General features: G+C 40.0%; 1 protein-coding gene and 1 long non-coding RNA gene across 6 annotated transcripts; one reads left to right on the top strand and one right to left on the bottom strand.

Moving 5' to 3' along the window:
* Nucleotides 1-30,177: 30,177 nt before the first annotated feature.
* On the bottom strand, nt 30,178-99,990 carry JAKMIP2 (janus kinase and microtubule interacting protein 2). 4 transcript variants are annotated; one of them, XR_005525867.1, is made up of 22 exons: nt 99,738-99,990; nt 87,006-87,503; nt 82,971-83,180; nt 81,062-81,160; nt 76,929-77,075; nt 76,140-76,280; nt 73,611-73,667; nt 72,299-72,418; nt 71,108-71,236; nt 68,234-68,317; nt 67,491-67,553; nt 64,742-64,840; nt 63,202-63,300; nt 61,393-61,446; nt 60,447-60,512; nt 55,311-55,379; nt 52,208-52,285; nt 50,046-50,249; nt 43,844-43,909; nt 39,684-39,754; nt 39,116-39,175; nt 30,178-30,985 (listed from the first exon to the last, which is right to left on the bottom strand). XR_005525867.1 is itself a non-coding variant. In XM_039219194.1 (21 exons), the coding sequence occupies exons 1-20, from the start codon at nt 99,864-99,866 to the stop codon at nt 39,704-39,706; spliced, it is 2,463 nt and encodes an 820-aa protein (XP_039075125.1). In that variant the 5' UTR covers nt 99,867-99,990; the 3' UTR covers nt 30,178-30,985; nt 39,684-39,703. The 4 variants fall into 4 exon arrangements, 3 of the variants coding, with proteins under 3 accessions (XP_039075125.1, XP_039075126.1, XP_039075127.1); XM_039219194.1 differs by lacking the exon at nt 39,116-39,175; XM_039219195.1 differs by lacking the exons at nt 39,116-39,175; nt 39,684-39,754.
* On the top strand, nt 43,502-48,436 carry LOC120221676. 2 transcript variants are annotated; one of them, XR_005525868.1, is made up of 3 exons: nt 43,502-43,774; nt 44,213-44,350; nt 47,672-48,436. It is a non-coding gene; the product is annotated as an uncharacterized LOC120221676 (long non-coding RNA). The 2 variants fall into 2 exon arrangements; XR_005525869.1 differs by having other exon boundaries at nt 47,650-48,436.
* Nucleotides 99,991-127,384: the final 27,394 nt, after the last annotated feature.

Here is a 127,384-nt window from a genome sequence, read left to right as displayed (position 1 = left end):
ATCCAGAGAATACTATAGCTAGAAATGAATGCTCCCCAGTTAGAGTAAGTGATATGGGGAAATGCCAGCTTTCCAAACTGAAGTAGGCATATGACTCACGTGGTTATCTTCTTAAAATGCAGATTCTGATTCAGGAGGTCTGGGGTACTGGTGTTGCTGTCTATGGTCCGCACTTTGAGAAACACACCTGTGGTGGAAAAAACTCCAATCTAGGAATCAAAAACATGTCTCTAAATTTTGGTCATGAATTTTGGGTAAGTTTCTAAATGTCTTAACTTTAGTTATCCCTCTCCTCTTTTTATTTTTAAGTAGGTTCCATGCCCAGCATGGAGCTCAATGCAGGGCTTGAACTCACTACTGTGAGATCATGACCTGAGACAAAATCAACAGTTGAATGCTTAACCAAATGAGCCACCCAGGCACCCTGTAGTTCTTATAAAGGTCTCATTTCATAACAACCTGAAAATGCTTAGCACAAAATATGGATTTAGTCGCACAAATTAATTTTATGTATGTATAGGTATATGAAAGTAGGGGTGCCTGGTTGGCTCAGTCAATTAAGTGTCCAACTCTGGTTTCCCATCAGGTCATGATCTTGTGGTTCACGGGTTCATGAGTTCCAGTTCTGCATAGGGCCTGTGGCCTGCTTCAGATTCTTTGTCTCCTTCTCTTTCTACCCTTCCCCCAGTCTTAGTCTATCTCTCTCTTTCTATCTCTCTGTCTCTCTCAAAAATAAATACGGGCCCCTGTCTGGCTCAGCCAGTTAAGCGTCTGACTTCGGCTCAGGTCATGATCTCGTGGTCCATAGGTTCACTGCCCTGAGTCAGGCTCTGTGCTGACAGCTCAGAGCCTGGAGCCTGCTTGGGATTCTGTGTCTCCCTTTCTCTCTGCCCCTCCTCCACTCATACTCTGTCTCTGTCTCTCTAAAATAAATAAACATTACAAAATTTAAAAACAAAGAAAGTATAGTTGAATCAGACTCAGATCATCATAGAAAAGCTAGCTGAAGGAGAAACACAACATTCTTTTCTCATATCCCCTATTCCCACCTCCTACTGCACCAAAAAAAAAACCAGAATCTGCCATCACAATAGAAAAGAAGTTTCATTAAATGGCTTCTTGTGCTCCTAGAAGTCCAAGACACTGAATTTTGAGAGAAAAATGGATCCATTTTTACTTTTTTACAAAAGTTTTATTAGTATATTTTGAAAGAGAGCACATGTGCACAAGAGCAGGAATGGGCAGAGAGAGAGGAGGAGAGAGAGAATCCCAAGCAGGGTCCATATTGTCAGCCACAGAGCCACTGTGTGGCTTGAACTCACAAACCACAAGACCATGACCTGGGCTGAAATCAAGAGTCTGACAGTCAACCGACAGAGCCATCCAAGTGCCCCCTACTTTTACTTTTTATAGCATTCAATAAAAAAGGGATCCATAACCCAATGTGACCAGATGCCCCAGCAAAGCTTCTATTCACCCATTAGCAGCTTGCAGGTTCATTCATTTCTCTTACAAATATACTAACATCATAAATAGATATACAAAACTGCACAAAATCCACTTTCCCTATTTCTTCTTTTTCTATGTTTTCTGTCTAGGTGCCAAGCATGTTCTTCCTCTTCCCCAAATCTCCTTTTCCATGGCCTCCCCATCTTGATGACCTCAACTTCCCTTCATTCCAAGACCATCCCCTCTGGACCCTCCATATCCCTTTCCTTATGAGATTCTTGGCTTCTCCTCTTTTTTATCTTCATATGCACTTCTCTCCTCAATAAATGGCACCTCTCCAGGAGTCCACTGGGATCTTGTGTTTTTCTTGCCATAATCATTATATGTGATTTTTTTTTTAATCTTCAAAAGCAGAGGAATATAGAATTAGGCTTTGTGTTTGGCTTTTCATCTACAGAATTTTCCACCTGTATCATTTTATAATTCCTGATAATTTTTTTTAAACACAAGGACAGACTCTGACCTGCCTTATAAAGGTAGAAGCAGAAGGAGCTAGGTCTGTCCTGGGAGAAAGGACTTGCTCCATCTGTACAGGGAGCCACCAGAAGGGTTATCGGTGGGTCATCTAGCTTTGCGAGGAGGAGTAGATGCCAGGCTCAGTAAGCCTGGTTCCTGCCTGTGTCCCAGGATTTTTATGAAAACTGAAAGAGCTAATTTGTAGGTGCTTCTTGATTCTGGACTCCTGTGATTAAATTCTCAAGGCCTCCTACTGAGAATAAAATTAGGGGATTAGCTTCTCTTGAAATACCACCCTGGGTGGTCTCAGTTTGTGGATAGTTATAGCTAGATGAAAAAAGAGTGAACTAAAATAGTTTTATTAATTGACCAAATCAGGCCAAGACAAAATTTCTGAGGCTTACGTGTCCAGATCTTAATAAGCAAATGCTGTCTTTTGGTTGAATTTAGGTAGTTGTATCTAATTTCCTCATTTCCTCTGTTGTAATTTCCTGGCTTATTCCCATGGAGCCCAACATACTCTGGGGCTTCTTAGCATGAGCACTGCAAACCTTTCCCTTCAAACCCATAGTAGTGGGGGAGGGACAGAGGGGGGAGGGGCAGAGGAGGGAGGGTTTCTTTGCTGTGACCTGGTCATTTTGTTCTCAGATTCCTGAGAATCTGAGCAGTGGAGTGAAAGCAGGGTGGGAGGGGAGTGGAGATAGGGTTAATTTAAATACATACAAGATTGCTCAAATCCTTTTTAGAATATTGGGTATATAAGTATAAACACATATTTTTTAATGTTTTTTCATTCTGGAGATAGCATGAGTGGGGGAGGGGCATGAAGAGAGGGGAACAGAAGATCTGAAGCAGGCCCTGTGCTGACAGCAGTGAGGAGGCTTGAACTCATGAACCATGAGATCATGACCTGAGCTGAAGTCAGACGCTCAACTGACCGAGCCATCCAGGCACCCGGGATGTATTTTTGATATGGAGTTTACTTTTATAGAAGGGAGGTAATGCAGGAGTGAAAAGAGAATGAAAGGGAACAAAATATGCCACTTCAAAACATGTCTCTTTGGCATATTGATTATATTGAGCTGACTGTTTTTGAGAGGTTACAGACACAGAAGACACACAGACACTGACACAACTCTATTTGTAGGGGTGTCTCCCTCTCTGTGCAAAGAAACAGGGGAAGGGATGACCAAATCTCTAGGACCTCCCATCAGTGGACAAGGCAATGACTTAAATCTGCATAATAACCATACCTTTGTTTGCTGTGCTTTACTTGAAAACTTCCCATAACTGGCCTCCTCATCTTTCTATTGTCTTTAGCTGGACGTATTTAATTATGAAGAGTTACTCAGTTTTACTGGATATCTCCCACACATACAGAAGGTACACATGTAACTAAACTGCTTGCTTTTCTCCTGTCAATCTTTTATGGGGGGTAGGGGGTAGGGGTAAGGGTGGGGTCTCAGCCAAGAACTTAGAATGGTAGATGGGAAAAACTTCCCCTCCCTTATAGCAGGAGCAATGGAGGGAAGAAGACCATGAATGCATTTTTATACATTTTGGAGAATAACAAGTTAATTAGGAACTAGATTAAGAAGATTGAATTTAAAGAAAATGAAAGTCTGAGCTAAACAGATGGAGGCTAGATGATATTTTGGGGATGTGAGGATAGGAGCCTGGACTCACCTTGATTATAATCCATACAGGTTCTAAGTTTTTCCCATCTTGGAAAGAAGCATCTCACGCCACTGGTAATATCTTAAATTTATAAAGTGGTTTCCATTTATCAAGTCCTTGTTAAGCAGAAAGTAATGTTTCTAGGTACACAGGGCAAGTTCGTTACCCCATATGGTTGCTCCCTTGGTTACAGAATTGGATGAAGCGAAAAGTGGAATTGGCAAACACTGTGAGACACAGGTTTTCCTACTTGGTTTACAGCATTCCTGTCCAGAGAAGTCTGGACTTCAATCAACACTTTCCACCTGCGGGAACAATAGCCAGCGTTTATTCTTTAATGTCCTGATCTGAGTTCCCTCTGCTGGAGGCCAGGAAAGTACGTTTATTCGTCTGTAAGTTAGAAGATCAGGTTTCAGAGGGCGCAGAGGACAGTTGTGAATTTTGGTATATAAAGAGTCACTACAATCACCCCTTCTCTTCCTTGGAGATGACTGTAATTCTCACGAATAGTTCAACACATAATGCCTCCACCAGCATCTCCATTTATTATCTATTAGACTGGATTTTAAGCACTATCTTCTCCTTTTTAAAACTTGTATGCGGTCTATGGCTAAAACAAGGAGGAGAGTTCAGGGCTCTTGGGTTAGAGCAGAGAACGAAGAAAGTCACGCATTCTCCATGGTTTTGATGGTAGCGATTCTGCTTCCTATGACAAGCAAAATTTTTCCATTCCTCAGTCCTTAGATAGTGTACAGTAAGTCATTTAATTTTCATAGAACTCAGCAGCTGTATTTTCTTCACTTTTTCAACTATGGGAACCAAGTCTCATTGAAACAATATTAACTTGATCAAGAGCACATAATCTGAGCAAAAGAGAGCTAGGCTTTAGCCTCAGTCCAAAGACCCTATTCCTTACCCTTGTATACTTCTGCCTGTGCAGAGTACATCAGCCATTACTACCCCACTCCCAGCTGTAGGGACTAATGGGAAGGGAGGGTCACAAAGGTCTCCTGCTCTAATAATTGCTCCTAAGTAGTTACCAGTCCTCTCCACCCAACTTGGGTTGTTTTGTTTTGTTTGGAGAGGAGGAGGAGGTCCTGTCTGCCTGCCAACTTCTTTATTCCTTAGAACTGATAGATCTTGGGATTCCAGTTTAAACTTCAGTTTGGAGAAATCGGAGCCCAGTGAAGCATGTCATGGCCACGTCAGGGTGGTTTTTTTCATTCTTTTTCTTTCTTTTTTTTCCCTTAGCCAGGCAGAGTTGAATGGACGGGCTCTTGGCAACCTCATCATATCTATTATGTTGTGATCATTATTCAAACAAATGGTATTCACTAGGGTCCAAGTCCAAGGGACAGAACACAGAGAAGGCTTTTTATCAGTCAGCTGGACTGCTCTTCTCTTTTCATGAGTCTTTTGTGTTCCCTGAGGATCCTTCTAGTGTGGGGCAGTTCACAAAGGAATGAGATGGACACAGCTTTTGTCTGGGGTGCGACATCCAATCAGTCCCCTTTGCCCTCTTGCAGATGTCTTGATCCTTTGGACGTTTTTCTGTCTCTGTTCAAATAAAAAAATGGGGCTGAAACCTCCAACAAACTTTTCTTATCCTTGATGGAAAGAGTCATATGAAGGTTTTTTACCAGGTCAGTTTGATAAAGTACCTAGAAAGTACATCCATGTAGGTGCTCAGACTTACACAGCAGATAAGAAATAGGTGGTGAAAATGCTGGCTTTGTAGACGGTGTGCCTTGGTTCCAATAATTATCCAAGTGATCTTGAAAAATGCCTTAACCTAGCAAGACTTAGATCCTTTGTCCATAAATGGGGACAATAATTAAAGTAATTTCATTGCGCTGACTAGAGGATTAAATAAAACATTGTATGTAGCTTGCTTATTGGCATATTTTGAGCTTTTACTAAACTCTCACTTTTATAATTACCCCTAAAGATAAATATATGGAGGGAGGTAGCTCTGGGTCTCAGAAAGGGAAAAAATACTTCAGTCCTAGGTCCAGGGAATTGGACTTGGTTTTGGAGAATAAAGACATCTGCAATTTATCTTTACTTTAGGTGCAAAGTTAGTAAGAATTTTACTAATCTGATAGGTCTCAGGTAAGTTATGCTGGCTTATACACTGATGTTCAAGCATAAGTTCCCAAGCCACATCCCCACAAAATAATAGATAGGATTTTAAAAAATTATCTCTCTGAACCCTGTAAAAAAAGGGGGGTGGCAGAAGGTGGCTCTTTCATTGAACATATTTGAAAAACTCAGCATAGTTGGGCAATTCCTAATGAACAGTAAGATAGAGGCTCTGAGCAGGCCTATATAAAAATAACATAACCCAGCATTAACTAAATAAATTTGAATATGAAGTGTTTGTTGTTGTTTCTATTGTTGTTTGGAGTCAGGAAGCAGAAGGGTGCACATAACTGAAACCCTCGAGAACAGCGGTGTGTGGGATGTGCATTTGGGAGCTCTGCTTCCGGGTTATTTCTAAGAAAGGAGTTGGCTGGAAGCCGGTTCACCTACATGTGTGCCGTGAGAGCAAGTGTTTGCATGCAGTGCATCTGGCCATCAAAAAACGTTCTTTGCAAGAAGTATGATGACACAAGGCATTGCTTTAAAGTGATGGATATTCAGGGCAATAATTCTAAAGACTCAGGAGCTAAGCAGTCTTAGCAGGTAGAACTGGGGTGGGGGGTAACTACTCTACCATGATATTGGGACCTCGCAGTAAAGTATGGATTTTAGTTAGCAACATTTCCAAGATATTTTCCTTATCAGCTTGCTTCTAAAAACATATAAAAACTTTACTCACTTCAACTCTTTCCGACTATAGTAAACAGAGTATATGAAAGTTCGGGGCATTGTGTAGAGCTGTCATGGAGTATGCATTAGGGGAAAGAAGGAGGGGCAAGGAAGGAAGCTGGACAGAGAAAATGATGAAGTTATGGTCTCTCTCTCTATATTTGAGAGAATATATGTATGAGAGAATATATATATGTATACATACATACATGCACATACACACACATGCACTATATATAGATTAAAATATTATCCTTATGGGACACCGATGTGGCTAAGTTGGTTAAGTGTCCGACCTCGGGTAATGTCATGACCTCAGAGTTGGTGAGTTCAAGCCCCGAATCTGGCTCTCTGCTATTAGCACAGAGCTCCCTTCAGATCCTCGTCTCCCTCTCCCTCTGTCCCTCCCCTGCTTGCATGTGTGCTCTCTCTCTCTCTTTCAAATAAATAAACATTTAAAAAATATACTGTCCTTATAACAAATCAGTAGCCATACTTTTAGATTTATCTAACTATGTAATTTGTGTTTTGGGGGAGTGGAAAAACTCTAAAGATAGCTGATGGAAATTTCAATTTTTAAAATGTATTTATAGTTATATAACTGTGGATTAAAATTTGCTCTGAAAAGCTTTCGTGAATTATTTAGCATCTCATAGGGTCCTGGCACTACATCATGGGAACTTCCTAAAACTGAATCTTTTGGGTCTGAGCCTACCCAGTCAGTCTAATGTATTGGGCCTTAGGAAATCTCCTTATATATTCCTTAGTTTCTTCTTCTGTAAACTAAAAATAATAACTGTTTCTGGGTTTTTATGAAACAAAATAATATACTACAGTCATTCCCAAATACCTGTCCATATACTGAGGTTAGCACCATAACAAAGGTTTCATGAGTATGTGGCAAAATAAGAAGAAAAATAAGACCAGTATCATGTTAACCAAATTTTGCACAATTTTAAAAACGGAGATGTATTCTTTTTATTCTTTGACTTAAAATCTACTTGACTTTATAAACTACTTCTTGGAGGTTTCTCCCTATATTCTCCCCTCTTTTTTTTTCCTTTCTAATTTTATTTTTGAGAGAGACAGAGACAGAGTGTGAGTGGGGTAGGGTCAGAGAGAGAAAAGGAGACACAGAATCTGAAGGTTCCAGGCTCTGAGCTGTCAGCACATAGCCCGATGCAGGGCTCAAACTCACGGACTGTGAGATCAAGACCTGTGCTGAAGTCAGATGTTCAACCGACGGAGCCCCACAGGCACCCTGCTCTCTCCTCTTTTATTAGAGGTAAAATCTCAAAGTCCCAGAGCTGGGTGATGACATGGAAATGCTGGGCTCAGCCCAGATATGAGTCAGTGCTCCTACGACTTTTGCTTTCTGTGGAAAGTTATCCCTGTGTCTAGCAGGAGAGAAAGAGAGAGCTCTTCAGATGTAAGGATTTTTGGATTACTCCCTCTCAAAAACAGTGTTTTGAATGGCTGCCTCAACGACGTTATTGGTGTCTATGGAATCAAATACAGTGAACTGCTCACAGGTGTGGCCTTATTAGCACTGAACTACAGACAGAACAGCCAGCAGAACTGGAAGGGAGCCACTGGGCTTTCTTTTCCAAAGGTCTCTACTGCATCACACAGGCGAATACTACTGATCTTCTATTACTCACTGTTTGGCATTTTCCGTGTCTCTTCTGTCCCCTATTCATGCTAATTTCTACAGGCCTATTCCTTAATTCATTTAACAGACATTCGCTGGGGTCCTTTGTTAACCAGGTATCATGCTGAATATTTTAAATGCTTCATTATCTCATTTAACTCTCACAACACTTTAGAGAGACAGGCCTTATCTTCATTCTCAATTTTCACAAATCAGAAAATGAAACTCAGATGGCTATGTACCATGCAAATTCCATTTAGCAAGTGAGTCACTTCGCTGCCTTCCAGCCCAGGCGTCTCATGGCCACAACAGGGACCACGGAAATGCCAGCTCTTCAGTACAGGGAGACTGTACAGTGGCAACATTAAAAACAAAGACTTTGGAAATATATAGACCTGACATTGCTTTTAGTGTCTTTGAAAAATCAGGACACTAATTGGGCCTAACTTTGATGGTGGCTGTCAGGATTGAATTAAATGCTGCATTTAAATTCCTGGAGCATAGTAAGGTTTTGTGAAAAGGTGATGTCCGTAATGATGTTACCATTAGTAATTGGACTGTGCCGTGTGTTGTAGGAGTTTTCTGGGAAAAGAGAAAATACATAGACAATGTGAAGTACAGCAGGGAGTCTGGGTGGTGGGTTCAAAGTTGTGTGGAAGGCTAGAAGGATCATAATGAGAGATGGAAAGATGATGTTAAGTGGGTTCCAATATGGTGAGTGAGGGCTTCTTTGTTGAGTCCATCCTGCCCTGGCGGGCCCTAGGGCCTTAGAGACGGAGTACTAGTTGTCTCTGGCAGCTATGTTTGCCGAGCTTTGCCCCACTCCTGCAGGGGAGGGAAACGACTAGTGAGAGATGAGGCTCACACAGCTGAGACCTTGTGAAAGAAAGTGGTCTGTGTGGAAGAAAAGCTGAGCCAGGTCCGAGGGGGAACCCTCCACCCTGGCTGTCTGGTTTGTGTTGAGAAGTGCAGTCAGTCTCTGATTACCTTGGCTACAAACCCTTTCTCACAATGGTCCAGGAACTGAAAGATTAGGACTCTTCTGGCAGCTGCTGGCATGTTCTGAACCACAAGTTTTGAATTTACTCCAAGACTGGGAATCAACTTCCCAGTGGAGTGTACGAGGAGGGGATTTCACACAGGCAAGAACCTGAAAGGGGGAAATTGCTATGAGGGAAATGAGATCATGGGTCCTGAAGCATAGTGTTTCCTCCAAACTAGAGGACTGGAGCCACGATTCAGTTATCTTTAGAAACTAAAATCCACTATTATGATGAGTATTTATAGGCTGGCAAAACTTAAGAACCATGTCATGTTTGTCATCATTTATTTGGACACATTTTTTAAACTTTATTTCTTTTGGCGGGGGGAGTGGAAGAAAGACAGAATCTCAAGCAGGCTCCATAGCACAGCACAGAACCTGATACAGGGCTCAATCCCACAAACTGTGAGATCATCACCTGAGCTGAAAACCATGAGTCAGAAGCTTAACCGACTGAGCCACCCAAGCACCCCTGCACACATTTTCAATGTAGAGAAGGCATCTAAGCTCCTACAACTTCTTCAGAGGATGACTCATTTCTCTTGACTCTTATCTTGGATATTGTTATCCAAGAGGAGGGAGGAGCAATATGCTTAATTTTAATGAATTTTCCTGCACTTTTTGTACATTTATACATAGACCCTAAATAAATAGGTTAATTTTAAGTTATTATCTACCAGCTGCACTGTCATATGTAAATACATGTATTTATGGCAATGTATGTATATTGCCATATATATGCACATAAATGCATAAATACATACATGCATGCATATATTTAACCTCTTACTTTGGAATAATTGTAGATCCACAGAAAGTTTCAAAGATAGTACAGAGACATTCCTGGGTACATTTCATCTAGTTCTTTCCAATGATTACATCTTGTATAACTGCAGCACAATATAAAAATCACAAAAATAGCACTGGTACAAGGTACAGATCCATGTAATTTGTTTCACGTATAGGTTGGTGTAAGGAGTCCTGACTCAGAATTATCTCATCCCCACAGATTTTCCTTATGCCACGCCTTCATGCTTACACTCATCCCTATCCCTCCACCGTCGCTAATCCCTGGCAACCACTAACCCATTCCCCATCTCTACAATTTTGACATTCTGAGAATGTTATATAAATAGACTCATATAGTAGGTGACCTTTTAAGATTGGCATTTTTCACTCAGCATAATACCCTTGACATCTGCCCATATCAGCAGCCCACTAGTGTTTATGGCTGAGTAATAGTCTATCATATGGTGGTACTACAGTTTGATTAAGCAAATTGTCCTTTTGAAAGGATTTTCAGTTTTGGGAAATTACAAATAAAGCTGCTATGGACAATAATATACAGGATTCATTTGGATGTAAGTTTTCATTTCTCTGGGGTAAATGCCCAAGGAAGTTGGTTGTTGGGTTGCATGGCATGGGCATGGGTAGTTTTCTTTTAAGAAAGCACCAAAAATTCTTTTCCAGAATGGCTACACCACTTCATATTCCTACAGCATTAGATGAAAGATCCCATTTCTCCACATCCTTACAGTATTTGGTATTGTCACTATTTTTCATTTTAACTGTTCTAATAGGTATGGAGTGACTTCATAGTCTTAATTTGTGTTCCCACCAGCTATATTGCCACATTTACATAGACTTATTGAGATATAATTCACATACCATATGATTCACACTTTTAAAATGTACAAGTTAATGGCTCCTAGTTTATTCACAGAGTACTGCATCCCGCACCATAACAATTTTAGAGTATTTTTATTATCCCAAAAGAAACTCCTTGCCTCTTAACCACTCACCCTCCAAACTTCCATTCCACCCTCAGCCCTAGGTAACCACTAATCAATTTATCATCTCTAAAGATTTGCCTATTCTGGACTTCTTATATAAATGGAATTATACACTTTTTGGTCCTTTGTGATGGGCTTCTTTCATTTAGCTTAATGTTTACAAGGTCCATCCATGTTGTAGCATATGTTACTACTTCACCATTGCCAAATAGCACTCCAAGATATAGTTATACCACATTTTACTTAGCCATTCATCCGCTGATACATATTTGGGTGGATCCACTTTTTGGGTATTATTCATAATGCTGCTATGAATATTCATATGAACATTTTTATGTGAACAGGTTACTGATTCTCTTGGGTATACACAAGGGGTACAATCATTAGGTTATATAGTAACTATATGTTTAACCATTTGAGGAATTGCAGACTTTTCCAAAATGGCTGTACCAACTTACACTCCCACTGGTAGTGTATAAAGCTCCACTTTCTTCACTTTCTCGGCAATAGTTCTTTTTTTTTATTATTAGAGTCATCCTACCAGGTGTAAAGTGGTAACCCACTGTGATTTACATTTCCGTGATGTCTAATGATGCCTAATGATGGTGAGCACCTTTTTGTATTTTATTGGCCATTTATGTATCTTCTTTAGTAAACTGTTTAGATCTTTTGCTCACTTTCTAAATGAGTTATTTTTTTATTACTGAGTTGAAAGTTCCCTTTATATATTTTAGTTACATCTCCCTTATCTGATATATGATTTTCCAAATTTTCTCTTATTCTATGGGTTGTCTCTTCTTCACTTTCTTGGGAGTATCTTTTCAGGCAAAATTGTTTTGAATTTTGATCATCTTCAGTTCAACTATTTTTTGCTCTTACTTACGTTTTCAGTGCCAGATCCATATCAGTACCATACTTTGGTGCCTAATCCAAGAGTATGAAGATTTACACCTTCCTTTAAGAGTTTCACAGTTTTCGCTCGTACATTTAGGTCTATGATACATTTTGAATTAATTTTTATTTAGGGTATGAAGCGGGAGTCCAAATTCATTCTTTTACATGCAGATATCCAGTTCTACTAGGACCGTCTGTTAGAAATACTATTTCCCCTCTATTTAATTGTTCTGGCACTCATCAAAAATGAATTGACTGGATGCTATATTTTTTAGAGTTGCTTTCTTCTATCCCAAGTCTCCAGTTCCTGAAAACTAAGCAATTTACCCTTGCAAAGAATGAACTAATGCTGGATTTAAAGCTCCAGGAGCAACAACTTTCAGAGTCACTCATCCTTTATCTTAAATGAGGCTGAGACACTTTTTAGAGAGCAACTTCAGATAGGGATGAGAGAAAATAGAGGCCAGTGGCTTTGGGTCACTGGAGGGGAAGAGGGGAGGAGGACAAAGAGGCAGCAAATGCAAGACATTCCCAAGGTCAACTTCCTTCTAGTACTTTAATTAGACTTGGGTTTTGATCATTTGTTTTGCCTCCCTCTGACAGCCATCGAGTATACTCAGCCTCACTCTGGTTAAAAATGCAGGGTTTTGCATCAGACAAATGTGGGCTCAAGTGTCAGACCCTTTGTTATTATGCTACTTCCTTTGTTACTTGCTACTTGTTTGATCTCTTTGACTTCAGTTGCTTCACTAGAAAATAGGGGATCCTAGGTGGCTCAGTCCGCTAAGCATCCAACTTCACCTCGGGTCATGAACTCACGGTTCCTGAGTTCAAGCCCACATCAGGCTCTGTGCTGACAGCTCAGAGCCTGGAGCCTGTTTGGAATTCTGGGTCTCCCTCTCTCTCTGCTCCCTTCCCTACTCATGATCTGTCTCTCACTCTCAAAAATAAATAAACATTAAAAAATTTAAAAAGAGAGGGAAAAAAAGAAAATTGGGAGAATAATCACATCAGCCTCAAAAGATTAGTGAGCATTAGAGAATACAAATAAATACATAGCACAGTGGCATGACATCTTTAAATTATTATTATTGTTATTATTTTCCCTATCCAAAATAAAACTTATTTGTCCCCTGTTCAATTTCCTTGGATCCTGCCCTGTAAGATAGGATAACCTACTAAAAAGATTTTTTTAAAAATCCTACTGACCTCTTAGTAAATTTGAAATATTTTTCTTTTGGGGGAGTTGACAAGATTTTAATTCACTTAATGCTTTAATTTCTCGATATATTACGAGCTATATTAAATTACATTTACAATTTGGCAGTTTTAAGGGTCCTCAAGTCCTACTAAGCCTCTATTCCCATGTGATAGAAAGGATAAAAGTCCAGAAATCTTTAAAACTCTATGGCCCTTACACTTACTCCTATGATCATAGGCAAGTTGTTTATCTTGTTGGGACATCTGGGTGGCTTAGCCAGTTAAATGTCCCACTCTTGATTTCGATTCAGGTCACGATCTCATGGTTTTGAGTCTGAGCCTCGCATTGGGCTCTGCACCGACCACGATGGAATTTACTTTGGATTCTCCCTCTTTCTCTGTCCTTCTCCCAACTGGTAGTCTCTCTCTCTCAAAATAAACAAACAAGCTTAAAAAAAATAAAGGCTCACTGTCACTGCTTGTAAAATGGGAGTAAAGTATCAGCCTGGAGTATTGCATGGAGCTGCTATGACATTCAAAGGAGGTAACAAGTGTACAGGGCTTTTAAAATGAAGTTTGTTCCATCTCTTCGATGATTTTATTATTTTATTGAAATATGGAGCAAAGTGAATTCTGTGATAAAACACCAATGTTAAATGTTTTTGTTATTTTTCATTAATATTGTACTACAGCACTGGTAACCTTAAGAGATATAAAATGGACAGTGCAGTTAAAAGTTTTAGGAGGAGTCAAATATAGAAAAAATGGTCCTGTCAGTCAAAATTCTAAGATAAAGGAAAAAGATCCTAAGATGTTTTGAAGGGTTAATGCTCAGTGTTTCCTGCATTCTTTTCTGAAACCTTAGTGGGCTGGCTCTCGCAAAGCTTCCTTTTTTAGTGGTATTATCTTTGAAAAAGGAAAAAGAACTCAAGTTATAATTTTAGGGATCTTAATTTTAAGGCCAAAGGAATGGTCTCACAGGCTCTGGTCATTTAAGAAATCTGATGCTCCATTTTGTGTGTGTGTGTGTGTGTGTGTGTGTGTGTAGGGGGGTTAACAGTAAGCTTATTTCAAATTCACTAATTTTTTAACATTTTGTTTTAAAATTTCAATATAATTAATGTTCAGTGTTTTATTGGTTTCAGGTGCACAATACATAATTCCATGTACTACTCAATGCTCCTTGTGATAAACCAAGTTCACTAATTCTTATTAACATCAGGTTCTTTTTTAAATTCAAGTATAATTATTTAGAGATATTTAAAAACAGGATCCATAGAACTCCATTTCCATAAAAGTAGCCTCAACCTTTCCTCATCCACCTGTATATTTACACAGAAAAAGATGTCTAGGATGATGTCCCTTTATTGATGATGGTGATTATTTCTATGTGATACAATTTGCAGGTAAATTTCACTGTCACCTATTTTCCTATATGGTTTGAGGGTTTTTCCCTCAACCTAAAAAAAAAAAAATTATAAACTCAAAGTTGGAAAATTGGTACAGAGTCCCATCTAGCTTCTCCCTATGGTAACAACTTACATAATCATAGTACGATGGCAAAACCAGGAAATTACCATTGGGATCATACTAACTACAGGCTTGATTCAGATGTCAATGGTTTTTACATGTACTGATTTGTTGTGACTGTCCATCTTAGCTCTGTTTATTCCTCAGCGAGCACTGCTATTATGGGTGGGGTGGGGTCCAGAGCACACTGCACTTCATAGGGATAAACACATACCTACTTTGAAAAATCACATCACTTATCACTCATATGGCAGGGAGTTATCTTAATTTACTGGTAATGATGTCCTTGAGTTGGCTTTTATCAGCTCTGAAGGCCGATTGTTGAATATTCTGTAATTTATCACTGGTGGCTTGAAATCAGCCATGGTTAGAAATGTTTATCTTAGAGAAATCTGCAAAGAGTATAAATCAAGGCTTCCTCTCTCTTCCTCGAGCCTGCCTGGCAGCACAGCACTGACCTCAAGGCATTTGCAGTTTGTTTTGGCTAATCCTACATCCCCATATACCTCCTCTCATCTGGGTCTCTCTGTAAAACCTTATTTCCTTGTAGAACATTGCCTGATGGCTTTCTCACCCCTCAGGGTTGTAAAACAGGGCAGCTAGATAATCTGGTAAAAAGGTTCTCTGTTATACTTTAATATATGGCTTTTCTGGGGAACTCACTTCCATTTTGCCCAGAGACTTTCTTGAATATGTATTTGTTTTTAACTCCAGGAGAACATCTGAGGGCATGTGAGAGACAGACAGCAGAAAGGGCATTGAGGGTGGAAGGAGCAATTGGGCAGGCAGCCGTGGTTCACCCACACTCAGGGTCAGCCCTGACCTTGGGAGACTGGGTCTCCCAGTCCCACCCTTTCCGCCGGAGAGCAGCAGGGCGTCACGGGGCCCTCACAGTTAAGGGAGAGGATGGGAATGGAGGGGAGAACCTTGTTTTCTACTTCAAAAGAGGTCAAAAGCCAAAGAGATTCTTTGCAGATAACAGTGTGAGTACACAAGCTTTTCTATAGTGTAACTTTCTTTAGTGAACAGGCTAGCTATGTTTCCTCATAACTCTTAGGGTTGTGAAAGAAGAATTCAACTGAGTAAATTTGAAGATCTAATTGTTTTTATAAAGCGATTCATGAATCAGGCACCATCCCACCTAGCAAGTAGAAGGGAGTCTTGAAAAGTTATACAAAATGGAAGGAAGGAATGAAAAGTTGTATGAAAAGAAAGGGTGAGGCAAGGAAGTTACTAGCAACAGGAGAGGAAGACTGTTATAGGCAAAGTCACTTTCCCTTAAGGGAAAAGCAGAAGGTCTTACCAGGCAAATTATTCATCTTCCTCTGAGGGGTTGGGGTGGGGATGGAGAGGGCTCACAGGACAGATTACCCATTGGTGCTGACCAGAAAATTCACAACTTATGGGTTAAGCCTACACTTCCCCCTGGAGGATGTCCCTGTACTTAGGTTAGGTATTAAGCCCCAGTTTGGTGACATGGCCTAGCATAAGTGACTCCATCTTGGGTCTGTAGTTTCCTTTTTAGCAGAACATTAATTATACACATGCGCGCGTGCGCACGCGCACACACACACGAGAGTAAAAACAAAAATATAACTTTTCTACTCTGTATCCTTCCTTTGTCTACATATGCTGCTCGTTTAACAGACATGTGTAGACTAACTGGTAGAGGGGAGCAAAATTTGCCACCTCAAATGTGTCTCTCTGGCCTGTGGATTATTTTGGGCTGATTATTTTAGACACAGAAAATTTAGGAAGAAACTCTGACCTCCCTCCTAACTACCTAAAAGAGTTTAGGTAGAGTTCCTGTTTCAAAAAAAGGAGCTATCATGACAGATTAAGTCCAGTACAATATGAACTAGGTGTGGTAGACAGGGAGGAACTTGGGAGAGTATGTTAACATTTCTGTCTACATCCAACCGTTTCTATATGGCCCAGCAAACATTTGTTTACTGAACCGTTAGGCTTTTTCATCTTTCTGTGAATTGTCTTTCTTCCCCTTGAAGCCCCACATCTCCACGCTCCTTTCCTTAGCTCTCGATGACATATAAGCCTCCGATGCCCGTTGCAATGCGGGCAATGTGATGCCCCTCTGAGTAATTACATTTGCTTTTCTCCTGTTAATCTGTCTCCTTGCTTGCATATGAAAACATGCAAAAAAACCTCCTGACATGGTCGGAGCTCAGCCACTGTATATTGTTATTCATTTAATATATAATTATTTACATGTTATAGTGATGATTATATTAATATAATAATATAGCTTATATAAGGTATTATACAATCCCTTAATTACATGAGTTAATTATATATATTTTTAGGGGAAAGTTCACTACGCTTGTATCAGATTATCTGAGCCATGCCTTGGCTCTGCGATTTATTCGTTCTGCCAACAGCCAAGTCACATCAGTATTCTCATTTATACCCAGGCATGGCTGCCACATGGTAACTGTTCAATACACGCTGGAAAATGAAGGAATAAAAAAAATGAATGAATAAACAAATAAATGTTTAAGATCTCTTCTAGATCTAAAAAAGCAACTGTTCTTGCGGCACCTGGGTGGCTCAGTAGGTTACATCCCAATGTTGGTTTTGGCTCAGGTCGTGATCTCAGGGTTTGAGCCCCGCATCGGGCTGTGTGCTGGTGGTGCAGAGGGTGCCTGGGATTCTCTTTCTACCTCTCTCTCTGCCCCTCCTGCACAATCTCTTTTTTAAAATAAGCAAATAAACTTAAAAAAAAATGCAACTGTCCTTACGATGTACACAAAGAAAAATTGTCAGCGATATCAGAGTTCCAGATGCATCAGACCACAAAGGATCCTAATAGTGCCTCCCTGTGGTACCAAGGAGGAACTGCAAGGTCATTGCACAAGCTTCCCAGCTGTGTCTGATTCTTCACACGTTGTCAAAGATTTGCCCAGCTCCTCAGCCCCTTATTTGCTCCCCTTCTACGGTATATTAACCCTTGCCCAAGCAGGAAGATGTCTGCTTGCTACTCTACAGAAATCACTGCTTTTTCACTTAATATTGCGATATTCTGGCTGCATGTTTTTCTTGAGTGGCAAGAGTCAGGGAAGGATCGTGAAGACAGGGATGTCTTACTGATGTTCTTTCATACCCTGTGCTCTTGTATCATTCTGTGTACTTTTTCCTTTTACACTAACAAATGAACTTCAAGCATAACAAATAATAAATATCTGATTTACGGAGCGTGCCAGTGATTGAGCCCTTATATACCAGTCATTAGTACATTAATACTTTCTGTACTAATCTTGCTACATGTCTCATTTAATTCTGACAAGGGCTCAACAAGGGAAATTATTTCATTATCCCATTTTATAAAAAAGGAAAGGAAGGCTTGGAATGATTGTTACTCACTGAATAACACATACCTAGTGGTAGAGATGGGACTGGGGCCTAGTCTGTCGGTCTTCTATACATATAAAGCCTCTCACTGCAGGAAAGAATAGATAAATAGGTCAGAAAGAGAAAAGACCAACATGATTGGGTCTTTTCTTTCTTTTTTAAAAAATATTTTTATGTTTATTTATTTTTGAGAGAGAGAGAGATAGAGAGAGGGAGAGAGAATGAGGAGGAGAGAGGCAGGCAGAGGGGGACAGAATATCCGAAGTGGGCTCTGTGCTGACAGCCACCCAGGTGCCCCTAATTTCATTGGTAAATAAAAGAAAACTGGGGGCACCTGGATGGTTCAGTCAGTTGACCCTCGGACTAGGGCTCAGGTCATGATCTCATGGTTGTTAAGTTGGAGCCCCAAGCCGGGTTTTGTGCTGTCAGCGTGGAACCCACTTTGGATCCTTGGTCTGTCTGTCTGTCTGTCTCTCTCTCTCATAAAAATAAGTAAATAAATAAAGAAAAGAAAATTGAAGCTCCTAGCTCATTTTGAACTATGTTTCCCATAGCAGCCCCTGTATATGTAGGGAGACACCCCTACTAAGAGGCAGGGATTCTTTGTCAATTACACAGCCACTAACAAAATACTGTTTATGGTTAAGAAGGCTGCCCTTCTAGTGGAATAAAAGCTTATTTAGCCAATGTTTTGTGCAAACAACAAAAAATTATTGCATGCTTTCATGCTTCTTGGGAGGTAAATGTTTTTTAAGGACAAATCCCTAATTTTTTCTCCAAAAATTCCTTTAAGAAACCTAATATGTTTTGGCAAAGATATTTAAAACATAATACTGTTATTTAAAAAAAATTCAAGTGCATTCACGTAGAGAAACTCTAGACACAATAACATACCTTTCCTTGTCTGTTCCCTGAGGAGGTCTTGCTTCAGAGATGGAGAATTAGGGAGTGAATCTGATGAACTGCCTTGACCCCTTTTGTCTGGCGTCTGAGCGAGTTTGGAATATTTGGAGACTGTGTAATTGGTCGCTAAGTTTCTCTGAGCCTTTGTGTTTGCAAATGAATTTGCTGCCTGGGTGAAGACAACTCAGCTCCCCGAAATGAAGGATGGACTGCAAACACCAGGGCGATGAAGTGCTTCTGTTCAGATTACTGCCTTCCCATGGGTGTGTACAAGAGAAACATAAAACCCAGGACACAAAATACTCCATAAAATCTGCTTCACATTTTTCTTGAGCTAACAGTTTCTTGTTGCTGGGCTTCCAGACAAATGCTCCCCTCCTGTGGTCAAATAGTAAAATACAGGGGGAGTTAAAGTGAAGCTAGCAGGGAAACGTGGTTTTCTGTGTAGGTTTTCTGAAGAGCTTTTATTCTTTTTTTTAAATGTTTATTTATTTATTTTGACAGAGAGAGGGAGCAGGGGAAGGGCAGAGAGAGAGAGAGAGAGGGAGAGAATGAGAATCTCAAGCAGGCTCTGCACTATCAGCACAGAACCTGATATGGGGATTGAACACACAAACTGTGAGATCATCATCTGAGCCAAAACCAAGAGTCAGAGTCAGAAGCTTAACTGAGCTACCCAGGCACCCCTGAAGAGCTTTTGTTTTGTGGAATAAAACCCTCCTTCAAAATGGAAAATAGGGAAAAAGAAAAAAAAAGGTAAAATGGAAGGAAATAAGAAAAACAAAAACCCAGAAACAACAACAAAATAATGGCAAATATTGCCATTATAATAATATAATGGCAAACAAAATAACAAAATAATTGGCAAAAAATGGCCCAGTTTACCTATTTCCACCTTCATGGAGCCTTTCATCATCCAAACAAGAAGCAATTACTCCCTCCACATACAGAAACAACAGACTAACTTAGTGAGACTTGGATCGGTAGTAGGAACTGTGTAACATGCTCAGGACTGAAAGCTGAAAAAGGCATAGAATATATTGTCAAATCACTCAGATTTAATTGGGGGTATGGTGGGGCCAAACAGAGCAAGTAATACACCCAGTACCTGACAAGCTAGGGACACACAAAGGCTTCGGGAGAACTAAAGCTATGGAGTTCATCTCTTGAAGAAGATGACAGCTAAGCTGAATCTTTAGGGAGAGGGTTTATCCAGGACATACATGGCTATGCTGAGTAGAGAATGTGAGCCTTATTTTCTGGAGTTTGGTTAGATAAGATAGTAGCTTTGTGCTGGCTACACTATCTTACCCCAGGTCCCACTCCCAGGTTTATATTATGTGTTTAGTTCAATAAGCATTTGAGAGTTAACCTCAGGTAGGCATGGGAAACAAAGAAGGCATTTTATTTTTCAAAGTTTATATAGAGAGAGAGCACATGTGAGCAGGGGAGGACCAGAAAGGGAGGGATAGAGAGAATCCCAAGCAGGCTCCTCACTGTCAGTGCACAGCCGGATTCGGGGCCTGATCTCCTGACCTGACCATGACCTGAGCCAAAATCAGGAGTCTGATATTTACCAATCGAGCCACCTAGGCACCGCCCAAGGTGGGATTTTAAAGATGAGAACAACCTGGTCTGATCTGCACATTAAATCAAACTGGAAACACCAAGGAGGTATACTCATTGTGTTTTTAACAGCTAGGTTTAGCTCTACACCCAATGTGAGGCTTGAACTACCACCCCAGAATCAAGAGTCTCTTGCTGCACTGAGCCAACCAGGTGCTCCAGCAAGAAAGATTCACACCTGGAAGCAGTTAACCAGGCAGCTACTGCAGGAGTTCAGATGGGGAGCTCTTAATAGAAATGACGGAGAACAGGGGCGCCTGGGTGGCTTAGTCGGTTAAGCGTCCGACTTTCGCTTTAGGTCATGATCTCGTGGTTCGTGGGTTCGAGCCCCGCGTCGGGCTCTGTGCTGACTGCAGCTCAGAGCCTGGAGCCTGTTTTGGAGTCTGTGACTCCCTCTCTCTCTGACCCTCCCCTGCTCACGCTGTCTCTCTCTCTCTCTCTCTCTCCTAGAAATAAATAAAACATTAAAAAAAAAAAGAAATGATGGAGAACAGAAGACAGACAGGTGTGAGAACTAAACTCACTGGGGCTTGGGAAGGACTGGATGCCGAGGGTGAGGGAAAACTAGGAGAGAATGAAGGGCATGGAATCATGATTTCATCTAGCATCTCCCACTGAGTGGGGGGAACAGGAGAAAGAGCAGTTCTGGAATGAAAAATGAACTCAGGACACTTAGTGGTTTGTGGTATACTCATGGCTTTTAGTCATCCTGGATTGATTTGTTTCATTGTTTCTGGGCCTAATTTATCTTATTTTCCTAGAAGCTCATTGAGAGAAAGGACCATATTTTGTCTCAATACCCCTTAAAATGCCTTTTGAAAAAGCATTATCAAGTTGTTAAAAATGTCATTTTCGGGGTGCCTGAGTGGCTCAGTCGGTAAAGCGTCGACACAACTCAGGTCATGATCTCGCGGTTTATGAGTTCAAGCCCCGAGTCAGGCTCTGTGCTGACACCTCAGTGTCTGGAGCCTGCTTCAGATTCTTTGTCTCCCTCTCTTTCTGCCCCTCCTCTTCTCATGCTGTCTTTGTCTGTCAGTCTGTCTCTCTCTCAAAAATAAACAAACATTTAAAAAAATCTCTGAACACCTGTGTGGCTCAATCGGTTTATTGTCTGACTCCTAATTTTGGCTCAGGTCATGATCTTGGTGGTATGTGAGTTTGAGCCCCACATTGGGCTTTGAGCTGACAGTGTGGAGCATGCTTGGGATTTTCTCTCTCCCTGCCTTTCTGTCCCGCACATACACGCTCTCTCTTTCTATCTCACTACTCTCTCTCAAAATAAATAAACTTAAAAAAGTCATTGCCATAAAATAAATGAACATATGTCTAAGTGTTATGTACTTCATTAATTAAAGAAACCATTCAAAATCACTCATCATTAGGGAAATATAAATTAAAACCACAATGAGATACCACCTCACGCCTGTCAGAATGGCTAAAATTAACAACTCAGGCAACAACAGATGTTGGCAAGAGAAACTCTTCTACACTCCTGGTAGGAATGCAAACTGGTGCAGCCACTCTGGAAAACAGTATGGAGGTTCCTCAAAAAATTAAAAATAGAGCTACCCTATGACACAGCGATTGCACTACTAGGTATTTACCGATGGATACAGGAGTGCTGTTTCGAGGGGGCACATGCATCCCAATGTTTATAGCAGTGCTATCAACAAGAGCCAAGGTATGGAAAGAGCCCACAGGTCCATCAATGGATGAATGGATTAAGAAGATGTGGTAATACAATGGAGTATTACTCAGCAATAAAAATGAATGAAATCTTGCCATCTGCAACAATGTAGACAGAACTAGAGGGTATTATGCTATGCAAAATAAGTCAGAGAAAGACAACTATCATATGACTTCACTCCTATGAGGAACTTAAGATACAAAACAGATGAACATAAGGGAAGGGAAGCAAAAATAATATAAAAACATGGAGGGGGACAAAACATAAGAGACTCTTAAATACAGACAACTGATGAGAGTTGCTAGAGGGGTTGTGGGTGGGGGAATGGGCTAAATGGGCAAGGGGCATAAAGAAGGACACTTGGGATGAACACTGGGTATTACACATAGGTGATGAATCACTGGCTTCTACTCTTCAAATCATTATTGTACTATATGCTAACTAACTTGGATGTAAATTAAAAGGAAGGAAGGAAGGAAGGAAGGAAGGAAGGAAGGAAGGAAGGAAGGAAGGAAGGAAGGAAGGAAGGAAGGAAGGAAGGAACCAGCAGAACAACTAAGCTGGTTCACGAAAAGTTTGAAGAATGGGAAAATACAGGCTGAATTGAAGGCAGTAGATTGGAAACCAGACAGGTTAATTTGTACACAGCAAAAAAACCTAGTCTTTGGGTTTTTCTTTCTCTATGAAGCAGAAATAAAAAAGATAGGTCACACCTTATCAGCTTTCTCCAAGTTAGTCTGTAATTGTACATGTGCACTCTCATCAATTGTTGCATTCCTCCCAGGGTCAAATAACTTTCTTTTTTTAGTTTATTTCTTTTTGAGAGAGAGACTGTGAGGGGGATGGCGAGGGCAGAGAGCTGGGGTAACAGAGATCCAGGCTCCGTGCTGACAGCAACAAGCCCAATGCAGTGCTTGAACTCACTCACTGTGAGATCATGACTTGAGCTGAAGTCGGACATGCAACTGACCCACCCATTCAGGTGCCCCAAATAACTTTCTAGCTAGCATGTTAGAAACCCCTCTAAGGTGAAATTATAAAGATACACACTCATCATTTTGTCCTATTCTTATTTAAGATATTTTTCTACAGGGGCAGCTGGGTGGCTCAGTCGGTTAAGTGGCCGACTTCGACTCAGGTCACGATCTCACAGTTCGTAGGTTTGAGTCCTGCGATGGGCTCTGTGCTGACAGCTCAGAGCCTGTAGCCTGCTTCACATTCTGTGTCTCCCTCTCTCTGCCCCTTTCCCGTTTGTGCTTTGTCTTTCAAAATATAAATAAATGTAAAAAAATTTTTTTAAAAAGGTATTTTTCTACATACTTTCCTATAGTAGCTCTCAGAACATTTAATGTGCATTTTAAAAGTTTTCAATCTATACCCTGTGCTGTATAAAAACAGATTTGAGGCAGTATATATTAAAAGCTAAATTAAATTAAAGGCAAAACAATAAAATCAATACAGTAAAAAAACAGAAAGAGTTCATAAGATGCCATAAGTTACATTTTAGGTTTGTTCATGCATTTCTAGGTAGTCCAGGCAAAACCATTTGCACAGTAAATTTTCTCTCGTTACAAAGGAACAAACATTCTGTTCCTGAGGTGGTTCTTATTTGGTTTTGTTTTTCCTCCTCCTCCTCAATTCTAAAAAAAAAAAAAATATCATATGGAGCTTCAGATGGATGACATGCATGTAGTGGCCATTGTTCTCAAAATTTTACAGTAATGACAGGCACAGACTACCAGCGACCATTTGTTATAGAACCTTTTGATCAAAACCAAGGGCTTCATATTTATAAATACAGCTACGTGCATAAGAATGTATTCGTCAAAAACAGATTTTATTTGGAGCATTTTCAGTGAGTAAAAAACCCTTCATAACTCAAACCTCACATTCCATATGTCACTACAAAGTTGCTTAAATAAAATAGACCTGCTTCATCAGCCATTTGGCACAGATGGTTAGCCATGAGCTAGGTAAGCATTTATGTATATACCTGCACTTGTGTGACTGTACTTGCTCACCTGGACGAAAGAGGCAGCCCTGTCTGCTGAGAGGGGACCGGGAATCCCTCCATGTGGGTCTGGTGGGTGTTCGCTCCTCTCCTGGACTATTGGTAGGACGTGTCTCCCATCCCCTGAACCATCTCCAGGAGACAGTGGGGCACTCTTTTCATGAGCTAGGAGAAGTCCGTTACTTGCTGACATGACGGCATACTTGAGTTATGTATCAGAGTGAAAGTTCACCAAATCAGAGCTTTTCATTTACAAAATTAGATAGAATCCATAACAATAACTGCCTATTTCATAGAATGTTGATATGCTTGGTACCTTTCTCAAAGAAGTTCAGTCAGTTCTAAGTTTTTGTCAGATAACGTAGATCATGATGTCTTGAGGGCTTGGGGCTATGTTTTAGTCTTCTCTGTTTGAAGGGTTTGACACGGCACACGTGGTTCCTATAAAAGAGTGACAGAAGGTTGTAATGAACTGATGAGCAATGCTTTTTGCTTAGGCACTTAAGTCAGCTGAAGTTTGTTGAAGTTAAAGATAAATTGGGTACAACTGAAAAAAGAAACGGTCTTAGCGTGGATTTTTGAAGCCCCCCCCCCCAAATACTAGTGCTAGTTTTAGAGGTTCTTAACAATGGCCTACAAAACTGTACCTCATATTGTGCCATCTTGGTTCTTTGGGTTGTTTCCCACGTTAAACTATAAGCTCTCTGAGGGTAGACCCATACGTACCAGGCCATAACGGTGGGTGCATAATGGATGCTCACATAATACATACTCGTTAACTAGCTACATCGAGTGACTCTGTACAATAGGGAACAAAGGTAGGTAGGTAAAGGAAAAGAAATATCTGGAATAAGGATGGCAAATACCTGGTAAGATCTCTCCCAAATTATACTCAGAGCAGACATGCTGAATGATCATTGTTCTCTCCTCAGAAGTGTAAGTTCTGCCTTGGATTCTTCACCATTGTGCCCCTGGCAGGTGCAATAAAAAAAATTCAGAGGGAGTAGATGAGGTGAAAACTGTTTACAATCATTGATCACTGTCATTATACTGATATCTCTGATATGCTTGACCCGGTTTTTCAAAAGTAGGTTAAGAGCACAGTTAAGGACAACAAAACAAAAACAAAAACCTATGAACAATGCGAGATAAAGTTTTAAAAAATGCAGCTTGTTTTATTTTTATATAAACTAAAACACCAGAGCTCATTGATTCCTATATTAAATACATAAATTATAAAATAACCAGTCATAAACCTTTACATACAATAAATTGATTCCCATCTCTAGGTAATACATATAGTACATGTACATGTTCAGTGTACTTCAGAGGGACCATTATGGTGAAACTCAGTCAATTTATATTTTTCTCATTAATAAACAAGTGCTGAACCAATATATGGAGTCATGCTAATGAGATGGAGATAAAGAACCCCAAATGAGGCAGCTGATTGGATGAAAGCTCTGAGAAATTGGTCCCCTGGCTACATTAGTACAGTAGGTATCTGGGGAATCATGTATTCAAATACACTGGCTCTCTACTTGAGTCCCCATAGATTTGGATCTTGAAGGTTAAAACACGCATAAAGCCTTATTGGAATGAGACTTTTAGCTGATAAAATGATGGGATTTGGGGGGTAATATTAATACTGTAATCATACTGGATTTCTCGTTGCTCTTCCTAGAAAACCACTGGCATCACTAAGAGGCTGGTTTATAGGTCTGAGTAATTGGAAAACCAATCAGTAGTTCTTTGCCTCAGTCAACAACAGGGAGTCATGGTAGTGAACAGAAGGTGGGGGAGGAAGAAGAGGCAGGGAAGGAGGAGAGCACAGACACCAGATGCTAACCCAAAATATGAGTTACCTAGCAGCATCAGAAAAACCCCTTCCTTCAGTCCTCAGTCCTAGGACAGAAGTACCCATTTAGTAAGCGCTCACACCATTGTAGTATGTACAGAGTATACATGTGCATATATGTACATATTTATAAAAGCGTTTGTATTTTTATCTGTTTCATTGTAAGTAGTTACTATAGTTAATGGGGGAAATAGGCACATCTTGTGAGATGTCAATCAAGGGTCAGTGATTGCTGTTACTACTGGATGCTGAGGATGTGCTTTTGGGAAATTGCATTACTCATACTTTAGCAAGTTTGTAGAGTCTTGATTGTAGACAAAATTGGACTCAAAGTTGTTTATCTACACCTCTTCTATCCTACGAAACTTTGATATAACAAGGATGGAAATATAAGTGTGGATGCAAAGATCTCAATGCAAAAACAGAAATACATGAGGGAACTTCACCCAATCCGTCACCTGCACCTCTGAGTATGATACTTTAGGTTGAATATAGCAAATTATAATCCTTCTATTTTTGCCACATTGCTCCTGGAAGTAGATTTTTAGGAACTTGATTAAACATTAGACTTGGACTTTCAACAAGTGGTTTATTTAGGAAGAACCAAACTACCAAATTAAAGGCAACAGAGGAACGTGAATGTGCCCTGCCCAGTCCTGAAATGAAATTAGAGGATCAAGTCCAACCTTCTGTTACGTCTGAATCCTCTTGCCAATACACCTGAAATTGAGTCTCAAGGTAATATATTATATAGAAGTGACAAGACAGTTGAACAGAATGGAAGCTTTTATCCTTTAAGACCTTGTGACCTACTTTTTTTTCCCTTCAGAAAGGAGAAGTCCACTTAAGGAAAGGCTGGGGCCCATCTTGAAAGCATTAACTTGTGACATAAACAGTCACCTAAGATTTGTTTTGATTACTGATCTCTCAGATGTTATATTGAGCTTTTTCAATATAGTAGATAAATGTGGGTATGTATATATACACCATATATATACTGTATATATGTGTATATATGTACATATGTAGTTCTACTCTTTGACAGATCAAAAAATGCAATTAAATATTTAGAAAATAAAATGCCTAAGCTGCCCATCTATTTTGATGTAACATAACACACATGATCCAATTATTTAAACATCAACACATTAAAAATATTATTTTTACAATTCCCATGAAAACCTAGGCAGTTTTTAAAAAACACTTCCTTTTGCAACAATGAACTTACAGATTACATTGAAGACACTGAACATGTGAATCACACAGTGGGTTTACAGAAAAGGTTGACAATAAATAGGCAAAAAGGAACAAGTTTATCAAAGATTTATTTTGAACAAAAATTTAATTGAAAAAATACTGTAGCAAAAATCATTTGGCAAAATTGTATTTCTTCTATACTAGTAGAGAATAAATGTCCCTTTTCTGCTCCAGCGATGACTGATGAGCCCTCTACATCATCTCTACCCTACTGAAGAAGCAGGCCACCTATGTCAACACTTATTTGTGAATGGCAGAAAAATCAAAGCAAAATTTATTCTTCCACCTCTAAAATCTCAGTATTGACAATGATTTCATTTATATGACATAGGTTAAAAGGGACCTGATACTTATTTTCAGCACATTCCAGTGTTGCCTACAGTATGATTTGGGTGGGAAAAAAAAAAAGTCCTTTTAGTAATAGACACTTCCTAGTATTATAGCCAAATAGTTTTCTTGTTTTTCCTTGCTCATGAAAAATTTCCTGCCATGAATAACTGTGCTGAAGTGGGGCTTTCATTTTACGGCAAACTGTTTTTTCATATTTTAAGTTCTATTTATCTTCCAAGAGATGAATACTTTGTTAAGAAAGACAGGCAAATGAGCCCTGAAGAATGCTGTTCTGTTATTAACTCATTGGCCAAATGTGTCAGGAGAGTCAAGATGCAGAAATTAAAGATCAAAGTGGGGATTTCATACTCTCTGTAAGAAATTGAGCCACAGTAAGCCCCTCCATGACTAATGAGACACTCTTTACTGTTGCTAAACATCATATGCAAGAGAAGCATTCACTTAAATTTAATTCATTTCTGTGGATCCAGGAGTGAAACACACATTTACAGCTGTTAATGTTTTTATAATTGTTGAAATGAATAAAAGAGAGATGTACCTATCAAAATATTCAGCCTCATCCAATATGTTAATTGTGAGGATCAGAAGTAAGGTGACTTAGTAAAAGCATCACGATTTAGCCTAAAATCTAGAGAACTTTGCTCATCTCCTGAATGTTAAACAAAGAATCTCTGCTTTTGCATTCACCCTAAAAACATCAAAAGCTGCTTAGTCATCCTACCTGTATGATTGTGTGTGTGTGTGTGATACAATCAAATTTATAACAGATAAGGTACATGATCAAGCCACACTGTTTTTCCAAATGTTTCTAATCCTTTAAATCAGTGTTTAGATATGAAATTTAATATACAAGTTTCTTGGAGGAAAAAGCAAGATGATGGAAAGTAGGGTTGATATAGCAGATGGAGTATGAATTTGCTCAGATGGACCCTGGAATGATCTATAAAGAGCAACAGAAGAGAGAAGTCAAAGATAGGGAAGAATTCATCCTCTTGCATATATTCTGAGATCTGAAAGGGCTGGATAGCAGACTGTAGTGGCACCTTCTCTTACATTGCCTGCACAATGAATGTGCTGTTCACATTTAGTGTACAAATTACCCGGTTGAGTAAAGAATCCAGCAGAAAGATATTTTGTATATTCCCAGTAAGACATATTGCTCAGTAGTACATCTCTCCAAAATGAAAGGGATAATCAGACTAATTATGTGATACTATTGGTTACTCCAAGCCTTAATTTCATAGTTGGCTCTCCTAGGATAAAAGTGGAGTTTTGTCTCATGGCATGCATATGCAATAAAGAGAGCTAGGAGATGCTTATCAGTGAAATGATATTCTTCTATCCCATTCAAAAGCATGAGATGATCTATTTACTATAGGTTATCAGAGATCCCGGATCTGGATCTCCCAACCTTTATTGCTAGCAATATCCCAGGTAGTTTGATGGGAAACTTCAGTGCTGCAGTGCTTAGATTCAACCAGACGGAAGCACTATTTTATTACACAGGGGACTCTTTCTCAACAATACAAGAAAGTCAAATAATACAGCCGTCAAATTTTTTACAAAGCACTTTGTGCTACTTTAAGCACCTCTTGTTCGAGAATTGCAAAAAACAAAAAACACCTAACTTTATGAAAAAGCATTTTAACCTCATTTTGCGGATGAGGAAACTGAGGCACAGAGAGGTTAAGTGACTGGGCCAAAGATACCTGGGTCAGCAGTAAATATAAGGACAAAAAGTGGGACCCCAGCATTCTAGCCTTTCTTGCCTATTCTTCGGCTATTGTTCTGGCTTTGAAAATGCCAGTGCTAAAACCAAAGAATAAGATACTGAACTCACGTCTGGAAGGATTCGTGTAGCATTTCATAGAAAGAGTTTCTGGCTCCCTACACACATTCTTCATGCATGGGAAATCTAGCCCTGTAAATAAAACCTTGACAATTTGAAAAATTGAGGCTGTTGTGTTACCTACAGTCAATGAGGTGTAAAATTAGATTTCAGGAACATTTATTGGCCCTCAGAGCTGAATCTAAGACTCAGTATTACATAACTTAGGAAAAGTACCAGTCTTCTAATTGCCTCTGGTAGAAAATGACCCTATCAGTAACGTTATGTTGTTTCTGTATAAAAAAAGTAGAGCTGTCTTATTGCGGTCAGCTCTCTGGGGGAAAAATGTTATCAGTCTAAATGACAAGAGGTCAGAATGCTCTAGGCATATCAGGATACTTTAAAAAATAATCATCATTTTATTTAATATTCACATCTCTGTGGCAAACTCAACTGTTGGTAGAAGTTTACTTATCGCCTCTATTGTGTGTTTTTACTCAAATCGTATAACATATTTATTTGCGCGCAATTTTAAGCAGCCATTTGAAAACCAGTGTTTTAGAAATGGATTCAGAGATGCTCTCTGGCCCGTGTTCCCTATAGATGTTGGCATTCGAAACAGAACTACGGCAGGGAGCTTGTGATTTAGAGCATTGTCTTCTTAATTTTCAATAGGAGTGAGATCAGTCTGTTCGTGGAGGAACACAGATGTGACAGAAGGCCAGGGAAGCATCAAATCTGCTTTTATTTCTTATGTTACATTCGCCAAGGTCCTCTGCCTCGCCACGTGGCCGGTTTAGTCGGGGCTCACCGTGATCCTCTGTCATCTGTGGAGTGCATTCCACAAGCTTCACCTTTTGCAGAAAGACAAACGGGAGACTGCTTTTCTTCCCATTCACACTGCAGATGTCTCTGTTCCTGAGTTTTAAACAACAATAAAGACAAAAAGCAAATCCCTGTAGTAAGAAACCAGACTTTTCAAATGAAACATTTTATTGTAAATAGCTCCTCATAGGTATTCCTCGTGCTTCATTCCCCACCCCCCCCTTGTTTTTTTGTTTGTTTTTTTTTTATTTTGTTTGCTTGTTTTGATTTTTTAAAATGTTTATTTTGGGACTAGTGTTTCCATGGGGTGTGGTGTTACATTAAAATGATCCCCCTGCACAGCAGGGGTAGAATGTTTCTTTGTAACTTTGGTTCCATGCCCAAGACACATCTTTCCTTGATCTGTTGAAACTGTTTCCATTGCTGATTTTTTTTTTCTTTACACAATATATGTTTATAGTTCTTCTCTTCTGGTTTGACATATACATGTTTCATTAAATGCAGCATATATTGTAGATTTTCAACAGGGTCATGTAGGAACTGTCAAGTAAGAAACCTTGAATAATGGCTTTAAAATACACAGTTGTAGTCCTGGCTACAGGGTAGTTCTTAGCTTTTGATCTCCCTCTCACTGTTGTAAACATTTCTGCCATCTTTGAAGGTTTAGTAGCATTTGCCTTTCTGGAGTCTTATCCGTGTTTTCGGTTACTCTGTAAAACAGAGGGAAAATTCTTTAATCATCATTTCTGTCCATGGCTGAAACAGGAAAAAAGTTCTTTAAAAAAAATTCTTTACCACCTTTTTGAACTCTATGATCTCATGCAAGTTACATCAATGAAGTTTCTAAGCTTAATTACTTGAATTTTGAATAAGAAAATAGAATGATCTATTTTAATGGTTATTGCAACATAACCATTAAATGCATATAAAGCAATTAACAGTTTTTGTTTCATAATAAGTGGCCTGACATATTAGCAATTATCATTGTTGCCTTTTCTTCTGTGGCCTTCTAAGACAAGACCTGAAGAATCTCTAATGAATTATCATACCACCAAATATAAATGTGAGATTATTTTTAAAAACAGGTATGTCTATGCCCTTCAGTGACCTAATTTTATGTCACACTTCCTCCTCAACAATTGTATCCAGTGCCGGGTGGTCTCTACCCTGCGGTGCTAACTTGGGAACTATGCCATACAGTTTTCTTCATTGGCTCCAGCGATCTTCCTGAAAAGGTATGTCCCTGGACTATGCCAGTTAGGACTCCTAGCCCTATTCCGCTCTAAGTCCCTATGTCTGGGTTTTTAATTGGTTAGCAGTTAAGGACATAATCATCTCTTCTTCCAAACAACCAAAGATGGCACAGAGGACATGCTATCATGTACTACTTAACAACATGGCTGTTAGAGTCTCAATAGTATGGATGAAGAAACACAGGACTTACATTTTCTCGCTGTATGTCTTTAAGTTCTCTAATCCTTAACTGCTCCATATGTAAAATAAAAATACTATGTCTGTAGCAGGATTTTACTGGTACCTAGATAGAGTGATCAAGATCAAGATCCAAAGTGGGATCCTTGATCTAAGGTGGGAGACCCCTGGTACCCCAGGAGAGTTGCCAGTCCACCCACCAGACACAAATTAAAGATTCAAAAGAATTCCTGTCCTAAGTGCAAGTCAGAACTATTTGGAATTCCTATCTGCAGGGCCACTTTGCTCCTCAAGACTAGACTGGACAGGAATGACAGAGTCACAGAGTCACAGAGGAGAACCAGTAGGGGGAAGTGCAGTGGTTGAGGTGGAGAAAGAGGGGTGCCAGGTGGCATAAATAGAAAATGGTGGTGCTTGCACAAATGACACTCACATGCCACTGCTCAAACACAGAGCAGTGCTCGCCTAGCGCACACCTTCAGGGAATACTGCCATGGGCATGCCCTGCACAGCCTCTGAAGAACGCACACACATGTTCCCCCACATGGCCAGTCGCTCACCACCTCTCACCAGAAAGCACATCAATAACTGCTCAGTAGCAGCCAGAGAAATAGCATCAACCACCAGCGGGGAGGGTTACAACCACTGTCAAGTGAGTTGAGAGGCATGTATCCTTTTTCCTCTATCTCTTTCCTGCCCTCCTGGAGAACCAAGATTTGAAGAGGGAAGAGGGAGTGCTCTCTCAGGGCCAGACCACGAACCTTCCGCTACACTTGGGATAGGGAAGAAATGCGATTAAACAGAGTCTGAGGTTGAATTTTAAACTGACTTAGACTTCCAAGAACTGAAAGTGGCTTAAAAAATGGGGGAATTGGCCTAAGGCATTTTTAAAGAATGAGAGATAATAATTGGAACCTGAGTGAAAGCTATGTTTTGAGAAAAATAGATTATGTTCATATTTACATCCCAGTGAGAGAAGAGCCCCAAAACCTACTTAAAAGTATAATTCCCATATTCCCTTGGTAGTGAAGAGAACTGATCTTAGTCTATATAAAAGATACTTTAAGGTGTGTGTGTGTATATATAATATATATATATGTATATAGTATATATATATGTCTATATAAAATATGTAAATCCAGAAAGTCTGTTACTTGCAAGCCTTCAATTTATACATTCTCAGAAATAAATCATAAATTCTGTTTCAAAACACATAGGCATCATTTCTGCCTGTCACAAATGAAATAAAGCCCATCATTAAAAAAAATTGATTTTAAATTACATCTATTTATTTTTGAGAGATAGAGTGTGAGCAGAGGAGGGACAGAGAGAGGAGACACAGAATCTGAGGCAGACTCCAGGCTCTGAGGAAGAGTTCAGCACAGAGCCCTATGCAGGGCTCGAACCTGCGAACCATGAGATCATGACCTGAGCTGAAACCGGACACTTAACTGACTGAGCCAGCCAGGCGCCCCAGTAAAGCCCATCATTTGAGTAAAACCATGTTGGTTTAAAAAAACAAATGGGCTTGTAGTCTTCCAGAATATTAAATTTCTGTACAGTGAGTATCTGTAAAGGAACTTGGAGCAAAGCCACATTTATTCAAATGGGCATCCCAAATACATAAAGCGCTATCCAATGGTCCGCCGTTGATGACTAATTTTCAGTGAACTAAAGGTCATTATACTCTAACTCAAACTGTATAGAATATAAATTCATCTTTGGTTCAGAAGGCCATCTGGATATTACAGAGCCTCAGGGATTCTTTTCAGTGAGTTGCTTAATGTCAGTGGGCTTTAGTTTCCTCCCTGGTAAAACACTGACTGCAGCTATCATTTCTGAGAGTTTACCACCTGCCACCAGACTCTAAGTGAATGAGCACAGCAATGTCACTTCTGCCCTATGATTCTAGTATCCAAGTACTCACCAGGCCAGCTGGTTCACAAGTGACACTTAGCGAATATTAGTCGGGTTCAATTGGCAGGCTACTTATGTTCACTATTCTTGAGGGTTTTCTTACTGCTAGAAGAAGGTCATTTAGATCTTAATATTTAGAGGCATATTGATGAACAAACTGTAGCCGCCTCCTGATCTCTAGTTACCACAGATCCCTGCAAATCCTTGACAGCAGTCACGCCCTCTTCCTGCTTCCTGTATCTCTAATCAAGGGCACCACCACCCAACCAAGTGTACCATCTAGACCCCTAAGGGCCTTCATGACACCTTCCATTCCATCAGTCCTCATATATACTTTATTGTATGGTAAAATATTCAATAAAGGATAGCTTATTGCCTCCTTTTTACAGATGAGGAAACAGACCCTGTTGGTCCTGGGGGTCTATGAGAATGCCACCGAGAAAGGCAAGTAATATTGAATGAAATGTAACTGAAGTCAGAGGATCACGGGAGGCTTCCCTGAGTCCCTGATTTTACACTGAGATGGGCAGGGCAAATGGATATGAAATAGTTGACTGTGGTGTGGGAAATATATGGCCAAAGTAGACAGAAGCACGTCTCACAATGCATGATCCAAGACAGAATGCTCGGTATGTCCTAGGAACTTGGCTTTAAATGTGTCTTTCTATGTGCCAGGTACTATATTGGTTGCTTTACTTATATAGTATCACCTAATCCTTAGGAAAAATAGTAGATGCTAATACCTGCTAAGTTTTTATATTAAGATATTAGTGTTTAGAGACATATAATAGTATTTATTTCATAGGAATGCTCAATTAAATAAAATAGATATGAAATACACTCTTTCAATCACAAAAGAGATATCCTCTTTCTCTTCCTTACCGTAATATCATCACTATCATTAAGGAGTATTTATTGATTGGGCACCTGGGTAGCACAGTTGGTTAAGCTTCCAACTCTTGACCTCAGCTCAGGTCATGATCTCATGGTTCGTGAGTTCAAGTCCCGCATTGGTCTCTGTGCTGATGGTGCAGAGCCTGCTCAGGATTCTCTCTCCCTCTCTCTGTCCCTCTCCTGCATGTGCATGGCCTCTTTGTCTCTCTCAAAGTAAATAAATAAACTTAAATAAATAAAAAATAAATAAAAATAAAAATAAGAAAAAAGAAGTATTTATTGATTTCCAGCTATAAGCTAGGCACTATCTGGATATTCGGGTTACAAGGACGAAGGAAACATGTATGGTCTCTGCCCTCATGAACCTATATACGATGAGGGAGAGAGGTATTATTAATTAAAAACAGCAACAACAACCAAAACAAGTCAAATGCATGTTAAATATTGCCGGGAGTGAAATCAAGGAAGATTTCCCTGCGGGAATCACAAGTGAGCTGAGATTGGAAGGATAAGGAGTAGGTGTTTACTAGATAAAGCAGGATTGAAAGTACTGTGCACACAAAGACTGTGTAGGCAAACTCCTGTGGGAGGCAGAAGGGAGTAAGACTCATCAAGGGAGCTCCTAGGGCAAGGGAAAGCCTGAGAGACTGCAGTGAGATCACACAGGGCTCCATTGGGCACGTGGGGGAACTGGGATTTCACCCTAATAATGTGCACCCCAGGAAGGGGGCACAATTAGATCTGTGTTTCCTAACACTTACTCAGTGGCTGTGTGGATAGTGAGTTGTAAGAGTGTCTGGAGAAGCAATGAACTGAGTTAGTAGGGTATCCTCCTAGGGAGTTGGGGGAGAACATATTTGTTCATGTATCTGTTCCTTTGTTCACTTATTCTTTAGGTTATTATCCAGAGCAAATCAGATAGTTATCTTGGTATTACACTACTATGTTATCCGGGGCTACAATCTAACATGTCATAAATCTGCTTTCAATTTCATTTACCCAACTATTTATTCATTCATCTGTCTATCCTTTTGACCATGTGTCAATTTAAAATGTATTCAGCAGCTAGTATGTAAAAGACACTGTTGTAGACATTGAAGATACAAAGATCAAGCATAAGCCTACTCTGTGCTTTCTTAATAGTCAACATTGTGAGACAGATAGGGAAACAATCTTAATATGACTAGGTGAAGGCTAATAGATACATCTACATAAAGAAAGACTGATTAACTGGAATACAATGATTCATCTTACAGAATTTTCCTATCAATATAAAAGAATACGGAGTAAAATTCTTCATTTTAAACAATAAATATTGTAGAATCCTACTGCCATTAGTTTTCCACAGGCCACTGAAGGCCTTGATGGGAGGAGGGACTGAAAATTATAAATGTAATAAGAAATGAACATTTGCATATTTTAATGGAGAATTTGTAACCAATCAACTGTGGCTGTTCTTATACTACAGTATCTATTTAAAAATTTTTTTTGGATTAGAAAAATAACACAGTATTATGTGCCTTTTAATATGTTCTATGTTACTAGATGGAAGTGAAAATATAGAGCTATCAAGTTCAAGAGTCATGACTGACAAAAGAATTATTAAAAAGGAACCAGGATGGCTTAGTCGGTTATGCTTCCAACTTGGGCTCAGGTCATGATCTCATCATCTATGAGTTTGAGCCCCATGTCAGGCTCTGTGCTGACAGGTCAAACCCCAGAGCCTGCTTTGAATTCTGTGTCTCCCTCTCTCTCTGCCACCCCTCTCCTGCTTTTGCTCTGTGTCTCTCTCTCTGTCTCTCAAATATAAATAAACATTAAAAAATTTTCTTAAAAAAGGAAACAGGATACATAGATGAAGGATCATGATTACCTGTTCTTTGTCTGGTCTTCCAAGCTTCATAATGAACAGAGCTGGTTCCATTATGTTCTTTATTAACCTGTCCCTCTTCAGAAGAAAAGGGTTTTCAATGGGTTGTTTTAACCTGGATATTAACATCCCAGTGATAGCTATTTGTGTACTCCTCTCGTTTTCTTCTCCTGATATAACTAACATGGAATAATTTGTGGTATACTACTTCTTTAGAATAAATATCCAGAATGCATGAGGAGATGATATCTCATAAAACTACCTGGGATTCCTCTCCTTTAAAAAAATTTTTTTAACATTTATTTATTTTTGAGGGACAGATCATGAGGAGGGGAGGGGCAGAGAGAGAGAGGGGTACACAGAATCAGAAGCAGGCTCTAGGCTCTGAGCTGTCAGCACAGAGCCTGATGTGGGGCTCGAACCCACAAACTGTGAGATCATGACCTGAGTTGAAGTCAGACGGTGAACTGACTGAGCCACCCAGGTACCCCGTGGAATCCCCCTCCTTAAGACAAAAGTCCCAATATAATCTATAGACCTGTGTTACTTGGCAGCCACTGAGAGCAATAAGGGTGCCTTCTTGGGAGCCTTCAGCAGCTTCTAGATCATCACTGACAAAAATGACTTAGGTAATTGTAATTGCAAAAAGAAAAAAAGCATGAGTCACTTCATTTTAAGGAGGGTATCTTTACATATACTTTAAGTTACTCTTGGGTTAAAGAGCAGAATATAAGCCTTTAATTTAGTAGGAAAAATATTTTTAAGGTTATGTGCCATATGCCTTTACTCTCTGCAGACAAGCCAAACATTTTTCTCGCCTATTTTTTTCCTATCTCTAGCTCAGCTACTATGGAGATAAAAATGGCATTCATCAATTTCTAGTCATGTCTTATTTAAATCTAGATTACTCCCTGAAAAGAGGAGATGAAAAGGCAAGTACTTGTTCTGGGTTTAGGTGGTAAACTATGTGATAATACCAGAGATTATAATTTCAAACTTTTATATTGATGAATCCAGTAACTGTGATAGCCAACTCTTCAAAATAATAACAGCTAAGAGTTGCTGATGATTGAACTATGTTCCAAGCAATGCAATTAGTCCTTTATATGCACAATCTCATTTAGTTCTCTGAATGTAATACCATGGTGTAGGTAACACAACCACTTTACAGAATAGGAAACCTAATCTCAAGTGGATTAAAGTTACCACAACATAGGCTGTAAATGACAGGATCCAAACTTAACAGTATATGTAACTTCAAAGCTGTAACTCTACTCAGCCATTTTCCTACACATATTTTAGACACCCCAGATGCACTGTCACACTGATTTGCTATACTCTCATTAGTTATAATCATGACCTTTCATTCAACAGACAATTACTAAGTGTCAGTTATGTGCTACTACGGAGGAAAAGCAAATTAAATCTTATACAACCCTCAAAGAGTCCCACAAAATGGGAAAAGGTATAGAGATGAGCACAATGTAATCTCAAAACCCACCAGCCCAGCAGTACTGCTCACGTTGCAGAAGACACCTCTGACTGCTGATATATACGAACAGAAATGGTGCTCACAATGTGGCAGCGATGCCCTCTCCTTTGGGAGGCAGTGTGGTGGTTAAAAGTGGCTAAAAATGTCTACAGTGAGTCTAGGTACGAATACTAAACCTGCCAATTGTAGCTCTACCGCCTCGGAAGTCCCATGCTACTGTTTCTCCAACTATAATGAAAGGAATAAATCAGCACCACTTTACAGGGGGTGTTGTGTGGTTCACTGTATCCATTGCTTAAAATAGCCCCTGGCGTGTAAGTGTTAGCCATTGATGATGTGATTGTTCAAACCTATGCATTTTCTGATAGTGTTTATGAATTTTGATTTTTCTTTCCTCAACTACCACATAGTACTCATGTCCTGTTTCTTTCTTTCTTATTCCTAGTAGGGGAGAGCTATTTGTTTTCTGATGCTCTGGCCATTCCTACCTCCTCCTAGAAAATCTCACCCATTTCACCTTACACAGATTCATTCAGTTTAAGAGACTCAGTCCTCTTCCTATGTTCTGCAAGGTCACCATCCATCTTGCCAGACAAAGGATGGCTGGCAGTCTGAAAAGAAACTCTTCTGGAAGAACGCATAAAGCCAGAAAGTTGATTATATGAGAACATAAACTTTCTGGGCATATACGCTTAACTCCTTCCTTGTATCGGGCCATGCTAAGCACTTTTGCTTGTCGGTTCCACACCTAGGTAACAGGGATGATACTCATGGGGAGAGCAACTGTCTCTTCTCTATTCTTCAACTTGCTATGGAAAACATTGAATAAAGTGAGGCCCAGGAAAGATCCCTGTGTAATAGAACTTAATAGGAAAACCAAAGTGACACAGACCATGACATATGGATTTAGAAGAGCACCTGGCCCTTCCTCATTTTTAAATAATGCTATCATGAGGCACAGTGTCTGTACCCGGGAGACATCAGAATCACATTTTAACATCCATGTTAGAAACACAGACTGGTCCTTGCTCTCCACTCCTCCCACCCTCCATCTCACCTCCACCTCCAGCAACCTGATCCACTGAGTCAGAGGTAAGGACTTGGAATCTGTATTTTTCATAGCTTTGGGAATCAGTGTCTAAGATTATTTATACATGTATTCGTGAGACACAGACTTGATCATTTAGTAGTAATAAAACTCTCATTGTTCTACATTGGCACGGAAAGTTATCTTACTTGCAAAGACGATCCAATTTCACTTAAAAGCCTGCTTTCCTGAGTTGTGATGAAATCAGACTGGGAGAAAGGGTTAAAAATAAATCAGCCATTTTTAGCTTGTTAAGCTTACAGAATCAGAATTTTCAAGCTGGAAGAGATACTAAAAATATACTCGCATCTCTTCATTTCGCAGAGAGGGAAGCAGCTCTTTCCATATAATGAAAGATGAGAATACTGAGCCCCATAGACATTAAGACTTCCCAAAGCAATACAGTTAACTAGAACAATATTCTTGATTTCCCTATTTGATGGTTGCTTTGTTTTTTTAATAATCGCCCAAATGGATTGGATCTGCTTCTCACATTTTTTACTCTTTTTTTAAATTGAAGCACAGTTGATACACAATGTTACATTAGTTTCAGGTGATCTGTTTCTCATTTTATGGCATTTAAGCTAACCAAATGTATTTGTTTTTTTTTTTAAACCAAACAAACATGGGCATTACTAGTAACTAGTAACTGTATACAGCATCCTTCTGATCAAATACCTCTTAGAGCCATATTTTGAGAATTAAATGAAATCTTACCTTTAAGAGGCACCTTGACATCAAGGCCATAGAATAAAGGCAAGAGAGAAGAACAAGAATAGAAACAGAAACTGCAGAAGAAAAAGAAGAAGATTATGTAAATTGGAATTTCTGTAGTGTCATTCATCTAGTACAAAACCTCAAGCTCTTCCACTTTGCTTAATTCTGACCACTTGTCACATACATACCAAGCACCTTTTGTTTAAAAAAAACATATGTTTTACTTATTTGTTGGCAAAATAATGTGAGGAATAACTGGTGTCAACTAACATGGACTCATACATTTTATTTTATTTTATTTTATTTTATTTTTTTAAAATTTTTAATGTTTTTTATTTATTTCTAGGAGAAAGATAGAGACAGCGTGAGCAGGGGAAGGTCAGAGAGAGAGGGAGTCACAGATTGAAACAGGCTCCAGGCCCTGAGCTGGCAGTCAGCACAGAGCCCGACGCGGGGCTCGAACTCACGAACCGCGAGGTCATGACCCAAGCGAAAGCCGGACGCTTAACCGACTAAGCCACCCAGGCGCCCTATGGACTCATACATTTTAGAATTCTGAGGGGGGGTCTAATAGATCATGGGCCTTAAGCTCCTAATTCTTTAAGTGAGAAAAGTAAGCACAGAACAGTTCATTAATAGTCTAATTGCATGTCATTTCATGTCATAGTAAAGCCTTGAATTTAGGCCTCCTGAATCTTACTTTATTCTATATTATTGTCTGTTTTTTAATGTGTGGCAGGGTAAATCAAAACTACAAAAATATGATCAGAGTATCCACTTCATCACTTAATGCTATCATTGTTTGGTTAATTTGAGTAAGGCATAGCAGAGAGGATATTAATATGTGAGGTAAACATATAATAAATCATCCACAGTGGGCTACTTCTGAGGTGGAAATGCAGACACTATCAGTAATTACATCAGGACATCAGCTATGGCCTGGGTCTACCCTGGACAAGCAAGGATGTGTGGTATGAAATATGCTTATACATCAGTGGACGCCTCAGATAATGAACACACACTGCTGTTCGAACCTCCATGCTTTGCAGATATTCTCTCCTTCTTTGACTCATCGAAGTTAAATGGAGTCTGATTTGTCTCTCTTCACTGAGAACCTTTGCCAGAAAAGCAGATACTTGAGTGAACAGACGTGCTTGTGTAGCAGTGGTACATAACCAACCGCATTCTAATTGTAGAAGGCCGCAGGTCAGACCCGTGTTTTTCAAATACCAATTTCCTTGATGAGGCACTCCTACAGAGTCAGACTTTGACCTTGTTGTCACACTTCAGGAGCATTTTGTCAGACACGACTTCCTTGAATAATGGTGGTGTATGGCATTCTAATGTTGAGCAGGTTATTGGCATGTGTCCTTTAATGCCACTGCTTACAGGGCTCTGGCTTCACTGTAGCAAAACTGTAGGGACAAGTTATAAAAATGGTGCTAAGAGTCAAGCGTTGGTGACTGTTCTATGAGTCCAGAAAGCAGAAACTCTGTCCTTTTTTTTTTTTCAACTCCTTGAAGATGGAGAGTGGTAAAATGATGCCCGTAGCAGAAAATGGAGAGGAAAGGGAGGCTTCCACTACTCCTCTGAGGAGCTCAGACATCAGTGCCACCTCTCTGGGTATGAGGAGGTGCCCATCACCTCAATGGCAATGAGATTCTTTGTCCAGGCAGTTCAGGGTGCCGAACGTAGCATGTGGAGTCAGACATCCTGGCCTCTAGACTTGATATGGACTGGTTACATAGTCCTGGGAATGGTGTTTAATCTCTCTGACCTGTTGTGTTATTACCTGTAAAAAAGCGGATCCTGATATCCGCTGTGTCTGACTCACAGAGTAACTCTCAAGAGAGTCGATGAAGCCAATGAACATGGAAGTGCTTGGGCTGAGGTAAAACTGCATATGTGAGGCAATTCTGTTACGTGTGATCATCACATTACACATACTAACCATGTGCATGGAAATTAGGAATAAAGAAAGAATACTTCATGGACCCTCAGGAGTTGTTCAAGTACCCCAAGGAAAAGAAAGAAGAATAGCTCTCACATAGGTGAGCTTTAGCATTTTTTCTGGGTTTGTGTGTGTGAACTGGGGTCAAGGGAATAGAAGGTATGTCACAAACCTTGTCTCTCATTCAAATCTCTAGTCAGAAACCAAATGGATTGTTTTGAAGTGGCTTAATTTATTACTGTATGTGGAATATGCTGCTTTGGATGCTAAAGAATCCTTATTCACCATTATGTACGTTACCCCATTATAAATGTTTAAAGAGTTCAGATCCATGAAATGAAAAGTTCAGTGAATTTTGGCAGTGAACATAATCTTAATCGCCTTCCTCTAACATTTCCATGAGGTTTAATAAGAAAATGCCTAGGGTAGGAGCGCCTGGATGGCTCAGTTGGCTGAACATCCAACTTCGGCTCAGTTCATGATTGCATGGTTTGTGAGTTCCAGCCCTACGTCAGGCTCTGTGCTGACAGCTCAGAGCCTGGATCCTGCTTTGGATTCTGTGTCTCCTCTTTCTCTGCCCCTCCCCTGCTCACTCTCTGTCTTTCTCTCTCTCTCTAATGTAAATAAACATTTAAAAAAAAAAAGAAAGAAAATGCCTAGGGTAGTGATATTAATAGAGATTTTAACACCCCCCTGCTTTTAGTTTGGTTTTCCTTACATGAATGGGGCCTGAACCAAACTGAAGTTTCTCGTTTTAATTCTGGCTTCCTCTTTGTCAGCTGTGGAGCAGGTTGAGACTTTGCACAGAAAATTCCTAGAACCAAGAGCTAGCCATTTGAAGCTGTGGGAAATGGAAGGCATCAGGCATGTGCGCTGACAACCAGAGAGACTGGAAACAGTCCCCACCTTCTGTGGGTTTTCTGCCAAATGCTGGGAAGTCAGACTCGGTCTTTAGCTTACTGTACTTCACCTTTGCCTCATTCAGTCCCATAGAGCTAAACGACACAATTCTGAAATGAAGACCACTCAAATTTACAATTTTGCAGAGGCTGTGTATTTTATGTCTGGAAATTTTGGGAGTTCTACTTTTTAATCGAACACCCTCAGTGTTTTGTAATTTTCACTTAAGTGACCTAATCTGTTCCTCACGGAACCCATGAGAAGAGGTGAGGGCAAGCTTTATCATCCTTATTTTATAGATAAGGCTTAGACAAGTCTCGGTCACATACCCAAGGTCAATTAAGTATGTGAAGACCCAGCCTTCATAAGAATCCAGGCTGCTGATGGTCTGGCCTCTGGCCCCGACCAACTAACTCTCTCTGATCTCACATGTATGGGTAACTACAGAAGTAATTTGGGATGAAGAAAAACCTGATCGTTGTCTCAGAAGCAGCAGATGGTTTGCTATTTTCTTCTTGGGTGCCCATGGAAGATGCTGCAAAATAGCCATATTCTTTCGCCACACAGGAAATCAGACTGAAACTCTAGGGAAGGCCTCTTGCCATCCTTGCTGTGTTCCTCAGCACGGTGCTCCCGGCATCACGGGCAGGGTCAGTGTTGTTGTCTTAAGATTGTTGGACTCACTGCAGCCTGTCCAGCACCCCTGTGTGAGCCCTCTCCCATCCCCCACCATGCACACTTCCAAATGCCACCTTTCAGAACTACTACACTCTCCCCTGTAAGTGTTGGCTGACTTGGAGGAGTCTTTCCGGCCACTGGGGAAAGCGACGTGAGGGCATCTTCATCATGTGTCAACCTAAGTTTCTGGACTTACCATGGAGGGGACAATGAAGCACAAGGAAGAAAGGGCTTTCTATCAACAATAACAGGAATGATTGTTTTTGTTTTTTTTTTTCCATAAAGGGACCAAAAAGATTTTGAAAAGAAAGAGCAAAGTACAGTCACAAAACTCAAAAGAAACTTTTGGAAAGGAAACCAAGATAAGAGAGGGGAAGTGAGGAAAGAAAGCACCCATAGCAAAAAATAGGAATCAACACAAAAGGCAAACATGTCCAGGCTAGGTTGCTGAAGACAGAACCTTTTCTGGGATGCTGGTGACTGACTGACGGTGAAGTTTATATTGACCATGACAATACCTGCCTCAGCAAGATACACAGTAACAGAGAAGAAACACAACACGGTGAGTGAAACTCCTATTATTTTCTGGTCTGAAAGTTAAAGACAAATTCGCACTGAATTTAACACGTACCTTTTCTTCTAAGTCTTTTATCTGTCTTTTCTGGATGTCTGTTTTATCTTCTAAGTCACGAATTCTCTGAAGAAAGGAAAAAAGAGAAAGACTTAGTGGGTGTTTAATAAGAAGATTGTTTGCCAACCTAAAACACAAAACTTGCTGCGAAAACATTAACATTAGTAGTCAGAGCGAGGGGCGCCTGGGTGGCTTAGTCGGTTAAACGTCCGACTTTCGCTTAGGTTATGATCTCACGGTTCGTGGGTTCGAGCCCCGCATCGGGCTCTGTGCTGACTGCCAGCTCAGAGCCTGGAGCCTATTTCGGAGTCTGTGATTCCCTCTCTCTCTGACCCTCCCCTGCTCACGCTGTCTCTCTCTCTCTCCTAGAAATAAATAAAACATTAAAAAAAAAATTAAAAAAAAAAAAAAGTAGTCGGAGTGAGAAGCATCACATAGATGTTTTTCCATACTGAGAAGACGGTTGGATTACCCACACTTGTGATGGAAAAGCACGGCATTAATTACGTACGTATTTTTAAATTTGCTACCCCATCTATGCACCTATCCCTACAGACCCTATGCCTATGAGGGAGCTAACATTCTCACCCCACTGTCCTTGGGCTTGGCCACAAGACCTGTCTGGCCAGTGGAATGAGAGTAGGAGAAGTGGGCATACCACTTCCTCATACAGACTGCAGGATGTCCCGGAACTAGTGAGCAAGAAACTAACTGGGTTGTAGCCATTTGGATTGGGATCTTTAGCTGTTGATTATCACAAATGCAAACAGTCCCATTGTTTTTTTGCTACCCTTTCTTTCCAACTGTATTTGATCTCTGCTTTAGGGTAGAATTTACTCCAAAAGCAGGACTTGCCAATTCTCATAAAACAAAGTAGAGACTAGAGTTGGACAAATATTCCAAGGAGGAAACTGATTAAATTAGGGGAAAACTAAACATAGCAAAAAGCATAAGTAATCCTAAAGACAAAATAGTTAGTTCCAGAACTCTTTGAACTTACCTGTCAATTGTATAACAAAATTCCAGTGATTTAAGAAGCACAGATTTGAAATCAACATCACACATTTATTTGCAAGTGAAAAATCTTCAAATTTCAAGACAACTAAAGGCTTTTTATGTTCATGGCACATAGTTATACAGTATAAGTTTGTTATTTAATGCTTCTCTTGGGAATAATCAGAAAATGGACTAGAGTCTGAGAAGAAAACGGCGGAAGCTAAAGGGGTAATAATATAGAAAGAGAGGTTTTTATAATGCAATTTGGGGAGAAAAAGGGGAAGCTAGAACAAATACTTGAATTTGGAAATTGTATCCCCCTTTCTGTGAAACAGTAGTTCTCAATGGAGGATGACTCCGGCCCCCGGAGGACATCTGGCAATGTCTGGATATCTTTTAAAGTTAGTTAATCTGAAGTGTACAATTTGGTGGTTTTAGAATATTCACAAAGTTGTGCAACCATCATCACTATCTGACTGTCTGGACATTTCTGAATCACATGTGGTCAATAATTACACCTGGGGTGGGGGTTGTAACCAGCATCCAATGGGCAGAGCCCAGGAAGATACACAGGACAGTCCCTACCATAAAGAATCCTCTGACCAAGAGCACGTGTGTGGCTCAGTTGGTTGAGCGTTCCACTCTTGATTTCAGCTTAGGTCATGATCTCCTGGTTTGTGAGTCCGAGCCCCATGTCAGGCTCTGTGCTGACAGTGTGAAGTCTGCTTGAGATTGTCTCTCTGCCCCTCTCCCACTCACACACACATGTGCATGCTCTCTTTCTCTCCCTGTCTAAAAATATATAAATAAACATAAAAAATAGAATCATCTGACCAAATGTAGGGAGTAAGGAGACTGAGGAGTCTGCTTTAAAAGGAAGGGGCTGAGGTTTGTGCAGAGGAGGATGAGGTTGTTTGCGTCAGAGAGACTATTAAGGCTGACCTTGAAATTATAAGACAATGAATTCAGGGTAAGACAAGGGGCCTGGAAGCTAATGCTGCGTGTACATGGGAGTGATGTGTGTGTTTGTGTATATTTCCACAATGCTGTTCAGGTGCCAAAGCTACACAATAAAAGAATAAATTTGCTAGACATTTCTACCTTGAGGGTACGTGTAATTCCTTGATATGTCTACTGAATGTGGAGGCAAGTATTATCTCAACAAAATCATGGACATGTGAGATTACTACTGTGTCTATTCAGCCACCAAGTGTGTGTTTGTTGGGCCACCTCTTACAAAGGTCAGGTCTATGCTAGATATAATGGAGAATACAGACACCAGTCAATTTTTGGTCTCAAAGAATCATCAGAATCAGATGGGGAGACAAAGTTGAAAACACAGGGAAAAACAAATTAAGTAGAATAAGTAAACAATGGCAAAGCCATTGTAACTTCATCACCAATCTCTAGTAAGTAGGACTGAGTTCAGTACAAAGAAGCTGCCTATGCGTGTTGAGTACATGAGTTATTTATGCTACAGTTGTGTGCTACATGCTCTACTTCTTTCCTTTCCCATTCACTTGCCACCCCATCCAACGGAGAACCTTCTCAGGTCCAAAATAGAAGCCTTTTCTATCACTCTTACCTGTCCTGCTAATAAGTACACCAAGTCACTGTTGTCTGCATCAGGACTGGGGTGACAGCTTACTGCTAGCTCTTCCTGTTTCTAATTTAGTACATCCATCTACAGCAGCTGTGTGCACTCCTGACAGGTGGAATAATCGGGGCAGGCCCTGAGTTTAAGGGGGAGAGGAAGAGGAGTAAGAATAAGGGAGAGGTAGCCAAGCTGCGCTCAGAAAATAACCCAACTTCCTTCAAGGTCCAGTGTGATTTAGTCTTGTCTTCCCGCTCCAGCTTCACCTCACAGCTGCTTCACCTTGGCTATATGTGCTCCATTGTTATGGCCTTCTCTCTGTTCTTTGACTATTCCAAATGTTTCCACAATAGCGACTTACACTCTGTCGTCCCTGTCTTCTGGGGCACTTTGCCAAGATCTTTGTGTGGCTGGTCCCTTGGGTTTCAGACATCTTCAGAGACACCCGGTCTGCCTAGTGAGTCTAAAGGGCGAATCCTATTCCCAAATGCACACACACATTGTATACTTTTCTTCAGAGCATTTTCTGTCTCTCTCTGAAATTACCTTGGTCATTGTTCACTTGCGTTGTTGCTTTGACCCTTTTTGCCTCTAGGACAGATAAGAGCAGTGACCGTTAAGTCTTTGTCTACCATCATATTCCTAGGACCTGGCACAAGCAGGCTCTCAATATGTGGTTTTAAAAGAATGTGTAACAGAGTATGGAGTACAGATTTTTGGCAGTAGTATGCAGTCCATTATTATCAGGGGAACATCCTAAAGGAGGTGGATCTTAAACTGGGACTGGAAAAATGAGAACATTTGGATAAATGCAGCAGACACCGAAGGGCATTTTAGGGTGAATGATCATGCTAACAAAGGCTTGGAGGTGAGAGTCATGACCCAAGGGGTACCAAGAAGAGTTCTGTATGAGTGGAGAGGACCGTATGCTCTGGAGATTGTCTCAGATCAGGTTTTCAGGGAAGGGGTAGCCAGCTAATGAAGGATCTGGAGAGACCTGCATAGACTTAGACCCAACTGGAAATTGAGATCATGTGGGTTTTGAGGAAAAATGGACCATGAGGAAAGGTGAAAGGACATGTAGTGATATGCATGATGAAGTAGAGAGAGGGGCAGGAAGTCCTCTCCACCACTCAATCCCTGTAGCATACTGCATATGATTTTTTTATGCCACTTGTCAACAGATATCAATCATAATTAGTTTTTTGTGTGTTAGCCTCCTTTGTCTCCTTCAATAGGTCCTAGGCTTTGTAAAAGCCGAGTCCATGTGAATTCTCCACGTCTGGCATGCCAAAGTCTAGAAAGTGCATTTAAACAGTGACTGAATAAATTCCTAGATGATGGATTTGGGTTACATAAGAGGACATCTGGCAGCATCTGGGATCTGCTGCAGGATTGAAAGGTCCTGCTCTATGCCTCAGGTTACAAGTATGGACAAAATGGACCAGCTTCAAAAACACTTCTGGAGAAATACTAATTGGATGTACTGCTCTATTAATGATTGCAGATAAAGGACAAAGAAGACTTCAGCGTTTCCAGCCTGAGTGCTTTGGGATATGTTAATTCTACTGACCAAGGCAGGCCAATGGGGAGAGAAGGGGAAAGAAGAAGAATGCACACTTAGGTATGTTTCTTATGAGTTCACTGTGAACCATTCAAGCAGAAATGTCCAATAAATAGGGATATGCTCTAGGAGTTAACTGGATCACATACTTACACGTGACAAATCTTGGCCAACACCTCCTGGACTAATTGTTTTAAATCAAATCTACTGATTATAAGGGGGTGGGGAAAAGAGTAAGAAATAATTAGAAAAGGCAAATTTTCTAATGAAAATTTGTTTGGGAGATAGAAAATTTCAATGGAAATCTGAGGCTTAGAAATGTATCTCTCACTGGACAGCTTAACACAAAGCAAACAAAACCATGTCTTTCAGGTTTGGCTTGCTTAGAGACTCAGAAAAATGACAAAGGTTTTAGTCACCAATAAATTTAGATTACTTTTTGCCCATCTTAAAAATAAATCCTTCTGGGGTACCTGTGTGGCTCAGTTGGTTAAGCATCTGACTTCGGCTCAGGTTCATCAGTTTGAGCCCCATATTGGGCTCTGTGCTGACAGCTAGATCAGAGTCTGGAGCCTGCTTCAGATTCTGTGTCTCCCTCTCTCTCTGCCCTTCCCCAGCTCATGCTCTCTCTCTCAAAAATAAATAAACATTTAAAAAAGTAAAGAAAAAGAAAAAAAAGCACTTCTGTGGTTCCATGGCACAGCCCATGATTTGTTGAAATTAATTAAGTGCTCTTGCAGTATAAAAAATTTATGCAGAGGACACTTTCATTCCCCCCAACTAATGATGCCATGGAGTCTATTATTAAAGGACTGAAAAGCTCTCTAGGATCAAACCCCAGCACTTTATGACAGAATCTGAAGGGGCACTGAAACAAACATGCCTGTGTTCACCATCTCTGGGACAAACGGCTTCACAGTTCCCTGTTAACTCAGATAATCGACTATCAAGGTTCGCACAACTCCTGGCTGTGTAGGAAGTGTGCTAAGTGTCCTGTTCCCCACAAACTGTTCTTATGGGTGTCATAAAATAACCTGTTGCATTTCCACTCACCGTGATCTCTAAAGACCACAGGACTCCTACTTCTTATATAGCTCACCTGGATTTTGTATCTCTTGCTTATCTCAGCTTCTGAGTACCAAATCCTATTGGCACTATCAATTTTGGAATTCTTTTGGAATCTGCTTTTTGACCTGGGCCTTAAGTCCTCACCTGTCAAGCTAAGCCATGAACTAAGAGATGGAATTAAGAATTTTGGCTACAAATTAATAGTGAGTGTCTCTGGAGTCTTGCTGGTCCAGATGGGTTGTATCAATCAGAGAGGGCTCCAGCTGCACAGGAGAGTTGTAGTACAGTGGTTACTCGCACTGGCCCTGAGTCATGCCCACCCGAGGTGACGCTGGGTCTGGTGCTGGCTCTCTGTGTCACCTTGGGCAAATCACTTAAGCACTGGTATCTTCAGTATCGTTGTCTCATCAATGGGATAATAAGAATACTTACCTTAGCGGGCTACTGTGAAGATTAAATGCAATGATGTAAGTAGAGCCCTTAGTTTAGTTCCTGACATAGCAAATGCCAGTAAGTAAGCGGCAGCTTCCAGGCTTTACTGTTGTTGCTGTTTGTTCTGGGAATAAAGAAAAAGGCCCTTGTTCTCTTTTATCCTATTCAAATTATCTGATCAGGCTAGATTATGGACTGGGAAGAGGAACAGGAGGAAGCAGTATTTCTGTCCTGGGGAGAGTCTTGCTTCCCTGCATAAGGGAGCTAATCAGGTTCTGGGAGACCCAAAGGGTATTTCATGAAAAAGCAGTTCCTGAAATAGCAGCACTATGTGATGCTTCCGGAATGCCACTTTTCTCGGGACTGAATCATTACAAAATGTCATCCTGTCCCTGAGTCTAGGTGGAAACCAAGAGTTCTGTATCTTACTCTCTGCAGATGACATACAGCTCCTCGGCTTCTCCTCACCCAGACTCAGTACCATGTACTTAACTAAGTGCCATTTGCTTAGTACCAATCCTACACAGATGCAGCAGCTCTGTCCTCACCTGGTGGGCTTGCTGTAAGAGCTCCATTCGCTCCTGAAGAATCTGACAGTCATACTCTCTGCTCTTCCTCAGCATCTGCCGTCGTAACTTTTCTACCGCTGTCCTCAGCTCTTCTTGCTGTTTTTCACTTAATAATTCACCAAACTTGATAACGGTTTCTTGCTGCAGAGCATTGTACAAAGTAGCTTCTAGTTCCTGGATTCTCTGGCAAACAGAATTAGAAAAGTCTAACTTTGGAACTTAGCATTTCCGTGTGGTATGCAAAGGGAGACACTTGCGTGTGGGAGGAGAGGGGAGTTATGTATTATTGTAGTCATACAGGATCGTAGCACTAAAGTCAATTTCAAAGCTTATCCAGTCAAACTACCATTTTGACAATCTCCTTTGCAGGACTCCATACGAGTCATCCAGCTAACAATACATGAACTTCTCTGATGATGGGGAATTTGTTCCTTTTCTTGGGATCCTGTCCATTTCATACACCTTTCATTTTTAGGAAGTCCTTACTTTGTTATGAAAATTGTACATTTTTCTTTTCTCAAATGTCGCTGAGAATAGATTTGTTGTCTCTTCCACCTAACAACCCTTCAGATATGTAGACATCTATCATGGTGGCTGTACTTTTAGAAATAAGCACTGGAAATTTCTAAGTTGAAATTTAGAAAGTTGGAATACTTGAAATTGGAGATCTATTTCATGCACAAAATGCCACTTCTCTTCCACATGACACACATACGAACTTGAAGATGGCTTTACATTCTCCCCATCTTAACTTGCAAATTGGGAGACATGATCTAAAAATGGTCTGGAGTCTTTGGAATTGGTCTGTTTTTTAATACTCTGAGATTTACAGCAGCTTTGGCTATAAAATGCTTCCTTGAGTCGTCTTTCTTTTGGATTAAGAATCTACTACTCCTTATATCCCAGGTTTTTTTTTTTTAAACATGCTTTAGATATAGTCACCAAAATCTACAATCTTACCTCCTATGACTTGGAGGTGAATGGTCATGCCTTGGTACAGAGTGTTCTCCTAGCTCTTGTACTGTACTGAACAGATCTCATCATTTTCACATGAAATGTGGTTGTTGGGATGAGTACTCGGTCATGGGACACATAAACACCTGAACCTGACCATGTGTCGGTAGAGGAGGCAAGGAAAAAAGGGTAGGAAGGGAGGGGAGAAAGGGCTTCCTTCTTTGTTCTCTGGTGACCAACTCTCATTTTTCTCCTTTCCCCATTGAGCAGTGCTCAGAATCTCTTATTTATTTTGAAGAAGAATACTAATTCATCTCTGTCACGAGCAGGGGCTAAGTGCCTCACTCTTATCCCCAAAGTGACTCAGGCTGCTTCCAGGAAAGCATTATAAAAACCTCTACCAGCAACTCCTTGAAATGTTCCCCTTTTAAGTTTGGTCTTTATCTCTTGAGTCATTACTGTGACTTAATGGTGGTGGTGGGGACAGTATACGGAGAGAAGAAATACAAGCTGTTGTCCCGTATTAGGGATTATGTGTTATGAATTTGGTACGGGGAATGAATCAGATGTGGTCCTCAGTCCACACAGCCTTCTATGGGAGAGAAAAAGGCACAACCCATTTCCCCAACAGCCTCATTTACTGTGGCCGGATTATGGTGGTGAAGGCCACAGGGTCTGGAGTCAGAACTGAGCACTACCTGCTTCCTCTCTCAGGCAAAGTTCTTTGACTCTCCAAGCCTTCATTTCCTCATATGTAATACAGGAATAAGCATATTACCCATACTCCATAAGGTTGGTATGAGAAATATGTAAAGGAAAAATATACACAACAGGCATTAAATGCTCTACTATTCTCTTACTACACAAGGCTCCCAAACAATTAGATTTGATTTAATAAAATTTCTCTTTCATCTTATGGTACCATCCAACCTGTCTCTCATTAAAAAGTATTTTATAAAACAATTGTTTTATATGAAGCATAATTAAGTACACATTCAATACTATGAGTACTGTAACAGGAAGGAGGTAGGGATGTATTTGTTCTAACACCAGAAATGGAAACCATTGGAAAAATGAGCTTGAATGCTGTGGTCTATTCACGTACGTGGCGTGACAAGTGACGAGGTGCTTCACTCCACAGCACAGGACTGTGAGCTCTGGGTGTCCGGAGTGCTTTTGGTACCTACCATATATGCTTGGTCGAGAGCTTGTTTTCTGTAGTCTAACTCTTCCTCCAGATAGCCTTTTATCTTGCAGAACTGTTCCTATAAAAAGGGGCCGCAATGAAAGAGAAAAGAGTTATCTTAGTTTACTAGGAAGCGATATATAAATGGTATTGATGAATGTTTCCTCTAATTTCCCCACAAGACCAGTCACTAGCATTTATAGGGTCATAGATTTTGTCTGTTAGGGAAATAGTTCAACTTTCATAGCCTCACACAGAGAATGTGAAAATCAATGGAAAGAAGTATAAAAGATGGAGCAAACAATCCACCACACGGAATGCTCTCAAGGATTTTTATGCCAGTCCAAGAGCATGTGGTTAAGGACAGAGTTACTAATAAGTGTATCTGTGCAAATATATTGTGAGTCTAGTTTTGTAAGGATGCTTTGAAATGTAATATGCACAGTTGTATAATAAAAAAATATTCAAAATTATCTGTGTACAATTAGCAAACATGAAGATGGATAATGATGTAGGGAATGGGGCCTATTCCAACCACAATGTCGCTTCATGAAGGGGCTTCTGCTCCTGCCACAAAACCAGCACGAGCTGGGACTGAAATCTCAAGTTCCCTTGCTTGTCCTCAGTGTCAGCATGCCTGCGCTCACATTGTGAGCATCCTTCCATTACCATTTAGACATATACCTTTGTGGGGCACCTTGTTGGATAAGCATCTGACTTTGGATTAAGGAGTTTGAGTCCCACATCAGGCTCTGTGCTGACAGCGTGGATCCTGCTTTGGATTCTGTGTCCCTCCTTCTCTCTCTGCCCCTCTCCCACCTGTGTTCTCACTGTCTCTCTCAAAATAAACATTAAAAAATATGTATATCTCATGGGGCACCTGGGTGGCTTAATCGGTTAAGCATCCGACTTCAGCTCAGATCAAGATCTCACTGTTCGTGAGTTCAACTCCCACATCAGGCTCAGGGCTGTCAGCCTGTCAGCATAGAGCCCATTTTAGATCCTCTGTCTCCCTCTCTTTCTGCCCCTCTCCCACTTAGGTTCTCTCTCAAAAATGAATAAGTAAATAAATGTTAAAATATAAATAAATTATAATATAAATATAAATAAAATATAATAAAGATACATACATATATATCTTTCTGTGCAACATAGCCCCAAGTACACTCAATTATTTCTTTGTTTGCTTAACTGAAGGGACAAGGACCTCTTCCAATGCTGGAGGAAAACGACTACATCTATTTTTGAGAGACTGTCTGCATGCAGTCATTGTGCTGTGCTTTCCTGATTATCTCTGAGCTCCAGTACCCAGAACAGTGCCTGGTACAGGCTAATTGTGTAATTAATATTTGTACATTTGAAGAATTTTCAAGGGTTTTTAAAAAAGATAAAGAGTGCTTGTTACATGCTCTGACTTTAGGGTCTAACCGTTCGGTAAAACATAAACTCTGTGTAAAATATAAGCAAAATGATGTGTATGCCGTCACATCTATATAAATGCAAGTTGTTCTTTCTTTTATATAATGTTTATTTATTTATTTGGAGAGAGCATGGACAGGGGGAGGGGCAGAGAGATGCGGAGAGAGAGAGAATCTCAAGCAGCCTCCGCACTGTCAGAGCAGAGCCCGACGTAGGGCTCGATCTCATAAACTGTGAGATCATGACCTGAACTGAAATTAAGAGTCAGATGCTTAACTGACTGAGCCATCTAGGTGCCCTGCAAGTTATTCTTGTTAAAGGATTCCCTAACCTGAGGAATCATTACCTGTTTTTTAGTAGTCATAACACTAATGACAGTACAGTTATAAAATTCTATGTATTCCTGTAAGTTATAATGAACAATTCCTGTGCTTAGGGATTTAAAAAATATTTAATTACGGTAAAACACAAAAAATTACTCTTAACCATTTTTAAGTATACAGTTCGGTAGTGTTAAGTATATTTACACAGTTAAGCAGCCAATCTCCAGAATGCTTTTCATTTTGCAAAACTGAAACTGTATCCATTAAATGACAACTCCTCATTTTCTCTTCTTCTTTGCTCCTGACAGCTATCATTCCTACTTTCTATTTGTCTAACTACTCTAGATACTTATGTAAGTGGAATTATACATTATTTGTCTTTTTGCAATTGGCTTATTTCGCTTAGCATAATATCCTCAAGGTTCATCCATGTTATATCATGTGTTAGAATTTCTTAAAGTTTTAATCATATTAACTGTATGTACAGACCACATTTTACTATCCATTCATCCAGCGATAGACTCTTGGGTTGCTTCCATGTTTACACTATTGTGAATAATGTTGCTGTGAACATGGGTGTAGAAGCATTTCTTTGAAAAACCTACCTTCAATTATTTTGGGCATATACCCCAAAGTGGTATTGCTGAATTATATGGTAATTCTATTTTGAATTTTCATTAGCAGCTACACATCATTTTATGTTCCTACCAACCGTGCATGGGTTCCAATTTCTTCACATTCCCACCAACACTTGTTATTTTGTTTTGTTTTGTTTCTGATAGTGGCAATCCTAATGGGCCTTAGGTGGCTTAGAGATATTTAAAATCAGAGTTATACTCATCATTTCTGTAATTTCTACTGTGACAGTGTTTGGTGGAACAATTATTTAGCCTAAGAAAACACCTAATTGAATTTTCTTCAGCATTTGTTTTGGAAATATTATAAAAATACAACATGGCTTTGAAGAATATGACTTTAAATTGTGGGGTACTTTCAGGAATTTCATTCCCCAGTCTGTACACCAAACAATGGGAAGCTGCAAACTTTCATCAGTGCCAATGAAACTGGTAGAAAATAGTTGTTTTCCACTTGCCTTGTCCATTTTTCTTCATTTTTAAAAAAATATTCTTTTTGAGAGAGAGAGGGTGCAAGTGAGTGAGGGGCAGAGAGAGAAAGAGAATCCCACGAGGGGCAGAGAGAGAAATGGGGTTCACCCTAAGTGGGGCTCATGCTTACCTGATTTGGGGCTCTAATTCACAAACTGTGAGATCATGACCTGAGCTCAAGTCAGATGCTTAAGCACTGAGCCATCCAGGTGCCCTACATTTCTTCATTTTTATGATGCCTCATCTTTGTACTCACCATGTCACTTTCCAACTCCATCATTTTCTGGTGCAGAGCAGCCTCTGCTCCTTCGATTTGCTGGATCCACTAAGGAGTAAACAAGACAAAAACATCTGACATGACTGCTTGACGTGGAGTATATGGCATAGTCTTAGGTTGCTTTGTCTCCTCCTACCTCAGGAAGCAGACAGAGAACTGAAGTGAAAACTTGGTGCATTTTATTTCTTTGTTCAGGAAATAGAGTTATTCATTCATTCATTCATTCATTCATTTATTCATTCACTCAACAAATGCATTCATTGATGTCTACCATATGTCAGGCACTGCAGTAGGTACTGGGGCTTTGATGGTGAATAAGACCAACATGTTTTTTGCCTTCATTAGAGAACATCATAGGAGGCTTTCTTGGAAGAGACACTTGCACTGGAGTCTGATCAATTTGAGTCAGAGATGATTAGGCAAAAATTACAGGAAAGTTTCAAGCAGAAGAGATATCCAATTCTTCATGGTTGGAGGAAACAATGAAAAGAAGGCCAGGTGAGACTGGAGAAATAGCCATTTTTCAGTGTATGAAATTGATGACAGCTAAGTATTGAAGAATCATTTTTGTTGAGTGGAGGTATTTTATATCACATTAAAAAACTTACATTTCCTAACACTTAGAATATATCATCCTCTTACATGGCACTGATATTAACATTGATCAACACCCTGAGTAAAATTAGATTTTGAGTAAGATTTTGAATAATAAGATTGATTAATACAATTTGAATAATTAGATTTTGAGTAATAATCTTACCACATACATGGTTTAATAGAACAAATTATTTTAATAGGTCTCTCCCAAGTTAAACATCAATTTATCATGTAGGGAGGCAACTGGGCATAATTGTGGGAGTTCTAGAGGCAGACTACCCTGGGTCTAATCCCAATCCTAGCTTTTCATGGCTGTTCTGGCCTTGAAATGTTATCTGATTTTTCCGAGCTTTTTTTTTTTTTTTTTAATATTCTGAGGATCATTTTTAATATGATTTTTCCGAGCTTTAACTTCCTTTTCTGTGAAATAGGGTTAATAAGATGAAGATTACAGAATGTAATTAATGCAAGGCACTATGCACAGTGTATTGCATGTACTAGCTACACAATAATTCTAGTTTTTGGTTAACATTGATCCATTCATTCATTTTAGAGAGAGAGAGAGTGAAAGCATGTGAGCAGGGGAGAGGGGCAGAGGGAGAGAGAGAAAATCTAAAGCAGACTCTATCCTCAGTGCAGAGCCCAATTCATGGCTTGATCCCACGACCCTGGGATCATGACCTGTGTTGAAATTGAGTCATATGCTCAATAGACTGAGCCACCGAAGCGCCCCAACATTTATTTTTGTACATCTACACTATTAGAATTTGCCTCACTACTAGCGGTTTCATTTCAGTTTATCTGTGATAAATTATGTGGTGCACTGAGCATTTTTTTATATTTATTTTTGAGAGAGAGAAACAAAGTGTGAGCAGGGGAGGGACAGAGAAAGAGGTAGACACAGAATCCAAAGCAGGCTACAGGACAGAGCCCGATGCAGGGCTCAAATTCACAAACCACCAGAACTTGACCTGACCCGAAGTCAGATGGTTAACCTACTGAACCACCCAGGTGCCCTGAGCATTTTTTCTACATACTAAAGTCTTGACATTCACAAGGTGACACCATGTCCAACAGCCTCTTAGCAGTAAGAAATGTGGGGGAAAGAAGAAATGCACAGAGAGACTGGAAGAGCTACTCTTAGTTCTTGTACATATGTGTGTATACAAGCAAATTTCCCCTTAAAGCAAATTTCCATCAAATACATGGGTAAATAGTCTCAATGCAATTGAAGACCATCAAGCTTTATTAAAATGTTTCCTTCACTTGCTGCCCATTTATCGTTGAGAAAACCATATTTTTAAGAGTACAGCAAATTAAAGCAGTTCAGTCATGGGCTTCAGATACAGGTTTGTATGTTGACTTGTAGCCCTTCTTACTTGCATAACTCGACACAGGACAAGTTACTGAATAGCCCACACCTCAGTGTCCTCATGTGTAGAATGAAAACAGTGGATAAAAGTTGGTGGTGGGGAGGACAATGGCATTTGTGCAGTACCTGGTCCATAACACATTCTCACTTACGGTCGCTGTTCTTATTCTTATCAATACAAAGTCAGAATAGGATTTCCTTGTTGGAAATTTGTCTACGTTCAGTCTCTGGATATTGAGAGCAGAATGCTATTCAAGACTGTGGTATCCAAAACTTCAAGGCTGACATTTAGAATTACTTGGAGATAGAAATGTTCATCTGTAAACCTCAAAGGTAGGAGGTGACTCTAACTTGTGAATTGTAAAGATCTGCACAAAAGGTCACTGTACAGACTGTGAGCACTGTAAGGACAGCCTCGTGCCCTGTGTATCTGGTCCTTCATTCATTTCTTCAGTGCTAAGCACACTGTCATCTCTCTGTAAATGTTCAACTGAACCCTTCATACAGGACTTGCAAAGGAGGAAAGTGGAGGCATGAACTCATTTGCCAAAGCACTAATAGATCATTAGTTCCTACAGGCTCTATACAGGGCACTTTCTGTTTTCAAAAGAATGCCTGAGGGAAATTTGGTGCAGTGGTTAAAATCATGGATTCTGGGAACATACTGCTTGGGTGTGAATCCTGACCCCATGATTTTCGAGCTGGGTGACTGGGGCAGTTACCTGCCTTCTCTGCACTTCAGGTTCCTTATCTATAACAGTAGTATCAAGACAAATGCCATGTACAAATGAAGCACTATGCAAGTGTTAATTATGGTTAAGTTCAAGTTGTATCACACACACAGGGCAGGGAATGGAAGATTATCTTCTGCCAATCAAGTAAATGTGAGGCATACTGACCCATTTTTCCTTATTTTCCTTATTCCTCCTTTCTTTTTTTTTTTTTTTTACTGTTTATTTATTTTTGAAAGAGAAAGAGAGAGAATATGAGTGGGGGAGGGGCAGAGAGAGAAGGAGACACAGAATCGAAGCAGGTTCCAGACTCTGAGCTGTCAGCACAGAGCCTGACGTGGGACTCAAACTCATGGACCTCGAGATCCTGACCTGAGCCTAAGCTGGACGTTCACATCCTCAGTCCTTGCCTTTTACAAATATTGGCCCAAGTTTCCTTGATATCCCTAAACTAATGTGACTTTTCTTTCAATAAAGAACTGTAGGCCTTTATGAGTCCAACGGAATGAGATACTGTGGCTATCACCAACAAATAAATGTAGCAAATATGGGAGTACAAGCTATGTTTTCTTCAGCAGCACGTCACTGGAGTACTGCGCTGTGGACATTCACAAAGTCACCTATTCAGTCCTTCAGTAAATACTTGCTCAAGACCTGTTAGATGTGCTGGACTGTTGTGAAGAGCGAAGGAAACAATGTGGAATGAACAGATACCACCGTTACCCTCAGGGAGCTTAAAGTCTAGCGGTAGGTGGTTGTGGGGCATACAACAACAATAAAAAAACAAATAGCACACTGTAGTTGCTAAAAGCCATAGTAGCAGATGCACAGATCACTGTGGAAATAAAGAGAAAAAGTGCCTAACGGGGCTTGGGTGAATAAGAGGGCTTCCCCATGTATGGGAATGTCTAACAGTCAAGATTGAGCCAGCCTAACATAGAAAAGAGAAAAGGAAATAACTTTCAGGCATAGAGAACAACATAAAGGCCTAAGGGATAGAAATAGTGATAGACATGGAGAGAGAGAGAAACAGAAGCAGAGAAGATGGGGACACCTAATGGGTTTGTATATGGCTGGCCCTCAGCTAGGGACCAAAGAAACTAGAGGGATCCTGGAGAGGCAGGCAAGGGCCAGACCTAGGGGCCCTCTTGGCACGTTCTGGATTCTGGACCTTATGTTAGGGACAATGTGAGGTTACGAATGTTTTGTGGAGAGGGAAAATGATGGGTCTATATTTAAATTGTAAGGGAAGTAAGTTTTTAAAAAAGCAAATCCCAGATATCATTTCACATGTACATACCTCAATATGTATCCCTAACAGATAAAGCTTTGTCAAAAAGATCCATAACCAAAGACCATTTTTACATGTAGTGAAATGAGCATTAATTCCTTTTGTTATCTGATACCTTGTTCATACTAAAATCTCTCCAGCTGTCAGCAAAATGTCTTTTTTTCCACACTTGGTTTTCTTAAATCAGGATCCAAAAGGGGGATCATTTTAATAATTTTTAAAAATTATTTTAAATAAGTTTTAAAATTTTAATAATTTTTAAGGAATCTTTTATTTTATACCAGCCCTTCCCTCTTCCTACATTTTTTTCCTTTATGTCACTATTGTTTGAATAACTCAACTAGGTCATTTGACTTGTAGGATTCTCTTTATTTCAGACTAGAGAAAGTGGATCACTTGCTTTCTTATGGTTTCCTTTCCTGTACTAAGAAACTTTTTATGCATTTAGAAATTAAGAAAACCTCTCAAGGAATTTACACAGTTGTCATTTTATCCAACCATGTGCACAAAACTCTCAAGTATGTGCTGATTCTCAATGCACCCTGAACACAGCCACTTCTCAGGCTTCTCCACTTGGCTCTTTCCTCCTGTCTCTCTTCCTGCCATTTACCAGATTTAGACACAAGGGGCCAGAGCACACTCAGTGTGGCTCTGCTGACAGTCCCCAGGTTGGACTTTCTGAATTGTACAGCCGTGAGCCACCCCCAGGTTACAGAATCAGTGGGAAATAAATGCTATGTGTGCTCCCAGGGAAAAGCCCACAAAAAGAGCCAGGCTCCCTACTTAACAATCTCTCAACAAAAACCTTCTTTATTGGCTTCCTAGCTTGGGAGGGATTGCGTGGATAATGTTATCCAGAAAGTTTTCCATTTTTTAAGAGTTACATTTTTTTTTAAGAGACTACAAAGCAAAAATTATCCACCCACCCCAAATCAGTGTGTAGACTTTTCTTTTGTGTGTTCTCATTCTATTGGGGTTGTATCATCCTGAAAAAAAAGACATTTATTAGGTATTCAATAACACAAAGTCATGTGCAAAGAGAATGTCCTTCAACCCTACCCTACTCTTTAGGGGTTAAGCCAGGCAATGAGATGATTTAAATGTTAGTACGATGAATTTATTACCTTTTCTGCCAGGGACAGCACCGTGCTGGCCTGAATTATGGCCACTTGTTCTTCATTTCTTAAGTTCTGCCAAACAGAGAGAGAGAGGAGGGAAGGAGGGAGGGAGGGAGGGAGAGAGAGGGAGAGAGAAGCAAGAAAAGAAAGAAAATAAGCTGAAGACGCAATATTTACACTATCAGAAAATACTGACTAACTGCCAGCTATAGACACTACTGCCTGGGCATGTATGAAGGTTAACAACTGTTCTGTTTCACTTAGTAACAATTCTTAACAAAACATTCATTCAAAACGTGTAAAAAGTACATTAAATGTGATTTTTTTATATCTCTGAAATGAACTTGATTTCTGTTTCACTGTAGGCATACTTAGTTTAAGTCATCTTTTCAGAATGGTTTGATGTGATTTAGCTGATTCTTTTCTCTCATTAAAGGCAAAAAATGGTGTGACTCTTTCAACCTACATGCATCATTCATCTAGTATCTCAATGAACGGTCCTCCCACTGAATTAATATGCGTTGACCCTGCCTGGAAGGTGTTTTTAGAAAGAAAAGAGATTATAGTTTCCTGGCCCATTTTTATGGGGCTGCCACCAACCCTACTACTTAGCAGCATTTGCAACTGCATGACTGATTAATTTCATGCTGGATGGCTCCAAGCAACAGTGAGAAGGTAATTAGCTTTAATCACCGCAGATGTGGTCGGCATTCAAACCTGAAACCAGCCCGCTAAAAGCACTTTGCCAGTTCCCATTTCTGCTACTTCCTTTCATAGAACCCTCAACTATCTTGTCTGATAAACAATGACTGATTCTCTTCCATGATCCACATCTGTAAGAGAACGTGGCATCTCACCTGCTATTATTTTACACATGATGCATGGCAAGTATTTCTAGCTTCTCTTTGGACAAATTCGTACCTTTACCGCCCTTAATCAATTCATTACTTACCCCATTATCACCCAAGATATCAAGCTGCTTTATGAGATCAGGGATTTTCACATCCTGCAATAACAAGGAGATACATTCAAGTTAAAGACACAAATGCAGCTAACCATTCTATCAGTGCCTGACCTTTAAGTTTGAGAAGACATGTTAAGAACTGTACTTCCTTGGGTTGTTTTCAATCAGGTACATGTGGCTTTATGTTGCCACTCTGCTTCTTGTACATTGCGTGAACCTGAGAAAACTAACAGTTCATTCTCAAATTCATCACTTGCAAAATATCTCCTTCATAGGCTGACCCTGAGGATAAGATATTCTATACGAAACAGTGTAGATTATTATAAGGACTTGGAATTCTTTAATTTTTTCCCTCTTAATTATCATTTTTTTGAATTATGATAAATTTTAGGTATAAAGAAAAGTAACAGGTAATAAATATAATCAACCAATTTCATTTTAATTAATGGAATTCTGACATGGTTGAGATTTTGACTGCCACATAGAAAAAATATAGCACATTCCATCCTTTAGAATTAATTTCATGCTACGGAAAAAAGAGTGTATTTCTTTTTGTCAGTCTGAAGTAACTGAACTCCATTTTAAAAAATTCCCCTGCATATAAATTACATCCACTGGATTAGCTTGTGATTTATCTAAGAAAAAGTATCTAAGGAAAAGACAAGTAAAATGCTTTTTGTTTAATTAGAGCTGAATAAAAAAAACCGCTCTGGTTTACAAATTTTTGTGCAGCCCAGGAAGGCCACTGTGAAAGAGGTTTAGGATGGAAAACAAGAAAGCACAATTTTATTGCCTTATTTCCCTCCCGCTTTTTACTCCTTTTGTACCACCTTCTCCTCTTACTCACATTCAGATAGCAGTATATCCTTTCCCTTCCACCAGGAAGGGGGTGGTCTAGATCAATTCCACAGGTAGAGAGAAAGAAGGCAATGAAAGCAGGTATTATCTGGCAGCTCAGAGTAGGAGCAGGAAGGGCCATGCACAAGGTCAAGGAGAGACCAGGAATAGCAGGAGGCTTCACAGCTTTCCCCCCCTGGATAGGTATTCACCATGTGATTTCATTACATTGAAGGACAATATATTTTCCAGGAGATGGAGCCACCTCCCTTCAACCTTAATGTTTAGAATGTATTCCAATATCCCTAAAGATAGAATTACATTTTATCTAAATGAATAACATGTTATAAATCATAAATCCTTCCAAAAGACAGATCTTCCCTAAATTAAACATATCAAAAGAGAGGGTGGACCAGATGATTTCAATGTCCCTTCTAACATCAAATTCCAAGATTATGAATCCCATGGCACTTAGAACAGCACAACAAAGGGACTCAACAAATACTTTTTTATCTGGTATCCTTGAAATGTGTTTCTTGAAGTATGAAATTTATTTAGTATCTCCCCTAGATAATGAAGGGTAATTATTTTAATATTTGAAACTGCATCATTCCTTATGCTATTGTGTTCTAAATAATCATGATTTCCTGTGTTCTTTATTAACTATTCATACATCTGTCACACATCTTTTTAATAAATAAAAAAATTATTTTAAGTAAGCTCCACACTCAATGTGGGTCTCAAACTCACGACCCCGAAGATCAAGAGTTGCATGATTTACTGACTCAGCCAGCCAGGCACCCCTAGATCCAACTATTTTCAATTTCTATACAGTTTTTTTTTTTTTTAAATCAAAATGACATCTAGTGACTGAAAAATAAAAGTCATGAACAACCTCCCCTTTTCTAGTTCCCAGTTTTTCCACTTTCTACAAACATAGAAAGTTGAGTATCTGCCTACCTTGACACCTTCTTTCATACAGTAGATCTGTAGAGCACTCACACCATCTGAGAATGGGTGAATTTGTAGATTAAATGGAGGGGATCGTCTCTCTCTTTCCTTGAAATACAGTGAAGAATATACGGGAATTAAAAAAAAGCAACAACTGATCAAATGCTAAACCAGTTGTCTATGTTCTCTCTTTATACTATTTCAGCAGTTTATCAAAGTCATTGTGGAAAAAAAATTGGACTCAAGATGTTCATGCTTAAATTTAATGAAAAAGAATAGATAAAGCAACTAAGAGGTATGGTAGAAGAATTTATAGATGGTGTCATTCAGTCTTGCAAATTTTTTGATCAGAGAAATGTAGGAAGTGAAGTTCCAATTTAAACTACATGAATATTTTAGAGCTTTCTGGTATCACAGAGAATGGTTGTTTGACCATGAAGTTTTATGGCAGCTAACAGTCTTTTGCATATTCAATCTACTCAAGCTTTATGATGAAGATGTGTGGGCTACCAAAGACGACTTAGCGCTTCTTCATGGAGGAACACCAACTTTATCCAAATCTAATTTGAAGAAAACCTCAAAAAGAAACTGCTGGCAAAATAACAGAGCTATCAAATGGGAAATTTTCTTACCTTTTACATATCAACAGACATTCAACCAGACCCTATGCCAGATTCTTTTTTAAAAAAATATTTTATATATTTAAGTAATCTCTACCCCCAGTGTGGGGCTAGAACTCATGACCCCAAGATAAAGAGTCACATGCTCTTCTGACAGAGCCAGCAAGGCACCCAAAAGAACTCAGGTATGTATGTTCGTTTTAGATTATTTTTTTAAGCAATATCTATACCCAGCATGGGGCTTGAACTCATGCCCTGGGATCAAGAGTCGCATGTTCTACTGACTGAGCCAGCCAGGCACCCCGTTAGGCCAGATTCTGTGTGATACAGTCAAAATCTGATTTGACTGATATGTTTAACTTAAAAAAATTAAAGAACACTGAAATTTGGTCAGGTTAACCAAGTTATTTCCTTAAACGAGTCACCTTGTTTCTTAGCCTTTTTCATAAGCGCATTATAGATTAAAAAGTTTATTCACAAATTCAAGTGTCTTGAATACAAACAAAATATTTTTGTATATAGCACAATCTGAAATATAATTATGGAGGTAACATTTTTATGAGTCAAAATTCAATGAAGGATGGAAATGATTATTGAAAAGCAATGAAGTATTGATGAAATTTGAAATCATTATTTAAATTATTTAAAAATCATTCATTAGTCTTGCTCTTAAAGGCAATAGTGTTGAAAGCACAGTCTCTGAGCAGACAATTCAGACTCACGTCAGTGCTTCACCACTTACAGTCACGGGTCTTGGGCAAGTTGATTAACCTCGGTTGCCTCATCTATAAAATTTTGATTATGGTCGCTGAGGCCCAAGAAAAGTACGCATTGAAATGCCTAATTCAGCACCTCACACATAGGATGTGTTCAGTGCATGTTAATTGTTATGATTATTTGTATTATCATTATCATCATCATTGCCTTACTTCTAGCTCTAGGTTTCGAAACTCCAGCAGCTCATTCTGGTCTCGGGCATCCTGCAGTTCTTGTTGTAACCGGTGATTTTCTGCCTCCTGTTTTTCTATCTAATAAAGTAAATCCTCAAGTTAGGTGAACATTGCAAACACGGTCTACAACTTAGCAAAGCAAGCATGGAGAGCACTCGTCTACTTGGTGAATACATCATCTAGACCATGAAAAAAAATCCCAAGGAGACGTGAGCAAAAGAAGTCTTAGGTTTTCCTTCTACCTATCCTTTGGCTGAACTTTTTGTGCATAGAGGAAAATGAGACAAGGTGACCTCCGTTCATTGACATAACATCTGGGGACCCTATGAGTAGTGAATCTGAGTACTTATTAGGCCCTTACTTTGGGTCAGGGACAGCGTCCTGGGACTAAATTTAATGGTGGACACGGACATCTCTTGTTTCTGGAGTTACAAATGGTTGGAGAAATCTTACCTAAGTAGCTCTGATCATATAGAAAACTTTGTGGAGTTCCAGTTACCCGTAAAATAAAGCCAAACTCGTCAATATGGAATGCAAACACCTAGCTTTCCAGGCTTAAATATTCTCCCTGTCATCTCTAGATGCGCGTGCGTGCACGCACGCGCACACACACACACACACACACTCACATGTGATCACACACATAAGAATCTACAAACCTGTATCTACCCTATGGACTGATTATGCCAGGAGTGTGTCTTTACTCATCTCTCTGCCTAACAGGGGCTCTCCCCATTTCGTTTTCTATGTGAGGAAATCCATGTTCCTTGAACATGGAACTCTAATATCCCCTACCAGCAGAGGCTTCTTTTGTTTACCCATTTGGAAGTGACACCTTTTCCCTCTGTTTTCCTATTTGACTTCTTCTATAACCTGATGAAGCTTGGAATTAAGTCAGTTGTGTAAAATATGCCTCACCCTGTAAGACAGGCCCATGTCTACCAGGGATCAGAAAATTTTCATGATCTGTAATAGGTTCAGGGCTGCCTTTGATACACGCTGTATGGGTGGGCCCTTAGGCACAGTAATTATTTAAAATCTTGAACTGAGAAATAAAAACCCAGGAGCTTTTTATCATAGGGTGAGTCTCACGTCCCCAAGTATACACACTTGAAATAGCATGTTTAGCTTTTTATCATTTTGGTTTTCTTTTACTCTCAGAAGCTTGAGCCCCTCAAATTCTCCTTGTAGCCCAAAGAAATCAAGACCAAATGAAATCAGACAGAAGACATGAGAATTATGTTTTAGGTGATAAAGAAATGTAGTAACACTTATTACTGGGCATCTCTGAGACTACTAAAAACCTCTTTTTCTCATAGCCTGATGATATAGAAAAATTAAAGGAAAATAAAAATGGGGAAACAGTAGGTATTAGTAACATTAATTAATGTAGTAAAGTTTTTTTATACTTAGATTTGCATTCAGATTTTTGTGGTTGAGTGAACTTCCAAAGGTCTTTAGAAGTTGACTTAGATCACATAAAGAGATTCTACTCCCTAAAATCTTGAATTTGCATCAGAGATGGAATATTTGGGAGATGTTTGGCTCGAGTATTTAGCACTAGCAATCAGGTCAGTGACTCATGGGTTGCAGTTAAGAGACCAGGGCTAAAGTGTGATGAAGTTTCTTTATAGGGACCCCTTACGTCTCTGAGAGTACTAGTTCTCAATCCTGGAATACCCACCCACCTTCCATCCATCTGCTCTGTGTCTCATCATTCAGAAATGAGGTAGGATAAGGACTTTGCTAGACCAGAAAGGAGGGAGGACAAGCATCTTCTTGCCCTTCTCATGCTTACAAGAGGGTGGTGGTGATTTTCCTACTTGCCAAGCCTAGTGAATATTGGCAGAAATAATGCTAAACTAATTTCTATGTAAGCTTTGGATGAACCAACAGAATTATTTCCCTTATTCAAATGGGCTTTCAAATTTTGGGTTTTTTTCTTTCAAGAACAATTTAAAGTTACTTTGTAATCTTTTCACAAGATTTATGGAAGCTAAATACTAATGAAAAGAACCACTTTTGAACTTAAAATGATCTCTGTTGTATTTCACTGCCCTGATCCAAAGCCTGTGTTCAGATAATTGAATTAATCGTATGTATTGGGCCTAAACCATGCTTTTGCATCTTGATTTGTTGAACAACCTCCTGGACATGCTGTTTTGTGCCTTGGATGCATGTTTTAAAACATTTTTTCTAAAAAAAAATATATATATATATTTATATACACATGTATATAAATAGCCAAGATTAGCAAAACGATTAAAAGTGAGAACACAGTCTATACTAGGGTACAGCATGTTCTTGGAGTTATAGTCTGTCACTGCCTTGCACAAAATAACGAGTCCTAGTCATAGCGTGTTTTTGTAGATGGACAACCACATAGGATGTGTGCACGTGTGGGTGTGTGCATATATATACATATATATGTACAGTACCTGTACAGTACATACATATATATATATATATGGTTAACAAATCAGTAGGCTTCTGGGATCACATCCTCTCAAGTCGGCACAACGCCAGCACAGAGCCATGCACACGTGCCACTAAGTGATGGTGATGGCGGTGACAGGGATGCAGTTGAGCACGCAGTGGAGGAGAGCGCAGCGCCGGAAAAGCCTCCCCTCCCCCAAGCCCCTGTGCCACTCCTGAGAGGACCCCCTGCTGCTCCTGGATCTCTCATCATTTTCTCCTCTGCCCCACTAGGGTGTTGCGTCCAACATACCTTTTCTAAAAGCTCCTGGTTTCTCTTAATGAAAAGTTGTTTATCTTCTACCCAGTGTGAATCCTGTTTGACAAAGAATACCGCGCAGTCAGCATTTCAGAGTGGCACCAAAGAGCCTGTGTCAAACCACTTTGCCAGATCTGTCTTCTCTCACCCAGTCTGGTGGCCTGCCGATGGCTGGTAAATGACACCCACCCCCGTCAGCTCCTCATTCAAGGACATTGGGGCCAAAGTCGCCAGGAAAATTGAACACCCTCTTCATTGTCACTCACTATCTCTAACTTTTTCAGTCTGAATAATCCAGGACCAGCCTTCTGGGGACTCAGAAGTGACCACACAGGCAAAAAGTGAAAAGGGTCAGAATGCACACAGGCTAGATACATATGGATGGAAAACATTAAAATGCAGAACCATAAATGTAGCAGAGAGGCAAAGAATGCAGCTTGAGGGGCGGGTCTTTGTCTTAGCAGCTTATGACCACTCTAGGCTATTTGTACAGCACTCCGCTGCCTCTGGCATTCCCTCTCTGGCCCAGCCTCATTCATTGTTGTAGCTGGGTTCACACTCTGGCCAGAAAAACACCAGGGACAGAAACACAGAGCTGAACATTCTGACACACTGTGAGAAAGGTCACTGTGGAGAGCCAAGCCGTGTCCTGGGTGCGGCCCATGCACAGGGTGGTCTAGAGAAAGGTCGGATTGAATTGTCTGCATCTGCAGGAGTGCTAGCCACCAAATGCCTACCTGCCCTTTCTGAGCCAGAGTCGCTTCCAGATCTTCAATTTTGGCTTTATACCTTAGCACCTCTGCTTGGAGCTGTTCCTGCGCCTAGTGAAATCAAAATTCCAGAACTCAGTAAGTAAAATGGTAATTCAGTATTTTTCCTCCCCTCATGTTCCTTGATTAGCACTCAACAAGCAAGAAAAATGATTTTTTTTCTATGACCAAAGATCCTTTTAAAACTATTTTTATGGTCGGGGCACCCAGGCGGCTCAGTTGGTTGGGCATCCGCTCTAGATTTTGGCTCAATGATCTCACGGTTCATGAGATGGAGCCCTGCGTGGGGCTCTGTGCTGACAGCATGGAGTCTGCTTGGGATTTTCTCTCTCTCCATCTCTCTCTGCCACTCCCCCACTCACCTTCTCTCCCTCTCTCTCAAAATAAACTTGAAAAAAAAAAGTATTTTTATGGTCTAAATTTTTGCTTAAAACTTTCAATGTTCCCTTTATTATTGGGTTAAAATTCAAACTGGTTAGCTGAGATATGAGAACTCCTATTATATTTGCAGTCTTTTCCTACTACTCACCAACAAAGTTCACCCCTGATCTGCTGGTGATCTCCTTATTTCCTAAATATGCCTTGTAACTCTCCACTTCTCTGTTTATTTGAATAAATTCCCCTTCTGGAAAGTCTTCTCTCATTTTGCCCCTCTCAAAACTTGCCATTCTTTTAGAACCAACTTTGTGCTTTAAATCTAAATCCAGATGCATGCATATATGTATTGTGTGTGTATCTGTGTGTGTGTGTGTGTGTCTGTGTGTGTGAGCGGTTTTGGACACTGATCGGCACAGAGCCCAACATGGAGCTCGAACCCACGAACCGTGAGATCATGACGTGAGCGATGCTTAATCGGCTGAGCCACCCAGGCATCTGTGGATACTGACCTTCTATGGAACAATCTGACTTCATTTGTTTTCAGATTCTCTTGTATTCTCCCTACACAGGATCTTATTCTCTGTGAAAAATTAGTAGGTTTTTTGCCCATATACATATTTTTTCTTTTCTTATGATCTATATGGGTTCTTTATTACAGTGTAGAATAACGTCAGCACCGGCAGGTATCCTTTTCTCTCTTTTACTCCTTCCTTCCTTAAAAGTAATCTTTATGCCCAACATTGGGCTCGAACTCACAGCCTTAAGATCAAGAGCTGCATGCCAGCTATCGATGGAGCCAGCCAGGCACCCTTCCTTCTCTTATCCTTCATGGTGAGGAGCATGTATCTTTGGACAATTGAAGATTATATTTACCTTTATCAGGTTAAAAAAAAATTCTAAGCTTAATTTTGCTAAGAATCATTTTAGCTTTAAATGAGGATTGAGTACAATCAATGATTAAATCTTTTGTTTTCATTGATGCTCTTTCATCTATATTATCTATTTTTGCATTTCACTTTATTTGAATTTATTCTATTGTTCTTTTTCTAACATATTGATTTGTTTTAGACTATTTTGTTTAAAATGATTAAGTTTTTTTTTGGCCAGAGATAATGCTAAACCTTTATTTAGAGGAGAGGGTGAAATGAGAGAAAATTTCTACATCATCACCTCTTCAAAAACAAGATGTATGCTCTTATTTTAATTGACCAATCCTATGTTGGTGAGAATGCTTAGTACATACTGATAATGAAAACCACAACTTATAGGTATTAAAACATAAACACGAAGGAACACACATACATCCCTTTCTAATGACTGTATTCCAAATTGCAGTGATTTTTAAAAAACATGTATTCAGTTATGTATAAACATGTGCATGTATGTAAGTTTCCATTTAAAATACATGACTATAACATCTATCCTGTCCCACTAAACAACTAACAGTAGCTTATGACATTCCTCAGCACACTACAGACCCTCTAAATTGAAAGTGAGATAAAGTCACTGGGTGGTCATATTCCTTCTTGCCCCATGTAAATGAATCTACAAGGCTGTTATGGCATGGTGGTTCTGCCTGTGAACTCAGAAACACTAGGTTCATATCCTAGCTTTCATCTAACTAAGCTACATACCGGGGTTTTAACCTAGCTAATCTACATTTCTCTCCTACTAAGCTATTATCTCCTCTCCTATAAAAAGGACATAGCTAATAATAATCTATAACTCATAGGGTTATTTTAGGATTACATGAGATAATGTACATAAAGTGCTTAGAACAATGCCTGGAACACAGAAAGCACTCAATAAGTTTTAAGCATTCGTACTGCATGTGTGTGTGTGTGTGTGTATGTGTGTGTGTGTTTGAAAATAACTATTTTTTAAAAAACTGTGAGGCAGTTGTTAACGTAATGAAAAGAACATTTGACACAGTAAGAGTTTAGCTGGAATCCAAGTTTTCCATTTATTAGCTGTGTGATCTTGGGTAAGTCAATTAACCTCTCAGAGCCTTAAACTCCTCTTTTATAAAATACCTGCTTTAGGGTGCTGTCCTACAAATTAAATGAGATATTGTCAGTGAAAATTCTTTGTGAGCTGTTGATGTAATGCTGTGCACTTATTAACTAGAAATGAAACTGGCTAACCACAAAAGTATATTTTTCCAAGCAAGAAGCTAAATAAAGTGGATTATCAAAATTCAATATTGTCTAGCTTTGAAAATAGAATTTTCATATAGCAAGCATAAGAACTACTATCTTTACAGGAACAAAAGCATCGATCTAAGTTGGTTCTAATGTCTCTAGATCCAAGGTTTGTTGACATAAAAGATGAAACAGTTCAAAAGCCACAGTGGAGGGAGGGATTGAGGGAAAGCTAGCCTATTGATATTTTTGTGTCCATGGTACTTTTATGTGGTGACTGCTGCAAGCCAATTCAGGGCATGCTCGCTGGATGGATACTGACCTTGGCTTCTCTTTCAGCATCGATGATGCCTCCAGTCTGCTCCTGTAGGAGGGCGTATGCTCTCTGGAGGGCCTGGTATTCTTTTGTTAATTGTCGAAACCGTAGCTCTGATTCTTCAGCTGCTAAACTCTTCAGGTGAAAAAAAAAAGCCGAAAAATAATTATGTTATGTTCTGGTCCTGTGTTCAGTGTGAAATATTGACATTTTTCCTACTTTATAAGAAGTAAATGTCTGATACTGGATTTGGTGTGATTTTATTCTTAATTTTAATAGATATGAATAGTATACTTTCAAGATGGACACTGCAGAAGTACTCAATATTTGTTAATAAGAGACATTTGCTTATTTATACATTTCTGATGATTGCTCATTTGGGCTTGGATAATAGTCCACTTTGGACTCAAATTGTACCTAGTCTGGATATAAAAGTGAGTCAATAATACTTAAGAGTTTTAGTCTCAATTCTTTTCAATTTTAGTATATGTGCTGCCAAAATGAGCACATCTATTCTTTTCAATACATGCAAATCCAACAAATTCTTCTAGAGATAAATTATAATAACATAGTTTTACAGTTTTAGGTCTCAAACTTCAGAGCATAATACAATCACCAGGGAGTTTTTTGACAAACGCAGAGTTAAGGTTTCTACCCACAAGATCCTAAGTCAGGAGTTGTGTGGTAGAGCCCAGGAATGTTCGGGCTCTAGTGATAGTGATCGCATCCCCCTAAATGATTTTGATAAAGCAGTCTACAGAGCACATTTTGCTAAACCCTGTCTTCAACTGTATCGAGAAGCTTGCTCTTCTAAGCTTGTTTCTTGGTTCACACCTTCCTTAGATGAAGAATTTGGCAGAGTGACTTTCTTTTTTAAGTAGGGGATTTGAACTCATGACCCTGAGATCAAGAGTTGCATGCTCTACTGATTAACCCATCCAGGCAGTCCAGAAAAGGGACTTTTTTTTTTTTTTTTAAGTCTTCAAGTTACAGAACAGAACTTTAGACAAGTTGTTAAAAGGGCTACATGACACAAGCGAAGCTATTTTCCAAGAGGTAACAAAGTCAAAAGGGTTCACTATTATGTGATCATTTGTGCAGCTCATACAGGATATTAGAAGTGCAAGTCTTTTCTCTACCTTAAAGGAGAGATTTGGTGACAATATCACAAAAGACTAGGGAAGTGGAAAAGCTTACTTCATCCAAGTCATCATCAGGAGTAGCTGGTGTTCGGTCTGTTCGAAACGAGGCCATAGATGATGTCTCTGAATCCATGGAGTCCTCATCATAGCCAATAAATGGGTCCAAAACAGGCCTCTAGGGGAGGGAAAGTACATATTTACTGACATGATGAGAAGTGGAGAAAGTCAACATATTATGAAGGCACCATTGACTGGCATAGGTGCAAATGGACACTGAAGACGGGTCTGTTAGTGCTTCTTGGATGAAATAAAAACTTAGGGCATGAAAAGAATAATTCCAATAAAAGTTTGTCCCACATTATTTCACACTTCTGAAGTTTTGGGGGAATATTCATTAACATGTGGGTCTCTTCATAGAATACTCTTTTCAGTATTTAAAGTATAATCAAGGGACCTAATGTCCAGGCATCTGTGTGAGATGGACAAATCTTAAGTTTTATCATCCAATTCCATATCCAAATCAAATGATGTACTTGATAAAAACAAAATCAAGTAGACAAATTAAATAACAAAACTTTGTGGATTGTAAGAGGCTATACAAATATTGGTAGACTGAGAGTACCATTATTTTTTTAATGATAATTTTTTAAAGTTTGTTTGAGAGAGAGAGAGAGAGTGAGTGTGAGAGTGGGAGTGAGAGAGAGAGAGAGAGAGAGAGAGAGAGAGAGAGAATAGCATCGTAGGGGCAGAGAGAGAGAGAATTTCAAGTAGGCTCCACAATCAGCATAGAGCCCAATGCGAGGCTCCATCTCATGACCACAAGATCATGACCTGAGCCAAAATCAAGAGTTGGACACTTAACCGACTGAGCCACCCAGGCACCCCTGAGAGTACCATTACTAATAATCATTATCAATAATATTATCCAAGTGAATAATGAAATAAAATCAAACCATTATCAGTAATATTGTCCAAGTGAATAAAAAAATATATTAATCAATTATAGGGTGGGTATGAGACACTAATATTGTTCACTGGGAGGCATTAAATCATAGGTACCTATTGCATGTTCTTGGAGTTTGACTCTCTAGCTTGTCAGATAATGCTTTCTATATCAAACATAAGTGCTTTTTTCCACTCAGGCTCATATGAAAGCAAACCTTAAAGGTTAAAATCCATAACACAATCATTTGGGGACTTCTAAGAACTGTCAGGAGAAGAGATTTTCTTCTAGCAAATAAAGCCCATGGCTTGCTGCAGTTTAGGAACATCTGATTTATCACATATTTGCAGGAAGATTCCTTGGCAAGCCTCACTTCTCTGGCAGTATTTGTGACAAAAACCTGATAACCTAGTTTTCCCATTACCTTAATTGGCTTGGAACTTCTTCTATGTTTTCTCCTACGGATGAGCTTTTCTCGGTCCTGGAAAACAGATGAAGCTTTTTAGGTGATGAGTTGGTAAATATCTTCCTATAGGTTTTTTTTTTTTTTTTTTTAATTTTAAGGTTTATTCTTTTGAGAGAGAGAGAGAGACACAGCATGAGTGGGGGAGGGGCAGAGAGAGAGGGAGACACAGAGAGAGATATAGCATGAGTGGGGGAGGGGCAGAGAGAGAGGGAGACACAGAATCCGAAACAGGCTCCAGGATTTGAGCTGTCAGCACATAGCCTGGTGAGGGCTTGAGCTCACAGACTGTGAGATCATTACCTGAGCTGACGCTTCACCGACTGAGCTACCCAGGCTCCCCTAGTTTTTTTTTTTTTAATGACAGAATTGGTTTTTGCCTGAGTCATTGCATATTTCTATTTAAAGTAAGATTGTGTATTATAATTTTGGCAACCTTTAGGTTTAATACTTAGATTTTTTAAAGCTTTTATTTATTTAAGTAGTTTCTACACTCAACATGGGGCTCGAACTCACGACCCTGAGCTCAAGAGTCACGACGAGCTCCTCTGACTGAGCCAGCCAGTATCCCATATTTACTTACATATTTTTATAGTAAAAATACTCTACAGCTTTTCTTGGTAAACTGTGTGGATCTGAGAGCTTCCCAATCAGGAAGGGCATAGTCTTTTTCATCAGAATCCTTTGTTATACTTGAAGATCAAGTAACCCTGAAAAGAGTTACTCCTATTTTCCCAAAGCACAATTTTTCACTTTTTTTTCAGTAATTTTTCAAATTACTTTATATTTAGGTATTAAAAAATACTTAAAAACTTTATTCTTTGCCTTAATCACTTGAAGGCACAGAAAACTGTCTTTTGACTATTCTTAGACACTTGTTCTTACTAGCAGCCTCTGACGATGGAAACAGGAGTGCCTACTGAATTGGAATCATCTAGTGGCTCTTTATTTTGTTTATGTGTTCAGGAAGGGGCAGTCGTTCTTGTTGGAATGTTCTGGGAATCTCAAGAAATGTCTAGAAATAATGACTGATTTCCTGATTCATTATTGTTGTGGATGGAAATCTCCTGGGAACTGGGTGCTCACCCACTAACTACTCTGTGTATTTACTGTGCAAATTCAAAGGTAGATTAAATAGGTGACAGTTTTCCCGAAAGGCTCGATGACATGCCTCAACATGTCAAAATCCTGTAAGAAACTTTTAGCTTTAAGCTTAGATACCTGAAGTTGAGCAAATTCTTGGCTGAGTGAACCTGTGATTTAAGCGTTATGAAGGATATGGATGTGAAGTAAGAGGCACAGTGTTTCACCTGTTTTATTAACAGTCTGGTTAAAGTCAGTGATGTTAACTTCTTGGATTTCCCACCTTGTAAAAATACTTTGATCATACAACCTCAACATATCTGAAACTTTGAAGGTTTATACTCAGATTATCCTCCTAATATACTATATGCATTATAACATGGACTGAACTGAGACCATTTAAAAAGGGTAATCCACAAATAGTTACAAACAGAAGTTATCATCTTCTCTTCCCTCAACGGCAGGACATCATCTTGCTCACCCTTCTCTGGAGATATCTGCCTAACCGCCCCCACCCTGTAAAGACTGAAAGGCACAGAGGAAACCCAAAGGCATCTAAAGGGCTTAGTCCACTGCTGTTGGTAAAAGAGGCCTTGGCCAGATGTAAATGGGAATACTAAGTGTTCTACCTACTTCAGTAGGTACTATAAAGTCAAGGTCAGTGCACTGGAACTGAAACTTCCACTGTGTCATGTAATTATGATGTCACTGCTCATTCAACAAATATATATATTTATTTATTTATTCATTTATTCATTTAAATTTTATCTATTCATTTTGTGTGTGTGAGAGAGAGAGAGAGCATGTGTGTGCAGATGTGAGTGGGGGAGGGGCAGAGAGCGTGCGGGGGAGGGAGAGAGAGAATGAATCCCAAGCAGGCTCTTCACTGTGAGGGGCTTGAACTTAACCTGAGCAGAAGTTGGATGCTTAACTGACTGAGCCACCCGGGCGCCTCTCAACCAATATTTATTAAACTGCATGTAAGTACTAGACATAGACACTGAATTAAATACTGGGAAATAAGTGGCATGTGGTCCTGTTATTGTTGGCAAAATATTTAATCCCTTATGTTCAGATTCTTGATATGGGAAGGCAATCATAAGGCATACCCACACTACCTCTCTACTCACATAACGATGCATTTGAAAGTTCTTTTAAGGTACTTTGAAGCTATTATTTGTGTTATCAAATTAGCTAGCAAAGGATCATAACTGAAAATGTATTAAACAGTTTAATAATATAAAGTAATCTTTGAATACAGTCTCTTCAACTTATTTATATACTGAAGATGTAAACTTGGGCCTTTGGGGCGATTGAAGAAATTATCAAGCACTTCCATCATTTGTTGATTTCTTGGCTATTTGTCCTTGGGAACAGCTTAGAGTTTATGGATTGATCAAGACCCACCCTTGTGAGCTCATCAATGATGTTCTGCTGCTCAATGACTTGAAGTTTTAAAAACTCTGTCTCTTGTTCTTCATTAGCTTGATCGAGGTCATTTAGTGATTTTAATTTCTTCAAGGGTGGATGGGATGTTATTTTTTCTCTCTGGATTGGAAAAGAAGAAAGTATAGGTAAAGACTTAACTCCAAACTTTAGTAGTTAACATAAAATATCTTTGGAAACTTTATGAGACTCTAGCTAAACGTGAATATTTCTCAGGTTCATCTATACACCAAACCCTCAAGCACATTTTATTTGCTACAAGTCAAAATCACTGGGAATGTGTGAAGATGTCTATAGCTGTGTTTTAAGTCTGTGAAGGAGTGGATGAGCTCATCACCTATCCATACAGAATGCAAATGATGGCAGCTATTTCTCAGCTCTTATGCAAGGTTTTAGAAGATGAGAGGTACCCAATATACAGTTCTATAAAGACCACATTAGTGAAATTCTTGGAAGTTTCTGTGGCTGAGGGCTATGTTGGAAGTTTGCTTCTGTATTTGGGAGATTTTGGAAAGTGTACAGATTCCTGGAAACACTCCAACTCTTCTGCAAATTTAGAAGCCCCTTAAAATTCAGAGCCAGCAACCTTCTCTTACTTTCTTCCTTTAAGGTTCCTTGCTTACAGAGGGAAAACCCAAACCTTCATGACCAGCATTGTATTTTAAAAACCAACTGGGAAAAAACAATAAGATTGGTACTGGAGTAATATAAGGACAGAAGCTGCAGCTTCTCTGAGTCTCTGATACACACCATTTCTGAATTTTCCTTCGTCACGGCTTTTAGCTTCTCTTCCATGCGCTGCAAAGACACCATTAGTTCATCGTTTCTCTTGGCGAGGCACTTGTTCCTTTCCAGAAGAGGTTTACATTGTTTTTCGGTTTCCCGCACACGTTTTAACTGGGAAGACATAAGTTACAATTTGTCTCTTGTGCTGGAGTGGATGTCGGGGTGGAAGGAGGGAAAGCCCATCTGGGGCCACCTTTTCTCCGCTTCACCATGTATCTTAGGACTGACCATTCTTGTCCTTCATTTAATAGCACGACTGCTTTGTTTTGTTTCTTCTAATGGTTTTTCTATTAATTTTTTAATGTTATTTGTTTTTGACACACACACACACACACACACAGAGTGTGAGCAGGGGAGGGGCAGAGACAGAAGAAGACACAGAATCCAAAACAGGCTCCAGGCTCTGAACTGTCAGCACAGAGCCTGATGCAGGGCCTAAACGTATAGACGATGAGATCTTGGCCTGAGCTAAAGTCAGACACTTAACTGACTGAGCCACTCAGGTACCCCTAATGGTTTTTCATCACAGACTTTCCAACTCTCGATGTATTACCTTAACGGAGAAGCTACCAAGGTTCTACTTTTAGAAATGCTCGGGAAGAACAGTTGCACACCTTGCTCATCCTGGATTACTGTAGCTCAGTAGTTACATACTCAGCCACAATCTCACACTGCTCATACCTCTTCTTGGGCCTATCGTGACTCCTCACTGGCTCAGAGAGATAAAGCAGCTCATATGAATCACACATCACTAAGTAGGGCAACCAGGGCCCAAACCCCAGCCTGGTTATTGCCAAAGTCTGTTCTTCCATGAGAGATCTTGCTAAGATACCTGAACCACAATAAAGCCCTTTATTTTTATTTATATATTTATTTAAAGTTTATTTTTTGTAATCTCGACACTCAACTTGGGGCTTGAACTCATGACCCCAAGATCCAGGTGCCCCAAAGATGTTTATTTTTAAGAAAATGTTACTGAAGTAAACAACATCAACAACACCAACAACAAAACCCAACTTACTCTCAAAGTTCGATTGAGATTTGTATTTGAGAACATTTAATTCTCACCAAGCCTAGGCAAAGTATGATTGTATTCTTACCCACCCATAATGAAGAGTGACCATACTCTGGTTCACCTGTTAGTCTAAGGCAGGGTTCCTCAACCTCTGTACTCTAGACATGTAGGACTGGACAGGTTTTGCCACGAGGAGATGTCCTGTGCATGGTACCATGTTTGCAGCATCCTTGGCCTCTGTCCACTAGATTCCAGTAACATCCTCCCAGTTGTGACAATCAAAAGTGTCTCCAGATACTGACAAAATTGCCTATAGCTGAGAACCACTGGTCTAAGGTTATGAATGCTGTCTTGGGGGTAATTGTTAATAGTCTTCATCCCTTTTACTCTCCAAACTCTCCCACTTGGATGGCATATTTTATGGTCTCCCTATTCCTAATGGATCTCCATGTTAAAGTTCCGAAGGTTAGTTCATTCACTTTATACTAATGATTCTGAGTGATATGTATTGGGAGAGGGGTCACTGAAGCAGGAAAAGTGGTGGGGTATGTCAGAACCCTCTGACAAGGTTGTTTAAAGTACTTGCTCCTATTTCTGAGAATCTAACATTTTTGGAAGCGCTGGGATAGGAGACTTAGCTACCTATAAATATTTGAAAAAGCTGCTTGTGTGATTCTAAAACAGTACTCCCCAACTATATCCTGTCATTTGAAAACTCATTTTATATCCAAGGCCAAAATTTTTCATAACCTCATTTAATCCTGAGTTTTAAGCTTCAGTATCTGAAGCAAACATATTAAATATTGAGCACATACAAGGGCAAATAAATTATTCCACTAGGTTTGCTATTTTAAACTTTGTCTCTTTTCTGAAGGTCAATGACAAGGATTTTACATAGTTATTTTTAAGTAGGCTCCATACCCAGTGTGCATCCCAATGCTGGGCTTTAACTCATGACCCTGAGGTCAAGACCTCAGCTGAGATCAAGAGTCGGATGCTTAACCAACTGAGCCACCCAGGTATCCCGGGTTTTAAATAAATTTACTTAGTAGATGCTACTTATGGAATACGTAGATAAACACAAATAAAAGGAGATATCAGTAATTCTACCATACCATACATCAGTAACCACAGATCCAAAGTGCCCCAAAGAACTGTTCCTTTTAAAAGGTATAGCTTAGGGACACCTGGGTGGCTCAGTTGCTTGAGCGTCTGACTTCAGCTCAGGTCATGAACTCACAGTTCGTGAGTTTGAGCCCTGCATCAGGCTTGCTGCTACCAGCACACCTCTGTCCTCCTCTCTCTCTGCACCCCTCTACTCTCCCGAAAATAAATAAACGTTAAAAAAGAGAGATACGGCTTAAATACTATAAAGTTTCAAAGTCAATATAGATATTTATGAAACTACTAAAAGAAAAATTCTGATATAGCTCCACTAACATCAGACCAAGACTTTAAGAAATATTAAAGATAAAAATTCATGATGGAAGCATTTAACAAATCTTAATTTATCTGTATCTAGTACCATGGCTTCAAATATACATAAAGCAGAATCAACAGAACTAAGAATAGAAATGGACAAAGCTGCTGGGAGAAGAAGCACACAAAAACATTATAAAGACATAGGAGATTAATGAACTTGATTCAAAATGCATGCAAGGATTGCAGAGTATACCTTCTTTTCCTGGGGACAAGGAACGTTTCTAAAACTGACAATAGGCTAGCATCATAAAGCAAATCTCAACAAATTTTAAAGAATGAAATAATACAAAGTATACCTAATATAACATTATGTGTCAACTACATTTCAACTTAAAAAAGAAATAATACAAAGTATGTTCTCTGACTATAGTGGATTTAAGGGAGAAATCAGTAACAGAAAGGTAACTCAAAAATCTCCAGATGTTTGACGTTAAGCCTTTAGTGCTAAGTAACCCATGGGGCAAAGAAGAAATCCTACGTTAGAAAAGATTTTGAACTAAATAGCAATACACTATGACATTAAAAAAACATATGGGATGAAGCTAGTCATGCTTAGAGACATTTATAACCTAAAATGCATATATTTGAAAAAAAGGAAAGGCTGGAAATAACTTCTTTGTACCAAGAGCCACCATTAAGAATGTAAAATGTAAGGTGCAGAGCAAGATATTTTAAATACAAGTATCCAAAAATTATGTAAAGAATTCCTATTCTTCATAAGAAAATAAAGGCAGCACAAAAGAAAATTTTTATACAAGACAAAGGGCAACTTGCATAGGGATACCCAGAAGGCCAATAGATATGTGAAAAATCACTCAACCTCAGTATTAAGGAAAGTACTAATCAAAATCCTACAGTAAGAATTCTCGCTCACACCCACCAAAGTGACTAGTATGATCAATTATCTGTACATGCTGGCAAAGATGTGGAGAAGCTGTACTCTCATACACTATTGGTGGGAATGTGATTGCTATAAGACGTGCGGAAACCTGGCAGTACCTCGTGAAGCTGACCATATGCATACTCTTTGATTCAGTAATTCTGCTCCTTAGTATATTCTCACCAGAAATGAACATGTCTTCTCACCAAAGACATGCACCATTAACATTAAAACTGTCAAGAAACAATATAAATGTCCATTAACAACAGAAGAGTAAATATACAGTGGTGTATTACTAGGTACAACAGGGTAAGAAAATGAATGAATTATACATGCAGTACAATGAATGAGTTTCACAAATGTAATGCTGGGTAGAAAAGCTAGACATGCAAGAGTAATTTATGTATGATGTCTCTTATAAAACATTTAAAAAATGGTGATGAACCTCTCTAGCGATAGAATTCACTAGCACGATTAACTCTAGAAGGATGGTGACTGGGAGAGGTCACAAGAAAGGGAGGTTCTGAGCTGCTGATAATCCATACCCTCATCTGGGTGGTTATATGGGTGTGTCACTTTGGGTGTATTTATTAAGCTGTACCTTTATTATTTCCGTGTTTTTCTTTATAATGTTATACTTCTACAACATCATATATACTTTTTTAAACAAAATGCCTACCTAACCAACTAACTAACTAAATAATTCCGATCAGAACTCACCAGTTCATTTCGTTCATCTCCCAGTAAGGTATTCCTGTCTTCTAGTTTTCTTATAGTGGCATTCAATTCAGCTATTCTCTTTTGATTTCTTCTCAAATCCTACACAGGAAAATTGAAATGGGTATTTCTTCAATAACACTTTTCACAAAGTTTTGGAATTCCACTCATAAATAAGTAAGAGGCTTGGTACCTTTCCTCTGGCTTATGAAGTGAGACTAAAATGTTCTCTGTTCAGAGAAGAGTAAATATTTACCCTCTTCTAACCCTCCACATTCACTGTTTAGGTTGAAGACCAAGTCTGGTTGAAATTGCTAGTGAATTCCATGTGGCAGATACTCTCTGGAGTCCTGACTCCTGGCAGGAGGAGTAGTAGATGGTTAGATGAACTTATCAGATCTGTGAGCTCTGAGGCCAGGGTCATATCATAATTCCATGAGGTTCAAGAAGCATCTCTTATGTCATGGCTGCACACTGCTTCCCAGAGCTAAGACGGATGTCCTATTATACTCAGCCAAAGAGTAGAAGGTAGGGTTGGGCTTTAAAAATTCCTAAGTATTCCTGATAAAAAAGGTCAGTGTGAGAAGGCTGGTACATTGCCTTCACGTATAAAAGGAAGTAGATTATAAGACAGCTAGTACATTTTGCCCAGAACAATTGGCTTCCCCACTGGCATAAATGACATGGATCACTTTACAGATGGCATCATGGATTAATTCTATGCTCCAGAGTCCACAGGACCATTATAGACTTGCAATTCCATTATCATCTTACACTTTGAGAGTGCTATACTGTTGACAAAGCAGTTTCCCACACATTGTAACTCCAGATTCATAGTATCCTAGAGGATTCAGCAGAACAGGGAAGATTCAGAGAGGTCATACTCATTCAAGGTCTTGTGGCTACTATCCATAGATCTGTAATTAATATGCATTAAATGTTAACTATGAGCCAGACACTATGCTCAAAGTTTTACATACCATTTCTTCTAGACCTCTGACCAGCCTTACGAAGTAGCACTATGGCGTCTCTTTTACAGATGACGAAATTCTGAACAGTAAAAGAATTTGCCCAAGGTCATCCGGTGTGTGGCAGATTCAGAATGTAAACTGAAGAGTCTGACTCTAGAACCCATTCTCTTGACAATTTTGCTGCACTGCAGGTAAATGTCAGTGATAGAACGAAAACTTACATCTGCTAAATCCTGGTTCTGCCACCTACTGGGATATATATATCCTGAATACCAACTCATAAATTATTCATTACTTGGTTCTAAGTACTACTTTGGAACCTCTCACTGTTCCTAAATAATACATTTTCATCTTTTTAGCAGCTAAATAATTTGAAAGGTATACCTTATGAAAGTCAACTATATACAAGCCGATTTCTATGTCTGCAGTTCTGAAAATAATTTCTCATATAAAATGATGAAAATCCAGGGTAATAAGTGGCAAGTTCAATCAGACTAGGAGCTTTCAGATGATGATTGAAGTGGTTTAGTCTTTTATACAGTTATATATTCTGACCCCTGCAGATGACAACCATCTTTGCCAATTTCCAACATTTTTACACAAGGGAAAATTACCAGTCTTGGCAAGAGGCAAAATAGTTTCATCTAATTTATGGTACTTACAAGGGGCTGAAGTTTGCATAGATATCCCACGGCTAGAAAAATTCTATGAAAGATTTAAAAAGACCAGTAATTCTCTCGTGATCTGCTAATGCAGTGCAGACTACTTTGTTGTCTATGAGTTTAGAAAACCCTGTTCCCAAGATACTAGCTGGTTTTATAGTAGGAGGGAGAATTGATTTCTTTGTAGTAAACAGGAAGAGAGCTTAAGTGGAAAGTAAAACTTGGGAGCTAAATAAAAGATGACTCCCGAGTTCTTCACTTCAGCTCGGACAGACTTACAGGACTGCCGCAGTGCTCAGAGCCATCCGCTGCTCTTCCCGGAATTTCCCGTTTCGGACTGCTCATGTTGCACTCGGCCTCCTTGACCAGAAAGAGCTGTTCATCCAAAGCCTCCTTCTGCAGCTGGAGTTTCTGTACATAGCCAGTTTGAGTCTCCAGTTCCTTTTCCAGGGAAAAGATGATCCTGTCCTTGGCTTTAATCTCATCCATCTGAATTAAATGACACCCAGGACATTTTACTTAACAACGCTGTTTAAAAAAAAATGCATTTTTACAATAGTATGGGTTTAACTTCTTTCTGCTGATTGATATGGAAAGAAATTACAGCGATGACAGGTATACTGAATTTGTGAATAAGACAAGACAATACTGTGCCATGTAAGGCTAACCTAGGCTAAGTAGGTGCCAAGGAGAACAACTTTTCCTCTCTGGTATATCCTGTGTAGATGCTTTCATTCAGTATACTGTTTGAAATGGTCTAAGTTGGTTGGATTTAGAAAGATTAACCTTAAAGTGGGTCATTTGTTTTACTAAAAACAGACACTCAATACTCCCCTACAGTATTTCCCAGGACAATCACTGACATCCCCTCCTGTTTAGAGGAATAGCCTTTGAATTCACCTTAAATAGCAGCAGCCACGATGAATCAGTTATTTTTTATTGAAGAAGCAGCAGCCTTTCCAGGAGCCTAGTCATTTCCTATGGTCAGAAGGTTTGCATTCAGGTGGTGAATTTAGAGCAAATTCAGGAGAGGATTTGGAACATAATACATGTTATGTGGCTCTTTCCATTCTTTTCCACACTTCAGAGCAAGAAGCTCTTAGCCAGCATTTTGCCATTACTATCAAAACCTTGGTTGGGACAGCAGGAATGGAAAACACCAGGTAATCCAAGCCACTATTACCCCTACTACATCTGTGGGAAACAATCAATGATCCCAACACTCACTTCCTTGAAGCCTGGGGATGATTTCAGAATTATTTGCCAACTAAAGGCCATAAACCTTCCATACCAATTGATTAGAGTTTCAATGGACTGAAAAATTTTTGCCACCCCTGGTGAGGACTAGTGACATTAATGTCTGTAAATAGTTTTTGAAGGGAGCACAGGCATTGGGCAAAACCTTTCTTCTCATTTCATTATATTTCATGAGATCATTCAAAATGGCTATAGGAGACAGACATTTAATAACATTATATTAAACTGTCTTATTCGTTACAAATTACTTTGTACAAATCTTTGTTTAGTATGAGAAAATGTTACATAGTCCCATTTTCCACAGACAAGTATCTGTGACCTACTGCCTCCCAGTCTGACGATTATGTTTTAGATCAATTTTGGAAGGACACTAGGCTAAACTCTGCATGGTCCTATGATATCGTCTGATAACTTGGTGAGTATTCAAACACTATCCTGCTAATTTGGGAATGACAGCACCATCTTTAGTTTTCTATCTCCTTGTAGATATTTGAATCCAGTGTTATTCTTAACTGAACAGTACAATCATTTGTTACACCTGTAATCAATGATATCATTTACAGTTTTATATAGTTCTGCACCGCACGCTCCTAGCTGGTTCTGATGTATCCTACCTAAATCAATGTCCTGGAAATTATTCCATTACAGCCAATATAATCATCTTCATAATCACCATCATCGTAACTAAAATTTATTAATTTTTTACAACACTCAAGGGACCATACCAAGAGCTTTATATACCTTATCTTCTTTCATGACAATCCTATTTATTACGTAAGTTCTGTTATCACCACTTTACAGATGACAATCGAGGACTCAAAGGGTTAAAAACTTTGTCATAATCCTATGGCTCATAAGTGGTGAAGCCCAATTTTAAATTCAGTCTTCTGACTCTAGAGCCCATTCTAATAGGCACTATGCAATACTGACCCCAACATACTTCCAGCATTTTCCAAAATAGTTTTCTATAGAATATCCGGTAATAAGTGCCGATGAGTCTCTACCGCATAGTTGTTGTAAGCATGGGCTTTGGTTTCAGAGCACTGAAAATCTTCCACAGTTCTAGTTCTTAGATGGGGAGGGGTACATACCAGAATTCCCTGGGAGGAAATTTTCTAAACAGAACAGCTTCCATTTCCCTCCTTTCCAGTTCCAAAAATGGAGCTGGGTTGAGAGGTAGTCACAGGACAAGAAGAAAAAAACTGAAGAGCAGGGCATCGGTAATACTGAAAAAGTTTCTCATGTTCCTCTATTTGCACCCAGTTTTTTAACCACTCCTCAGGTAGCTTAGATTTTACATTGTTCTTAACAAAGACTGCTTGTCTACTCTAGCAGTATTCTGGTAAGAGCAAATCACTTCTAGAAAGAAACTACAGAAACCAGATGGATATACTCATAGAGTTTATATCCCAAACCATCAACAAACACAAATATTTGATGTACGACGCCCTTTTCATCTACCCACCTGCTGACTCCAGAGTTCACAGTGTTGGTTCTTTCTTCATTAGCCATTGTCATTTCAAAAACCAAAGGCAGGGCAGACCAATATTTCTGCACTGTGTTTGGTCTTTATTGTCAACCAGGGCAATAGACTGAATTGCAGATAAAGAATTTTTGGAAAGTGTGGCAAAGGCAACAATTTATAGTCACACTGTATTATAGTACAAAGAAATTTACACATTTATATTTTAAAATGTTCTATGGTACCCACTTTTACTTAAAATTGAAATCCTAGAGATATTGTTCAAGGAACATAATTGGATTTCTTAAAAAATAATTGCTTAAAATGAGCAGACACAGAAGGAAAGTGTACTTTTCCTAAGAAAATATTATTATTATTTTTAAAGATTTTATTTTTAACTAATCTCAACCCCCAACATGGGGTATAACTCTCAATACAGAGATCAAGACTAGCATGCTCACTGAGTGAGCCTGCCAGGTACCCAGAAAATATTATTTTTAGGGAAGCATAAAGTACATTCTAACAGGTGAGGGTTAATTTGATAAGATATAACAAATGCTAAACATTCTGAGTATAGATGCATGTAAATGTGTCTTCAAAAATAACTGGATGTAGTCAACGTAGGCTTTCACACAATAATTTTTTTTTTTTTTTTTTAGGTATAGTGAGAAACCAATGTGCTTTTGGTCATACATATTAAAATGAAAGATCTGAGGCACCCGGGTGGCTCAGTTGGTTAAGTGTTGGATGTTAGCTCAGGTCATGATCTCACGGTTCATGTTTGAGCCCCACATCAGGCTCTCAGCTGTCAGCACAGAGCCTGCTTCAGAGCCTCTGTGCCCCCCTCTCTCTCTGCCCCTCCCCTGCTCGCTCTCTGTCTCAAGTTAAACATTTTAAAAAAAAGAGAGAGAGAGAAGAGAGAAAGCTCTAACTCTGTACCCTTTGAAATAAGTCTTGGAAATTGGCAATAGCAAATAAACTACTTAGGAATGACATCCAGTTTAAAAATTATAATGGCTCCGGTTTTGAATGGTCCTTATTTATTTTGGGAAAGAAGATCTATTTTAAAAATGACTAGGGAACTTATAGCTCTTATTTCTTGCTTTCAGACACAGTCCCTGGAAAGAAGACAGGTGAATCATTCAGGAAGCTCTCAGTGGCTGCCATTTTCAGATGGCACAGAAACTTAAAAAGCCGTAGACACTTTCCCTACCCCTTTAAAAACCCAGTAACATTTTACAAATGGAACGCCCACAAAACATTTTGATTTTAGAAGAGTTCATAAGTTAGAATATTTTTAGAGACATTCGAGAAAACAGGAATCATTGAACAAATACTCTCCATACACGTGCGGCTGGAAGAATCCAGTTTTAAGGAGAAAGGTGATTCCCGTATCTTTTACATTTTACGATTCCAATTTTGGCCTGGGCGTATCTGTTTATCTAACTACTTGCCTACCTATGGACCTATCTTGTATTTCGGATAGAGCTAGACAAGGGGTGGGCACTCATGAGAGACACCCGGAAAAGCACAGCCCCGGCGCTCTGACGCCTGCCAAGGGAATGTGCCCCCACGCACTGCACTGGGTTACTAACCAGCCTCCGAATATCCCGCTCTGACTCCCACTTGATCTTGGAGATGGCTTCCTGATGGGACTGATGCTCGCTGCGAAGGTCTCCGGCCTTTATTTTATCCGCTTGGATCATATTGCTGAGAGCCTCGTCCACCTGCTTCTTCGCAGTTTTCAGGTCCGCGATTTCCTGTAGGAGCTTAAGGCGCTCCGCGTCAAACAGTTTCCGGGCCTCCTCCCGGGCCTCGATGGTGAGCGCTGTCCGTACTTTGTCACTGCTGCCATCCCGGAGGGCACACAGGGCCGACTTGAGCCTCTGGATCTCCCCATCCCGCAGCTTCACTGTCCTTGACATTTCTTGCTCGTGCTGCTTGATGAGATTCTCCCGCACAGCCTGCAGCTCCTTCATCTTCTCCTCATGGAGCTTGGCTTTGAGCTCCGTCACCAGCACTGTGTGCTTGCGCTGCTCCAGCTCACGGATCCTCTTTGCTTCTTGAGTCTTCTCTCTCTCAAGCTTAGACACCTGAAAGCAGAGAGGTCAAAGGATGAAAAGGGATGAGCCTTCAAGCAAAGGATCTGTAGCTCAGAGCCCTATGGGCTCTGAACACCTCATCGCTTCCCACTCAGCCACCGTGTGTCCGAGGGAAGGGAACCTCAGGCCCCAAAGTGGGGAGTACAGCGCAGAAGAGGAGGAAATACCTGGGGATGCGTGTATTACTTTGTGCTTAAACTATCTGACACTCCTGGGCCTTACTGTTCCATGAGTGGTCTGCGGACAGCCAGCACAGGCATGGCCTGGACGCTTATCAGAGATGCACGGCCCGGGGCTCCTCCTCCCCAGACCTCTAATCAGGACGTGGGTTTTAACAAGTCCCCAGGTGGCTGTATGCACATTAAAATCAGGACACGGAGCTATAATGGTTTTCACCTTGGTGGGGAGGAGTTCAAATCAGATCACCTGCAGACCGTTTCTGGCTTCACATTCCTGGCTAGGTGCAAGCTGATAAATGTGGGCATGTTAGGACTGTTCAGTATTATGATCAGATTAGTAAAATGGTACCCAAAGTGATATAAAACATTTCCCCTTTTCCCCCTTTTTTTTTGGTTGCTGTCATGGGAGAGGTAAAAAATGAAGACAGTAGATGTATCTTGAACATCACCTTTCTTTCTGTGCCAACTTAGTTCTACCTCCAAACATTTTACACACACACACACACACACACACACACACACACACCCCAGCCAAAAACAGTGCAGTTCACTGGGCCATCTCTCTGTTAAAGGGATCTTGTGTCTAGAACTTTCTACATGGTCCACAGATGTCCCTTTGTGTCTTTCTCTACCCCAACTCTTCTCCCTCTCCTCACCCCAACAACCAACCTGTCAAGCAGTGTAATAAAGCGTTCCTTCCAGCCTTTAGACATTTCAGGTATTTTGGTTAAACAAAATCTTCAGTGTTTTGCTAATTTCTGATAATAATATAGGTCTCCTTGTAGATTAGCCATGCCACTACCTTAAAGTGGTGTGAGTCTGGCTCTGATTCCGTAGATCAGGGTGGGGCCCTAACAACTGTATCTTGTAAAAGGCTCTTAGCAAATGTTTTTCACCCTTGTCCTCCTGCTGAACTATCCTCTCTGCTGCCTATCTTTGTCTCTCTGTCTCTTCTATGTACTTGTAGAATCTCTCTCCTCTCTGTCTCTTTCTCTGTCTCTGTATCTCTCTCTCACACACACACATAGAGTAACGCAGAAAAAGAGAACAATTAGGCAACCCTGGGAATAATATCTGGTTGAGTGGAATTGGGTCTCTGCCATTTGTAAAATTGGGAGGTCTCATGAAATAATTGTGAAGAGCCTCTCTAGCTGAAAAATGTTAAGATTCAAACTCCTCATTGAGACTTTTGTAACTATAATACAAAGTGTGTGAGATTTGACTTACCTTAACAGTTTACCTACCTGTGGCTACAGCAGGATTTTCTAAGTCCACATGGCAATTTATGAATACTTTATTTTAAAGGCATAGAAGTTATTCCGATGTTGGTTATTCTAAAAGAACTTAGGGCACAAGGAGACTTGGCGAAATAAACAGCCAGGCATCCTTAAATGACTGTCTTTTGATCTTGCTTCCAACTCTGGCCCAGGTCCCTTCCTGGATACTTTTTTTAAATTATTATTATTATTATTATTATTATTATTATACATGCTCTAGAGCTGTGCTATCCAGTCTGGGGACTACTAGCCACACTGAGCGCTTCGAATGTCCCAAGTCAGAATTGAGACTTGCTCTAAGTGAAAACACACACCAGATTTTGAAGTTTTGGTGTAAGATAAAGAATGTAGAAGTCACAGCAATCATTTTTATATTGATTACATGTTGAAATAAAAATATTTTCGATAAATTAGATTACATAAAGCATCTTATTAAAACCAAGGGCGCTGGGTGGCTCAGTCAATTAAGTGTCCAACTCTTGATTTTGGCTTAGGTCATGATCTCGAGGTTACTGAGATAGAGCCCGATGTCTGGCTCTGTACTGATAGAACAAAGCCTGCTTGGGATTCTCTCTCCCTCTCTCTCTCTCTCTCTGCCCCTCCCATGTGTGCAGTCATGCTCTGTCTCTCTCTTTCAAAATAAATAAACATTAAAAAACTCCAATGATTTCTTTTATGTTTTATAATCATGGTTACAAGAAATTTAAAAATCACATACATGGCTTCTTGCATTTGTGGATCGTATTTGGTTTCTCCCAGACAGAGCTTTGGTCTAGGGTTCTTGGTGTGTTGCATGAATCTGGCTTTCCCCGCACTGCTGCTAATACTTCTCTTGGTAAAGCCCAGTTCTGATCCTACCTATGTACTTACTCAAAAACCAGCCAGGGCTCCTTTATGTTGCAGAATAGAAACCCAACACCTCAGCTTCGCCTTTCAAGCTCTCAGAAGTTTTGGCTGGGGTGCCTGGGTGGCTCAATTGGTTGGGCATCCAACTTCAGCTCAGGTCATAATGTCATGGTTCGTGAGTTCCAGCCACCCATTGGGCTCTGTGCTGACAGCTTACTGTTCCTTACTGTTCCTTTCCACATTTTTCTTTATGCTATGGCTATGGTTTTTCTGCATGCTTATCTGTCTTCACCACCTCTTCTCCTGCTCCTACTCCAGACTGCAAACTGCTAGAAAGCTGCCAACGAGACTTGTTCATCTTTGTCTACCCCGTGGTTGCCAGCACAACACATAATAAAGAGCCTGAGAGTGTGTGTGCGATTAAAGAATGTATGCCAGTATGTTTCCCTGGCTAGCCCTCTAGCCAGAGGCAAGAATAATACATCCTGTCATATAGCTTAGAGAACACAGACTTGTAGGGTTTCTTGGGGCAACCGCTCATCCATCCCTTCACTGCATAAAACAACAATAAAACAAACAAAAAACCACCACATAGAAGAATGTCTGTCCTCTGCTTGGTAATTCTCTCAGTGCTTCAGTAAGGACAGCCTAAATCTTACTCCCCATTTTTTGAGAATAAACTCAAGTGACTAGACTATGGGCAGATAAACCACAGCCCATGCAACAAATAATTCCTTGACTCTATTTTTGTGAATACAATTTTATTGAAACACAGCCATGCTCTTGCAACAATGGAGTTGAGCAGTCTCAGAGAGACCAGCCCGGAAAGCCAAAATACACTATTGTGCCTTCTACACAAAAACCTTTCTGATTTCTTTTTTTTTTTTTAATTTTTTTAATGTTTTATTTATTTCTAGGAGAGAGAGAGAGAGACAGCGTGAGCAGGGGAGGGTCAGAGAGAGAGGGAGATACAGACTCTGAAACAGGCTCTGAAACAGGCTCCAGGCTCTGAGCTGGCAGTCAGCACAGAGCCCGATGTGGGGCTCAAACCCACGAACCGCGAGATCATGACCTAAGCGAAAGTCGGACGCTTAACCGACTAAGCCACCCAGGCGCCCCACCTTTCTGATTTCTAATAATGCGGTTTTTTGTGAAAAAACAGGGCTTATTTTTCACTGATTTAGAAACTCAGATAATTTACCTTACATCTAGGACCTTGGGGAAGTTAACTTTACTTCAAGTGACAGGAAATTAGTTATCTTCAATTTCAGCAGGTTGTACTTACATTAGGCATTGGGAACAACATCATGACTATAAGGGCTGGCAAGCAGGAACTTACTTAAGGGAAATTTTAGCAGTTCTTCTGAGAACAATAAATAACTAGTAAAAATTGACAAAGGATAAGGAATTCTGGGTTTGCATTTTGATTTCACAGTCTGCTCTATCTAAGGAAGTTGCTTTATCCTTCTGAGGATCTTTGGTTATACTTAAAAATTACCCATAACAGGATTATTTGGGGGGTTAAATTAGATAATGCATGGGAAAGTACCTTGAACTACAAAGTACTACGAAAAGGAAGGTAATACTATTACTGGCTATCAGAGGAGATATCCGTGACCTAAAATTATTTATGTCAAATCTTCTGCAGGTGCATTAGATTATTTCATGTTGTGATTCTGTCATTTCTCTCAAATTATAAACACTGATCCTTTGTGTGTAGATTGGAGATAAAGAAAAAAGAAAAAAAAACATTCCAACCTGAAGATAAAAACAAATACAAACAAACACTGGCCTTCTTGTCCATCACTTAAAGAAATCCATAGAACTCAAAGAAAATTCAAAGGCATTGATTGATTATAGTTGACATTTTTCATGTCTGCTTATTGTGGTTGCCATAGAAACTGACATTTTTGCAGAATTTCTAGGTATGACTTGCTTTTCTAAGCTTGGGAGAAGTGTTTGACTATGAAGGAGACACAAAGGATGTGAATGGCATTTGGGAGGGAAAAAAGCCAATTAAAATTTTGTAGTAAAATCATTTTCTGAAAATTACTTGCAGCTCGGATTGTACTGGTAAGAAAATGGACTTTACTATTTTAATGTAAAACATACACAAAAAGAGAAAAGACTACTCCTGAGCAACAACGAAAAATATAAGGATAATATGTGAAGTAGGAAAATAAAAACCATTCAGTAGAAGGAATCAATTTTGATAAGTGTAAATGTTTCAGAAAAAATATCCGCTGGATCACATAATAGCATTTATTGAGGGCTTACTGCGAGTTAGCCACCTTCCTAAAGGCTTTACACACACCACCACATTTACCCTCGGCCACCTGTAATGTAGGTAGCATTTGTATCATCTGAACGTCAGATGAGAAAGGTGAGGACTAGCTTCTGCACAAATACAGTGTGAGGAAGGCTGCGGAGAGCCTGGTGTGGGCCAGGAGCCGGGTCTGGGTCAGGTCCTGGACCTGCCTGGTCACTTTGAAACCTTCAGCAAGCTCTTTACCAACCCCAGCCTCAGTTTTCTCATGTGTAAACTGGGACTGGGGGCCTCATTCTCATATGGTTGTGAGGGCTGACTTAGATAACGTATCAAAAGTCCTTTGGAAAGGCTGGAACACCTGGGAGATCGATAATTATCAATACATGGTTAAACGGCACAGTATTAATTTTGACATATATTGTATATATTAGTACTGTTGAATCATGCATTGCTATATTAATACCAACAACATAAATATAAGAACTCAGGAGTGCCTGGGTGGCTCGGTCGGTTAAGTGTCCAACTTTGGCTCAGGTCATGATCTCACAGTTCATGGGTTCTAGCCCCACGTCAGGCTCTGTGCTGACAGCTAGCTCAGAGCCTGGAGCCTGCTTCAGATTCTGTATCTCCCTCTCTCTCTGACCCTCCCCTGCTCACACTGTCTCTCTCTCTCTCAGAAATAAATAAAAAAACATTAAAAAAAATCTTTTTTAAAAAAGAACTCATATTATCAGGGTAAACTAACATTACTATTATATTATTAAGACCATAATAACTATTTTCCTAACAGATACAAAGGTAAAACTTGAGTTCCCTAGTATTAGTGGAATCTAACCTTAACTTGGAAGAAACTCAGAGAATGTGTGTGCACTGTTGAGGTATGGGGTGAGACAGGGCAAGGGAGTGAGCAGTGAGCAGGGCTTTGAAAGATACAGATCCCAAATCCTTTCTCCCCTGGAGGTTTTATGGAAGAAAACAAATCACTAGGAAAATGTAATCTTACTGAAGAGAGCTGACACTGTGTCAGAGGGAAGAACATTCATGACTATCCCACACTAGTCTCACATTGTATCTTCCTTTTCTAGTCTGGCCTTTGAAAAATGCCAGTGTAAATTCTGCCAAGATCAAGTGGGTGATGTTTGAACTTTGATGTGACCTTAGATATCTAGGATTAAAAACTGGATTGCCTTGTCCAAGATAAGGAAGTTGAGAGGTTATCAAGGCAAGAGAAGCTAACGTAAGCTCTGGTGTGGCTTATCCGCCGGGGGTGTTCCTGGAGATCAAACTCCCAGTAGGCAGGCAGGGCATCTCACGGGCACTAAGCACCACTCAGTCAGGAGATGTGAAGGAGGGAAAAGCTCCCACTATTGGAAGGTTGCTTATAAGGGCGGTTTTATACAACCTGGGAAGGTACCAACGCTTCTATTTTTGTATTTCTTACTTTTGGACATTTAACACTTCTTGAAAACGAAACTAAACGTGCATAAGGCAAGAAACACTGCATCCCAAATTGGGGCCCCTAATGTGGAGGCACTCACACAGTCATTTGAGGACAAGGGTTGGCTGGGTTTCTGGGAGTCCTGGAGGCAACAAGATATTCAGTATTACCCAGGTCAGCTGGGAATTCCCATTTTGGCTGCTCCACTCGCTGTGTCACTGGGAGCACATCAGTTAAATGAGTTAAGAACTCATTTTCTTTTTCAGTGAAATTGGAATAGTAACCACACCTTGCCCTCCTCCCAGGCTCGCTGCGAGGTCTGGAAGTGCTCTGCAGTCTGAGGGCTGTTCCAGTGGCGCAAACTCCAGTCTGGAGCTGACCCCCCAGATGCTGTTACCCAGGCATGCTGCTTTCCTGCCTCCAGCATGGAGCCCTGTTCTCTGCTCCTGGGCCTCCAGGCCCGCTGTCCCTGGGCCCTTGGGGTTCACCAAAGCTACAGGCGGCCTCTGAGGGAAGGTAGAGAGCCCTAGGGAATCAGTGGGTGGATTTCACATCTCACAGCAATCCCCAGGGAGCTCACACACCTGATGATGTGGATATGGCCTCACACTGTCCACGGGAGAGACAGACAGAGGAAAACACCAAAGCCTAAGGGCTCAGAGGGCTGGTCCAAAAAAGAGACAGACTTAGATGGAAATCCCTTCTCTGCCCAAGCCTTGGGTTCTCTACCTAAATAAATAAATCTATGCCATGGGGTTGATGGGAAAGTTTCTAAAAGGCAACAGGAGAATGTACTCAACAAGTAGTTTTGAGCACCCACCTTCATGCCAGGCAGCATTCAAATCACTGAGGGCACCTTCCTTAGGAAATATCGTAAGCAGACATGTTCTCTTACCCATAAGAAGCTTATGTTATACTGCAAGTGAGGGAGGCAGCAGGCGATACGTCAGCAGAGGAACACAATACCTTCAGACTGTACAAAGTCCTATGACAAAGGTACAGCAGGGTGATGTGACAGAGTAAATGGATGTAGGGGAAGACATGTCACCGAGGCCAGGGAGCCAGGGGAGGTCTGATCCCTGAGGATCCTGAGAGCCATCTCCGCGCAGGAAGAGCTGGATCACACAGTTGCCTTCCCTGACGCATCCCTACCATTCTGGAAGGGTGGTGACTCTATGCGATCCACAATCCACTCATTTTATAGATGTGAATATGCAGGCTCAGAAATAACAAGGACATACGGCACAGAGTCCTTGCTTTCTGTTCCTTCCTATCCGCCCCAGGGGGCTCCCCAGTTCCATTTTCTTAGTCATTATTCTTGGACTTCGGTCAAAATGACTGACTTATCAGAATGTTTATTCCTATTAGTGCTTAGCAAATCTTGTAGATAAATTTCTACTAACTAGAAGTTGACTGTGTCCAGTATTTTTGTTTCATTTCCCTGTAGTGGAAATGCAGGCATCTATGGGGGAAGGATTCAGTATGCTACTACCCCCACCCCCAACACTTTGTTTCTTCATTTGTAATTTTCATAATAGTATAAAATAAACTTCTAATATTCTCTCTTCCTTTGCTGAAGGTTTCCATTTTTTTCCAGACCTTCCGATTTTTTTAAGCTTATTTATTTATTTGGAGAAAGAAGGAGACAGAATCCCAAACCGACTCTACATTGCTAGCACAGAGCCCAACGTAGGGCTAGAAATCACAAATCGCAAGATCCTGACATGAGCAAAAACCAAGAGTCAGATGCTTAGCTAACTGAACCACCCATTTCTTAAGAGCATAGGTTCTGTAAGGCATGGAAATAACCTGTCCATCAGTGGATAAATGGATAAAGAAAGTGTGTGTATATATACATATTATATAATACACATATACACAATAAAAAAATCATTAAGCCTTTAAAAGGAAGACAATCATGCTATCAGCAACAATGCAGATGGACCTTGAGAGTATTATGCTAAGTGAAATAAGTCAGAGATAGAAAAACAAATAATATGTGATCTCACTTTCTTTTGGAATCTACAGAGAACAGATTGATGGTTGTCAGAGAAATGGGGTTACAGGTCGGGGGAATGGGTAAAGGGGGTTAAGAGGGAAAAACTCCTAATGATAAGGTGAATAAGATCTGGGGCTGTAACACATATCATGGTGGCTGTAGTTAACAAGACTGTATTGCATATTTGAAAATTGTGAACTGAGAGGGGCACCTGGGTGGCTTAGTTGGTGAAATGTCCAACTCTTAATTTCGGCTCAGGTCATGATCTCACATTTCATGGGATGGAGCCCCACATCAGGAGCTTAGCTGACAGCATGGAACCTGCTTGGGATTCTCTCTCTCTCCAGCTCCCCTTCTTGTGCCTGCATGCTCTCTTTCTCGCTATCAAAATAAATAAATAAACTTTAAAAAAAGATATAGAACATTTAAAAACAAGAAAGTTGTGAAGAGAGGAGATCTTAAAAGTTCTCATCATAAGGAAAAATATTTTGTAACTATGTGAGGTGATGGATGTTGAGTAAACTTCTTGTTGTAATCATTTTATAATCTATACATATGTCAAATCACTATGTTGTACACCTAAAATGAATATAATGTGATATTATCAATTATAACTCAATAAAGCTGGGGCAAATATATCAGAAAAGAAAATAAGAGCATAGACTTTGGAGCGGAGGCAAGGGAGTTGAAGAACCAGTTTTGCCATCTACTAACATGTGCCTCTGGGTAAATTACATTACTTCACCAAGCCTCAGTTTCTTCATCTGTAATATGAGGAGAAGAACAATGCCCACCTATACTTGAATCATAATTCTGAACATGTCTGACACAAACTAACTGCTCAAGACCAACAAACACACATACATCTGTCTGAAGTAGACACTGCTATTCTCCCATTTGCCAGAGGAGGAAAGGGGAACACAAAGGGATTTTAAAACCTTCTCAGGGTCACCCAGGTGCTACGTGAAAGAGGTACAGTTATGACAGGATGAAACGTGCCTATTACAGTGTGTGACAGATAGTGAACATTCAATAATGTGTAGCTATTTGTATAATCAGTTTAAAGCATTCACGACTCTGCCTGCAGTGTGTTTCACAAATCTCAATGGGATGATGTGTCTTTCTGGAAAAATGAGTAATGTGCCATTGCTCCTAAGGTTTCCCCTCTTGAACTTGCCCATTTCCCAGTAGCTGCATTGTCATTTTATCATGATAGTCTAGGAGCCAAACTGAGGGTATGACTTCCCATCTTGGCATTGTTTATATTCTCTCTCTTAAAGCCTGGGCCTTTGGAAACACAATCATATTTATTTTAATAAAACTGCTTTATGACTTGCTTGCCCTCTAAATTCCCTTTGCTCTTTGGGGAAGGCTGCTGACAGGCGGTGGAGCTTTGTTTTAGTCCCTGTGCTGGGACTGTAATTAACTGCCACAGAGAGGAAGACGGGGGGCAGCCAGCAGAGAGAAGGATAAGGGCAGTGCTTTTCTGCACGAGGCTGACTGTCAGGCTCTTGTCAGAGGAAGGGGGTTACATGTGATCTGCCAGCTTAGATACCAGTGCCAGCCAGGCCCTGGATAAACAGGTAGCCCTGACCACTCTCTCAAGACTTACTTACCCCTTTTATTTTTTTTTTTATTTTTATTTTTTTATTTTTATTTATTTCTAGGAGAGAGAGAGAGAGAGAGAGAGAGACAGCGTGAGCAGGGGAGGGTCAGAGAGAGGGAGACACAGACTCTGAAATAGGCTCCAGGCTCTGAGCTGGCAGTCAGCACAGAGCCCGATGCGGGGCTCGAACCCACGAACCGTGAGATCATGACCTAAGTGAAAGTCGGATGCTCAACCAACTAAGCCACCCAGGCGCCCCTTACCCCTTTTAAAAAGGTTTGAATGTGTGCAAAATTGGCAGTGGTGGGGCCTGTGGGACCTCTGCCCTTTGAAACCTCAGGAGTTTGCTCTCTGTAAATCAGCGTCAGTTTATGGTCACTGAGACAGACAGGCTTCTCCCATGGATGGAGTTTGTCATCCTGTCGTTACTACAATTAAAGGAGTCGGCCTCCCTTGCAATGTTACGTTGCCCCAGGGAAAGTTAAACAGGCGAAATGTTCATAGACTGTCAGACCTGGAAGGAACCTTCGTGGTCTGTTTGCAACAAGAGGCAGACAGCCACCTCCATGCGGACTGCTGGGAGGTCTGTCAGAAGTGCAAGGCCAGGCCCTCACCATGTCTGCTTTATTAGAATCCTTGTGCTGTGGGCCCAGAGACCTCAATTGTTAATAAGCTCCCCCAGGTTATTCTAATGCACAGTGATGCTTGAGAGACACATTCAGTCATCTGAATTACGGGTCAAGATATTGAGACGCTTAAATTTGTCCCTGAGGAGAGATAAACACAAGGCCCTGGTCTACTGACTCTCAAACGAATGTTTCTGTTTTGTTTTGTACTCTTTGTTTTTATGATATCATATCCCTTTTAGCTTCATGGAAGAAAACTTCCTCCGCAAATTTTACACCGGGGTCTGGTTATCCAAGGTTAAGTCTCCACAGAGACAGGAGGCAAGGAACTTTGGCAGATCTAAGCTTTATTATTGCTGAAACCAGGAGAAATAGATATTTTGGAAAATAAATAATTAAAAAAGTGTTTACGTTTATTTATTTATTTATTTTGAGAGAAAGAGAGAGAGAGAGCACAAGAAGGGCAGAGACAGAGGGAGTGGAAAGAATCCCAAGCAGGCTCTGCACTGTCAACATACAGCCCTGACGTGAGGCTCGAACCCATGACCTGGTGGAAGTCAAGAGTTGGATGCTTAACTGATAGAGCCAGCCAGGTGCCCAATAATTAAAATTTGATAGTAATGGCAAAGAAGAAGAAATAGATGAAAAAGAATGAGGATATTGGTTTTTGAACTATAGCTCGATCAGGAACATCTATTTGTGTTACTATACAAAGAGTGATCTACATAGGGTAACTTCATGCAGACACAGTTGTCTCTGGTGTGTACTGAGCAAAAATGTCTCATGTATGTCTGATGTTTGAAAATACTTTCCTGTTTTTGACCATATTTGATACCTGTACCACTCTGAAGAGGTAAGTGTTAGCATATCCAGCTAAGAGATGAGATTCAGAGGAGTAAAGAGACTTTCCAAAGTTGAGTTCACAACAGACTCACATACAGAGCTATTAGAAAGAATATATTTAGGAGTATACCATGCACCTGGCATCTCTCTGAGCATGATATGAATTTTCTCATCCAATCATCATAACTGCTTTATATACTTGTCTAACTGGAACCTCATTAGAGCTCCTGAGATAGGAGGATGTTGCTGACAAAGGTATAAAAAAATGAATCACCTTTCATTTGTTCCTCTGCCCAGTCAACAAACGCATGCTAACCTTTTCTGTTCTAAACATTTATTTAGGCTTGAGAGACAGAGGTCAGGCAGGACTCGGCTTTCACGGAGATTACACTGGATGGCAGAAATAAGCACTAAACAAGTAAATAGATAAATGCAGAAATCACTATGAAATTAATCAAAATGGCTATAGGAGTAACTGGGCATGAGAAGTGTCCTGTCTTAGAGACTGTGGCAGATGGAAGGTATCAGAGCTGACATCTGAAAGCGGTAGACAGCTGCGTGGGGGCAAAGGGGCAAAGGCCCTAAATGTGATCAGTATATATATTTTGATCCAGCAAAGAGGACGGAACAGAGTCATCTGGGGGAAAGCAGCGGGAGATGAGCCCTAGAGAGGGGGAAGAAATATCCTGTAGTGGTAGGGAAAACCCTTTGGCTTTGAAAAGGTAGGAAGCCACTGAAGGGTCTGAGGAGAGGAATGACCTGATGCGATATAGTTTAGAAGGGCTGCTCGTGCCATAGCAGGAAGAACCCATCCCCATCGAGGGCAGGGTGGAACTCGCCCAGGGCCATACAACGATGCAGTGGTGGGAGGGAGTGGGAGTGGAGGTCGTCTCAATGTTTATGACTGGTTTCCTGAGCCAGGCTTCCTGAGGAGGCAGAGATCAGTCTCATGAGCATGTTATTCTCACCTTCTGTGAATCCTGTGCTCGAGTCCTGCCACAGACACACACAAGAGACTCTCCATAAATACAGGGGCCGTCGATCTCCCCAGAAACTGGCAGAGAGGAGCCACTGGGGTGGGCCAGCAGGCAGAGCTGGGCCAGAGTGCTCTCCAGGCTGTGGCCCTAAGGGGCCTCACTCACCTTGGACTTCTCCTGATGCAGCTCTATCTGGATGTCTGTGAGCTTGGTTCTGAGGTCTTCATTGGCAGCTTGAAGGGCAACAATGAGTGCTTCGGGCTTCTCGCCCTTATTTCGCCCTTTCTTGGACATTGTTTCTTTCTAAAGGGACTCTGCTGTTTTTTAATTCCTTTCAAACAGGGGCTGCCATGTTACTGCTTCTTCTCCTGGGGGTGATGTTTCAGCATCTACTGCGTGGTGCTCCTTGGTAAGGTCTCCTCAGCCGCTGCCCTGGAAGCCCTGAGGAGAGGCAGAGACGGCGGTTACTGAGGCGACAGAGACCTGGATGAGGTGCCAGCTGGTGTCTCTCAGCATGAGCAACATGTAGGAGCCTCCCCCTGAGGTATCCTGCCCCCAGATCCCCCCATCCACTTTGCACATAAATTTAGAGCGATCTTTCCAAAGAGCTGGTCTGGTCATGTCAATGCCCTGCTCAAAATCCTCCAAGGACCTATGAGTATCTGGGTGTATCTTTCACATCTTGGAGTGCTCTTTATGTCCAAACCTGTCCATTTCCCCAGCCTTATCTCTTCAAATTCACTCACTTTCCAGCCCTAAGAAATGCCCTTTTATTTTCTTGCTCTTTTCCCATAGACTTTCCCTATTCTGTTCATGTTTCTTCATCCTCTGCTCAGCCTCCTCACAAGCCACAAGTCCTTCTATCTAATCTAATCTAATCTAATCTAATCTAATCATCTAATCTAATCTATCTATCTATCATCTTCATCATTATCATCATCACCACCTATCTGAAAACTGCCTCTAAAAAAAATAAACATTGGGGCACCTGGGTGGCCCTGTAGGTTGAGTGTCTGACTCCTAATTTCAGCTCAGGTCACGATCCCGGGGTCGTGGGATCGAGCTCTGCACTGGACTCTGCACTGACAGGGTGGAATCTGCTTGGGACTTTCTCTCTACCTCTCTCTCTGCCCCTATCCTGCTCACACTTGCTCATGGCACACACACAAACTCTCTCTCTCAAATAAAATTTTTAAAAAATTTAAAAAATTAAATAAACACTAGTTCTTTAAGAAGTATAGACAAAGACTTCTCCCTCCAATGGGGAGAGGAAGGAGTTTCCTTGAAGAAGGCAGCATTTGCCTAGAATTTGAGGAGGATGTTAATGGATTTAGAGACAGGTGAAGCACACTGGGTGAAAGAAATGGCAGGTGCTGATATACAACAAAAACAAACAACCACAGTAACTATTTTGTGGGAGAAATGGGGGCCTGATCAATTAACCCAGAGTATGGTTGGTGGGCACTAATGCTGGAGAGGGTGCCTGGAAATGATAGATTGTGGGAGACATGGAACATCAACCTAAACATTTTGGAATCTTATTCTTTTAGTAACCAATGGGTAAGCCATTGAAGTTCTTGGCAGGTGGATACCCTAACAGGGAAATGCTTTGGTGTAGTTATTCTGGTGGCAAAGTGGGGAGAAAAAGGAGGCAGGGAGACTAGATGCAAGGCTACTGAACTTGCCAAGGTGAAGGATGATGAAGTCCTAAACAGAACAGTAGCAAGAAGAGAGTAAAAAAGAGGGATGTGTCTTGATCTACAAATTCTTAAATGCTTCACAGGAATGAGATCAGAGAAATATGGGTATTAAACTGTTAAAATCACTGGGAAAAACATGGCAAGATACTAGAGAAGGTTTGTCACAAATCTTTCTGAAAACTGGGTATTGTGTACATGGACACGCTTCAGTCCACAACTAACGGGAATTCCTACTGGTCACCCATATGTCCCAGCAGCTGCTGTTCTTTCAAGGCCTGTGGTATGAGGCCTGGAGGACCATGCTGGGTCCTGGGCTTTCTGCCATTCCCTCATGAGCACTGGGGCCATGCCCTTTGGAGTATGACCTGAAGGAAAGGGCTAGGGAGAGGTTAGGAGGTAGGAAGGACCAGTCTATCTCAAGAAGTCATGGAACTGTCCACCATATTCCACCCTAAGCTGGAGCTAGAGTTGTTCTTCATGCTTATTTTTTGCAAATGCTGCCAAAGCATTGAAGTGTATAGCTGGAAGATGTCTAGGAGGCCACCATTCTTTGCTTTTAGAATTGAAACAAATTTGACAAGCTTTTATTGGATTTTTATGACATTTTTTATCCATAGCCCTGAACATTCCCCAAACCCTGACTCACATATTCAACAACTTACTTACAAATTCTACCAGGATATCTGACTGGCATGTCAAATGTAACCTAAACCACGGATGTCTTTATTACTAATCCCTCATAGCCTTATTCTCTCCAGGTTTCCTGTATCAATAAATGCACTAGCACAGGCCCAGTTGTTCCAGGTCTAAGCTTAGAAGCTATCCTTTCCTCTTGTATCCATCACTTCTCTTCTCGAGCCCACTGAGGGTTCTGTTTGTGTTTCCTATAAAATATGACTCCCTTTGGTCAACTTCTCTCAAACCTCTATGGTGCTGCCAGAACATGGAGAAAGGAGAAATTTGAGAAAAGCTTCATAATCACTTCATACTCTCATGGTCTTCCTGGATGAAATAAGGCTTTCCTTTTTATCTTTTTAATATTTATTTTTGAGAGAGAAAAAGAGTGCATGTATATGAACTGGGGAAGGGCAGAGAGACAGGGGGACAGAGGATCTGAAGCAGACTCTGTACTTACAAACTGCCCTCAAACTCACAGACTGCAAGGTCACGACCTGAGCTGAAGTCTGATGCTTAACCGACATCGGAGGTACAGGAATGGCAGAGAAAGAGCTTGAGAAGTACTTGGCGTCACAAATTTGCCAGATGTACCTACAGAAGGTTGTGAACTGGGAGAAGACAGACAGGGATTAGATCACACAGTCTCCTACATGATCAGTGGTTAGATTTCATTGATAATGATCAGATATCATTACGTAGAAATGAAGCATTTGAATGGAAGTGTAATAATAAAAGCTTATAGTGACTGGCTGCTATGAGCTCAACATTGGTCTAAGCACTTAACATACTGCTCTCATTTCATCCTTACTAAACATAGGGGGAAACGATTCACAGAAAGATTAGTAACTTGCCTAAAATGAATGAGTTCACAGCCGATGGGGCCTCCATGCAAGACAGGGACCCAGGCTGTGATTGTCCTGGGCTGCACTGCCTCACATCTGCATTTTAGAGAGGTAGCTTGGGCAGTGTGACAGGAGGTGAGTTCCTAGGAAGAGAGAGACTAGAGGCAGGAAATCAGGCTGCTTCACTGCTCCACTGGTCAGGTGACATGTAATTCAGGCCTGAACCTACCCATGGCCACTGGGATGAAAAATGATGAGGCAACTATGACACTTGGAGACTTTGATGGAATCATGTCTTGCTTTTAAACATTATTAGTGGTTTGAACATTCTTCTCTGCCATTGTAAGTAATGAGTACCAGCTTTCTGGTATTGCTTGCAGCAATAATGTGCAATGCCATAGTCATATTTTACATTTTAATTTATAATCCTTTCCCCCCAAATATAATATTATATACTTGACTTCATGAATTTTTTGTCTGAGGATTATTTTGAGCTTAGTCCCATAAGGGCTAGGGAAAAGAAAAGGGTTAAAAAATTAGAAACATGTTCAGGAGGGAAAAAATCATCACAGAAAGTGATAGAATCAATTTATGGACACCATAAGGTGAGCACTTATTCATAAAGACGATCTTGTACATTCACCTAGTGAAGGGGAACTTTCTGGAGTCTTTTCCAGTTGTGACGAGTATCTGGCAATCTTATGATTCTCATGTATAATTTACTACAATGCTGCTGTCACCTTGTGCTGCATTTCCCCCCTTTTGGACAGCTTTATTGAGATGTAATTCACATATAAAATTTACACTTTTAAAGTGTATTAATTCAGTGGTTTTAGCACATTTGCACTATTGTGCAATCATCACCACAATGAATTTCAGAATATATCACCCCAAAAAGAGACTCTATTTCTGTTAGCAGTCATCACTTATTCCTCACCAAACTCTCCCAGCCCTAGGCAATCACATATTTGTTTTGTTTCTCTTTATGGATTTGCCTGTTCTGAACATTTTGGAAGCTCTTTATCTTTTCTAAGTAGGCTTCACATATAGCACAGAGCCCAACGTGGGGCTTGAACTCACAAACCCTGAGATCAAGACTTGAGCTGAGATCAAGAGTTGGACACTTAACTGACTGAGCCACCCAGAAGCCCCTATTCTGAACATTTTGTATTAAGTAGAATCATACAATATGGGACTAACTTCTTCCACTATAGAATATTTTCAAGGTTCATTCATATTGCAGCATGTGCAGATATTTCATTTCTTTTCATTGCTGAATAATATTCCATTGTATGGCTAAAACTGCATTTCATTTATCCATTCATCAGTTGATGGGCACTTGTGCTGCCTTTGCTTAAGTGGTCTGAGGTCAGCCCTCCGGAGAAGCTGTCATCCTTGTAAAGGGACGCCATCCCTCGAAGGAGTGTCCCAGAGAGCACAGAGGAGTGCTCGAGTTGAAGGTGTCACTGCATGCAGATGGAATGTTTCTGGACCACTCTAGGAGCCCTTGTCAATGACAATGTCCAACACAGCAGATGATCTGGAGGGGGAATGGAAGCCTTGTTCAACTAAGCCCCAATTCTCTTAAAAATATTAGATAATTAAGAGATGACCTCTCAGGAATCCTTGTATTTTAAAACAAGGATCATTGTTTGAGAGTGAATCTTAAACCAGAAATGGATTATCAATGGAAGAATTATAGTTATCATTCATCTTTTCATTCACTCAATCACTAACTCATTCACCTTTTATTTATTTTTGAGAGACAGAGACAGAGCATGAGTGGGGGAGCAGCAGAGAGAGAGGGAGACACAGAATCAGAAGCAGGCTCCATGCTCTGAGCTGTCAGCACACAGCCGGATGCAGGGCTTGAACCCACAAACCATGAAATCATGACCTGAGCCAAAGTCGGATGCTTTAACCGACTGAGCTACCCAGGTGCCCCTCACTCATTCATTCAAACAGACACTGATTGAAGAAATACAATGTGGTATTTGAGAGCAGAGCTTTCCAAATCTTGGTCTGGCTGTGTTAAAATCTACTGGAAAGTTTTAGTGATTCTGGAGCTCCAACTCTTTAGATTTTGATTTAACTGCCAGATGAAGTATGACCATTTTGAGAATTTATGGTTAGAAGAATGGGCTATGGATCAGGCAGACCTGAGTGTAAGTCCCACCTCTGTGTTTAGCAGATGTAGATCATGGATAAATTGCTTAGTTTTGAAGGCCTCAATATTCTCATTTTTGAAATGGGGGGAAAGGGGAAGGGGAATATAAAGTACTATTGCATTGGAATGTTAACATTTTGTGGAAAAATGTGACAGTCTCACACAGTTCATCACACATGAGACTTGCCACTGAGTGCTTTCTATTTCTACTACTGGCTAAGGTGGTATAACCAAAATAGTTTGTTAAGCACTGTCCTCAAGATGCTTCAATTGAGTAAGAATGATGGAAGACATTCAAAAAAATAGTAATTCAAATGTCACCCTTATGGAAAGCCTCTAATATGAAGAAAGCTCTTCTTATTCTTGCTTCTCTATAAACTCATTTAGGCATTGGCACAAAACCCAAGAGAGAGACACCAAGGAAAGAAGGGAATGACATTAACATGAGCAGATGAGGCCTCTTTGCTTCCTCCCTCTGGTTTCTCCTTGCATACCATTCTGGAGGCTGTGAGTAGGATTCTGCTTTTGGAATAATCTTTTTCTTTTTGGAATAATCTTGAGATTGTCTACTTTCAGGTGTAGCCCTTTTATGTCTTTTAGTGTTTAGGGAACATCAGGAAGTTATTTTTTATAACAAAATGTCCAGGTTTAAAAATTCCCATTCAGCATTATTCTCTTTTAAAGACATAATACACTTCAAGATTTTAAAAAATCAAAAAATTAAAAAAGGAACCCCCATGCACTACAGGGGGGAATACATACTGGCGCAGCCACTGTGGAAAACAGTATGGAGGTTCATCAGAAAGCTAAAATTAGAATTACCATATGATCCAGTAATTCCACTGGGTATTTACCTGAAGAATTTACCTGAAAACACTAATCTGAAAAGATACATGCACCCTTCTGTTTACTGCAGCATTATTAAGAATAGTTAAATTATGGAAACAGCCCAAGTGTGCATCAATGGATGAATGGACAAAGATGATGTAGAATAAAAGGATATTGGAATAAACTAGCCCTTGGATATTTATCCAAGGGAACAAAAGAATAAAACCTTGCCATTTGTAACAACATGGTTGGATCTAGAGGGTATGATGGTTATGTGAAGTAAGTCAGTCAGTGAAAGACAAATACCATATGATTTTACTCATATGAGAAATTTAAGAAACAAAACAAACAGAAAAAGAGACAAACCAAAAAACAATTTTTAACTATACCAGAGGGGAGATGGGTGAAGGAATGCGTGAAATAGGTGATGGAGATTAAGAATACACTTATCAAGAAGCACCTGGCGGCTTAGTCGGTTGGGCATCCATGATGCCAGCTCATGTCACAATCTTACTGTTCGTGGGTTCGAGCCCTGTGTTGGGTTCTGTGCTGACAGCTCAGAGCCTGCAGCTGGACTCTGTGTCTCCCCCTCTCTCTCTGCCCCTTCCCTGCTAGCGCTCTCTCTCTCTCAAAAAATGAATAAACATTAAAATTTTTTTAATTAAAAAAAGAAAGAATACACTTATCAAAAAAAAAAAAAAATAACAGAAGAAGGGGTGCCTGAGTGGTTCAGTCAGTTAAACGTCCAGTTTGGGCTCAGGTCATGATCTTCTGGTCTGTGGGTTCGAGCTTTGCACCAGGCTCTGTGCTGACAGCTCAGAGCTTGGAGCCTGCTTTAGATTCTGTGTCACCCTCTCTCTCTGCCCTTCCCCCACTTATTCTCTCTCTCTCTCTCTCCCTCTCTCAAAAATAAACATTAAAATAAATTTTAAAAAAGAATACACTTATCATGATGACCTCTGACTAATATACAGAATGGCTGAATCACTACATTGTACAACCTAAAACTAATATAATACTGTATGTTAACTATACTAGAATTTTTTTTTAAAAAATCAAGAAGTTAGACATGTTTATTAAATTAGTTTATAAATATTTAAGTTTGATGAATCTATGCCATTGATCATAGAATATAATTCTAGTTGCATAGTTTGTCCAAGCAAGTTAAAGTATCCTACATATTCTAATATTTTGATGTCTAACTACACTGTCTACTTGCTCTCACATCCTAGGATACTACACAATTCTCTGTCAGGAGTATGGTCACATATTTGGTCAAGAAAATGTGGTCACTATTTATTGAGCACTGTCTTGTCTGTTAAAAAATCTAAGTATCAGTCCTACTCACCAATGGCTTCCAACCTATAAAAGGAGACAAACATCTGTGAAGAGAAAACAAATTCTAGAAAGCTGTGTGAATGCTGTAGTTGGTAAATGATGTGGGAGTGGCTTAGTTTGGACTGAGGAAGATGAAGACTTGATAGAGAAGGTGTCACGTGAGCTGAGCCTAAATGATGCTGTGTAGCTCATCTGTGCCAGGCACTGTGCTAAGGTAAACTAACATTAGGTACATTAACTCATTGAACTGTACCCATCACCATTTCAGATACTTACTCTTACTATTTCTTAGGAAGGGAACTGAGTATCAGAGAGGTTAATTAACTTGAAAAAATTACACAGCTAAGAAATGGCGGAGCTGCTCAAATAAAGCATCTGTAAGTCTCCAAAACCTCTTAACACTTACATTAACACTTTCTTGAGAGACAGGCAGGATTCAGCTCTGATTGTGAACAGGCTAAAGAGATGGCAAAAGCATGCCCATGTCAACTGGGGGCTTACAAAGAAGAATAGGAGAAGGTAGTGTTTCAGAGACTGGAATCTGAAGTCAGAAAAACTGGCTTTGAACCAACCTTCCTAGCTGCATCTACTTGAGAAATTATTTAAACTCTCTAAGCTTCTGTTTCTTTACTGTAAAATGGGGAAAGGGATACATTTACTTCACTGAGCTCTTGCAAGGAATAAATAAGCTAACGCATGTCAAATAATTGGTAACTTATTATTACCATCATTACCATGATTATTTTTTTTCTAGGAGCTAATTATTCCCTAAAAGTCAGTTTAGATTTTAAGAGAAGAAACCCATTTATCACCTATTCACGTTAAAAAGACAGGCCAGGAAAAGTGCAGAGATCCCTGGGAAGACTAATGGAATTCATGTTTATGCTTTGGGGGAAATGGGACCTGCGTTGACAGGATCAGTATTCCCAGGAGTCTTGGCTTTGTAGTTGGTTTTGCCCTAAGCTATAGGCTGAATAAAGTCATAATTAACCTTGGAGGTTCCAATAAGGCTGTTGCCTCTGAGTCATGATTTGCAAAGCAACTGTAATACAAAAGGGCCGAAGTTCATTTGTGTGAAGTTAAATGCTCCAACACTTCTCAGGGATCAATATTTGGGTATGTCCACTCTACAAAGCCATGGTAGTTTGTTTCAGCCATTCCCATTTTTTTTTTCTAAAGATGATGCTTTGAGTCAAATGTTGTTAGTGCTTAAAATGAATGAATTAAACGGCTTACTTGATGTCTGGTGATCTGCAGAGACATATTAGCACTTCTTAAACCTTTCTCTTTGCAGGAAACAAGTCTCACTGTACATTCATGAACTTGACAAACCAATTTAATATAAAGAACAAGAGGCTGCTGTTTAAGTCAACTCAAGCCTGGAGTTCTAGTTTCCCTATATAAAGGGGATGTGGTGGTGTGGCCATGGCATCAAAAGATTTTTTACCCATTTCACATCTGGTAGAAGAAAATGAATCTGAAAGGCTGACATTCAGCATAGTAGCGATTATGCATCTTCAGGACTGTAGCAGTACCGGGTGTGTACGTCTTTTTATGTTTGTTTTTTCTCTCTCTCCTAGTCTTCCACTGAAATGCCCTATTTATCACCTAATAATATTAGCAATCATTATTTTCATAAATTATTTAATGTGTTAAGTTTTTCATATTAATTAAATGCTTAAGTTTTTCCTATGAATAAATGCTAAATAAAACCCAAAACTTATTACTCTTGAAGGATGTGTTTCTTAGATCTCAGGTTTAAAACTTCACATTAGAAATATACTTCATAAAGTGTAGAATAAGAGAGCACTCCCAGCACACATGCAAGAGATATCTAATCTCTTTAAGGGGGATTGTCAGGAAGGCTTAGTAGAAGTGATGTCAAATTTGGGATCCAGAGTAGGAAGGATTCATCCAAAAATGCTCTATTCTGCAAACCCTTGGCTTTGCTCATGCATGCCTTTCCCTTTTCAACATCCTTGTAATCTCCCTCCCATGCATCTTTTAGGGCCCAGGTCTGATGTCATCATGTATTACTGTCCTTTACACGTCTTCATCACACCCTCACAGATTAAGTTAATCCCCCATCTGGATTTCCATTTTCACTTTGAAGACACTTCTTATAGTATTAATCACTCATTCCTTAATCTATTGATTCATCAATTCACATGTATTGATGACACATCTTGAGAATGGGGATGTCTGTGCTAAACATGAGAGACAGGGTCCTTGTTCTTCCCAGAGGAGGAGTCAGCAATTTTGTACAGTGTGGTAGTTGCATATATGACAGGAGATGGGAATCACAGGAGCCTTGGCGGGTCAGGAAGGACTGCTTAGGAAAAGTGATACATAACAAAGATGTGTAAGATGAGAAGGAAATGGCCAGCAAAGGGTTGGAGGGGGAAAAAAGAATGTTCCAGGTGGACAAAGCAGAGTATGAGGGTCTACAGGTAAAAGAGAATATGAATGATGTTGTGGAAAAAAAATACAGGCAGGAGCTCAGAGAAGGAAAGGTAAGAGAGGAGTTTACGGAGGCAGGCAGAGAGCGGCTGGTGGAGAACAGTCTCAGGGACGTCAGAGGACATGGACTCCATGCCCACAGCAATGTGTAGTCACCAAAGGGTTCATATGGGGGAGGGACTTAATCACATTCTGGTTTGAGTAATAAGCCTCTGGCAACAGAAGATGGAATGGACTAAAGAAGTAAACAGAGCTGCAGAAAGAAAAGTTAGGAGGCTGTGGCCATACTTCATTTACACTGTAGTTATTTTTTAGGTGACTGAGTCCCACTTAAGGGTAAAACGGTGTTTTATTCATCTTTGTACTCACAGTATCTGTCACTGTGACCACCACGAAGATCAAGTGAATTAATACTGATCTGAATCCAGGGAAAATACTGAGATTGAGGGATGTATTTCACAATTTTTACAAAGATTATTTATAATAAAGTTTGTAATGGGAAATTTCTTTTACTTTGCAGGAGCCCTTGAATGACTGTTTTGATTTCAGGCAAAAGGTCAAGCCTGGTGTAAGAATTAAATAAACAGTAAAACTTCATGAGTTTTTATTTAAGCCATGTGATGAAATTTCATAATCCTTGCTGCTATCCATCATGCTCCCAAGCTTAATTTCACTCCTCGGCACTGTGCTCTTTTGTCTGGATTTAGAAGCCTTTCAGAAGGACTAGCTTGGCAAAATAACTCCCTCAGTGCTTTATTATCTTATTTGCATGGCCCTTTCTTTCTGGATTCAAAGTATTTTGCAGCTGTTATAGAATGAGAAGTACTAATGTCACTGGACATAGAGGAGAAATCCGAAACACAGCAGGAAACAATTATGTATTCCAGGTCAAACAGCAAGAAACATGCCTCAGAGCTCCTTCCTCAGGCAGGCATTCGCTCTGTCTGTACGCTCTTATTAAAAAACCTGGCACATTAAGTTAAAGAAAAATACCCAAATCATTGAAGGAAGTAGTCTTCAGATAAGTATATTTATAAGTGACAGCCAGGTTTCCTATTTTAGGTATAAGTAAAACATGTATAACCTCTTCTGCTGTTTCCTTGCTTTCAAAGCCCTTCAATTAAAAACAACAACAACAACAACACCTATCATATAAAAGCACCTTTGCAAAGTGTCAAATATGAACAGAAATTTCTATATATGGGAGATGAATAATGTGTACCTGGTATTTAAAAAAATGGCAGAACAATATGTGTATTAAGATTTACACTGATTAATACCACTTAAGTAAAAGCACATAAAGTTGGAATGGAATAACTTCTGGATATATTATATGGTTCCATTAGAATTGTATTTAATTTTCCACATTCTACTGAAGAGAAACTGGGTATCACCATTTTCCCTATGATATAAAATGGCATAATGTAGTATAATAAAGCATTATAGATTATTTGTATTATAGAGGATTATAGATTATTCCCATTTTAACACTTAGGATTTTGTTTTGAGTTTCGTCCCAGAGGCCAATGTCTCACTACATTTGTTTTTTCAGTTGATGGGATCTCAGAAACAAGACTGTGAGGTAGAAGGTAGTCAACCTAACCCCAACATAAGCCATGTGCAATAGGGAAAGAATTTTAAGAAACAGATCAACAACTCTCTCTTGAACCACAGTAATTGCAAAGTACTACGTTACAGTTGAAGTTGATGCACTATGCATGTACCAAACAAAGCTGCATATACCACGTGCCAAAGGAGTGGGGAAAAGCACACATGTGCGTGCACACACACACAAACAAGAGGAAGAGCAGCATGAAGGCTAGGACTATCTGTCCGTGGCTCCTTGTGAATCTCAGTGCCTAGCACAGTTTCAGGCACAAAGTAGATTCTGAATAAAAGCCTGTGAATAATGGAATGATTTCACCAAAACAGAAGGCCTTGTGGTTAAGGCTGGGACATGAACGATGAACAGGAGCAATCAAAGAATGACAGGAAGGTAGGACAAGGGGAAGGTAAGTGTGAGAAAAAAAAATTATAGATCACAATGTCTGGTGTGAAAAGTTCACTGTGGGGAAACAATGGAAGGACCAGTAGAGAAATAAAGAGTAAATTATGCATGTGTTGACTGTGTAGATACTGAATTTACATCTTATTTAAGATGAGAATCTGAGAATCTGATAAACATTTTGAAGAGAGGATATATGATCCAAATTTTTTAAGGAAGATTAATCTTGATGTTGTGTACAGGGCAGAATGGAACAGAAAGGTTTAGAGGTTAGAGGTCCAGAGAGGAATCCAGTGCCAATGTTCAGGTAGAGAGAGACGTTTGGATTAGGATGGAGGGAAAAAGGGCTTTTTCTTCTCTAAGCTAAAAGAATCGTATTCATCTCACCACCACCATTTTCTTCATCATCACTCAACACCTTTTCTTTTTATTGAGTATGTCGTATGTGCTGAGCACTGCACAACATGGCGCTTATGCACATTCTCCCATTTCAGACTTAGAACAAGGCGATGGGACACGTGCAGTTACATTGATCCACTGATCAATGAAAGAACTGAGTTGACAGGAGACCCATTCTGTTAATCAGAGACAGAGCTAGGGAAATGGCATAGTCAAGGTGTTTGTGAGTCTGAAGCTTCTAACTGACTTGAGTCACTACACTTCTCTCCATCTGGTGTGTGATGTTTAAAGAGTCCACATAATGTGCTGATTTGGGGAAGAGAAATGGGAAGGCCAAGATGACAACCAACCCTTGCACATGGGACATTAGAAGAATGTGGATACTGTCCACAAACTCGCGAGAGGAGCCATAGTGTGCTTAGAAATAACAAGATCTGGGACGCCTGGGTGGCTCACTTGGTTAAGCGTCTGACTTAAGCTCAGGTCATGATCTCACAGTTTGTGAGTTTGAGCCCCAAGCTGGGCTCTGTGCTGACAGCTTGGAACCTGGAGCCTGCTTTGGATTCTGTCTCCCTCTCTCTCCACCCTTCCCCTCCTCTCATGCCATGTCTCTGTCTTTCTCTAAAAAATAAACATTAAAAATTTAAAAAAAAGAAAAGAAAAGAAAGAAAAAGCAAGACTTAACACTTTTAGGGTGTTTAATGTAAGCCAGATGCTGTACTAAGTCATATATTCATTTTCCCATTTAACCCACAACACTATTAATATTATAGATAAAGGGGGGAAGCCCCTCCAAAAAATGGACTGTGTAAAATTATGTTGGTGATAAATAGCAAAGTTAGGACATAACATGAACAGTCTCACTCCAGAGTCTGTTTACCCAACAGCTTTGCTGGACCAGGAATACTCTAGTTTGTTTGTTGAGAAATCATGTTTGAGGGCATGCAGTAGCATCATCTTTTTAAATTTAATTTTTAAAGACTTTATTTATCTTTAAGTAATCTCTACACCCAATATGGAGCTCAAACTTATGACCCCGAAATTAAGAGTCCCGTGCTCTACTAACTGAGCCAGTCAGGCACCCGCCTGACTTACTGATTTATACACCTACTTAAAATTTTTTTCTCCACAACTTACTCGAAAACAATGTCCAAAACCTCAGTCAAATAAATGCACTTCAACATTATAAGATTTAAGACATGTAACATAAAGTAGACAGTACATGTGTATACATATATAAAGATAGGTGTTTAAATGGTAATAATTTTCTTTGAGTGGTCGATGATGAGAGATCTTAATTTAAACTCCTTAAGGCTTCTCCCTCCCCAAGATTTCTATAATTGTTATGTAACTTCTATAATCTGAATGAAATAATGTTTCTGGAGGGGGGGATGAAGAACTCAGTGAGGAAAGAGGAGCAAACAGAAAGAAAGTAAGGTAGAAAACTAGCTGGAGCTGGGAGTGAGGCTAGAATACACAGGCATGCTTTCAACATCACATTATGAAAAGCTGGAATTAATACAAGTATAGAAATTTTGTTCCTAAATCTCAAATGCTTTGGATTTTCCACTGAAAGAGAGAACCAGCCATTAGACACAGCAAGTCATAGCACAATTGTTCACTCAGTAAAACCGGACAGCTGAAATTAACAAGATCAGAATAAACTCCTGAACGGATGCCAGGGCCCTTCTCTGGAAGGCACTATGCAGTCAATTAGATTGGACCTTGAATAAATCATTTTTTTTGGAAATCACTGGGAACACTGTTTTTTATCAAAACTTTCTCTTTTTTCAGTGCCTGCCAGTCTCTCCATGTATATCTTACAGACTTGAGGGTATACATCACTCAGGAAAATAAATTGTGTTACCTATTAACTTTCCTTCCTTCAATATTTCTACCCCTTTTGCTTCATAGAGGCAGAGATTTTTCTGGGCCTGTTTACCACTTTATACACAGTGCTGAGCATAGAGCTTGACAGTAGGTACTCAAGATATAAAAATGTTTGTTGAAGTAAGGGAATGGAGCCAAAATACAATTTTTTTTCTTTGTCTTTCTTTCTTTATTATTTTTTTTTTAGAGAGAGAGGATGCAGGTGAGTGAGGGCAGAGAGAGAGAGAGAGAGAGAGTCAGAGTGGAGCCCCATGTGGGGCTCGAGGTCACTTGTTGTGGGGTTCAAACTCTTGAACCATGAGATTGTGACCTGAGCTGAAGTCAGATGCTTAACCAACTGAGCCACGCAGGTGCCCTCAAAATGAAATTTTCAATGAAAAGAGCAAACAACTCCTTAAAGCCACAAAATATCAATGCTGTTCTCCCAAATAAGGACTATTACAGAAGGAGGCATAATTCAAGATCAACTTAATCATAATGCTATCTTACCCCATGTTAAACTCTGAAGTATATTGATAGTATCTAAGTACTCAGAAATTTGAGCAATATACTTTCAAGTGTAAGCAATTTACATCTAAGAAACACATTTCCCCCAGCACTTTCCTTGACTTATTACTTCCTGACATAGGAAGTAGGAAATACAGTTTCTCACTTGAAACTCAATAGTTTCAAACTATTCCTATAGACAGTCTTATTAGGAAAAGCATTCTCAAAGCTCAACATTTTTTCTCCACATTGGCCCTACAGGAGGATTCAGAGCCAAATTTCCTCTTTGGACTGGAAACAATCTTTGATATTTCCAGAGTCCTGGGGTCCTGACCTATAACATTCTCCATCACAATAGCATTTGTATAGATAATTATTAAACTTCATCTGCTTACTCACCTCATACTGTGACAGATGAATGCTACTGCTACTGCTAATCATCATCATCATCATCATCATCATCATCATCACTGACCATTTACTCCTGCTGGCCACTGTGCTAAGCTATTTACAAGCATTATCATTTCAGTGCTCTGAGGTGGGTGTTAAAAGTCATCTAGTCCAGCCCTGAATGTATGATTTATGAATCCTCTCAACAACTCCCCAGTGGGAGACACCAACATCCGAATAATGAACTGCAGGCCTGAAGATGTGATGAGGGTTCCAACAGAGGAGCAAAGCAGATATGCTGGAGCACAGAGGAGATCCAATTCCCTGGAGAGGACTCGGCTGCTTCTAACAGAAGGCACAGTTGAGCTGAGTCTTGAAGGATGACAGTGTACTTGTCATATGGTTGAAAGGATAGGGAAGAATGGAATACATACAAGATTTGGTAAGAATCACGGATGTACCAAGACTATTGATGAACCAGAGTTGCCAGGATGGAGAAGGAGGAAGAAAAGGAATTTGGAAAGGGCTCATTTTTATATCTGATACTAGGCTTAACTGAATTTTTACTCTTCAGGTAAAGCTTTCAATTTGGGGTGAAGGTTCCATATTTTGATCTGTACAGTGAAAAAATTGTTTAATAACAACTGTGTTAAAATCTATCTGTCGGGGCGCCTGGGTGGCTTGGTTAAGCGCCCGACTTTCGCTTAGGTCATGATCTCACAGTTTGTGGGTTCGAGCCCTGCGTCGGGCTCTGTGCTGACTGCCGGCCCAGAGCCTGGAGCCTGTTTCAGTCTGTGACTCCCTCTCTCTCTGACCCTCCCCTGCTCACGCTGTCTCTCTTCTCTCTCTCCTAGAAATAAATTAAAGAAAAATTAAAAAAAAAATCTGTCAAGCACAGTACTTGCCATTGCACATATATTACTTCACTAAAACAAATTCATGAGATAGATGTCATTTTCTCATTATACAAGGGAAGAAACTAAAATTTTAAATTTGCCCAACATTATACAGCTTATATGTCTATGAGCCACTCATTCATTCAATTTTTCCTTGAGAGCCTGTGGTGTGTCTGTCAAAATTTAAAATCATGTCAGCCTCATTCAAAAACATTTGTTTTAACCACTACACAGTAATTTAGTACCAGAGGTGGGATCAATATTTTTCTTTTTCATATGTATTGTTATCTTTAAAACTCTCAGATGACTCAAAGACAAGTCCTATTCTATAGAAATCAAAGTGTGAGGCCACTAAACACGTTTCTGGCCCAGAGTATTAAAGAGATTTACCACAAAGCTATGTATCATTGCTCTGAGAGCAGACTGAGTTAATCGCTTAGGGCATTTCACTGATAAATCCCATTTTTCAGGGCACTTATAAACTAGCAGTTAACATTTTTCCTGTGTGAAATAGGGTAAGACAAGGGAGTACTTTACTCTGGCAAAATAGTACACACAAAATAGCTATTAAATCTTAAATGATCACATGAGAGAGATAACTAAATAAGATGGGATTTGAAGCCTAAATGTAGGGCTGTGGTGGACAAACTTCTTACACTGTTCATCTGGTTGCTTCATACAGAGACTGACAAAATACAACCAATAGCGGTAAATGGTAATCATTACTATTTCCCTTGTATTCATTCAGATGGGGTAACGGAGACTTAGAGAAGATACACGATTGACTCTCTGCCCAGAGCTGGTAAGTTACGGAGTGAGGCTTTAATCCAAGCCGTTTGTCTGTATAAATTGTCTTTGCGCTTTCACTATAGCACCTCCCTCAGGCGGAGGTGGTGAAAATTACATGGAATAATGCAGGTAAAGGGTTTAGCAGAGCCTGTGTCAAGTACGCACAATCTTTAAAATCAGTTCGACAAATATGTATGAACACTTAATTTTTGCTAAGCACTGTTCTTGGTACTGAATAAATAAAGTAAAACATAAGACATATTATGTCTGGTTCCTGGAGCTAAAGTTTTAGTTGGAGGAGACACACAGTAAGAATGAAAGCTACATAAATAAGTACTATGGTCAATTATGACAAAGTGCTATGGGAAAAAATAATAAAGTACAGAAGCGATAGGAAATGTCCCTGTGAGACTGTAATTTTCGATAAGGAAAAGTCTAGGAGGAGTTAGGATGGTGGACAAGCAGGGGGACTGGGATTTTCCTCATCCCTCAAACACAGCTGTATTGAGGTCAGATCACTAGGAACACCCAGGAAATTGATCTGCAGAGTGGCAGAAGGATCTCCACAGGTGGAGGAAGACAGTTTGGCAGGATTGAGGGTCACTTTAATGACCAAATCAAAGCACACTTGCTTAAAGATTCAAATACTCCACCAGTGCAAATGAGGAGGAGCTCTCCAGAGGACTGACCAGTGGGATGGAGCAGCCAAATACACAACGACAATGTGCATGCAACACACAGAGAAACACTTCCTGGACTGCCAGTCCCTGGACACTGTATGACCCCTTTTTAATATAGTAGTGAGCAGGTACAGGACACATAACAAGCTATTAAAACACGCAAAGACAGAAACAGCCAAAATGACAAAAGAGAAGAATTCTCCTTAAAAGAAAATTCAGGAAGAAATCACAGCCAGAGAACTGCCTGAAACAGATATAAACAATATATCTGAAAAAGAATTTAGAATAACAGGCATAAGACTAACAGCCAGGCTTGAAAGGAAGCATAGAAGACAGAAGATAATCTCTTGTTGCAGGGATCAAAGACCTAAGAACTAGTTACGATGAATTAAGTAAGAAATGCTATAAATGAGAAACAAAGTAAACTAGGTACAGTGACAGCAAGGATGGAAGAAGCAGAAGAGAGAATAGATGAAATAGAAGATAAAATTATGGAAAATGATGAAGCTGAAAAAAAGAGGGAAAGGAAATTACTAGATGATGAGGGGAGAGTTAGAGAGTTAAGTGATTCCATGAAACGAAACAATATCTGTATCATAGGAGTTCCATACCAAGAAGAGCAAGAGAAAGGGGCAGGTTTTATTCGATAAGGAAAATTCTAACCAAACAGGTGCTGTCTGGGAGGGAGGGAGCCATGCAGATGCCTGGATGGAGTGGGGGAGGGGGAGCACTACAGGCAAGTGTGGGGCAATTACAAGAGCTTGACAGTGGGCACAGACATCCAAGTTCCAGGAACTGCAGGCAGCCAGCAAGGCTGGAAGGAATGAGTAAGCTCGGACAACAGCCAAGTTGAGGGCAGACATTAATGAGAGGGCAGCGTGTGCAGACCATGCTGTGCTTTTTAGGCTATTTTACATCAGCTTGGGCTTTTCCTCGGAGTGAGGGCCCTGCCGGAGCGTTTGATGGAAGGGTGCCCTGATCTGACTCAGGTTTTAGCATTTTACTGATTCCAACAGCAAAGAGTGGGAGAATCTGCATGAGTGGCAGTACTGTGACAGTTTGGAGGCCCTTGCAAACATCCAGCTTAGAGATGGTGGTAGCTTACGCAGGGCTGGGAGCTGTGAAGGCGGTAAGGGGAATGAGATATAAGCTGCTGTTAATCCTTCCTAAACTGATGTCTGGCCAAAAATTACGACCACTTAATTGTGGAGCTAAGATGCAAAGCCACATAGGCCTGACTGAAGTTTTAAACTGTTCTATACTCTTTGCTTCTGAAATGTATTAAGCTCCCAGTTTAAGAAAGGTATTAAGCCAGGCACTGCAGATGAAAGAGATGACAGTGGCTATCTCTGCCCCTTTAAAAGCTTAATTCTATTAAGAGGACAACACACCTTAACTATATGTGGAGGTATAAAGTGGCCATAAGTGTTCCTCCACTAAATATACTGGGTGACGTTTGAAGTGCTGGAAATAGATGGACAGGATAGATGAAAATCCCTGCTCTCATGGAGTTTAAATTCTAATAGAGTAAGGCAAAAAATTATCAAGAAATATATATAAATTATATATTATATTAAAAGGTAATAATGAGGGACTTCACAAAGATCAAGCCCATACTGTACAGCACTCTTAATAGTGAAAAATTGGGAACCATGTAATGTCCACATAAAAATAAATGGCTTAATAAAGCAGTATGTCCAGACTACAAATTAGCATGCAATAGTTTTAAAATACATGAGGAGATCCAATGAATCAATGAGACTAATTTCACTTCAAGACATATAGTAAAGAACAAGGAGTGAAAAAGCCTAATGTTACACACACACACACACACACACACACACACACTTCTATGTATGCATATACATCTATAATGCCACAATATTTTCTGGAATGGTGTATGCCAGGATATAGGTTTAGGAATCAAAAAGGCCTCCTAGATGGTTCACCTCACTGGCTTCAAACCCTGTGAGGAATGTAGTTCCAATCCCTCCCTTCTCAACCAGGGGTCAGTCCCTGGGCAACCCTCTACAGTGGCGTGGCTTTGTGGTCACTGCACAGAACACGGTGTGGTCCTCTGCCACACTTTGACGACAGCTCTGACAATTAGACTTTGATCTACTCTGGAAAAGCTCAGACCCTTAAAGAGGACAGGGTTGGCCCTGGGTGACAACAGATTTCTTCAGTTTCTCTCCTGTCTTTCAAGGCCTTCTTAGGAGTTTGGGGGTGACTGGAGTCCCTTCTGGCCTCCTTTCCCCTCCTCTACCACCATCTTCTCAAGCTGTGTCTTGCTCCATTCAGTCTCCCCACGGTCAGTAACCGTGATAAACCACTTCTGCCTACGTGCTAGCAGATAAGGTTTATGTTCACAAATGCTCCCCTCTCCCCTGAGGCGTGGATTTTATTTTAAAAAAGGATTTAGGAGGGGTACCTAGGTGGCTCATTTGATGAAGCACTCAACTCTTGGTTTGGGCTCAGGTCATGATCTTGCCATCTGGAGTTCAAGCCTTGCAGTGTTAGTGCAGAGCCCACTGGGATTTCCCCTCTCTCCCTCTCTCTCTGCCCCTTCCCCGTTCTCTCTCTCTCTCTCAAAATAAAGAAACTTAAAAAAAGGGGGATTTAGGAAACATAGAAATTGCATGAGATTGTGTATGAGGAAACAAGGTGTTACCCATAAACCACTGTATATAAATTCAGTTATTAAAATGATTATTAACTCTCCCATCTTCTCCAAAATGTTATGATTATTATTAACCTTCTCACCTCCTCCGTGGTTTACACATTGGGAAATGCTATAACTAAATTCCCTCCCACAGCCCTGCTCCTTCTGTTGCCAGGAAGGCAATCACAGAAACTGCAGGAAGCTGAAAGGCCAAGGATTCTAGTCTTCCCTCTTCCTACTGCTGCTTATTACCCTTCTCCTTATTTATGTTTATAAGGTGTTCAAACATGCTTTATCTCATCGATATTCACAATGAGAGTGAGGTGGATTCTAGTGCCCCCATGTTATAGATGAGAAAGCTGAGGCTCAGAGTGTGCGGTCACCTGCCCACATTGTTACAAAGCTGGGGTTTAAGCTGTCTTCTTCCAAATGCCATGGTCATGTGTCACAACCGAAGCTCTGCCCCTGAAGCGTGTTTTACCACATAGACTTTCTCTCAAATAGCCTTCCCAGAACACGGGAGTGTTTTCCCTCTTTCTACTCAAGAATATGTAAGTGTGGTGACTGATTAGGGGGATGCAGAAGAAAGAGTCCAGAATGAGAGTGTAACCTACATGGTCTGTGATAGTCCACGCCTTGTTTGAGGAAGTCTGTGTGGGAACCCACGGGCCGCACCTGTGGGTGCATGCGCTTGGGTCACTTGCCTCCTGTGTTCCCTGTGTAGGGGTCTGTTTCTGGATCCTCTTTCAAGTCACCAAACAGAATGCTCTTTCTTGCCTCAGAACCTTCACACATCCCATTATGTTTGCAGTGTTCTCTCTTCTTTAGACCCTAATGATCTCAGTTCAAATGTAATTGATTCAATGAAACTGTTGTAGGTTGAATTGTGTTCCCTAAAAAATTAAGGTCAAGTCCAAAGTCTCTGAATGAGACCTTATTTGAAAATAGGGTCTCTGCAGTTGTAATCAATTAAGAGGAGGTCTTACTGGATTAGGGTGAGCCTTAATCCAGTGAACACTGTGAAATAGTGTGCTTTTAAAAAAAGGAAAATTTGCACACAGACACTCACAGGGAAAGATGCCTGGATGAAGGAGGCAGAGACTAGAGTCAAACGTCAACAAGCCAAGGAACACCAGAAATTGGTAACAACCAGCAGAAGCCTGGAGAAAGGCATGGAAGAGATCTCAGAGCCTCTAGAAAGAACCATGTCTACAGACACTTGGGTTTCAGACTTCTGGCCCTCAGAATGGTGAGAGAATACATCACTGTTGTTTTTGCCACCCGCTTTGTGGTAATTTGTTAAGGCAGCCCCGGGAAGCTAATACGAAGTCTTCCAATTTTTCCAGATCTGGTAGCTTCTTCTACTGTATATTTTCACAGCAGCAGCTATTTTTTTTGTAAATAGCATTGCATCACAGCATGTAGTTACCTATTTATTTGATTTTTTTTATCAATATTCATCCCCCACTAAAATGGAAGCCCTGTGGAAACAGATGATGTTGGGTTGTACTCACTAGACTGACCAGCCTAGAAACAGTACAGTTTGCAATAAATATTTCATAAGTAACAGAAAGAGTGAATGAATGAAAAGCTTGCTGAATGGCAAGAGGACAGCAAGCACTTGAAATTTTGTCCTGAGGGTGTGGGAACAGTTTCCTCCAGAAAGCAAAGCAAAGATGTCTCTCTCTCTGTGTGTCTCAAAACTCTGCCCCTCTTCTCTCTCTCAATCTCCATCTCTCTCTCTCTCCTGCTTTTGCCAAGTTAGATTCAGAACATGTATCTTTTAAAAAATTTGTGGGGAGTGATAGGATTGACAAGTCAGTTAATAACATCAGGGAAAACTGTCAACACCACCACTGATGATGCACTGTAAAACTGTGAAAAATGAAAACAAAAGACTGCTTTCTTTAAGTTAGAGAAAGTGGATATTCTTCATCATTTTCTCTTATCAAACAGCACAATAGTAATTATTTGTACAATCGATTTTGTATACAATCTAAAATGGCAATTTTTACTCGATGAAGACAGTAAAAATCATACATATTTTTCTATCATTAGCATTAGCTATTTATAAATATAACTGAATTCTCATATATCTTAAAAATTACAGAAGAATGATGTTGTACGATGGTTGAGGCCAATACTTCTGCAGTCAGACCCCAGGCTGAAAGACCAGCTTTAACCACCTACTGTGGTTATACTAGACCTTGGACATATAACCTCTCTCTGCCCAGCTTTTAATTTCTGTCTCATAGGATTGTGATTTGGGTGAAATAAGCTAATACATGCAAATACATACAAGAGTAATTGTCACCCAGTAAACCTCAATACAGTTTAGCATTATTATTTTTGCTATTAGACATCTGACATTTGATGAGACTAGTGAGTAGTCACTGAGATAATCTCATTTATTCATGTCATAACTATAAATTGCAAATCATTTTCTTTTTTCATCTTTCAGAATTAAAAAGCCATGGACAAAATAGACTGGTGAGTGATGTGTGGGGTTAGGAATGGCAAAGAGATTTTGCAAAGACCTTTCTTTGATTAAATGTTAAAGGCTTAATTAATCTTTTTGGGGGGGGATAGGGAGTAGGGGACATAAAATAAAATGTCCCCAAAACATGGAATTATAACACCTTATTTCCATTCTATTAGAGGCATTAACTTATTTTTATAGTAATTTTTAAAATGCAAGTATTTGCCCTTTAGTCTCAATCTTGCCAAGTCAAAATTTCAAAGGATTGTTTAAAACTCAGGTTTAATAGCTTAAATGGTTTAATGACTCAGAATTACAATTAGGCATGTCTAATCATAGACAGACATTTGATTTCAGAATAAAATCAAATCTACTAAGCACATCTATGGTGTTTACCCCTTTTCAAAGAAATATTTTCTTCTTTTAAATGTTTATTTATTTTTGAGAGAGAGAGAGAGAGAGAGAGAGACAGAGTAAAAGAAGGGGAGGGTCAGAAAGAGGGAGACACAGAATCTCAAGTGGGCTCCAGGCTCTGAGCTGTCAGCATAGAGCCTGACGCGAAGCTTGAACTGACAAATTGTGAGATCATGACCTGAGCTGAAGGTGGACGCTTAACTGACTGAGTCACCCAGGCGCCCCAAGAAATATTTTCTTCTAATGACATTTTCAATAACTTGTTTGTAAAATAATTTTATGGACAATTGTTTAATGTATTTAAACTCAGCTCTTCTCTTGGTAACAAGTAGGATCACTTTCAGTCAAACTCAGATTTAATGTCAAACCATCAGTTGGCAGGTGCTACTACCTACCCTGGAAAACTATTGAGGTTAAAAAATTCCTTGGGGTGCCTGGGTGGCTCAGTCGATTGAGCGTCCAACTTAGGCTCAGGTCATGATCTCAGAATTCGTGGGTTCGAGCCCTGTGTTGGGCTCTGTGCTGACAGCTAGCTCAGAGCCTACAACATGTTTCATATTCTGTGTTTCCCTCTCTCTCTCTGAGCCTGCCCTGCTCACGCTGTCTCTATCTCTCTCTCTCAAAAATAAATAAAACACTAAAAAAATTTTTAATTCCTTTAAGGTTCTATTTTTGGCTAGAGAAGATAAAATTCATCTTCCAGAGGGGCTGCCAGCAGCTCATTATCTTTGTGGGTGTTTCCTATCTGGTCTTTTTGGCTAATTTGGGGAACATGACCATATCGCAGGCAGCGAAAATACAAACAGGACTCCTCAGTGGGCTGTTACAGTCATTACCCCAGTCCAGAACTTCCTGATAGATGGAGAGGCCAGGCAGGAAAATGAGCCACCCCCCAACAAGATTCCTACAGGCCCTTGAACTCTCTGGTGAAATTGACAGGTGGTGCTTGTCAAAGCTGCTCTTTGTCATTCCCCTCAACTCCTTCCATCTTTGCAGCTGCCCATTTCCATTTGTAGCTTTTACAGCCTGATGTGTATGTAATTTGGCCTCTTGTACCTCCTTGGATTTTGCCTCCGTGTTACTTCTCTTTTTGAGACTGTGTCTTTCTCAAACTTTTCTTATCTCTTAGTATTGTTCAGATTCATTCGTTGCTGAAGAGTCCAAGTTCATGTTTGCAAAAAATAGAGTAAGGATGGAAACAACTGTCCAATGAAGAAAATAAAACACAGAAAAATAAGTTGTTTTTAAAGCCATAGAAATAAGGTTCTATGTCTCTTGTCCTTTTGACCAAAGGAATGAGTACATGTGGCTCAAAGCTTAAAAAATTGTGACAAATTTTGTGTTTAAGGTTCTAAACTGGAGGATGAGTAACCAGAAGGCCCAGAATAATAGATGCAAGCAAGCCAATTTGTTTTTATGTGACCATTTTTGGACACAGGACCAGAAGGATTTTCTCCCCTCATTCTCAAATTCAGACTCTAGATGAGTATTCATGATCAAGTTAAAATCAAACCAAATTAAAGACATGATAAGTATTAACACTCAGGACTCTCATGAAGTGATTTTTGCACTAAATGTGGCAGTTTATAGATAGTTACAAGTCCAGCTAAATTAAGTACTTTTTAACACAAGCTTAAATAAAGAAAAGCCTATTTATTAGTTGACAGAATAAAAAGGAAAAGCAGTGGCATGTGGGTGCCTTAGTCGGTTAAGCGTCTGACTTCCGCTCAGGTCATGATCTCATGGTTTGTGAGTTCAAGCCCTGCGTTGGGCTCTGTGCTGACAACTTGGAACCTGGAGCCTGCTTCAGATTCTGTGTGTGTCTCTCTCTCTGCCCCTCCCCTGCTTGTGCACAGTTTCTCAAAAATAAATAAACATTAAAAAAAAAAAAAGCAAAAGCAAAATGGCACCAATTGTCGGGTTTCCTTCCACATCTGCTTTATAAGGTAGATCTAAAGGATCCAGACTTTCATTCCTTAAGACTGAACACAAGTAAAATTTGCGATGGCTTATCTTAGTCTACAGCTTGGCTACCCCAGTTACCATATTTCCTCTCTAGAGAGGGCCAGTTGAGTAGGATTCCTTCTTACTGCATTATCTAACAGGGATAGCACCGCTCCAGCTGAAGTAGGTCTAGCCTGTTCCCTCAGCTTAGATATTTCTGTTCTTCCTTAGCTTCTGACCAGCAAAGCAAGGCTTGGTTTTCTCTTTTCTTCCCCTATTGTTATGGAAGTAAAGGTATATCTGTGTGTGTGTGCGCGCGCGCACGCGTGCATGTGTGTGTGTCTGACAGAAAAAGAGAGAGAAACATCAGAGAGCTAGGTAGCTCCGGGATTTTCTCCCTCATTTATACTCATTTGCTATATAATGATTTATAGGAATTGAGAACTAATGTTTGGCATACATGCTTGACTTAGACATAGTCAAATAAATCAAAAAAATTTTTTCTGGTAAGGTTATGTTGAATAATACATATTTCTTTTATACATTTTAAAAGCCACAGCACATCCAGTATCTAAAATCTCAATATAATATCATAATTTTGCTTCCATTATAAAGTAGAGACAAAAACAAAATAAAAATCTATGGAGCTCTTTCCAATATTACAGATTGCTACCTGTCTTAACTTTCCTCAATCCAGCAAGGTTAGGTAACTACAAAAATAATGTTAAGACATATTCCAGGGAAGACTGGACAAAATTTAGTAAGCAGATGCCAAACGCCAGCCATGCTTAAGATTTTGTTTTATACGGAGGACCGTGGGGGAGAAGAAGGGGGGAAAATAGTGGGGGAGAGGGAGGGAGGCAAACCATGAGAGATTCTTGAATGCTGAGAACAAACTGAGGACTGATGGGGGTGGGGGGAGAGGAAGGGGGGTGATGGGCATGGAGGAAGGCACTTGTGGGGATGAGCACTGAGAGTTATATAGAAACCAACTTGACAATAAACAATTTAAAAACTTTTAAAAAAAGATTTTGTTTTATATAGTATGAGGTTTACCGAGGCTAACCCACTGCACAATTTGGGAAATGTCATTCATGTACGCTCCCTAGAATTGTGCAAAGTGGTGCTACAAAAATAAATGCAATATGGTCTTTCATTCATGTCTTTTGGCCCACAGAATGACAACAACCTGTCTGGCATTGAGAGCTTCTTAAAACCTGCCCCAAAACTCCTTTATCACAGTCTATGTAGTCTAAGATTATCTATAAAGAATTCTTTGCTACCCACCTTTTCCTGTAACTGGCCTATACACTTCCACCCCTTCTTGCCTTTGCTCATGCTGTGCCCCAACCTAATAAAGCAGATAGTATACACACACACACACACACACACACACACACACACACACCATACAATATATGGTAAGAAAACATTAAGGCACACCAAATGTATGCTGTAGGTAAAGGAAATGGAGAGAAAATAGATTTGGAAAGGTCATTTAAGCCAACTAAAAGCTTTATTCCGTAGGCCAAATGGATTGCTGATGGTTTGAATAGGTGTGTGTGACATGAGCATAGTTGTGCATTAGTAAGTCAAAATGAGTTACAGTAAGAAAACTACTGCAATTGTTAAACAAGATAGAATTAGGCTTTAACTTGGGTGGATATAGCGAAGACAGATGTAGAAAGATTTACAGGGTAAGAGAAGGTAATTGACAAATAGATCCTGAAAAGATTCTACATTGGTAAGGAAATAATTAGAGAAGGAGTCTTCTATAAGAGTAAGACCATAAAGACTAGGCATTAAGAAGACAGGCAAGTGAGGGAAAAATAGAGCTGAGTGGCTGAGTGGCTTAGAAAATTGAGATGAATTAAAAAGAATTTCTTTTTGGGGTACCTGAGTAGCTCTGTTGGTTAAGCATCAGACATTAGCTCAGGTCATCATCTCACAGTTCTTAAGTTCCAGCCCCTCAATGGGCCCTCTGCTGTCAGCAAAGAGCCAGCTTCACATCCTCTGTCTCCCTCCGGCTCTGCCCCTCCCCTGCACTCTCTCTCTCTCTCTCTCTCTCTCTCTCTCTCAAAAATTAATGTTTAAAAGAAAGGAAGGAAGGAATGAAGGAAGGGAAAAAGAAAAGGAAAAAGAATTACTTCTCCAGCCATACATTGATCTAGTTTTCTTGAACATTTTGCCCACTTAAACACCTAAAATTTTATGTATTAACAACAATAGCAACAACCAGTAATGGATCAAAAATAGGATTCCAGAAATGTAAACAAACACCACAGATGATTCATTCCTAGAGGCATCAGCCAAAATGTGATGATTCTTGGACATTGGGGACAGGAAATAAACCCTAGTGTCTACCAAGAATATGCTCATACATTTTATTAACAAGCCTCCATACAACTGGGTTCCCAAAGAGAACTCAATATTGTCCTACTTACTCTACCAGAAGAATACCAAGGGAGTTTGCCACAAGTCAACCACCCTTTATGATGGTATGTGATCTTCAAGTATACTGTCTATGTTATATCCACATGCTGGATGAAAAACCATTGATCTAAGTGGACAGAAAGAAGCAAACTCAAAACCTCTTTGGAGAAACAGACCTTTAAAAGCAACTTTAAAAACTTCTACTAGAGGGGGAGGGCAAGATGGCGGAGAAGTAAGGAGCTCCGTACTTGCACTCGCGCCCATACATCACACAGAAAAGATCTGAAGACATTGGAAACCTTACAAAACCTGAGAGATTGGGAGGAAAAAAA

This window comes from Hyaena hyaena, unplaced genomic scaffold (genome assembly GCF_003009895.1).
Source record: "Hyaena hyaena isolate Hyena2069 unplaced genomic scaffold, ASM300989v1 scaffold_797, whole genome shotgun sequence".
Classification (NCBI taxonomy): Eukaryota; Metazoa; Chordata; class Mammalia; order Carnivora; family Hyaenidae; genus Hyaena; species Hyaena hyaena.
The sequence above is the reverse complement of the archived record's forward strand: the minus strand, read 5'-3'. Positions and strand labels throughout refer to the sequence as shown.

Coding starts and splice junctions, on each gene's coding strand:
- JAKMIP2 (XM_039219194.1), bottom strand. CDS start 99,866: ATGTCCAAGAAAGGGCGAAATAAGGGCGAGAAGCCCGAAGCACTCATT. Junction 61,447..63,201: donor GTATGAAAGAAGGTGTCAAG/GTAGGCAGATAC, acceptor TTGTTATTGCAG/GATGTGAAAATCCCTGATCT. Junction 50,250..52,207: donor CTCTCGACCAAGCATATATG/GTAGGTACCAAA, acceptor TCTGTTTGCCAG/AGAATCCAGGAACTAGAAGC.